The sequence below is a fragment of the Rana temporaria genome, chromosome 4 (genome assembly GCF_905171775.1).
Source record: "Rana temporaria chromosome 4, aRanTem1.1, whole genome shotgun sequence".
NCBI classification, from domain to species: Eukaryota; Metazoa; Chordata; class Amphibia; order Anura; family Ranidae; genus Rana; species Rana temporaria.
In genome coordinates this window covers 475,057,567-475,201,745 of record NC_053492.1, presented here as the reverse complement: position 1 = coordinate 475,201,745, position 144,179 = coordinate 475,057,567, and the positions used below count along the sequence as shown (strand labels likewise).

The 144,179-nt window shown below is 47.9% G+C and overlaps 1 protein-coding gene across 1 annotated transcript; it reads right to left on the bottom strand.

The window, feature by feature from the left end:
- Nucleotides 1-49,163: 49,163 nt before the first annotated feature.
- On the bottom strand, nucleotides 49,164-108,429 carry KCNK17 (potassium two pore domain channel subfamily K member 17). Its single transcript, XM_040351836.1, has 5 exons — nucleotides 108,110-108,429; nucleotides 65,768-65,882; nucleotides 59,217-59,383; nucleotides 52,059-52,227; nucleotides 49,164-49,714 (listed from the first exon to the last, which is right to left on the bottom strand). The coding sequence occupies exons 1-5, from the start codon at nucleotides 108,359-108,361 to the stop codon at nucleotides 49,434-49,436; spliced, it is 984 nt and encodes a 327-aa protein (XP_040207770.1). The 5' UTR covers nucleotides 108,362-108,429; the 3' UTR covers nucleotides 49,164-49,433.
- Between the last annotated feature and the right edge of the window lie 35,750 nt (nucleotides 108,430-144,179).

Below are 144,179 nucleotides of genomic sequence, written 5' to 3'. Positions count from 1 at the left end.
GAAATTTGAAAGTACGCCGGCGTATCAGTAGATGCGCCGGCGTACTCTCTCTCTGTGGATCTGCCCCATAATCCGTTCCAAGAGAATGCTCGTAATCTAAAGTACTCGCATATCAAAGCAAGTTTTCCCATTGAAGTCAATGGAAACTAAAATAATTTGTTCCGCATTGACTTCAATGAGATGCATGGAATGAGGCGGGGGAGGGGGGGGGGGGGGGCAGAGAGCTCAGAAAACTTCCGAAAAGGCCCGAGGACACTCCGGCTCGTTTCCTGCTCCCCCGTACCTCAGGCCAAATGAGGTACTGCAGGCCTATTTAGCTTGAATTCCGCTCGTCTTGCAGTCAGAATTTAAAAAGTTGCTCGCAAATCAAAATGCTCTCAAACCAAGTTACTCTTAAACCGGTTCCACTGTATTATATCAAGTAAAAAAAAAAGCACTTGTGGGCAAACAATGAATGAAAATTAATCAAGGGAATGTTCAGGGTTAGGATCTTCAGAATATTTCCTATTGATGGTGAATTTTTAGGTGCATTATACTTGTATTTTCTTCAATAAAAAAAATCTGGTTTATTGCCCTTTGAGGACTTCATTACTCCAGATGTTTTTCAGCCTCTTTAACCGACATGCCGACTGCCGCATGTATATATACGTCGGCAGAATGGCACGGTGGCACAAAGGGACGTACCTGTACGTCCCTTTAAATTTCCCGGAGCGGCAGAACGGGGATATGTAAACAAGGCATTGCCCTGTTCTGCCTAGTGACAAGACACTGATCGGCTGCTCCCTGTCATCGGGAGCAGTGATCACTGTCATAGCCCAGCCCTCCCTCCCACAGTTAGAATCACTCCCTAGGACACACTTAACCCCTTCCTCGCCCCCTAGTGGTTAGCCCCTTCCCTGCCAGTGTCATTTACACAGTAATCAGTAATTTATAGCACTGATCGCTGTTTAAATGACAATAATCCCGAAATGGCGTCAAAAGTGTCCGATGTGTCCGCCATAATGTCGCAGTCACGATAAAAATCGCTGATCGCCGCCATTACTAGTAAAAAAAAAAATATATTAATAAAAATGCCATAAATCTATCCCCTATTTTGTAGACGCTATAACTTTTACGTAAACCAATCGATAAACGCTTATTGCGATTTTTTTTCAACAAAAATAGGTAGACAAATACGTATCGGCCTAAACTGAGGAAAAAAAATGTTTTTTTTTATATATATTTTTGGGGGATATTTATTATAGCAAAAATTAAAAAAATATTGCTTTTTTTTTCAAAATTGTCGCTCTATTTTTGTTTATAGTGCAAAAAAATAAAAACTGCAGAGGTGATTAAATACCACCGAAAGAAAGCGCTATTTGTAGGGAAAAAAAGGACGCCAATTTTGTTTGGGTGTTACGTCGCACGACCGCGCAATTGTCAGTTAAAGCGACGCAGTGCCGAATCGCAAAAAGGGGCCCGATCCTTTAGCAGCAAAATGGTCCGGGGCTTAAGTGGTTAACTTGTAAACACCAAATCTCAGAAAGAGGCTTGGTCCTTAAGTGGTTAAATGGCACCCTGTCAATCTTTTTAGATGGGCTCACAGTGTGGGAGTAGGACAGGGACAGAACCACCACTTCCCAGAGAGAGAATAGGCATTGTGGAAGGCAAAGGAACCAGACGGGAAGAGACAATGAGGTTTAGTGTGGAGGGAACTTGAGTGTTCTGCACAGATCCCCGACCTCAACCCTACTGAACACCTTTGAGGTAAACTGGAACGCCATTTGTGAGCAAGGTCTTCTCATCCAGCACTCCATAATAGTGGTCGACCGATACAGGTTTTTCTCTGGCCGATGCCAATATTTAGAAATCAGGGCGGCCGACGGCCGATATATGATGCTGATTTTTGCAGCCGATATTTTAGGCCGATTTTTTTTTTTGGTGGCACTGGATGGCACTAATTGGCACTAACAGAAGGCACTGATTGGCAGGTGGCACTTATTGGCACTGGCAGGTGGCACTTATTGGCACTGGCAGGTGGCACTGATTGGCAGTTGGCACTGGTTGGCACTGGCAGATGGCACTGATTGGCACGTGGCACTGGCAGGTGGCACTAACAGGTGACACTTGCAAGTGGCACTGGTTGGCACTGACTGGTAGGTGGCACTAATTGGCACTGGCAGGTGGCACTGGATGGCAATAGTTAGCACTGGCAGATGGCACTGGTTGGCATTGGCAGGTGGCACTGATGGTTTTAGGTGGCACTGGATGGCACTGGCAGATGGCACTGGATGGAAGGTGGCACTGGATGGTGGCACTGGTAATTGGCACTGGCAGGTGGCATTGACAGATGGCACTGGATGGAAGGTGGCACTAATTGCCACTGGATGGTGGCACTGGTATTGGCACTGGCAGGTGGCATTGGCAGATAGCACTGGATGGAAGGTGACACTAATTGGCACTGGATGGTGGCACTGGTATGTGGAATTGGCAGATGGCACTGGATGGAAGGTGGCACTAATTGGCACTGGATGGTGGCACTGGTATTGGCACTGGCAGATGGCACTGGATGGCAAGTGGCACGAATTGGCACTGGCAGGTGGCACTGGTGCAAAAAAAATGGTGTCACCCCCCTCAGTACAGACCCTCTCTCCCTCCAATATAGAGTGACACCCCCCCTCCTCAGTGCAGACCCCCCCTGACCCCCGTAGTACAGACACCAGAGAGCGGTGTGTGTCCCACGAGCGCGGACCCCTCCTCCTCTGTGGGTGTAAACAGAGAGGAGGGCCGCCGCGATGGGTGTACCAAGATGGCCGCGGCTCCGGAGCTAGGCCGAAGGCACGGCCTTTCCTGATGCTGTGACCGCGGCGGCAATCTGCGAATCGGCGGATTGCCGCCACGGTCACAGCTTTAGGAAAGGCCACGGCTTCGGCCTAGCTCTGCTGCCGTGGCACCGCTAGCGGCCATGTTAAATATCGGCCTAATTTGGATAAAAATCGGCCGATGCCTATTTCTCCAAAATGGCCAAATATCGGCCGATATATCGGTCGACCTCTACTTCATAATCTTGTGGAAAGCCTTCCCAGAATTGTGAAGACTGTTATATATCCGTAAAGGGGGGACAACTTCATATTAATGGCCATGGTTTTGGAATGGGATGTCCAAAAACTCATATATGTGTGATGGTTAAGTGTCCACAATAGGTCCATATCATCATATGGCACACTTGGTGGCAGGGCCGTCTTAATAGCATCATGGGCCCCTGAGCAAAGTAATGCACTGGGGCCCCTACCAGCTTGCCCCAATTTGCACACCTACTTTCAAGAAATAAAGTATAAATAGTTGAATTAAACATATAGGGCCGGATTCAGATACCTGAGCGTATCAATCCGGCCGGCGTAACGCCGCTCTAACTTTGGGCGCAAGTTCCGTATTCAGAAAGAACTTGCGCCCTAAGTTACGGCGGCGTAACGTATGTGGGCCGGCGTAAGCCCGCCTAATTCAAATGGGGATGTTGGGGGCGTGTTTTATTTAAATTTGCTTTGACCCCGCGTATTTTACGTTTTTTTTTACGGCGGATGCGCCGTTCGTGAAAAAATCCCAGTGCGCATGCTCGAAAATCTGCCGCAAAACGTCATTGCTTTCGACGTGAACGTAAATCACGTCCAGCCCTATTCGCAAACGACGTAAAATTTCAAAACTCGGCGCGGGAACGACAACCATACTTAACATTAGCTACGCCTCATATAGCAGGGGTAACTATACGCCGGAAAAAGCAGAACGCAAACGACGTAAAAAAAAAGCACCGGGCGGTCGTTCGTTTCTGAATCGGCGTAAATACTAATTTGCATATTCCTCGCGTAAAAATACGGAAGCGTCACCTAGCGGCCAGCCTGAAATTGCAGCCTAAGATACGACGGTGTAAGACACTTACACCTGGCGGATCTTAGGGATATCTATGCATAACCTGATTCTATGAATCAGGCGCATAGATACGACCGACGCAACTCAGAGATACGCCGTCGTTTCTCTTTTCTGAATCCGGGCCATATTCATTAGTACAGTAAAACCTTGGTTTGAGAGTAACTTGGTTTGAGAGCGTTTTGCAAGACAAACAAAACTTTTCAATACATTTTGCCTTGATATACAAGCGATGTCTTGATATAAGAGCAGCGTCATGTCACAACAGAGTATAAAAGAGAAGAGAGGCGCCACCAAGTGTAGCAATATGGTTACATTTAATGAAGGTACAACATTTAGCAACATATTGCTACACTTAGAGGCGCCTCTCTTCTCTTTAAGTGCCGGTTCACACTACAGCGACATTGCGAGGCAACTTCGAGGCAACTTCAAGTCGCCTCCAGGAAAGGCGACTTTGCCAGTGGCCCATCAAACAATAATCAGCTCTGTGGGGGGGGGGGGGGGGGGGGCGGTCGGTTTGCCTGAGAAAATAATTTTCTCTTCCTGTAAAGTTGCTTCAGTTAAAGGGGTGGTTCCCCTAAAAATAAAGTTTTGACATTGCATTTGCTATAATAATTACAGTTAGAATCGGCTGGTTGTATGTAAAAAATACCTCCGTACGTAGCGTTTGTATTATTCGTTCCCACCGCCACTTCCGGGTACGATGCTGGCGGTGGGCGTTCCTTATTGATGGACAGGCATCCGACCGACGCATCCATCGCGTCACGAGATGCCGAAAGAAGCCGAACGTCGTTGCGCATGCGCCGTATAGAGCCGCACCGACGTTCGGCTTCTTTCGGCATCTCGTGACGCGATGGATGCGTCGGTCGGATGCCTGTCCATCAATAAGGAACGCCCACCGCCAGCATCATACCCGGAAGTGGCGGTGGGAACGAATAATACAAACGCTACGTACGGAGGTATTTTTTACATACAACCAGCCGATTCTAACTGTAATTATTATAGCAAATGCAATGTCAAAACTTTATTTTTAGGGGAACCACCGCTTTAAGACAGTGATCCGACTTTGGAGACGACTTCCATTGAAATCAATGGGTACAAGTCGCCTAGAAGTCGCCTTGAAGCAGTACAAGAACCTTTTCTGAAGTCGGAGCGACTTCAGTAGTGTACATTAAGACGGCTCTCATTCACTTTAATGTAATTTCTCCTGTCGGGTGACTTGGGGCGACACTAGTCGGATCCCAAGCCGCGGTAGTGTGAACGGGCACTTATACTCTGGAGCTCCTGCTGGATTTTGCTTCTAATCCCCTCGTGGAGGCTTCCATTTGTGGATGTGGATGTGGATGTGGAGGGCACAGTACAGGGGGGAATGCAGAAGGGCACAATACTGGGATCAGGAGGGCACAATACTGGGATCAGGAGGGCACAGTACAGGGGGAAATGCAAAAGGACACAGTACAGTGGGGAATGCAGAAGGGCACAGTGCAATGGGGCTCAGGAGGGCACAATACTAGGATCAGGAGAGCACAATACTGGGGTCAGGAGGGCACAATACTGGGATCAGGAGAGCACAATACTGGGATCAGGAGGGCACAGTACAGGGGGGAATGCAGAAGGGCACAGTACAGTGGGGCTCAGGAGGGCACAATACTGGGATCAGGAGGGCACAATACTGGGATCAGGAGGGCACAGTACAGGGGGGAATGCAGAAGGGCACAGTACAGTGGGGCTCAGGAGGGCACAATACTGGGGTCAGGAGGGCACAATACTGGGATCAGAAGGGCACAATACTGGGATCAGAAGGGCACAATACTGGGATCAGGAGGGCACAGTACAGGGGGGAATGCAGAAGGGCACAGTATAGTGGAGCTCGGGAGGGCACAATACTGGGTCAGGAGGGCACAATACTGGGATCAGGAGGGCACAATACTGGGATCAGGAGGGCACAGTATAGGTTCTGGGACACTTCCCGGGACACAACAATATCGTGATAGTTTAGTAAAAAAAAAAGTGATTGTCCCTGCAAATCTGGGACAGTGTGCAAGTATGATGTAATGCAAAATTATTGTGGGCCCCCCCGCCATGTACCTGGGGCCACTGGGCAGTGCCCAGGAGTGCCCTTGCATTAAGATGGCCCTGCTTGGTGGATACCATGTTCACAGGCTTCCATTATGCACTGTAGAGGAGAATGGCCACTTCCTGCATCTATCTCTATCCTCTGCATCATCTAGGCTTTCTTCTGGTTCCCAAGAACTTTCTGTGTATTTGACCTATCTAATGACACATTTCTTGTCTTAATGAGATGTGACCTTTGCCTCTCTAGTCGGCGGCCAAAGACCCGCCTGTAAATCAAACAGCAAATGTATTCAAGCAGGGAGTGAACCGTTATCCATTCAGACCGTGTATTTATCTACTTGTTGACCTCCTGCGGTAGCCAACGCTTTCCTTGGTAAGTGCAATAATAGGTCAGGAGGGCAGTGATGGGAATCCAGCATGAAAATCTTGAGCAAACAGTGTGGATGGGTTATGAGTAATGGAGTGTGAATTGTGTAATCTGGGAATTCTTGCAATCCTTTAATCTGGTCTCTGCGTGCCGTGCCCAGCGTACAGTGTGCTTGGCAGACGGGAGGAGGAAGTATGAGGAGCAGGGAGGAGGAAGTATGAGGAGCAGGGAGGAGGAAGTATGAGGAGCAGGGAGGAGGAAGTATGAGGAGCAGGGGGGAGGACAGGTAAACACAACAACCCATGAAGACTAACTGGAAGTCACTCTTAAAGTGGAGGTTCACCCTATGAAAAAATTTCTAACACTAAATCCAGTCCTTTTTTTTTTTCTTTGCCGTAGATATCGTTAAGTCGTGGAATTCACCGCAGGGGAGTCGACCTGCCCGCCGTATAACTGCGGCAGCTGGTCGGCAAGTAGTTAATCCCAACCTGCAATCACTCGTTACCGACCTTTGGCTTGTTTACTGACTACGCTTCTGCTTGATCCCTACCTGCTATATCTGTTACTGGACCCCGGTTTGCTCACCTCCTGGTGGGGTGATCCTGAGGACCGCAACCTGGTACTAACACACAGAAAAACACGTCCACACCATCAGGAGTTCTGGTGAACACCGGTTAGTGTGTAGAGTAGATCCCACACCTCCGGTGAGCCCATGTCTTCCACCAGCGTGACTTGCTTGTCTACTATCCTAAATAATTTTTTAAATAAAAAAATAAATAAAATCAAGTTGCGCTAATTAATTGGTTAGTAATCCAAAATGATAACTTAAATACATGACATAAATAAGTCTATTAGGTGGATTCAGAGACAGTTAGGCCGGCATATCAGTAGATACGCCGACCAAACTCGGAATCTGCGCCGTCCAAAGTTTAAGTGTTTTTGCAAACTGAGATACACTTAAACCTATCTAAGATACGACAGCCTGCGCCGTCGTATCTTAGGGTGCAATATTTAGGCTGGCCGCTAGGTGGCGCTTCTGTTGAGTTTGGCGTAGAATATGTAAATGACTAGATACGCCTATTCACGAACGTACGTGCGCCCGTCGCAGTAAAGATACGCCGTTTACGTAAGGCGTTTTCAGACGTAAAGTTATTCCATCAAATAGCTGGACTAGTCAATGTTAAGTATGGCCGTCGTTCCCGCGTCGAAATTTGAAAATTTTACATCGTTTGCGTAAGTCGTCCGTGAATGGGGCTGGACGTAATTTACGTTCACGTCGAAACCAATACGTCCTTGCGGCGTACTTTGGCGCAATGCACACTGGGATATGTACACGGACGGCGGGTCACCAAACATTAACATAAAACACGCCCCCCCATCCTCATTTGAATTAGGCGCGCTTACGCCGGCCACATTTACGCTACGCCGCCGTAAGTTAGGAGGCAAGTACTTTGTGAATACAGTACTTGCCTCTCTGACTTAAGGCGGCGTAGCGTAAATACGATACGCTACGCCGCCTTAAAGATGCGGCACTGTATCTGAATCCAGCCATACCGGTATATGTGCAAATGTGAATAAAAAGCTCTTTGTAGTTAAATATGATGCAATTAATGCAGATATGAAAAGTTGATTGACCCTTGGCGTATGAAAAACAATGTCAATAGTCCATTTATTGTCAATGGTTAATCAGTAAATTAATCTACAGTGACAGACAAATAAACACCCTGGAAGAAGTGAGAAGATAAGATGGTGCCTCCTCCTCGGCACACACTGCCGCTTACCAGCTGTGATCCCCAATTACGGGAGATCAGATGCGCTTGTGACTTATTACCCAGCCACGGGTCTCTATGATGTACTACACCAAAATTCTCACAGTCTTCACCAGTGGATGGCCTCATATACATGTATATTCAGTAGGTCCCCATGTAAAAATAAAGGGCCTAATCCTCAAAAACCTGGCGCAACTTAACTTTTTCCATTTAAGTTACACCGCCGCAAAATCTCTAACTACCGTATTTATCGCGGTATAACGCGCTCTGGCGTATACCGCGCACCCCCAATTTGGCCCCCAATCCTGTGGGAAAAAAAGATTTTTAGTTTTTTTGTACTTACAGTTTTGATGTCTTGCGCGGCATCCATCTGCGGCCTCGTCGGGTCCGGCGTCCTTCTGCGGCTTCGGGTGTCCTCTTCGGCGGGTCCGGCGTCTGTCTTCGGCGGGTCCGGCGTCTGTCTTCGGCGGGTCGGGTGTCCATCTTCGGCGGGTCCGGTGTCCATCTTCGGCGGGTCCGGTGTCCATCTTCGGCGGGTCCGGCGTCCATCTTCGGCGGTGTCCTCTCGCTCGTTTCCCGCCACGACTTTGAATACTGCGCTCGCATATAGCGAGCGCAGTACACTCGTGAATCTTCGGGCAGGCTCGGGCGCCTCTCGCACTGACGTCCTGTACGCTCAGGACGTCAGTACGAGAGGCGCCGAGACTGGCCGAAGATTCACGAGTGTACTGCGCTCGCTATATGCGGGCGCAGTATTCAAACTCATGGCGGGAAAGCGGGTATCGGCGTATATCGCGCACCCACGATTTTGCCCTGATTTTCAGGGCAAAATAGTGCGCGGTATACGCCGATAAATACGGTAAGTGCCCGATCCACAAAGCACTTACCTAGAAATTTTGAGCGGTGTAACTTAAATCCGGCCGGCGCAAGGCGTTCCTCTTCTCCAGGGGGCGATTACCATTTAAATGAGGCGCGCTCCCACCCCGGCCGTACTGCGCATGCTCGTGACGTAATTTTCCCGACGTGCATAGCGCGAAATTACGTTACGTCGGGCTTTGTGGATTGCGACAGGACAATAAAGTTGCGTCGGGTAAAAAAAAAGATACGGCGCCAAAAAAAAAAAAATTAATTTAAAAAAAAGGTCTGTTTTTACAAGGTGTAAACAGTTTACACCTTGTAAAAGCAGCCCTAATTTTGCGTTTGCAAAATAAAACTTACGGAGAAAAAACGAAGCTGAAATGCTTCGTGGATCTCCGTAAGTCCTAATTTGCATACCCGATGCGGCATTTCGACGCAAAATGCCCCCAGCGGCGGATGCGGTACTGCATCCTAAGATTCGACAGTGTAATTCAATTACACATGTCGGATCTTCGTCCTAACTATGGGAAACTGATTCTGTGGATCAGTTCCATAGTTAGGACCAGGGATACGACGGAGTAACAGCAGTTACTCCGCCGTATCTCTTTTGAGGATTTGGCCCAAAAACTTGCATAGTGTAAATCCTTATTTTTTATTAAAAGTTAAAACGAAATTGCACTTACAATCAAAATCTGCATTAGAATAAATCGAGCCAGCCAGCACTCGATAGCAGCCCCCGTCACTCCGGGACCTGTGTGTACGCGGTGACGTCAGCACATCGCTCCTGCCTACGCGTTTCGTCACACCCGACGTCGTCCTGTGGCACTGGCGGCGTGCTGACTGACCGCCTTTAAATAATCTACATAGCACACAGTACCGCCCTGTTCTGAGCTCCGAGTGTCATGTGTTCTATATCTGCCATGTCGGAACAGGGCAAATGCCCACATCCTACAGCTTTAGTTCTCTATGTTAACCTTAGGACAAAGATTAATAAATTGACTGAACCTTAAAAACAAAACAAAAACTTGCCATACAAAATATAAATTGAGTGTGACAATAAATCGATTAGCCAACAACCAGAATGGTTAAATAGATTGCGGCTAAGTGCAATGAACGGTCTACTTCTGTTAGTGATATCGAAGGTTCACCAATGTAGCAAAAGAGAATCTAAACATACAGTATAGCCAGATTCAGAGAGAGTTACGGCGGCGTATCAGTAGATACGCCGTCGTAACTCTGAATCTACGCCGTCGTAAATTTAAGCGTATTCTGGAAACCAGATACCAGATTAGGCTAAGATACGAGCGGCGTAAGTCTCCTACGCCGTCGTATCTTGGGTGCATATTTAGGCTGGCTGCTAGGTGGCGCTTCCGTTATTTTCCGCGTTGAATATGCAAATGAGCAAGATACGCCGATTCACGAACGTACGTGCGCCCGTCGCAATTAGTTACGCCGTTTACGTAAGAGATACGCCGGCGTAAAGATAAAGCTGCTCCCTAGGTGACGCAGCCCATGCAAGGTATGGATGTCGGAACAGGCGTATCTTTTTACGTCGTTTGCGTAAGTCGTACGCGAATAGGGCTGTGCACAGGCGCCGAATAGAGACGAGCCGACCCGAGCTTCCTTCGCTGTGTGCGCTGTCGTTTAGCATGTCAATCAATTGGCATGACAATAGGAACGCCCACTCCCGCAGGATTCCCTACCCGGAAGCAGCGGTAAATTCCACGACTTAACGCTATCTACGGCAAAGAAAAAAAAAGGTCAGTGTCATTTTATATGCAGGACTGGGCTGGATTTACTGTTAGAATTTCTGCTGTCACAACCGAGATATTCATCTCTTCAGTGGGCGGTCCTGTCAACGATAACGGCGGTCTCCGCGAGATCGCCGTTATCGGTGGCGGGAGAGGGCCCCCCCACCGCTCTCCCACGCCCTCCGCCGCTTACCGTAGCCGTCGGTAGCGGCGGAGGCGATCGGGTGCGCTCGGCTGCTGACTGGGGATGCGAGTGAGGGAAAAATGTCCTTCACCCGTCCCCATAGCATTGCTGGGCGGAAGTGACGTCAAAACGTCAGTCCCGCCCAGCGTCTTAAAGAAACATTTTTTTTTTTTGTCATTTGAAAAAATGACAGTTTCAATTTTTTTTTTTTTTGCATTTAAGCCTAAATATGAGATGTGAGGTATTTTTGACCCCAGATCTCATATTTAAGAGGACCTGTCATGCTTTTTTCTATTACAAGGGATGTTTACATTCCTTGTAATAGGAATAAAAGTGATAATTTTTTGAATTTTTTTTATTTCAGTGTTAAAAATTTTAAAAAAAATAAAAAAAAAATACGAAAACCAAACAATTTTTTTTTAAAGCGCCCGCCCTGACGAGCTTGCGCGCAGAAAGTGCCCGCATATGAAAACGGTGTTTAAACCACACAAGTGAGGTATCGCCGCGATCGTTAAAGCGAGAGCAATAATTCTAGCCCTAGACCTCCTCTGTAGCTCAAAAAATGCAACCTGTAGAATTTTTTAAACGTCGCCTATCGAGATTTTTAAGGGTAAAAGTTTGACGCCATGCCACGAGCGGGCGCAATTTTTAAGCGTGACATGTTGGGTATCATTTTACTCGGCGTAACATTATCTTTCACAATATGTAAAAAAATTGGGCCAAATTTATTGTTGTCTAATTTTTAAATTTAAAAAAGAGAATTTTTCCCCAAAAAAGTGCGCTTGTAAGACCGCTGCGCAAATACGGTGTGACAAAAAGTATTGCAATGACCGCCATTTTATTCTCTAGGGTGTTAGAAAAAATATATATAATGTTTGGGGGTTTTAAGTAATTTATAGCAAAAAAAATAATGTTTTAGTCTCGTAAACACCGAATCTGAAAAACAGGCTCGGGGCTTAACTAGTTAATTGAGTTACGACTGGATCTTCTTCAGCTTGTCGCCCAGGTACCGACTGACAGGTGATCAGTCCCTCAGTGTCCGGCTACCTGTGATCCCCGGTGGTTTCATCCAAGCCCTATTGGACCGCCAGCCTCTCAATGGCGCTCCTCAGACCAATTCCCCCACCGAACAGCACACAGCTTGGGATCTTCAAAAGAGGGAACCCAATCACTCACTGGATCCCCATCGCTGGTTCAGATGCTCCGGCTCACCATGGCCCCGGAACCAGGAACACCACGTGGCATGCACGCCCCGGCCGGGTAGGCCATGGCGCCGTGATGTGGCCACCTTAAAGGTAGGTGCCACACTCGACGAAGAAGACCCAGAACCAATAAATACCCCTCCCCAGCATGCACAGCGAGGACAAACCCCCATGATTGGCTGCTGAGAAAAAGCACCCAAACCTTGACTCCACTGCTGCCACCTGCAGCACCGGGGCTGGAAGAACACCCCAGTACAGCAGAATGGACTCACAGCACAGCTAAGCTGAGACAGAGACCGCATAATTGCTCTAACAATCAGCATCAAAGTTTAACTACACTCTGATCTGCACATAAATTTAGATAGCACCAGTACTATATAGTACATAGGCGCTACAGATATATTATTATTATACAGGATTTATATAGCGCCAACAGTTTGCGCAGTGCTTCAACATACTCGACGGGCATTTCAAAAGGTTGAATTGCGGCATGAACGCGAATAACCTAATGCTTTAAAGGAAAAGGACTTGATAGCAGAGTCCCATACTCCTTTGGGAATAAATAAAATAAAGAGGTTAAAATTAAATAATCAAAATTAACAATTGAAAAATTAGCTGTTGACTACACTGGTCCATTTTTTGATGAAACATGATGGGGACCTAGAGGAGGAATGAGACCCAACGCAATCTGCCTCACAATCCCCGGTGAGAGACCGCAGCGTAACGCAAGAACCCACTATGCGGTATCTGGACTGGAACAACAAATGGTGACCTCTAGTGGTGCCTAATAAAATACACCACTGACCATAGGAAAAATATAACAATAGCCGGATATATCAGAGGTTCTCAACCTTTCTAGTGCCGTGACCCCTTGATAAAATTTCCCAAGTTGTGGGGACCCCTAGCAGTAAAATTATTTTCGTAGCGTAAGACAAGTAATTTGCACCCCTAACCCACGGACATTTAGCGCTCCCTGAGTCCCTTCCACTTGTACGGTATTAAAACCCCTTATGGTACATTTTGGGGTGTAGAACTCTCTTTCCCTTTTATCTCTCTCTATCCTAACTTCTTTTTTTTTTTTTTCCCATGCATCTCTCTAGCCATCTTTCTTGTTATTACTCTTATTCTTTCTCTCCCTTTTTCTTTGTTCCTCCCAATCTTTTCCTCTCCCTTCCATGTATTCTCCATGTTTATTCCTTCTCTTACTCCTTGGTGGGGGGGAATGGGATGAGTGGCAGTGCTGGCGGGAAGTTGGGATGAGTGGCAGTGCTGGCGGGAAGTTGGGATGAGTGGCGGTGCTGGCGGGGAGTTGGGATCAGTGGCGGTGCTGGCGGGAAGTTAAGATGAGTGGCGGTGCTGGCGGGGAGTTGGGATGAGTGGCAGTGCTGGTGGGGGGTGGGATCAGTGGCAGTGCTGGCGGGAAGTTGGGATGAGTGGCGGTGCTGGCGGGGAGTTGGGATCAGTGGCAGTGCTGGTGGGGGGTGGGATCAGTGGCGGTGCATGCGGGAAGTTGGGATGAGTGGCGGTGCTGGCGGGGAGTTGGGATCAGTGGCAGTGCTGGTGGGGGGTGGGATCAGTGGCGGGAAGTTGGGATGAGTGGCGGTGCTGGCGGGGAGTTGGGTCAGTGGCATTGCTGGCGGGGAGTTGGGATCAGTGGCAGTGCTGGTGGGGGGTGGGATCAGTGGCAGTGGTGGTGGGGAGTTGGGGTCAGTGGCAGCGCCGGCGGGGAGATGGGATCAGTGGCAGTGCTGGTGGGGGGTGGGATCAGTGGCAGTGCTGGCGGGGAGTTGGGATCAGTGGCAGTGCCGGCGGGGAGTTGGGATGAGTGGCAGTGCTGGTGGGAGGTGGGATCAGTGGCAGTGCTGGTGGGAGGTGGGATCAGTGGCAGTGCTGGTGGGAGGTGGGATCAGTGACAGTGCTGGTGGGAGGTGGGATCAGTGGCAGTGCTGGTGGGAGGTGGGATCAGTGGCAGTGCTGGTGGGAGGTGGGATCAGTGACAGTGCTGGTGGGAGGTGGGATCAGTGGCAGTGCTGGTGGGAGGTGGGATCAGTGGCAGTGCTGGTGGGGAGGTGGGATCAGTGGCAGTGCTGGTGGGAGGTGGGATCAGTGGCCGTGCTGGTGGGAGGTGGGATCAGTGGCAGTGCTGGTGGGAGGTGGGATCAGTGGCAGTGCTGGTGGGAGGTGGGATCAGTGGCAGTGCGGATGTGTGGACTTCAGTTCATATAGAGGGCGTCCTTCTCCCACTTGGCCATAAACAAATTAGCTAAACTAGGGGCATATTTAGCCCCCATAGCTACACCACGTTGATGTCGATAGTACTGATTATGAAAAAAGAAATAGGTATGGTTCGCTGCTAATTCCATAATAAATGGCTGTCGTTGCCTTGGCACTTTTGATAAGATGTCCATATAGTACTTCACTGCTGCTATACCCATACTGTGTGGTATAATGGGGTACAGAGATGTGACAACTGCTGTCACCAACCAAGTGTGTTCCCTAGGTTTGATTTGGGAAAGCAAATTGATTACATGTCTCGCATCCTTCAAGTAGGATGGGACCTGCTGTACCAAAGGTTGGATAAAATAATAAATATACTTGCCCACCGGGGACGTGATCGAATCTATGCCACTAACTTTTGGAAGACCCGGTGGGGCAAGTAAGACTTTTATGTATCTCGGGGCAAACAGTAGAGGACAGGATGGTACTGTGTGCTATGTAGATTATTTAAGGCGGTCAGTCAGCACGTCGCCCGTGCCCCAGGACGACGTCAGGTGTGACGAAACGCGTAGGGTGCAGCGACGTGATGACGTCACCGCGTACACGCAGGTCCCGGAGTGATGGGTTGCTATCGAGAGCCGGCCGGCTCAATTTATTCTAATGCCGATTTTACTCTGCTTGATTGTAAGTGCAATTTCGTTTTAAATAAGGATTTATACGATGCAAGCCTTTATTTTTACATGGGGACCACCTACTGAATATACATGTATATGAGGCCATCCACTGGTGAAGACTGTGAGAATATTGGTGTTCATCATAGAGACCTGTGGCTGGGTAATAAGTCACAAGCGCATCTGATCTCCCGTAATCGGGGATCACTCACAGCTGGTAAGCGGCAGTGTTTGCAGAGGAGGAGGATCTTATCTTCTCACTTCTTCCAGGGTGTTTGTTTGTGTGTCACCGTGGATTCATTTATTGATTTACCATTCACAATAAATGGACTATTGACATTGTTTTTCATACGACGAGGGTCAATCAACTTTTCATATCTGCATTAATTGCATCATATTTAACTACAAAAAGCTTTCTATTCACATTTGCACATAAAGACTTATTTATGTCATGTATTTAAGTTTATCATTTTGGATTACTAACCAATTAATTGGTGCAACTTGATTTTTATTTTATTTTATATGGTATTGTGTGTGTCTCACATGAAGATGCAGCTTAGTTTTATTTCTTTCCATCCTAGTGGTTAACCTCTTCCCTGCCAGTGTCATTACACAGTATTCAGAGTATTTTTATAGCACTGATCCCTGTAAAAATGACAATGGTCCCAAAATAGCGTCAAAAGTGTCCGATACGTCCGCCATAATGATCGCCGCCATTACTAGTAAAAAAAAATATGTCATAATCAAAATGCCATAAAACTATTCCCTATTTTGTAAACGCTATAACTTTTGCGCAAACCAATCGATAAACGCTTATTGAGATTATTTTTTTACCAAAAATATGTAGAAGAATACGTATCGGCCTAAACTGAGGGAAAAACCTTTTTTTTTTTTTTTTTGGAAATGTTAAAAATATTTCTTTTTTTTTCAAAATTGTCGCTCTATTTTTGTTTATAGCGCAAAAAATAAAAAAACGCAGAGGTGATCAAATACCACCAAAAGAAAGCTCTATTTGTGGGGGGGGGAAAAGGACGCCGATTTTGTTTGGGAGCCACGTCCCACGACCGCGCAATTGTCAGTTGAAGCGACGCAATGTGCCGAATCGCCTGGTCAATAAGGGAGTAAATCCTTCTGGTCCTTAAGTGGTTAAGTAGGACTAATCATCTTATTTCACTTTTATACCTTACTGACCTTACTGTCATTATTGCAATTAGTTTCCATTTCAAATCCAAATTCATTTTCAAATTCGAATTAATTTTTAAATGAGGATTATTCATTTATTACTTCGGATTCGTTAAAATTCATTAACCACTTAACCACCGAGGACGTCCTCGGCTTTGTGTGGCGATATCTGAATGATGGGGGCAGCTACAGGCATCATTCAGATATCGCCGTCTTCTGCCGCCGATTCTCTCCACGATAAGAATGATCGTTCTTATAGGCAGCGGGAGGGGATGTCCCCCCCCCTCCTCCCGCCACCATCCGGTGCTTCTCCAGGCTCTCCCGTGCCATCGGGGGCACAGAAGAGCGAATCGGCCGGCGCTGGCTGGAAAGCATAGAGATGACTGGTGATCAGATGGTCACCAGTCATCTCTATGCAAGGCCGCCATCAGGAATTATGGGGCCCCTTACACAGCTTCAGGCATGGCCCCCCTGGAGCAGAGAACCGGGGGGGGGGGTGCTGCCGCCAGAGATTGAGAAGCGGGGAGGGGGGGCCTTTACAAAAAAAATAAGAAATAAGGAAAAATATATATAAAAATAGGGGGGTAGCTATCAGGGGGCCTTGGGGACCTCTGGGCTCTTTAATAAAAAGGAAAAAAGAAATAAAAAAATATATATAAAAAATATATATTTTTTTTTTTAAAAAAGGGGGGATGCCATCTGGGGCCCTGGGGACCCTTTAATATATTTTTTTTATAAAAAGAAATTACAAAAAAAGGGGGGTTGCCATCCGGGACCTCTGGGCCCTTTAAAAAAAAAAAAAGAAACCTCTGGGCCCTTTAATAAAAAATAAATAAAAAAAATATATAAAAAAATAAAATTAAAATGTATAAAAAAAAAAAAAAAAGGGGGGGGGGTTGCCATCCATTTGGCCCTTTGATAAAAAATAAAATAAAAATATATAAAAAAATATATATATTTTTTTATAAGAAATAAATAAAAAAAAGGGGGGATGCCATCCGGGGCCCCTGAGGACCTCCGAACCTCTAAAAAAAAATTGTCCCTTTAATAAAAAATAAAATAAAAATATATATAAAAAAAAAATTAATAAAAAAAGGGGGTTGCCATCGGGGCCCCTTACAGGTGTACTGCCTGTACCCCCCTGATGGCGGCCCTGTCTCTATGACCGTCGGAGGCCCGGGCGCAACATTATGACGTCACGCCCGGGTACCCGGAAGTAAACAAAGCCGCAATCGCGGCTGTCAGCATGAGATCGTGATTTTTTTTTTCACGCTCTCATGCTTGTAAGCCTGGAGGAGAGATGTGGGGGGAGGGGAAGGTCTTATTGACCCCGCCTCTCTCCATAAAGAGGACCTGTCACACTGATTCCTATTACAAAGGATGTTTACATTCCTTGTAATAGGAATAAAAGTGATCAAAAAATTAAAACATTAAAAAAAAAAGAAGTAAAAAAAAAAAAAATGTTTAAAATGCCCTTGTCCCAGTAGCTCGCGCTCAGAAGCGAACACGCATGCAAGTCCCGCCCACATATGTAAACGCCGTTCAAACCCCACATGTGAGGTATCGTTGCGTGCGTTAGAGCGTGTGCAACAGTTCTAGCACTAGACCTCCTCTGTAACTCGAAAATAGTAACCTGTAAAAAAATTTAAAGTGTCGCCTATGGAGATTTTTAAGTACCAAAAGTTTGGCGCCATTCCATGAGTGTGCGCAATTTTAAAGCGTGACGTGTTGGGTATCTATTTACTCGGCGTAACTTCGTCTTCCACGTTATACAAAAAAATTGGGCTAACTTTACTGTTTTGTTATTTTTTAATTTGTGAAACTGTTTTTTTCCCCTAAAAAAAAAAGGCGTTTGAAAAATGATTGCGCAAATACCGTGCGAGAAAAAAAAAGTTGCAATGACCGCCATTTTATTCCCTAGGGTGTCTGCTAAAAATATATATATATAATGTTTGGGGGTTCTGATTAATTTTCTAGCAAAAAAAATTGAGATTTTTACATGAAGGAGATTAGTAGGCGCGGTGGACAAGTGGTTAACCACTTGCCGCCCGCCAATGACAGATTGACGTTGGCACAGTGGTTGTAGAATCCTGACTGGACATTATATGACGTCCTCAGGATTCTGAGCCGCTGCGCGCTCCCGGGAGCGCGCATCGCGGCGATCGTTGTTGCGGGGTGTCAGTCTGACACCCTGCAACACCGATCAAGGTAAAGAGTCTCTCAAGGAGGCTCTTTACCACGTGATCAGCCGTGTCCAACCACGGCTGATCACGATGTAAACAGGAAGAGCCGTTGATGGCTCTTCCTCACTCGCGTCTGACAGGCACGAGTAGAGGAGAGCCAATCAGCGGCTCTCCTGACAGGGGGGGGTCGCGCTAATTGTTTATCAGCGCAGCCCCCCCTCGGATCGCCACACTGGACCACCAGGGAAGCCCACCAGGGAAGGGCATACAAAAAAATAGGGGCAAAAAAAAAGTCTGAAAAAAATAAAATAAAAAAAGCATTAAAAAAAAAGATGCCAATCAGTGCCCACAAATGGGCACTGACTGGCACCATGGGTAAATCAGTGCCGCCCCACAGTGTCCATCAGTGCCACCCCACAGTGTCCATCAGTGCCACCCCACAGTGCCCATCCATGCCCAGTGCCCACCTATCAGTGCCCATCTGTGCCACCCATAAGTATCCATCAGTGCCACCCATAAGTGCCGCCCATGAGTGCCCATCTGTGCCGCCTATGAGTGCCCAGTGCCGCCCATGAGTGCCTATCAGTGCCGCCCATGAGTGCCTATCAGTGCCGCCTATGTGTGTCCATCAGTGCCGCCTATGTGTGCCCATCAGTGCCGCCTATGTGTGCCCATCAGTGCCGCATACCAGCGTCGCCAATCAGTGCCACCTCATCTGTGCCCGTCAGTACTACCTCATCGATGTCCATCAGTGCCATCTCATCGGTGCCCATCAGTGCCGCCATATCAGTGCCCGTAATTGAAAGAGAAAACTTATTTACAAAAAAAATTACAGAAAAAAATAAAAACGTAATTTTTTTTCTAAATTTTCAGTCTTTTTTTAGTTGTTGCGCAAAAAAAAAAAACGCAGAGGTGATCAAATACCACCAAAAAAAATCTCTATTTGTGGGGAAAAAAGGACGCCAATTTTGTTTGGGTACAGTGTAGCACGACCGCGCAATTGCCATTCAAAGTGCGACAGTGCTGAAAGCTGAAAATTGGCTTGGGCGGGAAGGTGCGTAAGTGCCTGGTATGGAAGCGGTTAATATTGGTGAATTCGTGAAATTTGGATACATCCGAATCTCCAGATCAAGAACATTTCTTCCGGCTTTCGATTGGGAACGAAACGTATCGCACATGTCTACTCTCCGCACTTCACCCGAAGTGAAAAGGAAAGTTGGGTGTTGTTGAATTCTTCTCGCCATGGACGCCTCCCGCGAGTCGCTCGGCGAGACTCGGCCATCAGCCGCCGTAATCCTTTAATAAATTCTGCTGAGCTCAGAAAAGAGGATTCCTCGGATTTGTTTGCATTGTACGGATGGCGGGGAGCGCGCTGTGTATGGAAGGCGGGGGAAGTCTCAGGGACTCACCAAAGTCTTGTTTCTCGTGTAAATATTATGACAGGCGTGAGATTCTGATGATCGCAGTTCTGGAAAGTGCGGCGGGGTCACCGATTGTTTTCCTAACATCCTGGAGGATAATGATGACTGATGATGCCAATGTCTGCCCCATCACTAGTGGGCAGAGGAGGGGGGGGAGGGGAGTCTCCAGTTTAACCCCTTCAATACCGGGCACTTTCACCCCCTTCCTGCCCAGCTTAATGTTAAGCTTTCAGCGCTTTCACACTTTGAATGACAATCACGCGGTCATGTGACACTGTACACAGAGGATAGTTTTAGTATTTTTTGAGACGGAGCTTTTTTTGTGATTATTTAATCAGCTTTTGGTTTTTATTTTTTATTTTTTGCTAAACAAACAAAAAAAGACAGAAAATTTGGTTTTCACTGATGTGCGCTGCTGAGGTTGCACTGATCGACACTGAGGAGGCTGCATTGATGGGCACTGATGTGCGCTGATGAGGTTGCACTAATGGACACCGATGAGGCTGAATTAATGGGCGTGGATGAGGCTGCACTGATGGTCACTGATGAGGCTGCACTGATGGGCAGTGACGAGGTTGCATTTATGGGCACTGTTGAGGCTGCATTGATGCGGCTGCACTTATGTGCGCTGATGAGGTTGCGTTGATGGGCACTGATGAGGCTGTACTGATGGGAAATGGTGAGGCTGCGCTGATGAGGCTACACTGATAAGGCGGCATTAATGGGCACTAATTCAGCTGCACTGATGAAGCTGCACTGATGGGCACTGATGAAGCTGTACTGAGGGGCACTGGTGAGGCTTAACTGATGGGCACTGGTGAAGCTGTACTGAGGGGCACTGGTGAGGCTTAATTGATGGGCACTGATGGAGCTTCTCTGATGGGCACTGATGAGGTGCCACTGATGGGCACTGATCGCAACTGATTGCCGCACTGCAGACCCCCGGGGGCGTGCACAAGCGGCCCAATGTGAAGCACGTCATATGATGTCCAATCAGAAAAGTAAAGCCACCTCCTGGCCGCCATTCTGCTATAGGCCAGGCAGGAAGGTGTTAATCTTACCCCCAGTATAGGTGTGATAGATAATCGTCCCAGTACAGGTGTGATGGACAATCGTCCCAGTACAGGTGTGATAGATAATCGTCCCAGTACAGGTGTGATAGATAATCGTCCCAGTACAGGTGTGATGAACAATCCTCCCAGTACAGGTGTGATGGACAATCGTCCCAGTACAGGTGTGATGGACAATCGTCCCAGTACAGGTGTGATAGATAATCGTCCCAGTACAGGTGTGATAGATAATCGTCCCAGTACAGGTGTGATGGACAATCGTCCCAGTACAGGTGTGATGGACAATCGTCCCAGTAAAGGTGTGATGGACAATCGTCCCAGTACAGGTGTGATAGATAATCGTCCCAGTACAGGTGTGATGAACAATCCTCCCAGTACAGGTGTGATGGACAATCGTCCCAGTACAGGTGTGATGGACAATCGTCCCAGTACAGGTGTGATAGATAATCGTCCCAGTACAGGTGTGATGGACAATCGTCCCAGTACAGGTGTGATGGACAATCGTCCCAGTAAAGGTGTGATGGACAATCGTCCCAGTACAGGTGTGATAGATAATCGTCCCAGTACAGGTGTGATGGACAATCGTCCCTGTACAGGTGTGATAGACAATCGTCCCAGTACAGGTGTGATAGATAATCGTCCCTGTACAGGTGTGATAGACAATCGTCCCAGTACAGGTGTGATGGACAATCGTCCCAGTACAGGTGTGATGGGCAATCGTCCCAGTACAGGTGTGATAGATAATCGTCCAAGTACAGGTGTGATAGATAATCGTCCCAGTACAGGTGTGATGGGCAATCGTCCCAGTACAGGTGTGATAGATAATCGTCCCAGTACAGGTGTGATAGATAATCGTCCCAGTACAGGTGTGATGGACAATCGTCCCAGTACAGGTGTGATAGATAATCGTCCCAGTACAGGTGTGATAGATAATTGTCCCAGTACAGGTGTGATGGATAATCGTCCCAGTACAGGTGTGATGGACAATCGTCCCAGTAAAGGTGTGATGGACAATCGTCCCAGTACAGGTGTGATAGATAGTCGTCCCAGTACAGGTGTGATGGACAATCGTCCCAGTACAGGTGTGATGGACAATCGTCCCAGTACAGGTGTGATGGGCAATCGTCCCAGTACAGGTGTGATAGATAATCGTCCCAGTACAGGTGTGATAGATAATCGTCCCAGTACAGGTGTGATGGACAATCGTCCCAGTACAGGTGTGATAGATAATCGTTCCAGTACAGGTGTGATGGATAATCGTCCCAGTACAGGTGTGATAGATAATCGTCCCAGTACAGGTGTGATAGATAATTGTCACAGTACAGGTGTGATGGACAATCGTCCCAGTATAGGTGTTATAGATATTCGTCCCAGTACAGGTGTGATGGACAATCGTCCCAGTACAGGTGTGATAGATAATCATCCCAGTACAGGTGTGATGGACAATCGCCCCAGTACAGGTGTGATAGATAATCGTCCCAGTACAGGTGTGATAGATAATTGTCCCAGTACAGGTGTGATGGACAATCGTCCCAGTACAGGTGTGATGGACAATCGTCCCAGTACAGGTGTGATGGACAATCGTCCCAGTACAGGTGTGATGGACAATCGTCTCAGTACAGGTGTGATGGACAATCGTCCCAGTACAGGTGTGACAGATAATCGTCCCAGTACAGGTGTGATAGATAATCATCCCAGTACCGGTGTGATGGACAATCGTCCCAGTACAGGTGTGATCGACAATCATCCCAGTACAGGTGTGATAGACAATCGTCCCAGTACAGGTGTGATGGGCAATCGTCCCAGTACAGGTGTGATGGACAATCGTCCCAGTACAGGTGTGATGGAGAATCGTCCCAGTACAGGTGTGATGGACAATCGTCCCAGTACAGGTGTGATGGAGAATCGTCCCAGTACAGGTGTGATGGACAATCGTCCCAGTATAGGTGTTAGAGATATTCGTCCCAGTACAGGTGTGATGGACAATCATCCCAGTACAGGTGTGATAGATAATTGTCCCAGTACAGGTGTGATAGATAATCGTCCCAGTACAGGTGTGATGGACAATCGTCCCAGTACAGGTGTGATGGACAATCGTCCCAGTACAGGTGTGATAGATAATCATCCCAGTACAGGTGTGATGGACAATCGTCCCAGTACAGGTGTGATAGATAATCGTCCCAGTACAGGTGTGATAGATAATCGTCCCAGTACAGGTGTGATGGACAATCGTCCCAGTACAGGTGTGATGGACAATCGTCCCAGTACAGGTGTGATGGACAATCGTCCCAGTACAGGTGTGATGGACAATCGTCCCAGTAAAAGTGTGATGGAAAATCATCCCAGTACAGGTGTGATGGACAATCGTCCCAGTACAGGTGTGATGGATAATCGTCCCAGTACAGGTGTGATGGACAATCGTCCCAGTACAGGTGTGATGGACAATCATCCCAGTACAAGTGTGACGGACAATCGTCCCAGTAAAGGTGTGATGGACAATCGTCCCAGTACAGGTGTGACAGATAATCGTCCCAGTACAGGTGTGATAGATAATCATCCCAGTACAGGTGTGATGGACAATCGTCCCAGTACCGGTGTGATGGACAATCGTCCCAGTACAGGTGTGATCGACAATCGTCCCAGTACAGGTGTGATAGACAATCGTCCCAGTACAGGTGTGATGGGCAATCGTCCCAGTACAGGTGTGATAGATAATCGTCCCAGTACAGGTGTGATGGACAATCATCTCAGTACAGGTGTGATAGATAATCGTCCCAGTTCAGGTGTGAAGGACAATCGTCCCAGTACAGGTGTGATGGACAATCGTCCCAGTACAGGTGTGATGGACAATCGTCCCAGTACAGGTGTGATGGAGAATCGTCCCAGTACAGGTGTGATGGACAATCGTCCCAGTACAGGTGTGATGGACAATCGTCCCAGTACAGGTGTGATGGACAATCGTCCCAGTAAAAGTGTGATGGAAAATCATCCCAGTACAGGTGTGATGGACAATCGTCCCAGTACAGGTGTGATGGATAATCGTCCCAGTACAGGTGTGAAGGACAATCGTCCCAGTAAAGGTGTGACAGATAATAGTCCCAGTACAGGTGTGATAGATAATCATCCCAGTACAGGTGTGATGGACAATCGTCCCAGTACCGGTGTGATGGACAATCGTCCCAGTACAGGTGTGATCGACAATCGTCCCAGTACAGGTGTGATAGACAATCGTCCCAGTACAGGTGTGATGGGCAATCGTCCCAGTACAGGTGTGATAGATAATCGTCCCAGTACAGGTGTGATGGACAATCATCTCAGTACAGGTGTGATAGATAATCGTCCCAGTACAGGTGTGACGGACAATCGTCCCAGTACAGGTGTGATGGACAATCGTCCCAGTACAGGTGTGATGGACAATCGTCCCAGTACAGGTGTGATGGAGAATCGTCCCAGTACAGGTGTGATGGACAATCGTCCCAGTACAGGTGTGATGGACAATCGTCCCAGTACAGGTGTGATGGACAATCGTCCCAGTAAAAGTGTGATGGAAAATCATCCCAGTACAGGTGTGATGGACAATCGTCCCACTACAGGTGTGATGGACAATCGTCCCAGTAAAGGTGTGACAGATAATCGTCCCAGTACAGGTGTGATAGATAATCATCCCAGTACAGGTGTGATGGACAATCGTCCCAGTACCGGTGTGATGGACAATCGTCCCAGTACAGGTGTGATAGACAATCGTCCCAGTACAGGTGTGATAGACAATCGTCCCAGTACAGGTGTGATAGACAATCGTCCCAGTACAGGTGTGATGGGCAATCGTCCCAGTACAGGTGTGATAGATAATAGTCCCAGTTCAGGTGTGAAGGACAATCGTCCCAGTACAGGTGTGATGGACAATCGTCCCAGTACAGGTGTGATGGACAATCGTCCCAGTACAGGTGTGATGGACAATCGTCCCAGTACAGGTGTGATGGACAATCGTCCCAGTACAGGTGTGATGGATAATCGTCCCAGTACAGATGTGATGGACAATCGTCCCAGTACAGGTGTGATGGACAATCGTCCCAGTACAGGTGTGATAGATAATCGTCCCAGTACAGGTGTGATGGATAATCGTCCCAGTACCGGTGTGATGGACAATCGTCCCAGTACAGGTGTGATAGATTATCGTCCCAGTACAGGTGCAGAGTATATCAGGAGAGGAGAGTTATAGAGGAAGGAGCAGAGTCCTCCAGCAGAGCAGAGTATTTCAGGAGAGGAGAGTTATAGAGGAAGGAGCAGAGTCCTCCAGCAGAGTATTTCAGGAGAGGAGAGTTATAGAGGAAGGAGCAGAGTCCTCCAGCAGTGCAGAGTATTTCAGGAGAGGAGAGTTATAGAGGAAGGAGCAGAGTCCTCCAGCAGTGCAGAGTATTTCAGGAGAGGAGAGTTATAGAGGAAGGAGCAGCGTCCTCCAGCAGTGCAGAGTATTTCAGGAGAGGAGAGTTGATTATAGATTTGTTGCAGTTTCTGGTTCCCTTGAAATGAAACAGAAAAGCGATCTGCCCACAATGCGCCATTTCCCGGAATGCGTCTTTATGGCGGGCGTTTGGGAACAACAAGGGCGGGGGCGGAGTCAATATTAGCCCTGCTCTGGGCGGGTCCATATTGTATTGGAGAGGAGTAAATATTTAACACTGGGACAAATATGCGGTTTAGAATGGGACTTCGGTCTCCGCCCGTCCCGTGTGCACAGCGGATCCATTCATCACATGTTCAGCCATCGGATACAATTTGTTTTCAAGACGGTTTATTTGTCCTAAGACCATTAATAACGAGAAGGCGCCGCGGTCTGCGTGCGTGCGAAAACGCCTGATTGCGCTGAATGTTTCCCTCGTGGGGTGAAGGTTCACATGTTCCATTACCTGGAGGGTACATTGTGTCCGAATCAGTGGCGGCTGGTGCTCAAAATTTTTGGGGGGGGGCGCAAACGAAAAAAAAAGAAAAAAATTGCAGCCTCACTGTGCCCATCAAACGCAGCCACTGTGCCATCAATTGTCACCACTGTGCCATGCCATCAAACGCAGCCACTGTGCCAATTGTCGCCACTGTGCCAATTGTCGCCACTGTACCAATTGTCACCACTGTGCCCTTTAATTGTCGCCACTGTGCCCATTGTTGCCACTGTGCATGTCACTGTGCCCTTTAATTGTTGCCACTGTGCCCATTGTCACCACTGTGCCCTTTGTCGCCACTGTGCCCATTGATGCCACTGTGCAGTTTGTCGCCACGGTGCCCATTGATGCCACTGTGCCCTTTGTCACCACTGTGCCCATTGATGCCACTGTGCCCTTTGTCACCACTGTGCCCACTGATGCCACTTTGCCCTTTGTCACCACTGTGCCCATTGATGCCACTGTGCCCTTTGTTGCCTCTGTGCCCATTGATGCCACTGTGCCCTTTGTTGCCTCTGTGCCCATTGTCGCTGCTGTGCCCTGTTAAATGCACTTACCTTTCTCCTTCAACGTCCCTCGATGTCTTCTCCCGCCTTGGTGACGCTTGCCAATCAAGTTACCGATAACCAGAATCGGGGAACCTGATTGGCTGAGACGGCCGTCAGTCTTATCCAAGGAACGCACCCCCCGTACGGTCCGAGGATAAGACATCCGGGAGCCGAGGGCTGTACTCGGAAAGCCGCTGGGTCTGATAGGCACTTCCGCACAGCCAACCAGCTGCTGTTATTAAGGTGGCCGGCGCTCAAGTTCCCGCCATCTCTGAATAGACCAGCGGCAGCGGCAACAATAACATATATTCGTGCAATGCATGAATGTATGTTATTAGACTCAGTGGCGGGCGAGAGCCAGAGGGGGCGGCGCTCCAGCGCCCTCTATGGACGAACCGCCACTGGTCTGAATACAAAATATAATTTTAGAATACAGCGGAACCTCTGATTTTGAGTAACTCGGTTTGCGAGTGTTGTCTCGCAAAACGAGCAGGATTCAGGCCAAAGCGGTGTGCAGTACCGCTTTTGGCCTGAGGTGGGGGGGGGGCGCCAGAGCCGAGCTGAACGTTGCCGATGGCAGCCGATTGGTGCCGTTCGGAAATGCATGGAAAGGCCCGAGGACAGCACGGCTGTGCTCTCCGGCGCCCCCCGCCTCTGGCCACATGCGGTATTGCATGCCATTGAAGTCAATGCGGAACTAATTATTTTCGTTTTCCATTGACTTCAATGGGGAAACTCGCTTTGATATGCGAGTACTTGGGGTTACGAGCGTTCTCCTGGAACAGATTATCCTCGTAAAATCCGAGGTTCCACTGTAAATGTAAATAAAGAGAGCGGATCATCTGCCTGCAGAGCGTCACAGGCTGGAAATTTAGCGAAGTCCCGGGCCTCTTTAGGCCTAATGGTGACCTCCAGGGTCAGGGACTGCTGACATCCTCCGGTGTAGAGTGCGTTACAAGGCATGGTGGGTGTAATGCAAGGTGGATTGATGGGCGCCAGACACTTCTTGAATGCAAAGAGATCTTTTAACCACTTAACCCCCGGACCATATTGCTGGTCAAAGACCAGAGCACTTTTTGCGATTCGGCACTGCGTCACTTTAACTGACAATTGCGCGGTCGTGCGACGTGGCTCCCAAACAAAATTGGCGTCCTTTTTTTCCCACAAATAGAGATTTCTTTTGGTGGTATTTGATCACCTCTGCGGTTTTTATTTTTTGCGCTATAAACAAAAATAGAGCGACAATTTTGAAAAAAATGAATATTTTTTACTTTTTGCTCTAATAAATATCCCCCAAAAATATATAAAAAAAAAAATTTTTTTCCTCAGTTTAGGCCGATACGTATTCTTCTACATATTTTTCGTAAAAAAATATCGCAATAAGCGTTTATTGATTGGTTTGCGCAAAAGTTATAGCGTTTACAAAATAGGGGGTATTTTTATGGCATTTTTATTAATATATTTTTTTTACTAGTAATGGCGGCGATCAGCGACTTTTTTTCGCTCCTGCGACATTATGGCGGACACTTCGGACACGTTTGACACATTTTTGGGACCATTGGCATTTTTATAGCGATCAGTGCTATAAATATGCATTGGATTACTATAAAAATGCCAATGGCAGTGAAGGGGTTAACACTAGGAGGCGGGGAAGGGGTTAAGTATGTTCCCTGGGTGTGTTCTAACTGTAGGGGGGGTGGACTCACTAGGGGAAACACTGATCTTCTGTTCATACATTGTATGAACAGAAGATCAGCATTTCTCTCCCTGACAGGACCGGGAGCTGTGTGTTTACACACACAGCACCCAGTCCCCGCTCTGTAACGAGCAATCGCGGGTGCCCAGCAGCGATCGAGCCCGCCGGGCACACGCACGGGAGTCGGGGGCGAGTGGGGGGCGCGCGCCTCCGGTGGCGCGCACGCACCCCTAGTGGCCGCTCGAAGAGCGGATGTATAGCTACGGGCTCTCGCCCAGGAGAGCCGACCTGCCGCCGTATAATGACGGTGGCTGGTCGGCTAGTAGTTAAACAGAACTGTGGGAGAGAGGGTTAGGGCCAGGACACCCTTTAGTAGTTGCAATGTTAATTTGGCAGACTCAGAGACTTCTATAGGAGGGCAGCCATGCAGGGAAAGGCTTCCAGCAAGACACCACATCTGCATGAGTAGGAATGCTGTCTCCTATGGCAGCAGTCTTGTAACAGTTTCTAATAGGGTTGCCACCTGTCTGGGATTCACCCGGACAGTCTGGGTTTTAGATCCTGTGTCTGGGTTTCAGTCCATCTGAAACCCGGACACATCAGTGGCAGCCCTGCACCACCAGTCCTCCTACCCCCCTCTCCCCTCCTGTCAGCTACCAGTGCTTTAATTATATTGGTGGGGGGAGGCGCGTTTACTGGTGGACAGACTGACCTGGGGGGATTATACTGAGGAACAGACGGACCTGGGGGGATGTACTGGTAGACAGACTGACCGAAGAGGGTTTATACTGGAGGACAAACTGACCTGGGGGGGTGTACTGGGGGACAGACTGACCTGGGGGGATGTACTGGGGGATAGACTGACCTGGGGGGATGTACTGGGGGATAGACTGACCTGGGGGGATGTACTGGGGGATAGACTGACTTGACGGACTGTACTGGAGGACAGATGGAACTGGGGGGATGTACTGGAGGACAGATAGACCTGGGGGGATGTACTGAGGGACAGATGGACCTGGGGGGACTGTACAGGGGGACAGACTGGTCTGGGGGGACTGTACTGGGGGACAGATGGACATGGGGGGATGTACTGGGGGGCAGACTGACCTGGGAGGACTGTACTGGGGGACAGACTGACCTGGGGGGACTGTACTGGGGGACAGACTGACCTGGGGGGACTGTACTGGGGGACAGACTGACCTGGGGGGACTGTACTGGGGGACAGATGGACCTGGGGGATGTACTGGGGGACAGACTGACCTGGCGGGACTGTACTGGGGGACAGATGGACCTGGGGGATGTACTGGGGGACAGACTGACCTGGCGGGACTGTACTGGGGGACAGATGAACCTGAGGGATGTACTGGGGGATAGACTGAACAAAGAGGGACTAATGGGGACTAGGGAAAATTGGGACTTTATATGAAACAAAACATTAAGGGCAGAACGAATCAGTGGGTAAGTAAAATAGGCTGTTTATTAGTAGCACATATGGATACGTTGCATTGTAGATACATAGTAATAAATAATATGTTAAAATTCATAGTAGGAACATGATCGATCAGTCATAAACATTCCAATAATATCATGATAACCAAAGTAACACGTGATAAACGATGTAACCAGCATGTATGCATGGTAATGTACATGGTAGATCAATAAGTATGTTAAAATGCATGATGGAGAAATGACTGATTGACCACAATGAGTTCCAATAAAGACATAGTAAACAATGTAACACATGGTATAGACTGTGATCAACAGCAATCAATAGTAGTTGTTAACAGTAAAATTAAAAAATTAAATAAAAGCATGATCTGTCAATCATGACAGGTAATATTTGTAACAATGTAGCAAATGATAACCAATGTAGCCAGCAATGTTGCATGGTGAGTATGCATGGTAATTCAATAATTACATATAGAGTATATAATAGTAGCATGACTAGGCGATCATGGAAAGTTGCAAAGATGACATGGTAAACAATGTAACACATGATAAGTACTGTGATCAGCAGTGTATCCAAATTGATGTAGATTCATAAAAAATATATAATATAGGGTACATGATTCGAACGTTCAAATGCCCATGGTGGTGTCCATGATTAGAGTGACATATCATCTATAGGGTAAGCTCGACGCGTTTCGTGGATAATTTCCACTCATCAGGAGCAAGTAGAGGCTATGGATACCTATATTTTGTTTCATATAAAGTCCCAATTTTCCCTAGTCCCCATTAGTCCCTCTTTGTTCATATTACCAGGGATGGAGATTTGTGTGCCGTAGGGCCACATTCTCATATAAAGTCCCACACTTTGATTTTTGGATTTAGTTATCCAAAATCTTTCAGTTTCAACTGGGGGATAGACTGACCTGGGGGGACTGTACTGGGGGACAGGTGAACCTGGGGGGTGTTCTAGGGGGAAAATGGACCTGGGGGGATGTACTGGGGGACAGATGGACCTGGGGGGATGTACTGGGGGAGAGATGGACCTGGGGGTATGTACTGGTTACAACGGCGCAGATTCAGAGTTACGACGGCGTATCTACTGATACGCCGGCGTAACTCTCTCTGAATCTAGCTAATAGTGTTTTGAGGGTCATATTTAGGGTTTAAACGATAAAAATCGGCATTTATAGTCATTTTTTTACCACATCCAAAATTTGCGTTTTTTCCCCAATTCGGGGATGCTCTAGGAACGTAACCCCCCCCCCCCTCCCGGGGGAGGGGGGGGGGTCGACTGTATATATTCTTCATTTGTATATATTTTTTCCTCTAATATATGTAGTTCTTATATCATCAGCACCACCTAGTGGCCATAATGCATTTTTTTTCCATAAATACCTTATTCAGGGAAAAAAAATTATTATGTTCATTAGGTGGTGCTGATAATTTAAGAACTACATACAGTATATTATAAATAACAAAAAATATATATATATATATATAAACGGTATCTCACAAAAGTAAGTACACCCCTCACATTTTTGTAAGTATGTTCTTCTATCTTTTCATGTGACAACACTGAAGAAATGACACTTTGCTACAATGTAAAGTTCCGTATATACTCGAGTATAAGCCGAGATTTTCAGCACATTTTTTTTGTGCTGAAAATGCCCCCCTCGGCTTATACTCGAGTCACCTTTTTGCGCCTGATCTCCCGGATTTTGGGGACTGGCCGGCCGTAGGTCCCTGGACCCCAATTGGCACACATGTAGCCCCACTCTTCCTCTACAAGTGTTCAAGGTTTGTTGTCTGGGGGACCTACGGCTAGGGATCACCGATTTTTCAAACCCGGGCACCCCTTCCATAGACTCCCATGTTGAACGTCAGTCTAGTCATGGGCACAGTGAGGCATGGGCACAGTGAGGCATGGGCACAGTGAGGCACAGTGAGGCATGGACACAGTGAGGCACAGTAAGGCACAGTGAGGCATGGGCACAGTGAGGCATGGACACAGTGAGGCACAGTAAGGCACAGTGAGGCATGGGCACAGTGAGGCATGGACACAGTGAGGCACAGTGAGGCATGGGCACAGTGAGGCATGCAGATGGACACCCTAGAAAGAGAGAGGGAGTGAGAGGGGGGAGAGAGAGAGGGAGGGAGAGGGGGGGAGAGAGGGAGGGAGAGGGGGGAGAGAAAGAGGGAGGGAGAGAGAGAGGGAGGGAGAGAGGGAGAGGGAGAGGGAGAGGGAGGGAGGGAGAGGGAGAGAGAGAGGGAGGGAGAGGGGGGAGAGAAAGAGGGAGGGCGAGGGAGAGAGAGGGAGGGAGAGAGAGAGGGAGGGAGAGAAAGAGAGGGAGAGGGAGGGAGGGAGAGAGAGAGGGAGGGAGAGGGAGAGGGAGGAAGAGAGAGGGAGGGAGAGAGAGAAAGAGAGAGAGAGGGAGAGAGAGGGAGAGAGAGAGAGAGAGAGAGAGAGAGAGAGAGAGAGAGAGAGAGGGAGAGAGAGAGAGGGAGAGAGAGGGAGAGAAAGGGAGAGGGGGAAAGAGAGAGAGAATCATCAGCACCACCTAGTGGCCATAATACATTTTTCCCATGAATATCTCAATCAAGAAAAAAAATGCATTATGGCCACTAGGTGGCGCTGACAATGTAGGAACTCCATGCTGTATATTGGAGTGTTCATTGGAAGTGTGCGGATTTTTGTCACATTAGACAAGACGGAATGTCCCCCCGTGCTTGTATGGGTTCCCTCCCACACTCCAAAGACACGCTGGCAGGTTAAATACTTACCTGAGACCAATCTTGAGCCAGCACCGTGCCCGAGAGCAGCGGCTCCCTCCTCTCTCTCCTCTCTGGATCACGGGCCGAGAGTAGGGGGCGGGGCAATAAGCACCGTGTGTGTCAATGGACACGCGCAGCCCAGCTCAGGAGTGCCCCCATATCAAGCGGCTTATTATGGGGGCACACAGAAAGGGGGAAAAGGGGAGCCAGGAGCGGCGGTGGGGGGACTTTAGAAGAGGAGGATCATGGCTGCTCTGTGCAAAACCATTACACAGAGCAGGTAAGTATAACATGTTTCTTATTAAAAAATAAAAACACCGATATTACCCTTACATTCACTTTAACCCCTTCAATACCGGGCACTTCGCCCCACCCAGGCTGCACTGACAGGCAGGACTGATGGTCACTGATAGGTGGCACTGATGATGGGCACTGATTATGAGCACTGATGAGGTAGCACTGATAGGCAGCACTGATGATGGGCATTGATAGGCAGCACTGATTATGGGCATTGATAAGCAGCACTGGTGGGCACTGTTAGGCTGCACTGATGGGCACTGATAGGTGGGCACTGATGATGGGCACTGATTATGAGCACTGATGAGGCAGCACTGATGGGCACTGATAGGCAGCACTGATGATGGGCATTGATAGGCAGCACTGATGATGGGCACTGATAGGCAGCACTGATGATGGGCATCGATAGGCAGCACTGATGGGCACTGTTAGGCTGCACTGATGGGCACTGATAGGTGGCACACATGATGGGCACTGATAGGTGGCACCGATGATGGGCACTGATAGGTGGCACTGATGGGCACTGATAGGTGGCACGGATGAATGGCACAGATAGGCGGCACTGATGATAGGCATTGATAGGCAGCACTGATAGGCAGCACTGGTGGGCATTGATAGGCGGCAGTGATGGGCACTGATGATCAGTGTAGATGTCCCCTGTCACACTCTCTGTTACCGTCTCTCCTCTCCTCACGGTGCGGCAGCACGAGGAAAGGACTGCCAATAACCGGCAAGTTTGTTTTCATGTGACCAGCTGTGATTGGCCCTTTGCCCCGATTTATGATCAGCCGTGTCTGAAGGATCACCGAGTGCCCGCCCAAGTGCGTGCGTGGGGGGCGTGGTTCTGGGAGGTCATCCATGGACACCCTCTCCCAGAACTAGACGACTGTGCTGCTGCCGCCTTTCAGTCAGGAAGTGGTTAAAGTGGCATTAAAATCAAACATTTATGACATTATTATTATTATTATTATTATACAAGATTTATATGGCGCCAAAAGTTTGTGCAGCGCTTTAATATTATATTCCATTGCAGCTTACCAATCCTTAGATTTGATGGCTGCATTTGTTTTCTTTTTAAGGCTTTCTTTCTCCTTCCTCCAGAGTGGGGGGGGGGCGCGCTCTAATACAGGAGGTGTGTTACTGGCCAGGTCACCAGGTGAAAACAGAGGGGGGAAGGAAAGCCAAAAGAGAGAAGGAAAACGAATGCAGCCGCCACGTCTAATGATTGGTAAGCTACAATGTGTTATATTTTTGGGTTTATTATCGCTTTAAGACGCGATCTTCTCCTCCGCCGACGTACAGCACAGATAATTCAAACCTCGGGAGACCTCCCGCGGCTCGCAATGACCGTTCCCGTCCGGCCCTGCGAATCCGTCACGCCGCGGGGATATTATAAGCGCCAACGTTTGTTATGAACGGTGATTACGTCTTGTATTTCTAACTTCTGAATGGCGCACAATGGGCCGTTTCGATGTTTTATTGCAAAATACGTTTATTCGCCCCGGCGTCCCCCCCCCCCTTCCTCCCCGCCCTTCCCCGTCGTTTGAAGTGAGCATTATGGTCTAATAATTACATAAAAATGATCGATGGCGGAAGGCGCTGATCGCAGCGTTGGCAATAATTCCCACTAAATTCCTAATAATAAAACGTCGGACGCAATTTACGGTATATTAACGGGAGGATGTGGGGCGCCCCCTGCTGTCCGAGACGTTCGTATTATTTAGACTGGATCAGTGATAGGAAAGGACGCAGGACTCCCATTGACCTCGGATTCCCCCCCCCGTAGGATTGCGTCACTTCGCTATTGCCTCATGCGTCTGCTGTTTGGCCGGACATCCTGACACTCTCTTATCAATCAGCTGTGTTTGCCGAGCTGAGAACTCGGTCAATGAGGGGGCCGGAGACCAACGCCAGCTCCTGATTGGTGCGCAAAGTCCTCCTCGCTGGTGGGAGACGGCCAACGACCCCGTGGCAGCTTCCGACATAATAGAAAGACGCGACGAAGGACGACACCGGGGATCGGCTTGAGGAAACCCGGAGGCAGGTTATCCAAAGGGGCTTGAACGAACCCATCGGGGATCTGGTGACCGGAGCATTGACGGGTACGCTGAAGCTGTCAGACGGTGACCCCCAACGTGACTTATTGGGAAGATTCGCTCTTCTGATCACATTGGCCCGGATTCAAGAAGCAATTGCGCCTGTGTAACCATAGGTTACACAGCGCAATTGCTTACATGCCCCGGCGTTACGAATGCTCCTGATTCAGGAACATCGTAACGCCGACTGCAGCCTAAAATCTGCGTGGCATAAGGCTCTTATGCCACGCATATCTTAGGCTGCATTCTTGCGATGGCCGCTAGGGGACGCTCCCATTGTGCTCAGTGTATAGTATGCAAATTGCTTACTAACACCGATTCACAACGTTGCGCGAGCCCTGCGTACGCAATTTACGTCGTTTCCGTACGGCGTGTTTAGCGTAAGGCTGCCCCTTCTAATAGCAGGGGCGGCCAATGCTAAAGTATACCCGTCGTTCCCGCGTCGCGACGTTCGAATTTTACGTAATTTGCGTAAGTGATTCGTGAATGGCGCTGGACGCCATTCACGTTCACTTTGAAGCAAATGACGTCCTTGCGACGTCATTTGCCGCAATGCACGTCGGGAAAGTTTCCTGACGGAGCATGCGCTCGGCGCGGGAGCGCGCCTAATTTAAATGATTCCCGCCCCCCTACGGGATCATTTACATTAGGCGCCCTTACGCAGGGCAAGTTTACACAGCGCACACGCAATTTACGGAGCTACTGCTCCGTGAATCGCGGGTAGCGCAGGAAATTTGCGGGGGGCGCAGGGCAAAAACGCTGCCCTGCGCCTCCGTAACTAAGGGGCAAATCTACCTGAATCCGGGCCATTGTCAGCATTGAGCCTGTGGCAGAGGCCTCAACTGGCATCTCAATCCGATCAGAGCCAGGCCTGTGGCAGAGGCCTGTTCCTCCCAACAACCTTAAAGTGACGCTCCGGCTGCCAGGCCTGTGGCAGAGGTCTGTCCGGGGGCACTTCACCCACTCTGGCTAGAGTGGCGACGAACTGTACTACTACTGGAAGCAGGATTGCTTTCCTCCTATCCAAAGCCCGATACCGCAAAGTTCTTCAACTTCATCAACCTTTCCTATTTACCTCAAGTTGATGTTGGTCGTGTTGGGCCAGGAAATAAAGCATTCAGAAAAACCTTGGCCCAGATTCAAGTAGAATTGCGCGATATTTGCGGGGGAGCAGGGCAACGATTTTGCCCTGCGCCCCCGCAAATATTTTGCGCTGCCCTCGATTCACGGAGCAGTAGCTCCGTGAATTGCGAGGGCGCGCCGGCAAATTTGCCCGGCGTAAGCGCGCGCAAGTTAAAGGAATCATTTAAATTAGGCACGCTCCCGCGCCGAGCGTACAGCGCATGCTTCGTCAGGAAACTTTCCCGACGTGCATTGCGGCAAATGACGTCACAAGGACATCATTTGCTTCTAAGTGAATTTGAATGGCGTCCAGCGCCATTCACACTTCACTTACGCAAACGCCGTGAAATTCAAATTTCACGGCGCGGGAAGGCCGGCTATACTTTAGCATTGGCTGCCCCTACTATTAGAAGGGGCAGCCTTGCGCTAAAAGTAGCCGTACGGAAACTCCGTACCTGGCTTGCGCGGGGCCCGCGCAAGCTTGTGAATCGGTGTTAGTATGCAATTTGCATACTACACGCTGATACACAATGGGAGCGCCCCCTATCGGCCCCCCGCAAGAATGCAGCCTAAAATCTGCGAGGCATAAGAGCCTTATGCCGCGCAGATTTTAGCCTGCAGTCGGTGTAACAAGGTTCCTGAATCAGGAGCATTCGTTACACCGGAGCAAGTAAGCACTTGCGCTGCGTAACCTATGGTTGCGCGGGCGCAAGTGCTTCTTGAATCTGGGCCCTTATTTGCTGATTGGACATTCGCTTATTACTCTACTCACTACCTTCACCCCCTAGACACCACACAGAGGTAACTAAACATGTGCAATTTTTTAAGTTACGAATAAGTTTTCCGTCAATTTTCACAACGAAAATACCGAACCCAAAAAAAATTGCGAAAAACAAAATGAACGAAAATGCAAACTTACTAATATTCGAAGACCGAAAAGAAAACAACCGAAATGCCGAACAAAGAATAAAAAACGAAAAATAAATTACGAATCTTCGGAAAACGGAAATGAAAACAACGAAAATACGAAATAATGTAAATGAGCTTTCGCTAGTACTGAAATATTTCTGGACATTGACCAATAGCCACTGAGCGCTGTCCCTTTCCTCTGAAGAGGTTTGTTCCTTCCCCCAATCAGCTTCTTTCTCATTACCTTCTGGCTCCTTGTGTCTTTTTCTGTGTTAGACTGCCGTGCATCTCATTTCTAGATTTGTATTTGTAATATCTGACATATTTTAGTTTTCTTCTACGTCAGACTTCATTCTAGACAGAGGCCCAGATTCAGTAAGAATTGCGCATAAATTACGGAGGCACAGGGCAACGATTTTGCCCTGCGCCCCCGCAAATTTGCGCCGCTGCCATCGATTCACGGAGCAGCAGCTCCGTAAATTGCGAGGGCGTGCCGGCAAAATTGCCCGGCGTAAGCGCGCGCAATGTAAATGATCCCGCCGAGGGCGGGAATCATTTAAATTAGGCGCGCTCCCGCGCCGAGTGTAGAGCGCATGCACCGTCGGGAAACGTCGCAAGGACGTCATTTGCTTCAAAGTGAACGTGAATGGCGTCCAGCGCTATTCACGAATCACGTACGCAAACGACGTGAAATTCAAATTTCACGACACGGGAACGGCGGGTATACTTTAGCATTGGCTGCCCCTACTATTAGAAGGGGCAGCCTTACGCTAAAGACGCCGTACGGAAACTCCGTAACTTGCGTACGCAGGGCTCGCGCAACATTGTGAATCGGTGTTAGTATGCAATTTGCATACTATACACTGAGCACAATGGGAGTGCCCCCTAGCGGTCATCGCAAGAATGCAGCCTAAAATCTGCGTGGCATAAGAGCCTTATGCCACGCAGATTTTAGGTTGCAGTCGGCGTTACCATGTTCCTTAATCAAGAGCATTCGTAACGCCGGCGCAAGCAAGCAATTGCGCTGCGTAACCTATGGTTACGCAGGCACAATTGCTCTCTGAATCCGGGCCAGGGTGTGTGTGCTAACTAAGACAGTCAAGTCAATCACAGTAAAGTACGAATTACAAAATTACGACGAGTAGTGTGTCGAATAAACGTAAAATGTATTCTAACAGAATTACGAATGCAATAAAATCTACAAAAGTACGTTTTTACAATCAAAGGAAATTAGACACGAAAATACGAATGATCATAAAGCAACGAAAATATATTTCTTACGAAAATACGAACGCGGCATGATGGAAAATATAATGTAAATACGAATAGCAAAACAACGAAAATTAAGCCAACGTAAAAACGAAGGAACGAATAAAATCATTTTAAAAATACGAACGCGGCAGAATACAAAATATAACGAAAATACGAATCTCGATTCAACGAAAAATAAACTAACAGAAAAAAACGGAAACGGAAAAAAGAGTGTTACGAAAATACTAAAGAGTACGAATACGATAACTAACGTCTTACGAAATTACGACTCGTTACGAATCACGATAAACGAACAGAAACTAAACAGAAATAAACGAAAATTTTTGCTGTGCACATGTCTAGAGGTAACTCAATACGCCAATCCCGGGTCAACCAGCGGCTCCTGAGGGGGTGGCGCTGCACGTGGGGGCTCGTCCGGGATTCGGCTGTTGCCTCTGGCAACGGAAATTGTGAGTACAAGATTTACTAAAGAGCGAAGTGTCGTGTTTTGAACTGTCCGGTAACGAGGGAGTTAACCTCAGGAAGCTAAGCCTGGGCGTACGTGCAGCACAGCACGCGCCTCAAACGTGCCTGGATGGGTTCTTCAAGTGGGAGGAGTCACCCACCCCTGCGTGAGACGTATAACAGAGTCTTCGCGCCATTTCAGCAGAACACCGCCCACCAGCAAGAGAGAAGGAGAGACCACGTGGTGATGTCTGCTTTCTTGCAACCGAGTGTTGCTGCTCAGCGATTGAGGGCCCCAACCACTTCACTTGGGGCTCTCAGTATGTTCACACCGTCCGGGGTGCCCGTAACTGACACGGGTATCCGCCTGTCCACCGAGGGACAGTTTGTTCTCCTGTCCAGTGCACCAGGCTTGCGTAGGAATGCTGTCTCCTATGGCAATAGTCTTTAACAGTTCCTAACACAAAGCTCAACAGTTCCTTCACTTCCACTGCAACTTCTCCTTGTGGTTCTTCAACCCACTGAGCTCCCGGTCTCTCTCACTAGACTCTCTGATTCACTGCCACTGAATCCCTTGAGCTCCTCCAATCTTCACGGTGGTATCTTCCTCAAGCGTCACCCCCCCACCTCTCTACTGGGTCCCTGGCTTGGCACTCCCGATACTCCTCAAGCTTCACCCCACTTGCTTGGCACACAAGGCTGCTCTGCAAGCGTGACCTCCGCTGGTTGGGTCCCTGACTTGATACCCACTGAAGTTTCCCAATTCTTCACCGTCCCCGGTGGTGAAAATACCGCTCCGGTACTTCAGCTACTCGCGGTGGTTCCCGGTAATATGGTGGATGGTCCCTTACACAGCTTTAGGGCAGGGCCCCCTGGAGCAGAGAACCGGGGGAGAGGGGCCTTACAAATGTAATGCAATTTTTGTTTTAAATATAAACAGGAGAGGGGCCAGCCGGGCATGTAAGGGGCCCTGGGGACCATAGGGCCCCTTACAGGTGTAATGCAAAAAAAATAAATGGGAGTGGAGCCAGCCGGGCCTGTAAGGGGCCCTGGGGACCATCGGGCCCCTTACAGGTGTAATGCAAAAAATAAATAAATGAAATAAAAAATAAAAAAAAGAGGGGTGGGCAGCCAGGCCCCTGGGGACAGGGCCGATCCGCCCTATAGGCTCACTATGCAAGCCGCTTAGGGCCCCGCAAAGCTGCAGAGGGCCCCCCAAATTACTAGAGGCCCCACTTGGTGAGAAGTAATTTTCAGCCCCTCACCCCGCCTCTTACCTCTTCTCCCATGCAGCCAGCACACCCCCGCTTCTCACTTTAATGTAAGATGTAATTTCCGCGATGAATGCTTAGGGCCCCAGGGAGGTCAGGATCGGCACTGCCTGGGGACCATCTGGCCCCTTACAGATGTAATGCCTGTACCCCCCCCTGATGGCGGCCCTGATCGGTCGTCTCCTTTCATCATCCAATGGGCACACTTCAGTAGGAGAAACCAGGGCTGGGACAAGGGGGGTGCTGACGAAAAAAAAACAAGTGTAACCTCTTCTCTCCTGACGCAAGATAATAAATGGGGGGGGGGGGGCGGGACCATCGGGCCCCTTACAAGTGTAATGCAGTAAAAAAAAAAAACGGTAGGGGGATCGGCCGGGCATGTAAGGGGCCCTGGGGACCATTGGGCCCCTTACAGGTGTAATGCAAAAAATAAATAAAATAAAAAAAAAAAGAATCAAAAAAATTGAAAGGCTCGAGGACAGCAGAGGCAGCTCTCTAATTAGACAAAATTAGGCGGTCGCCTTAGGCCTCGCCCCCCACAGGGGGCTCGCGGCTGCCTAATTTGCCTAAAGAATTGGTTAGAGAAAATTCTATAAACGGTGAATTCATAGTTCATAGAATTGAAAAGTCGTAAATATATGCAATTTATACAGTTAAATTGTATCACTTATTTTTCCCATTATGGAAGTGAGTGGGGGCCTCATGTGTAAGATTTGCCTAAGGCCTCACAAAGCCTAGGAGGACAGCACGGCTGACCTCGGCAAATCTTGGGTAGGAAGTCTTTCCGAGGTTTGCCGGGGTCAGCCAAAGTGTCCTCGGGCCTTTTCGGCCCTTTACGACTCTCTCCGTGCCCCCCCCCCCTGCATCTGGCCGCATGCGGTATTGCATCCCATTGAAGTCAATGCGGAACAAATTATTTTCGTTTTCATTGACTTCAATGGGAAAAATCGCTTTGATATACAAGTGCTTTGGATTACAGGCCGCCTACCACTAAGTTCGGAGACGGGTGTTTTTTTTTCGGTCTAGGAAGGAATAGTGGAATATTCCATCAGCTCATTAGGGGTGACAATGGGCCCTTCTGTATACACAGCGTAGTGTTCATAACCTCATTCACCTACGGGGATCGGTTCCTTAGAAAGGGTTATTACATCACCTCTGCTCAGTCCTCTGCTGGGTCTGTGCCGGAATTAAGCAAACCGTTGGCAGAGTAGATGGAGCTTCACAGATATTGATACTGGCGATCGTTCAGTGCAGGAATTTTCCTATAATACTCCCTTCCCCCGCTCATCTCAGATCCAGTCCTTCCAGGTATCTTGTCTTTTTCCAATGCTCCGAGCGAGAGCTCTGCGTGTCATTCAGCCCCCCCCCCTCTTTGCTGTAATTAGCATTAATTTCACTCCGCAGTGCCAACATTTTCTGTATCGGTGCCCAGTGGGAGAAGAGTCACCAAGGATCCTGCTGGCACCATCAGCCCTACTACTGCGAATAAAGCTTTATGGTCCCAGCAGGGCCGCCATCAGGGGGGTACAGGCAGTACACCTGTAAGGGGCCCAGAGATCCCCAGGCCCCCGGATGGCAACCCCCCTTTTTTTTCTGTAAGGGGCCCAGAGGTCCCCAGGCCTCCGGATGGCAACCCCCCTTTTATTTTATTTTTTTATAAAAAAAAAAAAAAAAAATTATATACACATATATATCTATATATATTTTTTGTTTTGTTTTGTTTTTATTAAAGGGCCCAGAGATCCCCAGGGCCCTGGATGGCAACCCCCCCTTTTTTTATATATATATATATTTTTATATATATCTTTTTTTTTTTCTTTTTATTAACCACTTAAGACCCGGACCTTTATGCAGGTAAAGGACCCGGCCAGGTTTTGCGATTCGGCACTGCGTCGCTTTAACTGACAATTGCGCGGTCGTGCGACGTGGCTCCCAAACAAAATTGGCGTCGTATTTTTCCCCACAAATAGAGTTTTCTTTTGGTGGTATTTGATCACCTCTGCGGTTTTTATTTTTTTGCGCTATAAATAAAAATTGAACTTTGAACTGGTGCCATGACTCCTCTAATATAAGGTGGGTCCCATTAGAAAAAACAATAGCGGGGAGGAACCTGGCAGGGGCCCCCTGGATCCCGAGTATGTCAAGAGGACTCTCAAAATGGACATCCCCTTTGACCTGGAATTCCTTGTTAATATGGGATAGGTTGAATAAAAGGGGAGAGTATTCACCCCGGGTGTCCCCCTTGCCTCCACTGGAGGGATTTCCATGGTTTCCGCTGGGGAGCAGGGGGGGGGATTCCTGGGGGCATGGGGTCGGGGGGGAGATACCACATGTGTCTGCAGTCTCTGACCATCTCTTATATCATGACTGCAGTCTCTGACCATCTCTTGTTTCATGTCTGCAGTCTCTGACCATCTCTTGTACCATGTCTACAGTCTCTGACCATCTCCTGTATCATGCCTGCAGTCTCTGACCATCTCTTGTATCATGCCTGCAGTCTCTGACCATCTCTTGTACCATGTCTGCATTCTCTGACCATCTCTTGTACCATGTCTGCAGTCTCTGACCATCTCTTGTACCATGTGTGCAGTCTCTGACCATCTCTTGTACCATGTGTGCAGTCTCTGACCATCTCTTGTACCATGTCTGCATTCTCTGACCATCTCTTGTACCATGTCTGCAGTCTCTGACCATCTCTTGTACCATGTCTGCATTCTCTGACCATCTCTTGTACCATGTCTGCAGTCTCTGACCATCTCTTGTACCATGTGTGCAGTCTCTGACCATCTCTTGTTTCATGTCTGCAGTCTCTGACCATCTCTTGTATCATGTCTGTAGTATGTCTGGGGGTCTTTTTTACAGACTCTCTAACAGAAGCCCTCTTTGTGTCCATCAGAGAGCCCCCCCCTCCAAGTCCCAATAAAGAACTCTGCTTCTCTTCCTGTATTTTGTTTATTGTTAAAGCGGTGGTTCACCCTCCTTAACATCATTATACCATTACATTCGGCATCGTAGCGCGAGCTACGGTATGCCGGTCTTAAATTTTTAATCCCCGTACTCACTGTGCTATCGATCATTGAAGTTTCCGACTCCCGCGGGGAATGGGCGTGCCTATGGAGAGGGAGGATGATTGACGGCCGGCTCTGGCACGTCACGCTTCCCGAAGACAGCCGGAGTAGGTCTCGGCTCTTCACGGCGCCTGCGCACAGGCTATGCGCAGGCACCGTGAAGAGCCAAGCCTATTTCGGCTATTTCCGGAGGAGCGTGACGTGCCAGGGCCGGCCGTCAATCACCTTCTCTCACCATAGGAACGCCCATTCCCCGGATTCTTCAATGATCCATAGCACAGTGAGTACGGGGATAAAAAATGTAAGACCGGCATACCGTAGCTCGCGCTACGATGCCGAATGTAATGGTATAATAAACATTTTTTTTTTTTTTTCAATAGGGTGAACCCCCGCTTTAAGAGATCATGTAAGGATCCCAGGGTAATGAAGACTTTGTGGGGGAGCATCTCTGTGGTTGAGTCATTGCCATAGAAACTTTTTTAAAGGGGAGGAGTTAGTAAAATAACCACGCCCATGTGGGAGCGCCAGAAATATTTCTGCACCCAGGCGCCTGTGACCCTAGGATCGGCCCTGCCCGTGTATGACCCCGGCTTGTTTCAGTTCCCGCTGCCTGACTGATCCGCTGTATACATAACCGTTGGCCTGGCTCCCGGTTTCCTCTCTACCGAGCACCTCGGCACACCTGCTCTTCCAGTCCGCTACAGCCAATTCATGGTGATCAGCTTTCCTGACAAACCGGGCTTCTTTGGGCACCGCACTCCCGGTATCATCTCCAGGCCAGTGATGTTTTGCACTTAGCCGCAAGGGAAGCCTTCTCAGCACCTCGGCCTCCAAACCGGTACGTGACGCCCGCACTTATGACGAGTTGCGTGCTGCTGCAATAATTGTAATGTAAGAGGTCACCAGGACCTGAGTTTCATCCCCAGAGACACCAGCCACTGGGGAATGTCACTGATGAACACCATTTATTATACAAGGACGGGGGCAGCAAGTAGCCTGAGTTAGGGATGTAGGAAGAAAGTTCTGTTTTCAGTGGCGGTGCGTTCATAAAGGGCACAGGGGCGCCGCCCCCTCTCTCCTGCCATCCCCCTATCACCAATTTATAGAGTCATGCATAGCATGAATCTATCTATGGTCGACACTGCCACCCCCTATTCAGGAGCCCGGACCCTTTTTGGGCGCCGGGCACCTAAATTACAGCGGCGGGGGTATTTTTTGGAAGCACCTGATTAGAGCCCCTAGGCGAACAGCGGGCGCCATGCTGGGCGCTCACAGTTCACTCAGCGTTGTGTTAGGAAAGCAAATCAATTTTCGTTTTCCTAGCACTGAACCGCCTCTCAGCCAATAAGGTGCTCGGGTCTGTTACCTGTCACCTAATTGGCGGAAACGTCAGGTGCTGAGATTAGACGCCGCCTATCAGGCATCCAATCATAGCAGAGGACCGGAAGAGAGGGCGGTAGAAGAGATCGAGGAGCGTGGAGGACATCTCCGTCATGACCCGCTGCCCCACGAGACAAGGTAAATGCCCGGCGAGGGGGGATTCACGCTGGCAGTATTTGATGGGCACAGTAGCGGCAACTGATGGGCATACTGGCAGCAGTTGATGGGCACACTGGAAACAGTTGATGGGCACAGTAGCGGCAGTTGATGGGCACACTGGCAGCAGTTGAAGGGCACAGTGGCCGCGTTTGATGGGCACAGTAGTGGCAATTGATGGGCACATTGGCAGCAATTTATGGGCACAGTAGCAGCAATTGATGGGTACAGTAGTTGCGTAGTTTGATGGCTCAGTGGCTGTGTTTGATGGGCACAGTAGAAGCAATTGATGGTACAGTAGCTGCATTTGATGGGCACAGTGGTGGCAATTGATGGGGTGTTTTTTTTCCAGTTTGTTTGCCCCCCCCTTAAAAAACAAAATTGAGCACCAGCCGCTAACTGCTGTTCTCGCATGTTGGACTTTGTAATGTTTTTAGACTTTTAGATGTAAATCTTTTGAGACCTTCTTCCCACCTGGTCTGAACAATGAGGAGGGGAAAATGGAGTGAGGTACCACCCTACTACCATTTGCCCTACACTAAAAAATGATTTTTGGGCTTACTGCTTTCCACCCCCCCACAGCCCTTCTCTTGCTGATCACTGACATCACAAAAATGATCTCACTTACATCAGTAGTCATATAGCCTTACAGTCCCACGTCTTTCTCTTTGCCTAACGTGAGCACTTCCTTTTGGCAATCCGGCAGTGGGGTCCTCTCAGAATCAAGAAGAAGAGTCTATAGCAGCAACGTCAGGGCAAGGGAACTGTTGGGGGCCAATCAGAACAGGCACATTCGCAGCACAGGATTAGCAGTTCCCCCAAACCTGGAAACAGTGCTGGTGAGGGACATAATTGGTGTACTTAGGTGAGTCCTCTCAGAATCCGGAAGAAGAATCTAAAGCGGCAACATCAGGGCAAGGGAACTGTTGGGGGCCAATCGGAACAGGCACATTCGCAGCACAGGATTAGCAGTTCCCCCAAACCTAAAACGGTGCTGGTGAGGCACCTGATTGGTGGTTTTAAGTGAGTCCTCTCAGAACTAGGAAGAAGTCAGAGCAAGAGAATGGCTGGGGACCAATTGGAACAGGCACATTTGCAGCACAGGATTGGCAGTTCCTCCAAACCCGGAAACGGTGCTGGTGAGGGACCTGGTTGGTGGTCTTGGGCGAGTCCTCTCAGAATCCGGAAGAAGAGTCTATAGCGGCAACATCAGGGCAAGAGAACTGTTGGGGGCCAATCAGAACAGGCACATTCGCAGCACAGGATTAGCAGTTCCTCCAAACCTGGAAACGGTGCTGGTGAGGGACCTGGTTGGTGGTCTTGGGCGAGTCCTCTCAGAATCCGGAAGAAGAGTCTATAGCGGCAACATCAGGGCAAGAGAACTGTTGGGGGCCAATCAGAACAGGCACATTCGCAGCACAGGATTAGCAGTTCCTCCAAACCTGGAAACGGTGCTGGTGAGGGACCTGGTTGGTGGTCTTGGGCGAGTCCTCTCAGAATCCGGAAGAAGAGTCTATAGCGGCAACATCAGGGCAAGAGAACTGTTGGGGGCCAATCAGAACAGGCACATTCGCAGCACAGGATTAGCAGTTCCTCCAAACCTGGAAACGGTGCTGGTGAGGGACCTGGTTGGTGGTCTTGGGCGAGTCCTCTCAGAATCCGGAAAAAGTGTCTATAGCAGCAACGTCAGGGCAAGGGAACCTGATTGGTGGTCTTAGGTGAGTATTTTTTCATACTGTAAGAAAGAAAAGGTATGGGAAGATGGGGTTGGGGGGGGGTAAATATTTGTCCTGAGATAAGGTTTAACCTCTTGGCAGTGTTGTTTTGTTTTGCAGCACATTCTGTAACTTTCCCATCTACGCAAGAAGACTTTGGAATGTTTTCCTTGACTTTCTCGACTCGTGTTTGTGGACCCACCATGCATCACTTCAGAACAACACAGGGGTGGAATTTTCCATTAGAATAATATATGAATTCACATATAAGAAAGAAACATTTAATAAAGGAACCATTTAATGCCAACGGCTTTCTGTATAATTATCTTTGTTTTGATCGGTATTCTTCCTACTATACAGTAAAGCTGCTTAACCACTTACCAACCGCCGCGCAACGATCTATGTCGACACTTTGAAGAGGGATATCTCGGTAATGGCAGAACAGTTAATGATAATGGTGGTCTCTGCGCCGGATTCGCCTCAAGATCACCGTGTTTGGCGGCGGGAGAGGGCCATCCCCTCCCGCCGCTCTCCCGCGCCCTCCGCCGCTTACCGGAGCCGTCGGTAGCGACGGAGGCGATCGGGTTCTCTTCCTAGCTGGGTATGGAGACGACTGAGGGGAAGATGGCCCCCACCCGTCTCCGTACAATAGCAGGGCGAAAGCGACGTCAAAACATCACTTCCGCCCCATACGTCTTAAAGGGCCATTTTTATTTTTGTAATTTTTTCAAATTTTATATTTTTTTTATTGCATTTTTGTGTAAATATGTGACGTCTTTTTGACCCCCAGATCTCATATATAAGAGGACCTGTCATGCTTTTTTTCTATTATCTATCTATTTTCTATTAGCTATCTATTATTCTAGGGCTAGAATTAACGCTCTCGCTCTACCGGTCGCGGCGATACCTCACATGTGTGGTTTGAACACCGTTTTCATATGCGGGCGATGCTCACGTACGCGTTCGCTTCTGCACGCGAGCTTGTCGTGACAGGTGCTTTAAAAAAAAAAAAAAATCTTATTTATTTTACTTATTTTTACACAGTTTTTTTTTTAAATTACATTTGGGTCACTTTTATTTATTTTACAAGGAATGTATGGCTTGTTTACATAGGCAGACCGCTGTTCTGCCTCTCTCGGGACCTGCTGATTGACTCCTGCTCTGTCCAGGAAATTCGCTTGAAAGAGGGAAATTACATACAGGTATATGATTTCGCGCAAGAGACAGTCAACAAGTGGTTAACTTTGGCTGGATCCCCGAACGTGGTTCCTGTTCTTGACTTGATAGCCTCCCTGGGACTGCATCACCTGCTGCTGCAAGTGCTCCTTTCAACACCTGCCGGCACCCATGTTCCTCCTGTCCCTCTGTCCTTGTTCTGTCCTCGGTAGGACCTGGGCTAGAGATACAAGAGACGCCATCCTTGTCATTTCAGTCTCCGATCAGGTACGTGACACCAGTCCTCAGCAAGGATGTGTTGGAACTGGAGAGAGGCCAGAGAAGGGCAACAAGTATGGGGGATGGAAGACCTCTGCTGTGGGGGACGGAGGACCTCTGCTGTGGGGGATGGAGGACCTCTGCTGTGGGGGATGGAGGACCTCAGCTATGGGGGATAGAGGACCTCAGCTATGGGGGATGGAGGACCTCAGCTATGGGGGATAGAGGACCTCAGCTATGGGGAATGAAAGATTCAGTTATGCAGGATGGAGGACCTCAGTTATGAGGGATGGAGGATTCAGTTATGAGGGACGGAGGATTCAGTTATGAGGGGCGGAGGACCTCAGCTATGGGGGATGGGGATCTCAGTTATGGGGGATGGAGGACCCCAGCTATGGGGAATAGAGGACCCCAGCTATGGGGAATAGAGGACCCCAGCTATGGGAAATAGAGGACCTCAGCTATGGGGGGTAGAGGACCTCAGCTATGGGGGCTAGAGGACCTCAGCTATGGGGGAATAGAGGACCTCAGCTATGGGGGACAGAGGACCTCAGCTATGGGGGACAGAGGACCTCAGCTATGGGGGACAGAAGACCTCAGCTATGGGGGACAGAAGACCTCAGCTATGGGGGATAGAGGACCTCAGCTATGGGGGATAGAGGACCTCAGCTATGGGGGATAGAGGACCTCAGCTATGGGGGATAGAGGACCTCAGCTATGGGGTATAGGGGACCTCAGCTATGGAGGGCAGAGGACCTCAGCTATGGGGGAATAGAGGACCTCAGCTATGGAGGACAGAGGACCTCAGCTATGGAGGACAGAGGACCTCAGCTATGGGGGAATAGAGGACCTCAGCTATGGGGGACAGAGGACCTCAGCTATGGGGGAATAGAGGACCTCAGCTATGGGGGACAGAAGACCTCAGCTATGGGGGACAGAGGACCTCAGCTATGGGGGTATAGAGGACCTCAGCTATGGGGTATAGAGGACCTCAGCTATGGGGGACAGAGGACCTCAGCTATGGGGGACAGAGGACCTCAGCTATGGGGGACAGAGGACCTCAGCTATGGGGGAATAGAGGACCTCAGCTATGGGGTATAGAGGACATCAGCTATGGGGGACAGAGGACCTCAGCTATGGGGGATAGAGGACCTCAGCTATGGGGGATAGAGGACCTCGGCTATGGGGGATAGAGGACCTCAGCTATGGGGGATAGAGGACCTCAGGTGCGGGGGATAGAAGACCTCAGGTGCGGGGGGCAGAGGACCTCAGCTATGGGGGACAGGGGACCTCAGCTATGGGGGGTGGAGGACCTCAGTTATAAAGAATGGAGGACCTCAGTTAAGAAGGATTAAGGACCTCAGCTATGGGGGACGGAGGAGAAGAGACGTTTGGGAGAAGACATTATCGCAATGTACAAATATCTAAATGGTGACTCTAGCATAAGATGAAATCCAATCAGTCTCAGGTCACTTAAGAAGACACATGGCCATTCAATGAAGTTGGACAAGAAAGGGCTAAACCCTTAGACTCCGTAGGTTTTTTTTACAGTTAAAGCAGTGAGGACGTGGAACCCCCTTCAACAATTGGTGGGAGATTTCAAAGAACGTAGATGGGCATCTTAGCGAACACAATACACATGGATATGGGAAGTGGTAGAAGCATAATACATACAGACACTCACACAGGTTGAACTATGTAACTATAATTCCCTTTAAATAAACCATAAATAGGCCCCTATTTTTAAGAAATTTTATTTTACAAAACAACGTTAAGCACTGGTATAAATTCTGTTCTGTATTTACATTTTTCATGGCACCGCGTATTTTGTTCTTGGAAGTCGTAGCCGGCAACCCTTTTTCAGTGGACACCACAGATAGACCCAAAGCCACATCTCCTCGCTTTGATGCCCTTCACTCGGGACTCTGCGATTTGGCCCACCATTGGCGAGCGTTCTGAGCACAAGCGTAAATTTGTTCGCATTTGACATCAAGGTCATTAAGCCCCTCCCCCCCGTCAGTCAGGTGATTCAGGTTTAGTGTCACTTGCGGTGGACGATTGCGAGTCCTCGGCCTCTTTCAGTCTTGAAGCAACTTGTCCGTTTTGGGCGATCTCGATAAGTTCCTGATCTACTGGATAGGTTTGCCTTACTTTGCAGCAATGGTCGACTTTTCTACAGTTCTCCAGAAGATTAATACATAGATTGATGATGAGAGCCAACCAGGCCAAGCCAAACAGGATCCACAGCGACACCACATTCTTGTACCAGTTGGGGTATTGCTTGTTGGGGTCTCTTCCTAAAAAGAAAAAAAAATGTTTTTTTGCCGAATGAGCATTTCGGTCATCTAAGAGGCATTATCTCTGTTCTTTCGATATACGTCGGCACGTATATGGGCAGGGATGGGCATATAGGCGTACAGGTACGTCCCCTATAAGAAGCAGCATTGTGGCCCCGCACGCGCCCACGGCGAGCTCCGTGAGTCCAACCGCGGGTCCCGCAGACTCGATGTCCACGGGAATACCCGCGATCGTCTCACGGAGAGGAAGAACGGGAAAATGCTGATGTAAACAAGGCATTTCCCCGTTCTGCCTAGTAACAGGACACCGATCACCGCTCCGGGGGCGGTGATCACTGTCTTGTCACTAGACATGTGCAATTCGTTTAGTTTCGAATTCGTTTTTTAACAAATTTTGAGAAATTCTTTAATTCCGAATTTTCGTATTTCAGAATTCTTCAATTTCCAAATTTTCGTATTTCAGAATTCTTCAATTTCCGAATTTTCGTATTTCCGAATTTCCAAATTTTTGAATTTCTGAATTTTCGTATTTCCGAATTTTGGAAATTCTGATTTTCGGAAATTCTGATTTTCGAAAATTCGGAATTTCGTAAATTCAGATTTTAGATTTTCGAATTTTATATTTTCGAATTTTCAAATCTCGATTTTCTAATTTTTGAAATTCCGAATTTTTAGAATTTCCAAATTTCAGAAAATAATTTTTTTCCGTTTTCGTTTCATTCTTTTTTGCTTTTTTCGGGAATTTCGAACTTCGAACAATTCTTTCTTTTCGTTTTATTCGTTATTTGCTTTTTTGGAAATTCGGAATTCCGAATTTTCGAATTTCCAAATTTTCGAATTTCCTGAATTTCCCTGAATTTCCGAAAAAAGCAAAAAGAAATAATAAAACGAAAAACATTTTTTTTTTCGAATTTCCCGAATTTCTGAATTTCCAAAAAAAAGCGAATGAAACAAAAACGAAAAAAAGTTTTTTTTTAATTTCCGAAAAAAGCATAAAAACGAATGAAACGAAAACGACAATTTTTTTGGCAGTACACAGCCCATCCCCCTACAATTAGAATCACTCCCTAGGACACACTTAACCTCCTTCAATAATTAAAATGACAAAAATGACATCCCCTATTTTGTAGACGCTATAACTTTTGCGCAAACCGAAACACTTATTGCGATTTTTTTACCAAGAACATGTAGAAGAATACGTATCATTCTAAACTGAGGAAATATATATTTTTTGGGGATATTCATTATAGCAAAAAGTAAAAAATATTGTTTTTTTTTCAAAATTGTCGCTCTATTTTTGTTTATAGCGCAAAAAATAAAAACCGCAGAGGTGATCAAATACCACCAAAAGAAAGCTCTATTTGTGGGAAAAAAAGGACGTAAATTTTGTTTGGGAGCCACGTCGCACGACCGTGCAATTGTCAGTTAGAGCCCTGGATGGCAACCCCCCCTTTTTTTTCTTTTCTTTTATAAAATGTTTTTTTTTTTTAAATATATATATTTTTTTGTTTTTATTAAAGGGCCCCGGATGGCAATCTCCCTTTTTTTTTTTATAAAAAAGAAAATGTTATTTTTTTATATATATTTTTTTTATTTCTTTTTTTTTATTATTATTAAAAGGCCCAGAGGTCCCCAGGGTCCTGGATGGCAACCCCCCCTTTTTTTTTTATAAAAAAATGTTTTTTTTATATATATATATATATATGTATATATATATATTTTTTTATTTATTATTATTATTATTAAAGGGCCCAGATGGCTACCCCCTTTTTTTTAATATATATATATATATATATATATATATATATATTTTTTTTTTTTTTTAATTTACATATATTTTTTTTTTTTTATTATTAAAGGGCCCAGAGGTCCCCAGGGCCCTGGGTGGCAACCCCCTTTTTTTGTAAAAATATATATATTATTTTTTATTTCTTTTTTTTTTTTTCAAAAATTATATATTTTTTTATTTCTTTTTTTTCCCTTTTTATTAAAGGGCCCAGAGGTCCCCAGGGCCCCGGATGGCTACCCCTTTTTTTTTAATATATATATTTTTTTATTTCTTCATTTTGTAAGGGGCCCAGAGGTCCCGAGGGCAACCCCCCCCCCCCCCCCAATTTTAGGACCCCCCCGCTTCTCAATTTTCTCAATTAGCGGCACCACCCCCCGCTTCTCAATTCGCGGCAGCCCCCCGCTTCTCAATTTGAGGCGGTTCTCTGCTCCAGGGGGCCTGAAGTTGTGTAAGGGGCCCCATAATTCCTAATAGCGGCCCTGCTCGCACCCCATTACCAGCCAGCAGAGCATGTTGTGGGCTCATAAACTCAAACACCTTGTTCTCTGTACTTACCAATGACGTAGTCTCCAAAGCCTATGGTGCTGAGTGTGATGAAGGAGTAGTAGAACCCCTCCTCGTATGTCCAGCCTTCCATCCACTGGAAGAGAATAGGGGGGAGCAGGAAGAAGAGGAGAAGACCAGCAAACAACGCACAAGAGCTGGAGAAGAGCTTCACCATTTTCTGTAAGACACAACCAGAGATCTCGGTGTTAAGGACTCGCTGGGTGAGGAAATTTAAGGCTCATTCATGCCAACAAAAAAAATCATTATAAACGCATGGCAATGCTCTGTAGGTGTGTTTTCTATTGTGTTGCAAATACAAAGGCATCTACAGTGCGCTGCAGCACACCCCCCCCCCCCCATATGCTCTGTGCTAGACATGTGCAATTTGTTTAGTTCCGAATTAGTTTTTAAACAAATTTTGACAAATTCGCCAATTCGAATTTTCGGATAATTCGTAAATTCGAAAATCGTAAATTCGAAAATCGTAAATTTGAAAAATTTAAATTTGAAAAATTGAAATTTGAAAATCTGAAAATTCGGAAATTCCAAAATCGGAAATTCAAAATCGGAAACTAGAAAATTTAAAGTGCCAAAATTACAAAATCTGAAAATTCCGAATTTGAAATCCGGAAATTCGAAATCCAGAAATTAAAAATTTGAAAATTAAAAAAATCGAAAATTCGGAAATTAGAAAATTTGGAAATTAGAAAATTAGAAATACAGGGGCAAATCCACAAAAACCTAGCCTAACTTAACTTTTACTATTTAAGTTACACTGGCGGAAAATTTCTACCTAAAGTGCCCGATCCACAAAGCACTTACCTAGAAATTTTCGGCCGTGTAACTTAAATGTCTCCGGCGCAAGGCGGGCCTCTTCTGCAGGGGGCGATGACAATTTAAATGAGGCGCGCTCCCGCGCCGGCCGTACTGCGCATGCTCGTGACGTCATTTTCCCGACGGGCAGCGCGCGAAATTACGTTACGCCGGGCTTTGTGGATTGCGACGGGACAATAAAGTTGCGTCGGGTTAAAAAAAAAGTTACGCGCCGAAAAAAAAAATTAAAAATTAAAAAAAAATTGCGGCGATCGAAAAAAAGGTCTGTTTTTACAAGGTGTAACTAGTTTACACTTTGTAAAAGCAGCCCTAATTTTACGCATGCAAACGTAAACTTACGGAGAAAAAACAAAGCTGAAAAGCTTTGTGGATCTCCGTAAGTCCTCATTTGCATACGCGAAGCGGCATTTCGACGCAAAATGCCCCCAGCGGCGGATGCGGTACTGCATCCTAAGATCCAACAGTGTAAGTCTCTTACAGATGTCGGATCTTCTGCCTAACTATGGAAAACTGATTCTGAGGATCAGTTCCAAAGATAGGCACAGGGATACGCAGGCGGAACAGCAGATCCGCCTGCGTATCTCTTTTGAGGATTTGGCCCACACTTTTTTGAATAAATAATAAAACAACAGTAAAGTTAGTCCAATTTTTTGTTTATAATGTGAAAGATAATGTCACGCCGAATAAATTGATACCCAACATGTCACGCTTCAAAATTGCGCCCGCTTGTGGAACGGCGACACACTTTCATCCTTAAAAATCTCCATAGGCGACGGTTATAAAATTCTACAGGTTGCATGTTTTGAGTTACAGAGGAGGTCTAGGGCTAGAATTATTGCTCTTGCTCTAATGATCGCGGCGATACCTCACGTGTGTGGTTTGAACACCGTTTTCAGATGCAGGCGCTACTCACATATGTGTTTGCTTCTGCGCGCAACCTCGGTGGGACAGGGCACTTTTAAAAAAAATATTTTTATTTTTTCTTATTTATTTTACCTTTTATTTATTTTAATGTATTAACATTTTTAAAAAAAAAATGCTGCCTAATTTAATGCAGGAAAATGCATGCGTGAATGGGCCCTAAAGATTTGAACAATGCTAAAAAATGATTATTTGCCTGAGACACAGTGTTCATTTTGACGTCAAATTTTGATTTAGTTAGTCATAGGGCCAGATTCTCGTAGATCTGCGGTGGCGTAACGTATCTCATTTACGTTACGCCGCCGCAAGTTTTACGGGCAAGTGCTTGATTCACAAAGCACTTGCCTGTAAAGTTGCGGCGGCGTAGCGTAAATCCCCCGGCGCAAGCCCGCCTAATTCAAATGATCCAGGTAGGGGGCGTGGATCATTTAAATTAGGCGCGTTCCCGCGCCGAACGTACTGCGCATGCGCTGTCCCTAAAATTTCCCGACGTCCAGCCCCATTCACGGACGAGTTACGCAAACAACGTAAAATTTTCAAATTGCGACGCGGGAACGACGGCCATACTTAACATTGGATACTCCACCTAGGGGGCATGTTTATCTTTACGCCGCGTATCTCTTACGGAAACGGCGTAAATTTACTGCGACGGGCAAGCGTACGTTCGTGAATCGGCATAACTACTCATTAGCATATTCTACGCCGACCGCAATGGACGCGCCACCTAGCGGCCAGCGTAAATATTGCACCCTAAGATACAACGGCGCAGGCCGTCGTATCTTAGGCATGTTTAAGTGTATCTCAGTTTGAGAATACACTTAAACATACGACGGGCTTAGATTCAGAGTTACGTTGGCGTATCTACTGATACGCCGGCGTAAGTCTTTGAGAATCTGCCCCAGAGTCTTTTGACTAAAATGCCATTTTAGTTTTAGTCGTATTTTAGTCATCTGAATTGTTTTAGTCATAAATTAGTGTTCATTTCATCGCCTAGCACTGCTGAGAGAGAGAAGAGAAGTTACTTTTTCTTATCAATTGATACAATGGCCCGGATTCATAAAGACTTACGCAGTCGTATCTTTATATACGCGGTGTAAGTCCACGGATGCGCCGTCGTATCTATGCGCCATATTCACAGTACAAGATACGCCTAAATTTTGGCTTCCTACGACCGACGTAAGTCTCCTACGCCATCGTATCTTGGGCACATATTTACGCTGGCCGCTAGGGGCGCTTCCATTGATTTACGCGTCGAATATGCAAATGACCTAGATACGCCGATTCACGAACGTACTTGCGCCCGTCGCATTAAGCTAGGCCGTTTACGTAAAGATAAACCACCAAATAGTTGGTCTAAGTCATGTTAGGGCAGTGATGGCGAACCTTGGCACCCCAGATGTTTTCAAACTACATTTCCCATGATGCTCTACTCCACTGCAGAGTGCATGAGCATCGTGGGAAATGTAGTTCCAAAACATCTGGGGTGCCGAGGTTCACCATCACTGTGTTAGGGTATGGACGTCGGAACAGCCATCGGATTTTACGTTGTTTGCGTAAGTCGTACGTGAATGGAGCTGGACGTAGGTTACGTTCACGTCGTACGCATTGAGCCGTCGTATCTTAGGGAGTAAATTCCATGTGATTCTGAGCATGCGCGCACATGCAATGTTCGTTCGGCGCTTCATTTACATGGGGTAACGATTCATTTTAATATAACACGCCTACTACCTTCCTACTTTGAATTAGGCGGGCTTACGCCGGCCCATTTATGCTACTCCGCCGTAACTTAGGGAGCAAGTGCTTTGTGAATACTGGTCTTGCCTCTCTATGTTACGTCGGCGTAGTGCATATGAGATGCGCTACGCCCGATCAAATATACGCCGCTCTACCTGAATCCGGCTAAATTAATTTTGCAGTTCTTTTATATACCTTCTGACTTTTTACTAAGTTTACCCAACTTTCACCGCAGCCATCCCTCCCTTCAGAGCTTCTTTAACCATTTTGTCAAAAATAACGGAAAAAAATCTGCGCTGAAACCACATATTTACAAAAAAACATCACAGCAGCAACTCTTCTGTGAGATATGGCACAACCCCAAAGCAAATGTTCACAAGAGTGCCCCGGACGACGTCACCGCAACTTTCGTGTCCCGGAAGGACAGGTTCTGCCAGTGGCGGCTGGTGCTCACATTTTTTTGGGGGGGGGTGCAAACAAAGGAAAAAAAAGAAACTACAATTTCAGCCACTGTGCCCATCAAACGCAGCCACTGTGCCCATCAAACGCAGCCACTGTGCCCATCAAACGCAGCCACTGTGCCCATCAAACGCAGCCACTGTGCCCATCAAACGCAGCCACTGTGCCCATCAATTGTCACCACTGTGCCATCAATTGTCGCCGCTGTGCCATCAATTGTCGCCGCTGTGCCATCAAACGCAGCCACTGTGCCCATCAATTGTCGCCACTGTGCCCATCAATTGTCGCCACTGTGCCAGCAATTGTCGCCACTGTGCCATGCCATCAATTGTCGCCACTGTGCCAGCAATTGTCGCCACTGTGCCATGCCTTTAATTGTCGCCACTGTGCCCTGCCATCAATTGTCGCCACTGTGCCATGCCATCAATTGTCACCACTGTGCCATGCCATCAATTGTCGCCACTGTGCCATCAATTGTCGCCACTGTGCCCTCAAAACGCAGCCACTGTGCCCATCAATTGTCGCCACTGTGCCATCAATTGTCGCCACTGTGCCATCAAACGCAGCCACTGTGCCATCAATTGTCGCCACTGTGCCCATCAATTGTCGCCACTGTGCCCATCAATTGTCGCCACTGTGCCATCAAAAGCAGCCACTGTGCCCATCAATTGTCGCCACTGTGCCAGCAATTGTCCCCACTGTGCCATGCCATCAATTGTTGCCACTGTGCCATCAATTGTCGCCACTGTGCCCATCAATTGTCGCCACTGTGCCATCAAAAGCAGCCACTGTGCCCATCAATTGTCACCACTGTGCCAGCAATTGTCGCCACTGTGCCATGTCATCAATTGCCGCCACGGTGCCATCAATTGTCGCCACTGTGCCCATAAATTGTCACCACTGTGCCATCAAACGCAGCCGCTGTGCCCATCAATTGTCACCACTGTGCCATCAATTGTAGCCACTGTGCCCATCATTTGTCGCCGCTGTGCCATCAAACGCAGCCACTGTGCCCATCAATTGTCGCCACTGTGCCATCAATTGTCGCCACTGTGCCATCAAACGCAGCCACTGTGCCCATCAATTGTCGCCGCTGTGCCATCAAACGCAGCCACTGTGCCCATCAATTGTCGCCACTGTGCCATCAATTGTCGCCACTGTGCCATCAAACGCAGCCACTGTGCCCATCAATTGTCGCCACTGTGCCAGCAATTGTCGCCACTGTGCCATGCCATCAATTGTCGCCACTGTGCCAGCAATTGTCGCCACTGTGCCATGCCTTTAATTGTCGCCACTGTGCCCTGCCATCAATTGTCGCCACTGTGCCATGCCATCAATTGTCACCACTGTGCCATGCCATCAATTGTCGCCACTGTGCCATCAATTGTCGCCACCGTGCCCTCAAAACGCAGCCACTGTGCCCATCAATTGTCGCCACTGTGCCATCAATTGTCGCCACTGTGCCATCAAACGCAGCCACTGTGCCATCAATTGTCGCCACTGTGCCCATCAATTGTCGCCACTGTGCCCATCAATTGTCGCCACTGTGCCATCAAAAGCAGCCACTGTGCCCATCAATTGTCGCCACTGTGCCAGCAATTGTCGCCACTGTGCCATGCCATCAATTGTTGCCACTGTGCCATCAATTGTCGCCACTGTGCCCATCAATTGTCGCCACTGTGCCATCAAAAGCAGCCACTGTGCCCATCAATTGTCACCACTGTGCCAGCAATTGTCGCCACTGTGCCATGTCATCAATTGCCGCCACGGTGCCATCAATTGTCGCCACTGTGCCCATAAATTGTCACCACTGTGCCATCAAACGCAGCCGCTGTGCCCATCAATTGTCACCACTGTGCCATCAATTGTAGCCACTGTGCCCATCATTTGTCGCCGCTGTGCCATCAAACGCAGCCACTGTGCCCATCAATTGTCGCCACTGTGCCATCAATTGTCGCCACTGTGCCATCAAACGCAGCCACTGTGCCCATCAATTGTTGCCGCTGTGCCATCAAACGCAGCCACTGTGCCCATCAATTGTCGCCACTGTGCCATCAATTGTCGCCACTGTGCCATCAAACGCAGCCACTGTGCCCATCAATTGTCGCCACTGTGCCAGCAATTGTCGCCACTGTGCCATGCCATCAATTGTCGCCACTGTGCCAGCAATTGTCGCCACTGTGCCATGCCTTTAATTGTCGCCACTGTGCCCTGCCATCAATTGTCGCCACTGTGCCATGCCATCAATTGTCACCACTGTGCCATGCCATCAATTGTCGCCACTGTGCCATCAATTGTCGCCACTGTGCCCTCAAAACGCAGCCACTGTGCCCATCAATTGTCGCCACTGTGCCATCAATTGTCGCCACTGTGCCATCAAACGCAGCCACTGTGCCATCAATTGTCGCCACTGTGCCCATCAATTGTCGCCACTGTGCCCATCAATTGTCGCCACTGTGCCCATCAATTGTCGCCACTGTGCCATCAAAAGCAGCCACTGTGCCCATCAATTGTCGCCACTGTGCCAGCAATTGTCGCCACTGTGCCATGCCATCAATTGTCGCCACTGTGCCAGCAATTGTCGCCACTGTGCCATGCCATCAATTGTTGCCACTGTGCCATCAATTGTCGCCACTGTGCCCATCAATTGTCGCCACTGTGCCATCAAAAGCAGCCACTGTGCCCATCAATTGTCACCACTGTGCCAGCAATTGTCGCCACTGTGCCATGTCATCAATTGCCGCCACGGTGCCATCAATTGTCGCCACTGTGCCCATAAATTGTCACCACTGTGCCATCAAACGCAGCCGCTGTGCCCATCAATTGTCACCACTGTGCCATCAATTGTAGCCACTGTGCTATCAATTGTCGCCACTGTGCCATCAATTGTCGCCACTGTGCCCATCAATTGTCGCCACATTGCCAGCAATTGTCGCCACTGTGCCATGCCAGGGGCGACAAAGAGCACTGTTCCCCCAAATGCCAGGGCCCATGATCGCAAGGAAAGAGGCGAGCATTCAGTCCCCTCCAAAAGCCTCTGTCCCGGGTGAGTCTGTCGCACCGAGTATATCTGAACGGCTCCGAACCGTTCCGAGTGTCATCAGCGCCCTCCATGGAACCCTGGCTGAGAAATTCACGGATCGTGGTTGCTGGGGTTCATGAATGGTTGGATAACTCATAAAGCTCATTCACTATAGACACGGCCCCAGACTCTCTCACCTTGCGTTGGATCTTTGTCCCCAGGAAGTTGGAATATCTCTGGACCAGGTAGAGCATCTTCTGTCCGATACGGTTCAGCAGGATCACGTTCAGCGGAATGCCAAACAGCGCAAAGAAGACGCAGAAGATGCGACCTCCGACCGTGCTGGGGCTCAGATTCCCGTAACCTTCCAAGAGGAGGAGAGAAAGAAAACACAATGTTAGACCGACCACCAAGCAAAGCTTCACAAAGAGAACGGAGATGACTTTTGCCGCGCACGCGCGATCGGAGATTCCCACAAGAAAAATGTGGATTTTTTTTCCGACGGAATCTTGGCTCAAACTTGTGTTTTGCGTACACCCGGTCACACCAAATTCCGAGCGTCAAGAACGCGGTGACGTACAACGCTACGACGAGCCGAGAAAAATGAAGTTCAATGCTTCCGAGCATGCGTCGGCTTGATTCCGAGCATGCGTGTTTTTTTAGTGTATGCGTTACATACAAACGAATAGGAATTTTTTTTCCGGGGGGAAAAATAAAGAACATGGGGCCAGATTCACAGAGATCTGCGGCGGCGTAACGTAGTATCGTCTTTACGTTACACCGCCGCGAGTTTTCAGTGCAAGTGCCTGATTCACCAAGCACTTGCGTGTAAACTTACGGCGGTGAAACGTAAGGCCGTCCGGCGCAAGCCCGCCTAATTCAAATGGGGCGTGTACCATTTAAATTAGGCGCGTTCCCGCGCCGAACGTACTGCGCATGCTCCGTTTTGAAATTTCCCGCCTTTGCACGAAATGACGTCGCCTCAACGTAATGTTTTGAATGGCGACGTGCGTAACGTACTTTCGTATTCCCGGACGACTTGCGCAAAAAAAAGAAATGTGAAATTCGACGCGGGAACGACGGCCATACTTTAACATCTATTGTTACACCACCTCAATAGCAGCCGTAACTTTGCGACGCCAAAAAGGCGACTGGCGACGACGTAACGAACGCGCGTACCTTCGTGGATCGCCGTAAACAGCTAATTAGCATACCCGACGCGGAAAACGACGCGATCTCCACCCAACGGCGGCCGAAGTATTGCATCCTAAGATCCGAAGGCGTACGCCTGTCGGATCTTCGCTAAATGCCGTCGTATCTTGTTTGTGAATTACAAATAAAGATACGACGCGGCAAATTTGAAAGTACGCCGGAGTATCAGCAGATACTCCGGCGTACTTCTTCTCTGAATCTGGCCCATGTTCGTCGGAAGTCCGATGGGGCCCACACACGGTCGGAATATCCGCTGAAAAGCTCCCATTGGACTTTTGCTGGTGGAATTTCTGACCGTGTGTACGCGGCATTACATGTAAAGGAAGAGGAGGGCTCCATGGTGCAGAAATTTCATAAATCATTTTAACAAAAATGTAATAAATTACAATTATTGTTAAAAACGAACAGCGTCTATATATCCAGGGCCGCCATCAGGAATTTTGGGGCCCCTGACACAGCTTCGGGCATGGGCACCCTGGAGGAGAGAATGGGGGGGGGGCGGTGCCGTCGCAAGTTGAGGAGCGGGGGGGAGTGTCGCAAGTTGAGAAGCAGTGGGGGGGGGGGCGCAAATCGAGAATGGGGAGTCTTTGGGTGCTGACAAAAAAAAAAGGGCCCCTGGGGATCACCGGGCCCCTTAGAGGTTGGGGGCTTTGGGTACTGACAAAAAAAAAATTAAGAAAAAAAAGGGGGATGTCATTCGGGCCCCTAAGGAGGTCGGGGGGGGGGGGCTTTGGGTGCTGACGAACAAAAAAAAAGGGCGACGCTATCCGGGCCCTGGGGGGGGGGGGGACTTTGAGTGCTGACAAAAAAAAAAAAGGGGGGATGCCATCTGGGCCCCTGGGGACCACCGGGCCCCTTAGAGGTCGGGGGGCTTTGGGTGCTGATGAAAAAAAAATGGGGATGCCATCCGGGCCCCTTAGAGGTCGGGGGGGGGGGCTTTGAGTGATGACAAACTAAAAAAAATGGCAACGCCATCCGGGCCCTGGGGTTTAGGACTTTGAGTGCAGACGAAAAAAAAGGGGGGGATGCCATCTGGGCCCCTGGGGACCACCAGGCCCCTTAGAGGTCGGGGGGCTTTGGGTGCTGACGAACAAAAAAAAAGGGCAACGCCATCCGGGGGCCCCCTTGCTTTGGGTGCTGACGAAAAAAAAGGGGGGATGCCATCCGGGCCCCTAAGAGGTCGGGGGCTTTGGGTGCTGACGAACAAAAAAAAAGGGCGACGCCATCCTGGCCCCTGGGGACCACCGGGCCCTTTACAGGTGTTCTGCCTGTACCCCATCCCCCTGATGGCGGCCCTGAAAACAAGACCTGTCGGGGCGCCTTGAAGACCGGAGTTGAGAAATACTGACCTGTGTCTTTGTGGGCCTTGCTTTGTGCTCTGGTCCAAATCATTTGGTGGAGGGGGATTATGGTGTGGGGGTGGAGGGGGGATTATGGTGTGGGGGGGATTATGGTGTGGGGGTTGGAGGGGGGATTATGGTGTGGGGAGAGGGGGGATTATGGTGTGGGGAGAGGGGGGATTATGGTGTGGGGGTGGAGGGGGGATTATGGTGTGGGGGGTGGAGGGGGGATTATGGTGTGGGGGGTGGAGGGGGATTATGGTGTGGGGGTGGAGGGGGATTATGGTGTGGGGGTTGGAGGGGGGATTATGGTGTGGGGAGAGGGGGGATTATGGTGTGGGGGTGGAGGGGGGATTATGGTGTGGGGAGAGGGGGGATTATGGTGTGGGGGTGGAGGGGGATTATGGTGTGGGGGTGGAGGGGGGTTATGGTGTGGGGGTGGAGGGGGGGTTATGGTGTGGGGGGGGATTTTGGTGTGGGGGTGGAGGGGGGATTATGGTGTGGGGGTGGAGGGGGGATTATGGTGTGGGGATGAGGGGGGATTATGGTGTGGGGATGAGGGGGGATTATGGTGTGGGGATGAGGGGGGATTATGGTGTGGGGATGAGGGGGGATTATGGTGTGGGGAGAGGGGGATTATGGTGTGGGGGTGGAGGGGGGATTATGGTGTGGGGGGGGGATTTTGGTGTGGGGAGAGGGGGATTATGGTGTGGGGAGAGGGGGATTATGGTGTGGGGGGGGGGATTTTGGTGTGGGGAGAGGGGGATTATGGTGTGGGGGGGGGGGGGTTTGGTGTGGGGAGAGGGGGATTATGGTGTGGGGAGAGGGGGATTATGGTGTGGGGAGAGGGGGATTATGGTGTGGGGGGTGGAGGGGGGATTATGGTGTGGGGGTGGAGGGGGGATTATGGTGTGGGGGGGGATTTTGGTGTGGGGAGAGGGGGATTATGGTGTGGGGAGAGGGGGATTATGGTGTGGGGGTGGAGGGGGGATTATGGTGTGGGGAGAGGGGGGATTATGGTGTGGGGGTGGAGGGGGGATTATGGTGTGGGGGGTGGAGGGGGGATTATGGTGTGGGGGGTGGAGGGGGATTATGGTGTGGGGGTGGAGGGGGGATTATGGTGTGGGGGTGGAGGGGGGATTATGGTGTGGGGGTGGAGGGGGGATTATGGTGTGGGGGTTGGAGGGGGGATTATGGTGTGGGCAGAGGGGGGATTATGGTGTGGGGGTGGAGGGGGGATTATGGTGTGGGGAGAGGGGGGATTATGGTGTGGGGGTGGAGGGGGGATTATGGTTTGGGGGTGGAGGGGGATTATGGTGTGGGGGTGGAGGGGGGTTATGGTGTGGGGGTGGAGGGGGGGTTATGGTGTGGGGGGGGGGATTTTGGTGTGGGGGTGGAGGGGGGATTATGGTGTGGGGGTGGAGGGGGGATTATGGTGTGGGGGTGGAGGGGGGTTATGGTGTGGAGGGGGGATTATAGTGTGGGGGATGGAGGGGGGTTATGGTGTGGGGGTGGAGGGGGGATTATGGTGTGGGGGTGGAGGGGGGGTTATGTTTTGGTGGTGGAGGGGGGATTATGGTGTGGTCCTGCTTTTCAGGGGCTGGGTTTGGCCCCTTAGTTCCAGTGAAGGGAACTCTTAAGGCGTCAGCATACCAAGTAATTTTGGACAATTTCATGCTCCCAACTTTGTGGGAGGAGTTTGGGGACGGCCTCTTCCTGTTCCAACATGACTGCGCACCAGTGCACAAAGCAAGGTCCAAAAAAACATGGAGGAGCGAGTTTGGAACTTGACTGTCCTGCACAGAGTCCTGACCTCAACACCTTTGGGATGAATTAGAGTGGAGACTGCGAGCCAGGCCTTTCTCGTCTGACCTCACAAATGCTCTTCTGGAAGAATAGTCAAACCTTCCCATAGACACACTCCTAAACCTTGTGGACGGCCTTCCCAGAAGAGTTGAAGCTGTTAGAGCTGCAAAGGGCGGGGCCAACTCAGTATTGAACCCTCCGGACTAATAGCTGGGAGGCCATTAAAGTTCATGTGTGTGTGTGTGTAAAGGCAGGCGTCCCAATACTTTTGCACACTTTTTTTTTGCCTTAATAGTGTACTGAAAATTGAAAACGTGAATGGCAGCACCCGACTGTAGAAAATATGAATTATGGTTCCCGCTGGTCTCAGATTTTCGGCAACATTTGTGGTTTTCTGGTAGTTAAATGTCGCCACCTACTGGACATTATTATAATTACACAGATGTAGTTCAGAAAAGTAAATTGAAAGTTCCTATGATAGGGAGATACAAAGTGACATTGTTTATAAACATTGTACATAGAGAGATACAAAGTAACATTGTTAGATTCGTATTTTAAAAAGGGCGACGCCATCCGGACCCCTGGAAGGGGGCCCCGGTTAGGCTTTGGGTGCTGAGAAAAAAAATGAAAAAGAAGAAGAAAAAAAAGGGGGATGCCATCCTGGCCCCTTAAAGGTCAGGGGCTTTGGGTGCTGACGAACAAAAAAAAGGGCGACGCCATCCTGGCCCCTGGAGACCACCGGGCCCCTTAGAGGTCGGGGGGGGCTTTGGGTGCTGACGAACAAAAAAAAAAGGGCGACGCCATTCGGGCCCTGGGGGGGGGGGGCAGGGGGGACTTTGAGTGCTGACGAAAAAATGGTGTGGGGGGGATTATAGTGTGGGGGTGGAGGGGGGATTATGGTGTGGGGGTGGAGGGGGGATTATAGTGTGGGGGTGGAGGGGGGATTATGGTGTGGGGGTGGAGGGGGGGTTATGGTGTGGGGGTGGAGGGGGGATTATGGTGTGGGGGTGGAGGGGGGGTTATGGTGTGGGGGTGGAGGGGGGTTATGGTGTGGGGGTGGAGGGGGGTTATGGTGTGGGGGTGGAGGGGGGATTATGGTGTGGGGGTGGAGGGGGGGTTATGGTGTGGGGGTGGAGGGGGGATTATGGTGTGGGGGTGGAGGGAGGGGGTTATGGTGGGGGGTGGAGGGGGATTATGGTGTGGGGGTGGAGGGGGGGTTATGGTGTGGGGGGTGGAGGGGGGTTATGGTGTGGGGGTGGAGGGGGGATTATGGTGTGGGGGTGGAGGGGGGGTTATGGTGTGGGGGTGGAGTAAAAAATAATTTTAAAAAAAATGTAAAAAAATTATTAAAACATATTGTAAAACATAATAAAAAAAATTGTACAAAATTATTAAAAAAAATATTAAAATAATAATAAAAAAAATATTGTAAAAATAAATAAATATATATGAATATTGTAAAAAATAATAAAAAATAAAAATAAGAAACTACTGATACTGTCCACCACCCTACTGTCACCACTCTTGGCTCTACTGACACCGTCCACTGCTCTGCTGATATACATGCATGTGTGTTTGTGCTCTGGGGTGCACACCCTAATGCACCTAAATATTGTAAAAAAAAAAATAGTAAAAAATGATAAAAAAAATTGGAAACAAATATTGTAAAAAATAATGTAAACAATTATTGAAAAAAAATATTGAAAACAATATTGTAAAAAATAATAAAAAAATATTGTAAAAAATCATTGGAAAAAAATATTGTAAAATAAATATAAAAACATATTGTAAAAATAAATAAATATATATGAATATTGTAAAAAATTATTTAAGAAAATAATAATAAAAAAACTATTGATACTGTCCACCACCCTACTGTCACCACTCTTTGCTCTACTGACATTATCCACTGCTCTGCTGATATACATGCATGTGTGTTTGTGTGTGTAATGCACCTAAATATTGTAAAAAAAAAAAAAAAAATTATAAAAAATTGTAAAAAATTGAAAAAAAAATATTGTACTGATACTGTCCACCGCCCTACTGTCATCACTTTTGCTCTACTGACATCGTCCTTTGTGTTTGTGCTCTGGGGTGCACACAGTAATGCAACAGGCTGCGCACACCAATCAGCCACCCGATGATCATGTATTCTCTGCAGATCGAATATGTGAATGGTGAAAATACCACATTATGGCCACTAGATGGCGATGGCAAACATACAAAATAAGTTTGCTTCTCAGCGCCATCTAGTGGCCCCAATGCAGTATTTTCCCCATTGCAAGGAACAAATTTACAAGCAGTTCTGGGGCACGATCAGGTATACAATTTATTTTAGAAATCCTTCTAAAGGTTCTGATGGAAAAATAGTTCTGGTCACAGGAACTCACCGATGGTGGTTATGGCCGTTACTGAGAAGAAGAAGGAGCCGCTGAAGTCCCAGGTCTCCTGACCGCTGTCATTCCCCAATAAATTGATGCCATTCTTGTATGCGTTGATAATACCCTGCAAAACAGACATTCTCGGGTCACTTCCCTCATCTGAGTAAAGTACAACTGGATACTGAAGTCCCATCTTCTTCACAGATATGGGGGGGGGGGGGGGGGGGACTGACAACAACGCAAAGCCCATTTCCATACCACTACTCATGTAGTTAAGGACACCGGACATGCGACGACATGTATCCAAAAAAGCTTCTTAAGAGTACACATGTGCCCCCTCTGCCGCGCTCCCCTCCACCCGCTTGTTGGTAATTCCCAGATATTAAAATGAAAGCCAGGAGTTGCTTTGTACATACAGCAGCACTCTAGAAGCTGCCGCTGTCACAAAAAGGCTGTCTGACTCAGTGTTTACAAACATTGTTCAGGCAGGAGATTGAGAGATATAAAGTATTATTATTATTATTAAACAGGATTTATATAGCGCCAACAGTTTGCGCAGCGCTTTACATCAGGGAAGACAGTTCAGTCACAATACAAGTAACGTTGTTTATAAACATTGATCAGACCAGAGATAGATAGATATAAAGTAACATTGTTTACAAACATTGATCAGACAGGAGATGGAGATACAAAGTAACATTATTTATAAACATTGCTCTGACAGGAGATAGAGAGATACAAAGTAAAATTTTCAGCTTTGTATTTAATCTGTTTCATTCATATGTAGGATCAGAGATGAGCTTCTATCAGCATATGATAAATAGTCATTGCGCTGCGTATACACGGAAGTGACATCATCTCAGCTCGGCCAATGGCCGGTGATTGAGACTCGGAATCCGTCCGCCCTGTCAGCAACTAGCGGGGAGCTGCACGATGCCGCATCGCTGGACTGAAGGAGTATAGTTATAATAATGTCTGTCAATTTTTTTTCACCTTAATGTATTCCCTTTATTATGGTAAAAATAACACTAACTGTCCCCCCCCCCCACATCCCCCAATCAATTACAGGGGTCCTATCAGTGATCCGCACTGTCCCGGCATCAGGTCTTCTCCCTTCACTTCCTATTCTCACAGGAGATTCAGGCAGCAATGGGGGCCATAGGCTGCTGTCAGTCATATCCTGTGAGAAGGGAGTGGGAGCGTGGTAGAGCCCATGACAGAGTAATACATATGTACGTGGGAGGAGCCTGTGATACTTATGTACGTGGGAGGAGCCTGTGATACTTGTGTACGTGGGAGGAGCCTGTGATACTTGTGTACGTGGGAGGAGTCTGTGATACTTATGTACATGGGAGGAGCCTGTGATACTTGTGTACGTGGGAGGAGTCTGTGATACTTATGTACATGGGGGGAGCCTGTGATACTTATGTACATGGGGGGAGCCTGTGATACTTATGTACATGGGGGGAGCCTGTGATACTTATGTACATGGGAGGAGCCTGTGATACTTATGTACATGGGAGGAGCCTGTGATACTTATGTACATGGGAGGAGCCTGTGATACTTGTGTACATGGGAGGAGTCTGTGATACTTATGTACACGGGAGGAGCCTGTGATACTTATGTACATGGGAGGAGCCTGTGATACTTATGTACACGGGAGGAGCCTGTGATACTTATGTACATGGGAGGAGCCTGTGATACTTATGTACATGGGGGGAGCCTGTGATACTTATGTACATGGGAGGAGTCTGTGATACTTATGTACATGGGAGGAGCCTGTGATACTTATGTACATGGGAGGAGCCTGTGATACTGATGTACATGGGAGGAGCCTGTGATACTTGTGTACATGGGAGGAGCCTGTGATACTGATGTACATGGGAGGAGCCTGTGATACTGATGTACATGGGAGGAGCCTGTGATACTTATGTACATGGGAAGAGCCTGTTATATGTATGTACATGGGAGGAGCCTGTGATACTTATGTACATGGGAGGAGCCTGTGATACTGATGTACATGGGAGGAGCCTGTGATACTGATGTACATGGGAGGAGCCTGTGATACTTATGTACATGGGAAGAGCCTGTTATATGTATGTACATGGGAGGAGCCTGTGATACTTATGTATATGGGAGGAGCCTGTGATACTTGTGTACATGGGAGGAGCCTGTGATACTAATGTAGATGGGAGGAGTCTGTGATACTTATGTAGATGGGAGGAGCCTGGGATACTTATGTACATGGGAGGAGCCTGTGATACTTGTGTACATGGGAGGAGCCTGTGATACTTGTGTACATGGGAGGAGCCTGTGATACTTACTTGTACATGGAATTTTGTTTCCTTTTTTATTTTTAATAAATTTGCAAAGATTTCAAACATACTTCTCTCGCGTTGTCATTATGGGGGATTGTTTGTAGAATTTTGAGGGAAATAACACATTTTTTTCATGTTGTAATAAGGCCGTAACATAACAAAATGTGGAAAAAGTGAAGCGCTGTGAATACTTTCCGAATTCCCTGTCGCTAGACATAGAAGTAGCCAATGGAGAGAAATAATAGGACATCGCTGTGTGCTATACCCACCTTCCAAGTGTAGGTGTCACTGTTGCGTACTTTATGTCACTGAGTGGACATAATGTTATGTAACAACCATAGAAGGCGACATCATGAGAAATGAAAACAACGTATCGAATGATTTAAAACATTGTGCGTCAAAAAAGACAACAATTAAAATGTAACAAAACCAAATACATGAGGTAAACAATATTAAATAATAAAACTAGACACGACCAAAAGCAGAGTTGTTTATCACAATAATAAAGAAAAGAAAAAAATCAATACATTTTTGAAAAGCTTGAATATATTTTTGTCTACTTCCTGGACTGAGATGTCGGATCAGAAATGACACAGCCATGTAAATTCTGATGCCTGTGCAGGGGGCTGATCTGTGACGGACACAGATCAGCCCCCTGCTGCCAGGGCTGTCTTAATGAGAGGGCGCTGCCCAGGGGCCCCAGCTGCATGGGGGGCCCCTGCACTTTCCCCAAAGCAGCTGGTCCTTGAGCACACGCTGCCCTGAAATTGGGGGCCCCATGATGGCACTGAGAGTGATAGATACACGGGGGAGGCAGTCTGCCTCCTACCTACTTGATGTCTGTTTACCTGCACTGTCATCATTGTAGGGGCCCCAGAGCATTACTTTGCCCAGGGGCCCATGATGCTATTAAGACGGCCCTGCCTGCTGCAGCCTCTCACCTTGTGACTTGCTACAAAGTTACAATGTTGCAGTCTGATTACAGGGGGGAGAGGAGACTGAGGAAATGCTTCCTCTTGCCTGCAGCAGACTAAGGACATCATCCCAGCCTAGGCAAAGTCACTGACTGGAGCGCATGAGTTGGGCCTAGACATGTGCAATTTGTTTCGTTCTGAATTAGTTCAACGAATTACGGAAAATTCGTTCATTCGGAAATAACAAACTTTTCCGAATATTCCGAAATTTGAAAATTCGAAAACTCGTAAAAATTCGGAAATTTGAAAAAAAAAAAAAAAAACGAAAAAAAAAAAAAATCGGTAATTTGAAAACCCGAAATAATAACTTACTAATAATAACTTAATTATTACTAAACTATTAAATTATAGGTATTGAAATTTCCTTTCAAATTTTTCTGTTAGTGAATACAAATTTATCCGAAGTTATGAATTATCCAAAATAATGAATGCCGCATCTAAACAAATGGAACGTAATGAATTAATAATAATAAATTACAATAATAATAATATATATCTTTTTTTATTATTATTATTTATTAATTTGTTGCGTTCCATTTGTTTAGATGCGGCATTTTGTTATTTCGGATAATTCATAACAGCCAAATTTATAAAAGAAAAAATCCAATACCTATAATTTAATAGTTAGTTATTATTAGTTAGTTATGATTTCAGATTTTAGATTTTTTCGGGTTTTCAAATTTCATTTTTTTTTTTTATTTCCGAATCTTCGATATTTTTAGAATTTCCAATTGTTTTCGAATTTTCAGATTTTTTTGAAAAAAAATTTAATTTCTGTTTTTGTTTTTCTTTGAATTCTTTTTATTTTTAGAATTTCCAATTGTTTTCGAATTTTCAGATTTTTTAAAAAAAATATTAATTTCTGTTTTTGTTTTTCTTTGAATTCTTTTTATTTTTAGAATTTCCAATTGTTTTTCGAATTTTTTAGATTTTTTTTGAATTTTTTTTAATTTCTGTTTTTGTTTTTCTTCTAATTCTTTTTATTTTTTGAATTTCCAATTTTTTTTTTGAATTTACGTATTGCGATCATAACGAATGACCCGGGAACTTTCAGCAGTGCACATGTCTAATTGGTCCCCATTCGCACCTAGCATAGCGGGAATCCGGCATTCTGCTCGATTCACACTAATGCGTTTTTTGATGCATTTTGCATCAAAAACACGTTCACATCATTGCTTTTTTGTGCCTCTGCGTTTTTGGAAGGGGTTGGGGACTTTTTTTTCTCAAAAAGCAGCGTTTTGAATGAAATAGAATTCAATGGACCAGATCCAAAGCACAAGTACTGCGTTTTTACAGCGTTTTTTTCCTGCGATTTTGCCGCGATTTTTTAAAACCTGTTTATAGCTGGTTCTTAACCACTTGTTTACTGGGCACATACACCCCCTTCCTGCCCAGGTGAAATTTCAGCTTCCGGCACTGCGTCGCTTTAACAGACAATTGCGCGGTCGTGCGACATGGCTCCCAAACAAAACTGGCGTCCTTTTTTCCCCCACAAATAGAGCTTTCTTTTGGTGGTATTTGATCACCTCTGCGGATTTTATTTTTTGTGCTATAAACAAAAATAGAGCGACAATTTTGAAAAAAATGCAATATTTTTTACATTTTGCTATAATAAATATCCCCAAAAAAATATATTAAAAAAAAAATGTCCTCAGTTTAGGCCGATACGTATTCTTCTACCTATTTTTTGTAAAAAAAAATCGCAATAAGTGTTTATCGATTGGTTTGCGCAAAATTTATAGCGTTTACAAAATAGGGGATAGTTTTATTGCATTTTTATAAAAAAAATTTTTTTTACTACTAATGGCGGCGATTAGCGATTTTTTTCGTGACTGCGACATTATGGCGGACACATCGGACACTTTTGACACATTTTTGGGACCATTGTCACTTTCACAGCAAAAAATGCATTAAAAATGCACTGATTACTGTGAAAATGACAATTGCAGTTTGGGAGTTAACCACTATGGGGGGGGGCAAAAGGGGTTATGTGTGACCTCATCTGTGTTTCTTACTGTAGGGGGGCGGGGCTGGACGTGTGACATCATTGATCGTGTCTCCCTATATCAGGGAACACACGATCAGTGACAGCGCCACAGTGAAGAACGGGGAAGGTGTGTTTACACTCACCTCTCCCCGTTCTTCAGCTCCGGGGACCAATCGCGGGACTCCAGCGGCGATCGGGTCCGCGGGTCCCGCGGCCGCGGAGCTTCGAAACCGGGTCTCGGGCGCGCGTGCGCGACCCACGGCTGGGCACTTAAAGAGGACGTACAGGTACGTGCCTGTGCCCAGCCGTGCCATTCTGCCGACGCATATCTGCAGGAGGCGGTCCTTAAGTGGTTAAAGCGCAATATTTGCGTTTTGCACGCTCTTTCGTGCAAAGTTGTCGTTGCACCGATTTGGACGGTGCCATTGCCATAGCATGTCAAATTGCATGCTCAATCGCATCAACGTGAACCTGGGCTTAACGTAGAATGATTCTGCCTGTTGAAGACGGCGACATAAGCGCAGGCGGCCATGTTGGCGTCCGGCTTGTCATGAGACCGGTGTCACCTGCCTGTCACTGGAGACAGGTCTCTCGGGTTTTAATTACAGCGGGCGGCGGAGACGCGCCCACGCTGATTTTCCACTCGGTATAAATAGTTTTCATTTGCAGTCTATTTATTTCCTTTACAAATATCCCCGGCTGAGCCGCCTAATTACCTCCCGAGCTTTTATTACATGCAGGCTTTATGGCAGGGCAGACTGCGGATGATTCCCGCTGGACAAAGGTTCTATGAGAAAAACATTTGCCTTATAAATCAAAAGATATAGAAGAGGTTCCGAGTGTCTTTCCACCCAGAATCGCTATTTTCCAGCTTTGGATGGATGGTGATCGTCCTACCAGAGCAAAGGGGGGGGGGGGCGTCTCCAAACATTCTTTATAAAAGGGACCAGTTTACTGTGACCAGTGGGAGAAAAAAGATTACATTGCACCTGTGGTCAGTAACAGGAGGAATAGTGCCCCATCATTGGTGTCAGTGGGAGGAATAGTGTCCCATCATTGGTGTCAGTAACAGGAGGAATAGTGTCTCATCATTGGTGTCAGTGGGAGGAATAGTGTCCCATCATTGGTGTCAGTGGGAGGAATAGTGTCCCATCATTGGTGTCAGTAACAGGAGGAATAGTGCCCCATCATTGGTGTCAGTGGGAGGAATAGTGCCCCATCATTGGTGTCAGTGGGAGGAATAGTGCCCCATCATTGGTGTCAGTAACAGGAGGAATAGTGCCCCATCATTGGTGTCAGTAGGAGGAATAGTGTCCCATCATTGGTGTCAGTGGGAGGAATAGTGTCCCATCATTAGTATCAGTGGGAGGAATAGTGTCCCATCATTGGTATCAGTGGGAGGAATATTGTCCCATCATTGGTATCAGTGGGAGGAATAGTGTCCCATCATTGGTGTCAGTGGGAGGAATAGTGCCCCATCATTGGTGTCAGTAACAGGAGGAATAGTGCCCCATCATTGGTGTCAGTAGGAGGAATAGTGTCCCTTCATTGGTGTCAGTGGGAGGAATAGTGTCCCATCATTGGTGTCAGTGGGAGGAATAGTGCCCCATCATTGGTGTCAGTAACAGGAGGAATAGTGCCCCATCATTGGTGTCAGTAGGAGGAATAGTGTCCCATCATTGGTGTCAGTGGGAGGAATAGTGTCCCATCATTGGTGTCAGTGGGAGGAATAGTGTCCCATCATTGGTGTCAGTGGGAGGAATAGTGTCCCATCATTGGTGTCAGTGGGAGGAATAGTGACCCATCATTGGTGTCAGTGGGAGGAATAGTGTCCCATCATTGGTATCAGTGGGAGGAATAGTGTCCCATCATTGGTGTCAGTGGGAGGAATAGTGCCCCATCATTGGTGTCAGTAACAGGAGGAATAGTGCCCCATCATTGGTGTCAGTAGGAGGAATAGTGTCCCATCATTGGTGTCAGTGGGAGGAATAGTGTCCCTTCATTGGTGTCAGTGGGAGGAATAGTGTCCCATCATTGGTGTCAGTGGGAGGAATAGTGCCCCATCATTGGTGTCAGTAACGGGAGGAATAGTGCCCCATCATTGGTGTCAGTAGGAGGAATAGTGTCCCATCATTGGTGTCAGTGGGAGGAATAGTGCCCCATCATTGGTGTCAGTAGGAGGAATAGTGTCCCATCATTGGTGTCAGTGGGAGGAATAGTGTCCCTTCATTGGTGTCAGTGGGAGGAATAGTGTCCCATCATTGGTGTCAGTGGGAGGAATAGTGTCCCATCATTGGTGTCAGTGGGAGGAATAGTGTCCCATCATTAGTATCAGTGGGAGGAATAGTGTCCCATCATTGGTATCAGTGGGAGGAATATTGTCCCATCATTGGTATCAGTGGGAGGAATAGTGTCCCATCATTGGTGTCAGTGGGAGGAATAGTGCCCCATCATTGGTGTCAGTAACAGGAGGAATAGTGCCCCATCATTGGTGTCAGTAGGAGGAATAGTGTCCCTTCATTGGTGTCAGTGGGAGGAATAGTGTCCCATCATTGGTGTCAGTGGGAGGAATAGTGTCCCATCATTGGTGTCAGTGGGAGGAATAGTGACCCATCATTGGTGTCAGTGGGAGGAATAGTGTCCCATCATTGGTATCAGTGGGAGGAATAGTGTCCCATCATTGGTGTCAGTGGGAGGAATAGTGCCCCATCATTGGTGTCAGTAACAGGAGGAATAGTGCCCCATCATTGGTGTCAGTAGGAGGAATAGTGTCCCATCATTGGTGTCAGTGGGAGGAATAGTGTCCCATCATTGGTGTCAGTGGGAGGAATAGTGTCCCATCAGTGGTGTCAGTGGGAGGAATAGTGTCCCATCATTGGTATCAGTGGGAGGAATAGTGTCCCATCATTGGTGTCAGTGGGAGGAATAGTGTCCCATCAGTGGTGTCAGTGGGAGGAATAGTGTCCCATCATTGGTATCAGTGGGAGGAATAGTGTCCCATCATTGGTATCAGTGGGAGGAATAGTGTCCCATCATTGGTATCAGTGGGAGGAATAGTGCCCCATCATTGGTGTCAGTAGGAGGAATAGTGTCCCATCATTGGTATTAGTGGAGAGATTTATGACTTTAATTTCAATCTGACAGTTGTACTGAGCTCCCGGAGAATAGATATCTCTATGGTGGCGTTGCTCTGATGATGGACCTTCTGGTCTCAGCTCCTTCAGCTGCAGTGCCCACCCCCTCCCCTTCTCCTGCCCAATGACAGAGCGCTTTGTATAGGTATAACCCATTCACAATATGCAAAGACTTCTGTGAATGAACACAAGAGGAGGAGATGCAAGTTACTCACTCCTAAGGAGACCAGACATAGTGACTGCAGGCTCCTGGGGAGACCAGACATAGTGACTGCAAGCTCCTGGGGAGACCAGATATAGTGACTGTAGGCTTCTGGGGAGACCAGATATAGTGGCTGCAGAGTCCTGGGGAGACCAGATATATAGTGACTGCAGAGTCCTGGGGAGACGAGATATAGTGAATGCAGAGTCCTGGGGAGACCAGATATAGTGACTGCAGAGTCCTGGGGAGACCAGATATAGTGATTGCAGGCTCCTGGGGAGACCAGATATAGTGATTGCAGGCTCCTGGGTTTAGTAACACTTTAAAGTGGAGGTTCACTCGGAAATAACAATTTTAACATTAGATTGAGGCGCGTTTTGTGAAGGGGAATCGGGTGTTTTTTTTTTAAATCGAAGCAGTACTTACCGTTTTAGAGAGCGATCTTCTCCGCCGCTTCCGGGTATGATCTTTGGGACTGGGCGTTCCTATTTGATTGACAGGCTTCCGACGGTCGCATCTATCGTGTCACGATTTTCCGAAAGTAGCCAAACGTCGGTGCGCAGGCGCAGTATAGAGCCGCACTGACGTTTGGCTTCTTTTGGAAAATCGTGACGCGATGGATGCGACCGTCGGAAGACTGTCAATCAAATAGGAACGCCCAATCCCAAAGATCATACCCGGAAGCGGCGGAGAAGATCGCTCTCTAAAACGGTAAGTACTGCTTCGATTTTAAATAAACTACCCGATTCCCCTTCACAAAATGAGCCTCAATCTAATGTTAAAGTTTTTTTTTTAGGGTGAACTCCCGCTTTAAGTCTTCTTTCTGTCTAATACTCTGTTTGTTTTTTCTAATTAGATTAACTTTATCAGAAAGCAAAACGTAAGAAAATGTATCATGAAAGATAAAAGATCAGATGTGGAATAAAGCAGGAAGAATGACACTGATGACTGATGTCGCTGCAACAGCTGATAAAAGATAGATAAGATCTCCACTTTATGGTCCATCCTTTGTGTGTGAATCCTCCCAACCAACAACGTATCACCGACCCCTCCCCCGGGACATAATGGTTGTATTGTTATATCACAAGTATTGGAAGTTCCGTATATCAGATCAGAGATCTGTCCATGTACTGCCACACAATTTGGTGATATCATTTCTACAGCCGCGGGGGTGCGGCTGGTAAAGGGATCCCGGGACTCTGCTCTAGATCTTCATCTGACCCCCCCTACTGATCCCCCTCCGACTCCCTACTGATCTTCATCTGACCCCCCCCCCTAATGACCCCCCTCCGACTCCCTACTGATGCCTTTCTGACCCCCTAATGATTCCCTAAGGACCTTCCTCTGACCCCCCTCTGGCTCCCTTTCTACCTCTTTTGGACCCCTCTACTAATCCTCCTCTGACCCCCTTTTAACTCCCTTCTAACCCCCTACTGATCCCCCTTTGAATCCCCACTAATCCTCCTTTGACACCCTCCGAACCTCCCTCTGATCCTCCACCGACCCCCTACTGATCCCCCTTTGAATCCCCACTAATCCTCCTTTGACACCCTCCAAACCTCCCTCTGATCCTACACTGACCCCCTACTGATCCCCCTCTGACTCCTTACAGAGCCTTTACTGACCCCCTACTGATCCCCCTCTGACTCCCTTCTTTTCCTTTTCTGCCCCCCCCCACACTGATCCTCCTCAGGGCCCCCACTGATCTTCATCAGACCCTCTCTGACCCCTTAATGACCCCCCCTCTGACTCACTACTTCTCCTCTTCTGATCCCCCCCATTGATCCTCCTTAGAGCCCCTACTGACCTTTATCAGACCCTCTTCTGATTCCCTACTGATCACCCTCTGACTCCCTACAGAGCCTCCTCTCACCTCTTATTAATCCACCTCTGTCTCCCTTCTTTTCCCCTTTTGACCTAATTCAGACCCCTATACTGATCTTCCTTAGACCCCCAATTGATCTTCATTGGACCCTCTTCTAGCTTCCTTTTGACCCCCTATTGATCCCCCTCTGATGCGCTTCTAACCCCTTTCTTACCTCCTTCGGGATCCCCATACAAATCCTCCTTTGACCCCCTATTGATCTTTATTTGATCCCTTCTAACTCCTTTTTGACCACCTACTGATCCTCCTCTGACTCCCTACTGATCCTCATCTGACTCCCTACTGATCTTCCTCTGACCCCTTACTGATCCTCCTCTGACCCCCTACTGATCCTCCTCTGACCCCCTACCGATCCTCCTCTGACCCCCTACTGATCTTCCTCTGACCCCCTACCGATCCCCCTCTGACCCCCTACCGATCTTCCTCTGACCCCCTATTGATCCTCCTCTGACCCCCTATTGATCCTCCTCTGACCCCCCTTCTCACCTCCTATTTGACCCCCTACTGATCACCCTCTGATGCGCTTCTAACCCCTTTCTTACCTCCTTCGGGTTCCCCATACAAATCCTCCTTTGACCCCCTATTGATCTTTATTTGATCGCCTTCTAACTCCTTTTTGACCACCAAATGATCCTCCTCTGACTCCCTACTGATCCTCCTCTGACTCCCTACTGATCCTCTTCTGACCCCCTACCGATCCTCCTCTGACCCCCTACCGATCCTCCTCTGACCCCCTACTGAGCCTCCGAACCCCCTACCGATCCTCCTCTGACCCCCTACCGATCCTCCTCTGACCCCCTACTGAGCCTCCTCTGACCCCCTACCGATCCTCCTCTGACCCCCTACCGATCTTCCTCTGACCCCCTACCGATCCTCCTCTGACCCCCTTCTCACCTCCTATTTGACCCCCTACTGATCACCCTCTCATGTGCTTCTAACCCCTTTCTTACCTCCTTCGGATCCCTATACAAATCCTCCTTTGACTCCCTATTGATCTTTATCTGATCCCCTTCTAACTCCTTTTTGACCACCTACCGATCCTCCTCTGACCCCCTACTGATCCTCCTTTGACCCCCCTACTGATCTTCCTCTGACCCCCTACTGATCCTCCTCTGACCCCCTTCTCACCTCCTATTTGACCCCCTACTGATCCTCCTCTGACACCATACTGATCCTTCTCTGACCCCTATCTCACATCCTCCTCTAACCCCCTACCGATCCTCCTCTGACCCCCTTCTCACCTCCTATCTGAAATCCTACTGATCCATTTTTGACACCTTACTGATCCTCCTCTGACCACCTACTGATCCTCCTCTGACCCCCTACCGATCCTCCTCTGACCCCCTACTGATCTTTCTCTGACCCCCTACTGATCTTCCTCTGACCCCCCACCGATCCTCCTCTGACCCCCTTCTCACCTCCTATCTGACACCCTACCGATCCTCCTTTGACCCCCTACCAATCCTCCTCTGACCCCCTTATCACCTCCTATTTGACCCCCTACTGATCCTTCTCTGACACCCTACCGATCCCCCTCTGACCCCCTACTGATCTTCCTCTGACCCCCTACCGATCCTCCTCTGACCCCCTACCGATCTTCCTCTGACCCCCTACTGATCCTCCTTTGACCCCCTACCGATCTTCCTCTGACCCTCTACCGATCTTCCTCTGACCCCCTACTGATCCTCCTTTGACCCCCTACCGATCCTCCTCTGACCCCCTACCGATCTTCCTCTGACCCCCTACCGATCCTCCTCTGACCCCCTTCTCACATCCTCCTCTGACCCCCTTCTCACCCTTTATCTGACTCCCTACTGATCCCTCTCACACCCCCCCCCCCCACCACCACCACTGATTCTCCCCTGACCTTCTCCTAACCCCCTTCTGACCCTCGTGTGACTCCCCCCCCTCTAATCTGCATCAAGCTGCCAGTAAAAGAAAACTGGAATAAAATGTGTTCCTATTTATCCCTTAATAACCTTCTGATTATTTGTGAATAACCCACTTCTTGTCCCTGGATAGCTATGCTTAATTCTCCATTGTATCCAAGGAGGAGCATTGGTGTGCTCAGCTTATTACATTAGAGAGTTCACCCCCAGAGCACAAACACACACATGGGTTTATATCAGCAGAGCAGAGGACGGTGTCATTAGAGCTGAGATTGGTGTCAGTAGGGCAGCAGATGGTGTCAGGAGTTTATTATTTTGGGGGACTTTGGTGAAATATCAAGGGTCGCTCTACAATGAGAGAAAGGGAATGAGGACAGAGCTCCACCAGACCCTTTTTTTTTGCCCTGCGCCCCCGCAAATTTACTGCGCTACCCGCGATTCACGGAGCAGTAGCTCCGTAAATTGCGTGTGCGCTGTGTAAACTTGCCCTGCGTAAGGGCGCCTAATGTAAAGGATCCCGTAGGGGGCGGGAATCATTTAAATTAGCCGCGTTCCCGCGCCGAGCGTAGAGCGCATGCTCCGTCGGGAAACTTTCCCGACGTGCATTGCGGCAAATGACGTCGCAAGGACGTCATTTGCTTCAAAGTGAACGGCGTCCAGCGCCATTCACGAATCACTTACGCAAATTACGTAAAAATCGAACGTCGCAACGCGGGAACGTCGGGTATACTTTAGCATTGGCTGCCCCTGCTATTAGAAGGGGCAGCCTTACTCTAAACACGCCGTATGGAAACGACGTAAATTGCGTACGCAGGGCTCGCGCAACGTTGTGAATCGGTGTTAGTATGCAATTTGCATACTATACACTGAGCACAATGGGAGCGCCCCCTAGCGGCCATCGCAAGAATGCAGCCTAAGATATGCGTGGCATAAAAGCCTTATGCCACGCAGATTTTAGGCTGCAGTCGGCGTTACGATGTTCCTGAATCAGGAGCATTCGTTACGCCGGGGCAAGTAAGCAATTGCGCTGTGTAACCTATGGTTACACAGGCGCAATTGCTTCTTGAATCCGGGCCAATGTGTTCATTCATTCATCGATCCTGAAACATCCCCTGCAGCAGCGGGCGGAAGAGGTGAGTAGGGAAGCTGGCAGCCCTGCAAGGGGGAAACAAGAGGCACCACCAGGAAGCAAGGGGGAATCGGCACCGCCAAAGGGGTGATTAGGGTGTGCCCAGGCACGCCTGGCACACCCTGTGCATACGCTTATGCTAAGGAGTGAGCTATAGTTATCACCCAGGCTGAACTTCAAACATGCCTGCCTTTGTTCATCTCCATTACATGGCTGTTGTCGAGATTAGAAGTTTACAAATGCAATAGATAACATTGTTTGCTCTTTTAGTTTATCTCACAAGGACACGGCGGCATGTTATGGAAGGAAAAGCCGTCGCGGAAAATTTTCTTAGCCCCAAAATAAAAACAAATGCAGCAACCACTATTCTGAATTGGTATTAACCACTTAAGGACCGGACCAATATGCTGCCTAAAGACCCAAGGTGTTTTTACAGTTCGGGACTGCGTCGCTTTAACAGACAATTGCGCGGTCGTGCGACGTGGCTCCCAAACAAAATTGGCGTCCTTTTTTCCCCACAAATAGAGCTTTCTATTGGTGGTATTTGATCACCTCGGCGTTTTTTTTTTTTTTTTGCGCTATAAACAAAAATAGAGCGACAATTTTCAAAAAAATTCAATATTTTTTACTTTTTTGCTATAATAAATATCCCCCAAAAACATATATACAATTTTTTTTTTCCTCAGTTTAGGCCGATACGTATTCTTCTACCTATTTTTGGTAAAAAAAATCGCAATAAGCGTTTATCGATTGGTTTGCGCAAAATTTATAGCGTTTACAAAATAGGGGATAGTTTTATTGCATTTTTATAAATTTTTTTTTTTTTTTACTACTAATGGCAGCGATCAGCGATTTTTTTCGGTGACTGCGACATTATGGCGGACACTTCGGACAATTTTGACACATTTTTGGGACCATTGTCATTTTCACAGCAAAAAATGCATTTAAATTGCATTCTTTATTGTGAAAATTACAGTTGCAGTTTGGGAGTTAACCACAGGGGGCGCTGTAGGAGTTAGGGTTCACCTAGTGTGTGTTTACAACTGTAGGGGGGTGTGGCTGTAGGTCTGACGTCATCGATCGAGTCTCCCCTATAAAAGGGATCACTCGATCGATGCAGCGCCATAGTGAAGCACGGGGAAGCCGTGTTTACATACGGCTCTCCCCGTTCTTCAGCTCCGGGGAGCGATCGCGACGGGGCGGCTATAAACAAATAGCCGCGCCGTCGTCCCGGATCGCTCCCCGAGGGAACCCGACCGCCGTGTGTAGCGGGGGGGGGGGGGGTCCCGATCGGACCCCCGACCCACGTCTAGGCAGGAACGTACAGGTACGCCAATGTGCCTGTACGTGCCATTCTGCCGACGTATATGTACATGCGGCGGTCGGGAAGTGGTTAAGAAATAAAGTATTTGACCCCCCCCCGCTGATTTTGTACGTTTCCCACTGACAAAGAAACGATGGGCTGGATTCAGATAGAATGGTCTATCTGTCCGCCCGGCGTAACGTATCTCAGATACGTTACGCCGCCGCAATTTAGGGCGCAAGTTCTGTATTCAGAAACAACTTGCGCCCTTAGTTACGGCGGCGTAACGTATCTGTGTCGGCGTAAGCCCGCCTAATTCAAATGTGGATGATGTAGGCGTGTTTTATGTATATTAACTGTGACCCCGCGTATTTGACGTTTTTTTTTACGAACGGCCCATGCGCCATTCGTGAAAAAATCCCAGTGCGCATGTTCGAAATTCCGCCGCAAATCGTCATTGCTTTTGACGTGAATGTAAATTACGTCCAGCCCTATTCGCGAACGACTTACGCAAACGACGTAAAATTTTCAAGACTCGACGCGGGAACGACGGCCATACTTAACATAGGATACGCCTCATATAGCAGGGGTAACTATACGACCGAAAAAAGCCTAACGTAAACGACGTAAAAAAATGCGCCGGGCGGACGTACGTTTCTGAATCGGCGTATCTAGCTCATTTGCATATTCCTCGCGTAAATCTATGGAAGCGCCACCTAGCGGCCAGCGTAAATATGCAGCCTAAGATACGACGGTGTAAAACACTTACGCCGGTCGGATCTTAGGGAAATCTATGCGTAACCTGATTCTATGAATCAGGCGCATAGATACGACCGGCCGGACTCAAAGATACGACGGCGTATCTGGAGATACGCCGTTGTATCTTCTCTCTGAATCTACCCCGATCAGACTATAATTTTATTGGTCAGTTTAATATAAGGGAGAGTGCTCCTAATCTCAGCTTGTTACCTGTATAGAAGACACCTTGTTACCTGTATAGAAGACACCTTGTTACCTGTATAGCAGAAATCTCGCTGAAAAAATGGCCTGGCAGTGGCGGTGCGTTGATAGTGGGCGCAGGAGCGCCGCCCCCTCTCTCCCGCACCACCACTGAAACAATACATAGATTTGTGCATTGCATGAATCTATGTTTTGTGCCGCCGCCCACTATTCAGATGGCCGGCCCCCTGGTGAGCGCCGGCCATCTGAATAACAGCAGTTGATTGGCTTTGGAAGTGTCTATCAGAGCCAGCGGCTCTGATAGGCTTCCTGATTACAGCCTGAGGGCTCTAATCGGCACAGGGGGTGTGCTTTCCCTAGTTAACACTGACACAGGTTTTGAGCCAATCAGGTTCACCGGTTCTGGTTACCGGTAAACCTGTTTGGCTGAAGCGACAAACGAGGGACAGTGGAGGGAGGATGGCTGACCGAGAAAGGTAAGTGCCGGGCAGGGGGGGGGGCAACATTTTACAGGGCAAACTGGCGGATTTTGAGGGGGAAAACTGGCGGCAATTGATGGGCACAGTGGCGACAATTTATGGCACAGTGGCTGCGTTTGATGGGAATTGATGGGAACAGAGGCAAAAATTGATGGCACAGTGGCGACAATTGATGGGTGCAGTGGCTGCGTTTGATAGCATGGCACAGTGGTGACAATTGATGGGCACAGTGGCTGCTTTTGATGGCATGGCACAGTGGCGACAATTGATGGCACAGTGGCTGCGTTTGATGGCACAGTGGTGACAATTGATGGGCACAGTGGCGACAATTGATGACACAGTGGCTGCGTTTGATGGCATGGCACAGTGGCGACAATTGATGGCACAGTGGCTGCGTTTGATGGCATGGCACAGTGGCGACAATTGATGGCACAGTGGCTGCGTTTGGTGGCACAGTGGTGACAACTGATGGCACAGTGGCGACAATTGATGGCACAGTGACTGTATTTGATGGCAAAGTGGGGACAATTGATGGCACAGTGACTGCGTTTGGTGGCACAGTGGCGACAATTGATGGCACAGTGGCTGTATTTGATGGGCACAGTTAGGCTGCAATTGTTTTTTTTTGTGTTTGTTTGCGCCCCCCCCAAAAATTTGGAGCACCAGCCGCCACTTTCATAAAGGGGGTTTACCTTACCGGGGCTGAAGTGGTTATTATTATACTTGGAAGAGAACAGTGATTTTCAACACATAATAAAAACAAAATAAAAAAAAGTTACAAAAATATAAAAAAAAAAACGAAGACACGAGAACCTATGATAAAATACATACAGTACATTGCAACCGATATGGAGTCTTAGTCAGCTGTTCTACATGTTGCTGGATGCGGAGTTCCGGAATCCCCCGATTTCCTAAAGGGGAAGAAGCCTCTTACCAAATCTATTTCTATATTGCTGAGCTGAAGGACAGATCTGACGCAACAACCGAGAGAACCAAACACTTGTCAGCCGAAATTCACTTCTTGTTGATGGGATGTTTTTTTCCCGAGAAGCTGATACTTCCTGAACTTGTCTGGTCACCTTCCCGGCAGGAGCGTCAATCACTGAGCCATGGAACAGGCCAGGGATTCAAACTTCATCCAAAAACTAGAAAATTCCTGCAAGTTAAGCCTTAACCACTAGGGGTCCGATGCCGGTCACGGCGCGGACCCCCAAATGCCGGGAGGTCGTCAATAGAAGTCCTTCCCTTTGCACGTGCAACGCAAGCCCCTGCAGGGCGCACACGGCGTGCGCTGTGATCACCGAGTCACTGAGACTCGGGTGATCATAGATCCGTGTAAAGGGGCCGCTGCCCGTAACTTACCACGTGATCAACTGTCAGCCAATGACAGCCGATCATGTGATGTAAACAAAGGATCGGTAATCGTTTTTATTTTTTCTCCTTATAATGAAAGCGTGAGGAGCAAAAAAAAGCCGATCACCAGCTTGTGTACAAGGGACATCGGTCCCGAAGAGGAAGAGGCAATTTTGCCTCGTCTGTGCCCACAAATACCGCCTGCCAGTGCCACCTAACAATGCCCACAAGTGCCACCAATCAATGCCCACCAGTGGTGCCAATCAGTGCTTCATCAGTGCCACCTAGCAATGCTGCCTATCAGTGTAACCTATCAGTGCCGATCATTGCCCATTATTGCCACCCATCAGTGCCACCCATCAGTGCCCATCACTGCCAGCTATCAGTGCCACCTATCAATGCCACCTATTAATGCCACTTCTCAGTGCCCACCAGTGCCACCTATCAATGCCACCTTTCAGTGCCGCCTTATCGGTGCCCATCAATGCAGCCCATCGTTGCCCATCAGTGCAGCCCATCGGTGCCCATCAGTCTAGCCTCATCAGCGTACATCAATGAAGGTGAAAAATTACCGGTTTGCAACATTTTATAAAAAAAAAAAATGTTTTTCTTTTTATCGTTTCTTACATTTATTAGGGCTGCAACTAACGATTATTTTCATAATCGATTAGTTGGCCGAATATTGTTTTGATTAATCGACTAATCGGATAATCTTAAAAAAAATTGTGGTGTACAATTTAGTTAATATGTAAAAAAAAAAAAAAAAAGGCAATTTATTCATAAATATTCATATACAGTACAGTGGTAAATATAAATAACCAACTACAGTAATTGTAATGCCTTCTATTACCTCCACTTTCCCTGGGTTCAGATGCTGATCTTCCCTGCACAGAGTCTTTAAAGTGATTTTTATTTTTTTTTAACAAACTTTTTATACTTACCTGCTCTGTGTAATGGTTTTGCACAGAGCAGCCCAGATCCTCCACTTCTGGGGTCCCTCGCCGATGCTTCTGGCTCCTCCTGCCTTCAGAGAGCCTCAATAGTGAGCTGTAAAGTATAGTATAGAGCTCCCGCTCTATAAAATGTTGCAAACCGGTAATTTTTCACCTTCATTGATGTACGCTGATGAGGCAAGGTAAAAAAAAAAAAACTTCTGCCCAGGACTACATGTCCCATGATGCATTGCTCCTCACACTTTCACATCCACAAATTCTCAGGCACTTAGTGACATGCATGGATGGTGTACTGAGCTGTATGTGTGCTGCACTGTATTTCCTGACATGTAAACAAATAATGCATTCTGTATGCAGGCCAACTAATCAACTGGCCAAATTAATCGATTATGAAAATAGCTGACAACTATTTTCATAATCGATTGGTTGTCGATTAATCGATTAGTTGTTTCGGCCCTAAAATATATATAACAAAAAAATAAAAACCGCAGAGGTGATCAAATACCACCAAATACCAAATACCACCCGCTCCTCTGGGATAACAACCGATCGGCTTTTAGCCGCATCAGTTGTTATCCCTGGAAAGCCGATCGCCGGCTCTAAAAAACTATACCGGGATGATGCCTGCCGCTGCATATCATCCCGGTATAACGCCTTAAAGCCGAGGCCGGAAATGTGTGTACGGTCGGCGCTAAGGGAATATGGAACTTTAGTCAAGTTGGGATGCCAATTTTGGACCCCATTAAAGTCAATAGGAGCCAAAGGTTTTGAGAAAGACACAAATATACATTTTTCACAAAGTCTGCTGCTCCAGTGTTTGTAGATCATTGTGTCGGATGTTACTATGGGATACTGAAGTATAATTACAAGCATTTTAATAAGTTTCAAAAGCTTTTATATGACATGAAGTTTAGGCAAAGAGTCCATATTTGCAGTGGTGACCCTTCTTTTTCAAGACCTCTGCAATTTCCCCCCCCCCCCCCCCCCCCCCCCCGGCATATTGTCCATCAACTTCAACTTTTAATTTTTTTTTGTTCCCGCCCCTCTTGAGGATTGACCACAAGTTCTCAAATGGGATTAAGGTCTGGGGAGTTTCCAGGCCATGGACCCCAAATGTAGATGTTTTGTTCTCCTGCCCGCTGTTATATCAAATAACAGGCGGGCAGCGGCTCTTTTGTTCTGGGAGGACGTCATATCTATGATGCCCTCCCACTCTCACCCTGGGACACGGTGTATCCCCAATCCCGGTAAAGAGCCAATGACAAGGCTCTTTACCCATGTGATTAGCTGTGTCCAATCACAGCTGATCACATGTAAACAAGGAATTGCCAGTTATCAGCATTTACCTCCCCATATTGACAGCATATGAGGAGAAGAGGGCCGATCAGCAGCATTTCCTTACAGGGGAGATCTGCACATAGTCAGAGCATTGATCGGCAGTGCCCAGATTATCAGTACAGCCCCAATAGTGCCCAGCAGTGATGCCAGTCAGTGTCCATCAGTGATGTCAATAAGTGCCTATTAGTGATGCCAGTCAGTGCTAACATTCAGTGCCCATTAGTACCTGCTCATCAGTGCCGCCCATAAGAGCTGCCAGTGTCCATCAGTGCTCAGTGGGGGCTGGTGCTCAAAATTTTTGGGGGGGCGCAAACAAACTGAAAAATTCTGAAGAAAACATCAATTGCAGCCTCACTTTGCCCATCAAATGCAGCCACTGTACCAAACGCAGCCACTGTGCCCATCAAACGCAGCCAGTGTGCCCATCAAACGCAGCCAGTGTGCCCATCAAACGCAGCCACTGTGCCCATCAAACGCAGCCAGTGTGCCCATCAAACGCAGCCACTGTGCCCATCAAAAGTAGCCACTGTGTCATCAAATGCAGCCACTGTGCCCATCAAACGCAGCCACTGTGCCCATCAAACGCAGCCACTGTGCCCATCAAACGCAGCCAGTGTGCCCATCAAACGCAGCCAGTGTGCCCATTGAACGCAGCCAGTGTGCCCATCAAACGCAGCCACTATGCCCTTCAAACGCAGCCACAGTGCCCATCAAACGCAACCAGTGTGCCCATCAAACGCAGCCACTGTGTCATCAAACGCAGCCACTGTGCCCATCAAATACAGCCACTGTGCCCATCAAACGCAGCCACTGTGCCCATCAAAAGTAGCTACTGTGCCATGATTTCAGATAGGCCAGCCCCGCAGTGATCACGGATAGGCCTCCCCCGCCGTGATCACGGATAGGCCGCCCCCCTAAATGTTGCGCCCGGGGTCACGGCCCCCTCGGCACCCCCCACGCTCCGCCACTGGTGTATCTAAATTGTCCCAAGCCAGGCAAGAATCCGCCCCCCTAAATGTTGCGCCCGGGGTCACGGCCCCCTCGGCACCCCCCACCCTCCGCCACTGGAGTATCTAAATTGTCCCAAGCCAGGAATCTTTTCTGGGCATCCCATAAACCCCTTACCCCATCCTAGTTTAATCCCTTAATAAAATACAAAAACAAAGCTGATGGGCTTTTCATTGTCTTGGATAGTGTTGCTCACGAATATTCGTATTGCGAATATTCGGCTTGAATATGACATATTCGAGTATTCGCGAATATCTCGAATTTCGCGGCCAATATTCGCTATTCCGAATATTCGCATTTTTTCAATTTTATTTTTAAAACAGATCACATCCTAGAGATCTCCATCTCCATTAGAGACCCTGGGCCGAGTAGCTGAAGCGATCATTTTATATTGCGATCATTTTATATTGCCGAATATTCGCAATGCGAATATTCGGCAATAGGAATATTGCGCGATTATTTTCTCCGCCCTTCTTTTGCATCGGAGCCAATCAGAGTTCTCCTACCACAGTTGTCGAAATTCCGCAATCAATTTCGCATTCGCATTTGCGAAATTTCGATAAAATATCACGAATATTCGATTTCAGAATGAGCCAATCAGAGTTCTCCTACCGCACGTGTCGAAATTTCGCAATTATTTTCGCATTCGCAATAGCGAAATTTCGCAAAAATTTCATTTGGATAAATTATCACGAATATTCGATTTTAGCGAATATTTCTCGAATATTCGGCTATATATTCGTGATATATCGCGAAATCGAATATGGCGTATTCCGCTCAACACTAGTCTTGGAGTGACTGGAAGTGAATGCCGGGCTGGGCAGGATGACAGGTGGGCCACGTCACTCAGCAGCCCCCCATGGGGGTACAGCTACACAGGGTTCCTCTAAGCTAAGATAAAGAGGTTGAGAAAGGCTGCTATAACCTGTGAGATTAATTTTTAACAACTCATCCCTAATAATAATACAAATGTTTAGCTAAGGCTCATCATGCATTGAAATAACAGAATTACACCCAGAGAATAAATATGTTCCTCTCCTTCCTCGGTCAGACCCCACCTGGCAGAATCGTCTCAACAAACACGCCGTGGCTTTGTGTTCGCGGTGTAATCAGTTCCTTATCTTATAAGACTATGCAGGAAATTGATCTTGATTCCAATATTAACTCCTACACCCGAATTTCTTTTTCATCTGTTTATTTTGTTGTGCTGGAACTTTCTTTTTATGGTTTTATATCAAAGTAATTGGGTTCCACAATTACACTTCCAAGCAAAAAGATACAGAGATATGAAACGTACCTTACACTCATTACCCCGAGTTCATTGACGGACGAGGAAAACTAAAAATGTTTGTCTTGTAAATGAGATATAAAAAAAAACTTTTCACTTTCAAATGTTTAAAGTCGATCTCAATAAAAATATTAAATTCTGTTCAGCCAGTTCGTTGACCTATAGGGCCCCATCCTTGGCCTTCAATGCGCATTTAAGCCATTTTGAACATAAGTTAGAGTGGCCTGGGAGGCAATTGCCACCTTGCCCCCCGGCCCAGCCCTCCCCTGTGCGCCTCCATACTAAACTAACTTGTTCATGTGAGTTGTGGTTGTCCAGAAGTCACTAGATAAGCGTGTATAGCGTGTAGCGAAAATGAAACATTATGCCAACGTTTTCTTTGCCGCAACTATAAACTTAGGGCCAGATTCTCGTAGAATCGTGTATCTTTGCGGCGGTGTAACGTATCCGATTTACGTTACGCCTCCGCAACTTAGACGGGCAAGTGCTGTATTCTCAAAGCACTTGCTCCGTAAGTTGCGGCGGCGTAGCGTAAATCAGCTGGCGTAAGCCCGCCTAATTCAAATTTGGAACAGGGGGGCGTGTTTTATGTAAATGTTGTGTGACCCGACGTGATTGACGTTTTTCACGAACGGCGCATGCGCCGTCCGTGGAAATCTCCCAGTGTGCATTGCTCCTAATACGCCGCAAGGACGTATTGGTTTTGACGTGAACGTAAATTACGTCCAGCCCCATTCACGGACGAGTTACGCAAACGACGTACAATTTTCAAATTTCTTCGCGGGAACGACGGCCATACTTAACATTGGTACGCCGCACTTACGCCACCATATAGCAGGGGTAACTATACGCCGGGAAAAGCCTAGCGTAAACGGCGGAAATGTACTGCGTCGGCCGGGCGTACGTTTGTGAATTCTAGCTAATTTGCATACTCAACGCGGAATTCGACGGAAGCGCCACCTAGTGGCCAGCGTAAATATGCAGTTACGATACGACGGTGTAACACAGTTACGCCAGTCGGATATACAGGAAATCTATGCGTAACTGATTCTAAGAATCAGGCGCATAGATACGACCGCGCAACTCAGAGATACGACGGCGTATCTGGAGATAAGCCGTCGTATCTCGTTTGAGAATCTGGCCCTTAATATGTATCTCTCACTCTTCAGGAATGGGGCCTTACAAGGTTTTTTTTAGAAATCCGCTGAACTTCCTATAGCAGGAGGACCTCATGATCATTGAGCTTACCCACTCAGCAAAACCTTGTAAGGCCCCATTCCTGGAGAGTGGGAGAGATACCACTAATAGTACCCAACAGTTAAACAGGAAGAGGACCTCATGGTCATAAGCAAATCCTTGTAAGTCCCCATTCTTGGAAAGTGAGAGAGATACCACTAGCAGTACCAGGAATAAAACGGGGGGGGGGGGGGGACCTCATGATCATTAAGCTTACCCGCTCAGCAAAACCTTGTAAGGCCCCCATTCCTGGAGAGTGAGAGAGATACCACTAGCGATACCTAGGAATAAAACGGGGGGGGGGGGGCTCTCATGGTCATTGAGCTTACCCAATAAGAAAAACCTTGTCAGGCCCCATTCCTGGAGAGTGAGAGAGATTCCACTAACAGGACCTTTGAATAAAACGTGAGGAGGACCTCATGGTCAGGGATCTTACCCAATAAGCAAAACACAATTAACAACCAACCAAAGTTCAGTTCAGTTCTGATCTGCTGCTTTGAGTTTCCATACTTTTTAGACTTTCATTGCGTCTCCATACTAAACAATTGCCACCCTGCCCCCCGGCCCAGCCCTCCCCTGTGCGTCTCCATACTAAACTAACTTCTTCATGTGAGTTGTGTTTATCCAGAAGTCACTAGATAAGTGTGTATGGCGTGTAGCGGAAGTAAAACATCATGCCAAGGTTTTCTTGACCGCAACTATAAACTTAAAGCGGGAGTTCACCCATTTGTAAAAAAAAAATTTTTCTCCCCTTAGCTTCCTGCTCGTTCGGTCTAGGGGAATCGGCTATTTGTATTAAAATATGAGCAGTACTTACCCGTTTTCGAGCTGCATCTTCTTCCGTCGCTTCCGGGTATGGGTCTTCGGGAGCGGGCGTTCCTTCTTGATTGACAGCCTTCCGAGAGGCTTCCGACGGTCGCATCAATCGCGTCACTCGTAGCCGAAAGAAGCCGAACGTCGGTGCGGCTCTATACTGCGCCTGCGCACCGACGTTCGGCTTCTTTCGGAAAATCGTGACGCGATGGATGCGACCGTCGGAAGCCTCTCGGAAGCCTGTCAATCAAGAAGGAACGCCCATTCCCGAAGCCCATACCCGGAAGCGACGGAGAGGATGCATCTCGTAAACGGGTAAGTACTGCACATATTTTAATACAAATAGCCGATTCCCCTAGAGAAAACGAGCAGGAATCTAAGGGGGAAAAGTGCCCTCTAAGGGTGAACCCCGCTTTAATATGGGTCTCTCACGCTTCAGGAATGGGGCCTTAAGCCTCGTACACACGATCGGTTTTCCCGTCTGATAAACTGCCATGAGAGCTTTTGACCAGGAAAACAGGCCGTGTGTATGCTCCATCGCAGTTTTCCCGACAGGAAAACTGCTGGGAAAAAAAAGAACCAGCTCTCTTTTTTCCTGCCGGGATTCCTGATGGTTTTTAACCCGGCTGTTTTCCTATGGGAAACACTGCGATGGAGCATACACAAGGCCATGATTCCCGACCAAAGCTCTCATGGCAGTTTTCCGGTCAGGAAACGCGGTCGTGTGTTGGGGAAAAATAGATTAAAAAAAAGATACCGAGCAGGTTCTCGGTTTTCCCCTCGGGTTTGCCGGCGGACTTTTTACCGCCGGTAATCCCGTACGTGTGTACGAGGCTTTACAAGATTTTTCAGAAATCTGCTGAACTTCCTATAACAGGAGGACCTCATGGTCATTGAGCATACCCACTCAGCAAAACCTTGTAACGCCCCATTCCTGGAGAGTGAGAGATATACCATTAGCCAGGGCTGGACTGGGACAGAAATTTGGCCCTGGACTTCATCCAGACTGGCCCACTTTGACAGGTCTCTCCCATGGCGGCCGGACAACTCCCGCACCCCCCCTCCCCCGGCCACCCAAGCCCCCTCTCCCCCTTCACTAGCCACTAGCCATTCTACTTTATTAGAGTAGAACGGCTGCTACTGGTACTCTTTTAGGCAGTACCAGTGGGGAAGCTAGACATTATTTTACCCAGGGCAAAGAATCAGTTTGTTGCCCCCCCTTATGGGACAAGATTAGGCAGAAGTGAGAAACTCCCAGGCCATAGCTGTTGAGTCAGCTGTCTGTCCCCTCCCCCCATGCTCCCCTGTCATCCCCCCTGCTCCTCTGGTCCTCCTCCTGCTTCTTTGTTCCCCCCAGGTGAGCGCTGCGGGAGGGAGAGACAGAGGAGCGGAGGGGGCGGCAGTCCGCTGTCACTGAAGCCAGCCCACTGAGCCATCGGCCCACCGGGAAACTCCCTGTAGTCCCAATGGCCAGTCCATCCCTGCCACTAGCGATACCTAGGAATAAAATGGGGGGGGGCCTCATGGTCATTGAGCTTACCCAATAAGAAAAACCTTGTCAGGCCCCATTCCTGGAGTGTAAGAGAGATACCACTGGCAATACCTGGGAATAAAACGGAGGGGAGGACCTCATGGTCATTGAGCTTACCCAATAAGTAAAACCTTGTAAGGTCCCATTCCTGGAGAGTGAGAGATACCACTAACAGGACCCGACAATGAACCAGGAGGAGAACCTCATGGTCATAAGCAAAACTTTGTAAGGCCTCATTCTTAGAGAGTGAGAGAGATACCACTAGTGGTACCCGGGGAAAAAACAGGGGGGGGGGACCTCATGATCATTGGGTTTACCCAATAAGCAAAACCTTGTAGGGCCCCATTCCTGGAGAGTGAGAGAGATATCACTAATAGTACCCAACAGTTAAACAGGAAGAGGACCTCATGGTCATAAGCAAAACCTTTTTAGGCTCCATTATTGGAGAGTGAGGGAGATACCACTAGCGATACCTGGGAATAAAACGGAGGGGAGGACCTCGTGGTCATTGAGCTTACCCAATAAGCAAAACCTTGTAAGGCCCCATTCCTGGAGAGTGTGAGAGATTCCACTAACAGGACCCGACAATGAAACAAGAGGAGAACCTCATGGTCATAAGCAAAACTTTGTAAGGCCCCATTCTTAGAGAGTGAGAGAGATACCACTAGTGGTACCCAGGAAAAAAAACAGGGGGGGGGGACCTCATGATCATTGGGTTTACCCAATAAGCAAAACCTTGTAAGGCCCCTATTCCTGGAGAGTGAGAGATACCACTAACAGGACCCGACAATGAAACAGGAGTAGGACCTCATGGTCATAAGAAAAACTTTGTAAGGCCCCATCCTTGAAGAGTGAGAGAGATACCACTAGTGGTACCCGGGAATAAAATGGGGGGGGGGACCTCATGGTCATTGAGCTTACCCAATAAGCAAAACCTTGTAAGGCCCCATTCCTGGAGAGTGAGAGAGATTCCACTAACAGGACCCGACAATAAAACAGGAGGAGGACCTCATGGTCTTAACCAAAACTTTGTAAGGCCCCATCCTTGGAGAGTGAGAGAGATACCACTAGTGGTACCCGGGAATAAAACGGTGGGGGGGGGGGGCCTCATGATCATTGAGCTTACCCAATAAGCAAAACCTTGTTAGGCCCCCACTAATAGTACCTAACAGTTAAACAGGATGAGGACCTCATGGTCATAAGCAAAACCTTTTTAGGCCCCATTATTGGATAGTGAGGAAGATACCACAAGCGATACCTGGGAATAAAATGGGGGGGGGCCTCATGATCATTGGGCTTACCCAATAAGCAAAACCTTGTAGGGCCTCATTCCTGGAGAGTGAGAGAGATACCACTAATAGTACCCGACAGTTAAACAGGAAGAGGACCTCATGGTCATAAGCAAAACTTTGTAAGGCCCCATCCTTGGAGAGTGAGAGAGATACCACTAGTGCTACCCGGGAATAAAACGGGGGGGGGGGGGGACCTCATGATCATTGGGTTTACCCAATAAGCAAAACTTTGTAAAGCCCCATTCCTGGAGAGTGAGAGAGATTCCACTAATAGTACCCAACAGTTAAACAGGAAAAGGACCTCATGGTCATAAGCAAAACCTTTTTAGGCCCCATTATTGGAGAGTGGGGTATATACCACTAGCGGTACCTGGGAATAAAACGGAGGGGAGGACCTCATGGTCATTGAGCTTACCCAATAAGTAAAACCTTGTAAGGCCCCATTCCTGGAGAGTGAGAGATACCACTAACAGGACCCGACAATGAAACAGGAGGAGGACCTCATGGTCTTAACCAAAACTTTGTAAGGCCCCATCCTTGGAGAGTGAGAGAGATACCAGTAGTGGTACCCAGGAATAAAACGGGGGGTGCCTCATGATCATTGGGTTTACCCAATAAGCAAAACCTTGTCAGGCCCCATTCCTGGAGACAGTGAGAGATACCACTAGCGGTACCCGTGAATGAAACATGAGGAGGACCACATGGTCAGTGATCTTACCCAATGAGAAAAACACAATTAACAACCAACCAAATTTCCGTTCACTTTCTCATCTGCTGCTTTGAGTTTCTATACTTTTTAGACTTTCATTGCGTCTTCATACTAAACGAAGTTGTTCCTGTGAGTTGTGTTTGTCCAGGAGTCAGTGGATAGGCGTATATAGCGTATATAGCGTGTCACTAGACGATACTTCTCTGGTTTCTCTTTCTTCTAGCGCAGTACAATATGGCTCATAGTACAAACATTGGATTAATTCTCTGTGCGTTTTGTTGACACTGGTGATAAGACAACTAAAGAAGATGAAGGGATCAAACACTAAAAATAAATACTGCTCTGGAAAATTGCTATTTTTACCGTCGCGATTGTTCAGCGACGATCAGCTGAAAAAAAAAGAGTGATAAATAATACCGGAATAGAGAATCTAGAAGAACAAAGACAAGATTCAGTAAAGGAAATCTACAGGTATTTATCATGCGAGTTTTGCGAGACGTCTCGTCATTACAGGTCAGCCTATCCAACGTCTGGGGATTTTTTTTTCTCAGAAAATAGGTGCAGGTACCCCCCTTCTATCCCTGGTCACCCCTGGAACCCCCCCCCCCCTGAACTGCTTGAATCTTCCCAGAGTCATCCCTTAACCACTTAAGACCCGGACCATTATGCAGGTTGAGGACCTGGCCCCTTTTTGCGATTCGGCACTGCGTCGCTTTAACTGACAATTGCGTGGTCGTGCGACGTGGCTCCCAAACAAAATTGGCGTCCTTTTTTTCCCACACATAGAGCTTTCATTTGGTGGTATTTGATCACCTCTGCGGTTTTTATTTTTTGCGCTATAAACAAAAATATTTTTACATTTTTGCTATAATAAATATGTGTATTCTGATAACAATAGCGCAATATGGGAGGATTCCCCCATCCGCCTCGAATGTCTGGATGGGGGAATCGGTCCAGTTTTTTTTTTTTGTTTAGTTCGCTGGCCAAGCAAAAAAAACGGAACCATGTATGGCTAACTTTAGATACAGCTTTAAAATAGATCCCTTAAAGCCAACAATATACCACCAAAGAAACAATAGACCACCCCCCCCCCAGCAATAACAGATCTCCTTAGTAACATTAGGTCCTACCCAGCAGCAATATCCACTCCCCCCCCCAACCAGGAAAAAAAGACCCCACATCAGCAACAATAGATCCACCCAACAACAATAGCCCCCTGTCAGCAACAGTAGACTCTCCAACAGTCAAATAGACTCCATCACAGGGCCGCCATCAGGAATTATGGGGCCCCTTTCACAGCTCAAATAGAGAAGCGGGGGGAGGGCCGTGAATTGAGAAGCGGGGGTGGGGGGTTGCCCTGGGGACCTCTGGGCCCCTTACAAAAAAAAGAATTATAAAAAAAAAAGGGGGGGTTGCCATCCGGGGCCCTGGGGACCTCTGGGGCCCTTTAATAAAACAAAAAAATATATATAAAAAAGAAAAATGTAAAAAAAAATGTTATAAAACATTTAAAAAAGGGGCGGTTGCCCTCCGGGCCCCTGGGGACCTCTGGGCCCTTTCATAAAAACAAGAAAAAATATATATATATATAAAAAAAAATGATGTTATACATTTTTTTTTATTTTTTTTTGCCATCTGGGGCCCTGGGGACCTCTGGGGCCCGTTAATAAAACAAAAAAATATATATAAAAAATAAAAATGTAAAAAAAAAATTATAACATTTTTTAAAAAGGGGGGGTTGTCCTCCGGGCCCCTGGGGACCTCTGGGCCCTTTAATAAAAACAAGAAAAAATATATATAAAAAAATGTAAAACAAAATGATGTTATACATTTTTTTTTTTAAAAAGGGGGGTTGCCATCCGGGGCCCTGGGTACCTCTGGGTCCTTTAATAAAAAAAATATATATATATATATATATATATATATATATATATATATATATTATAAAAAAAGGGGGGGTTGCCATCCGGGGCCCTGGGGACCTCTGGGCCCTTATAAAAAAAATATATATATATATACTTTTTTATAAAACAAAAATTAAAAAAAGGGGGGTTGCCATCCGGGCCCCTGGGGACCTCCAGGCCAGATGTACTGCCTGTACCCCCCCCCCCCCCTGATGGCGGCACTGCTCCCTCAACATTAGATTCTGCCAGCAACATAAAACCTCCCCCCAGCAACAATAGATCCCCCAGTAGTCAGCATCAATAGATTCTCCAGCATACCTCAGCACCCCTTGCCAACACATACAGTACATTCAGTGCTGGAACGGAAGCACCACACAAGGCTGTCTTACTGAGCGGGCACCCCAGAGCACAGCCCGGGAGCCCCCACGTTCACCTGGGGCCCCATTAGAGCTGGACAAATAGCACTAGTAGTGGGACAAGGAAATCGGCTGAGCGGGCACAGGCAGTCCAGCGTGCGCCGGCATCTTTGGTTCCGCCTGCAAGCTTGGCTGTCACCACCTCTCCTGAGCCTACCTGAGTGACTGAGCGATCGGCAGAGGAGGGCACCGAAGCTCAGGAGAAGAAACTGTGCTGCCCCTCCCCCCTCAAGCCGCCGCTGTCAGAAGAGGGCTTTATTTCTTGCCTATCCCCCCTCCTCCTGTCAGCAGTGGGGAGAGCGGCGGAGTCTCTGGAGAGAGCACCTGCGGAATTCCCTCCCCCTCCTCATGCTGCTATACTCGGGAGCGGAGCCCTCTCCTTCCCATTGGCCAAAAAAAAAAAAAAAAAATATCTGAAAATTGTGGCATTTGTATTCAGCCCCCTTTATTCCCCTCTAACTATAATCTACTGGAACCAATTGCCTTCAGAAGTCACCTAATTAGTAAATGTGTAATTTAATCTCAGTATAAATACAGCTGTTCTGTGAAGCCCTCAGAGGTTTGTTAGAGAACCTTTGTGAACAAACAGCCTCATGAAGGCGAGGAACACACCAGACAGGTCAGGAATAAAGTTGTGGAGAAGTATAAAGCAGGGTTCGGTTCAGTGCTTTAAGTGGGCCAAAAGAGGTGCCGGTACTCTATTAGGCGCCGGTGCTCCCCCCCCCCCCCCCAATACTGAACATGAAAATACCCTTGGCTGCGTGTGATGGGCACAGTGGCTGCATTTGATGGGCACAGTGGCTGCATTAGATGGGCACAGTGGCGACAATTGATGGTGGCACAGTGGCTGCGTGTGGTGGCACAGTGGCTGCGTGTGATGGCACAGTGGCTGCGTGTGATGGCACAGTGGCTGCGTGTGATGGCACAGTGGCTGCGTTTGATGGGCACAGTGGCTGCATGTAATGGCACAGTGGCGACAATTGATGGCACAGTGGCAGTGTGAGTTGGCACAGTGGCTGCATGTGATGGCACAGTGGCGACAATTGATGGCACAGTGGCTGCGTTTGGTGGCACAGTGGCTGCGTGTGATGGGCAGAGTGGCGACAATTGATGGCACAGTGGCTGCGTTTGATGGGCACAGTGGCTGCGTTTGATGGGCACAGTGGCTGCGTTTGGTGGCACAGTGAGGCTGCAATTAATGGGGGTTTTTTTTAGTTAGAGAAGGCAAGCTCAAAATAACTCAAAAATATTTTTTTCTGCCATTTTTTTATTAAAAAACTGATGGTCACCTCAGTCCAACCCCCCCCTCCCTCCAATACAGTCAATTATTTTCTTACTTTCTTCTGTTGCAGTCCTGAGTCCAGGATCCAGACAGTAGCAGCACTAGGAACTGTAGACGCAGGCTGAGCTGAGGCTCCTCGTGACTTGGGCTTCTTTCCTTGCCGCTGACACAGCTCCCTGCACGAGTCCTCCTCTCACCTCTCACCTCGCCTCCGGCATGACGTCACGCGGCGCACGCCGGGGAATGAACCAACTCTCCTCCATGGGGGGGGGTCGAGGAAACGCACAGGACAGGAGTGACAGGACAGAGGAAAGGGAGCCAGGAGCGCACTCGGCAGCAGTGAGTCGGCTCCAGCGGGGCGGCATACAGTTTCTATTGTGACTGCGCTGCCTGTCTGACACACATTACCGGCCCGCAACTCGACAAGCCCACCGGCTGCGTTCCGGTACTGTAAACCCACGTACTGGGCGCACGGAGAGGTGCTGGTACTCTCCAGGGCCATTTTTGGAAAGCACTGGTTCGGTTATAAAGAAAAATCTCCCAAGCTTTGAAGATCTCACGGAGCTTCTGTTCAATCCATCATCGGAAAATGGAAAGAGTATGGCACAACTGCAAACCTACCAAGACATGGCCGCCCACCTAAACTGACCGGGCCGGGCAAGGAGAGCATTCATCAGAGAAGCAGCCAAGAGGCCCATGGTAACTCTGGAGGAGCTGCAGAGATCCACAGCTCAGGTGGGAGAATCTGTCCACGGGACAACTATTAGTGGTCTCTCCACAAATCTGCCCTTTATGGAAGAGTGACAAGAAGAAAGACATTGGAGAAAGAAAGACATAAGAAGTCCTGTTTGCAGTTTGTGAGAAGCCATGTGGGGGAGGGGACACAGCAAACATGTGGAAGAAGGTGCTCCGGTCAGATGACACCAAAATTCTACGTTTTGGCCTAAAAGCAAAATGCTATGTGTGGGGAAAACTAACACTGCACATCACCCTGAACACACCATCCCCACTGTGAAACATGGTGGTGGCAGCATCATGTGGTGGGGATGCTTTTCTTCAGCAGGGACAGGGAAGCTGGTCAGAGTTGATGGGAAGATGGATGAAGACAAATACAGGACAATCTTAGAAGAAAAACTGTTAAGCTCCGTACACGCGACCGGTTTTCCCGGCAGGAAAACTGCCAGGAGAGCATTTGGCCGGGAATCCCAGCCGTGTGTACGCTCCCTAGCAGTTTTCCCGTCAACCCTGCTCTCTGTTTTCCCGACGCATGCGCGGTACCATACAAAGCCTAGTGTGGGGTGTAGTAAGATGGCAGCGGCGGCATCGAATGTGACGAGACATCGGCTTATCGTAGTCGATGACGTCACTGCCTTCTTGCCATTCAAAAGAACGGCGGTTCTTTTGAATGGCCGTCTGTACACAGGGCTTGGCAAGACAAGCTTGCCAGGAATCCCATCAGAAAAACCAACATTTTTTTTCTTGATGGAATTCCCGGCCGTGTGTACAGGGCTTTAGAGTCTGCAAAAGACTTGAGACCGGGGCGGAGGCTCACCTTACAGCAGAACAACGACCCTAAAGTACAGCCAGAGCTACAATGGAATGGTTTAGATCAAAGCCTATTCATGTGTTACAATGGCCCAGTCACAGTCTAGACCTAAATCCCATTGAGAATCTGTGGCAAGACTTGAAAATTGCTGATCACAGACGCTCTCCATCCAATCTGACAGAACTTGAGCTACTTTGCAAAGAAGAATGGGCAGAAATGTCCCTCTCTAGATGGGCAAAGCTGGTAGAGACACCCCCAAAAAGACTTGTAGAGAAAGGGGGTTCTACAAAGTATTGACTCCGGGGGGCGCCATACAAATGCCCCTCCCCCCCACACTTTTCACAGATTTATTTGTATAACATTTTGAAAACCATTTATCATGTTCCTTCCACTTCACAATTTTGTGACACTTTGTGTTGGTCCATCTCATAAAATCCCAATAAAATACATTTACTGTTTTGGTTGTAACAAGTGGCGGTGCGTCTATAGAGGGCCATGGAGCGCCGCCCCCTCTGGCTCTCGCACCGCCACTGAATAACGTAGATTCATGCATTGCATGAATCTATGTTATTGTTGCCGGCCGCTGCCGCAACTATTCAGATGGCCGGACCTTGAGCGCCGACCACCTGAATAATTGCAGCTGGTTGGCTGTGCGGAAGTCCCTATCAGAGCCAGCCAGCCATGCTTATCCTCGGGATGTACGGGGGGTGCGTTCCTTGGATAAGACTGACGGCGTCTCAGCCAATCAGGCTCACCGATTCTGGTTATCGGTAACCTGATTGGCTGAAGCGTCATCGAGGGCGGGAGAAGACATCAAGGGATGTGGAAGGAGAAAGGTAAGTCCCGGGCGGGGGGGTATTTTACAGGGCACAGAGGCGACAATGGGTACAGTGGTGACAAAGGGCACAGTGGCGACAAAGGGCACAATGGTGACAAAGGGCACAATGGTGACAATGGGCACAGGTGCAACAATTAAAGGGCACAGTGACATGCACAGTGGCAACAATGGGCACAGTGGCGACAATTAAAGGGCACAGTGGTGACAATTGGCACAGTGGAAACAATTGAGGGGCACAGTGGCTGCGTTTGATGGCATGGCACAGTGGTGACAATTGATAGGACAGTGGCTGTGTTTGATGGCATGGCACAGTGGCTGCGTTTGATGGCATGGCACAGTGGCTGCGTTTGATGGCATGGCACAGTGACTGCATTTGATGGCATGGCACAGTAGTGCGAATTGATGGCATAGTGACTGCGTTTGATGGCATGGCACAGTGGTGACATTTGATGGCACAGTGGCTGCGTTTGATGGCATGGCACAGTGGTGACAATTGATGGCACAGTGGCTGTGTTTGATGGCATGGCACAGTGGTGACAATTGATGGCACAGTGGCTGCGTTTCATGGCATGGCACAGTGACTGCATTTGATGGCACAGTGACTGCATTTGATGGCACAGTGGCTGCGTTTGATGGCATGGCCCAGTGACTGCGTTTGATGGCATGGCACAGTGGCTGTGTTTGATGGCATGGCACAGTAGTGCGAATTGATGTCATAGTTACTGCGTTTGATGACATGGCACAGTGGTGACAATTGATGGCACAGTGGTGACAATTGATGGCACAGTGGCTGCATTTGATGGCATGGCACAGTGGCTGCGTTTGATGGCATGGCACAGTGACTGCATTTGATGGCATGGCTCAGTAGTGCGAATTGATGGCATAGTGACTGCGTTTGATGGCATGGCACAGTGGTGACATTTGATGGCACAGTGGCTGCGTTTGATGGCATGGCACAGTGGTGACAATTGATGGCACAGTGGCTGTGTTTGATGGCATGGCACAGTGGTGACAATTGATGGCACAGTGGCTGCGTTTCATGGCATGGCACAGTGACTGCATTTGATGGCACAGTGGTGACAATTGATGGCACAGTGGCTGCGTTTGATGGCATGGCACAGTGACTGCGTTTGATGGCATGGCACAGTGGCTGCGTTTGATGGCATGGCACAGTGACTGCGTTTGATGGCATGGCACAGTGGCTGTGTTTGATGGCATGGCACAGTAGTGCGAATTGATGGCATAGTGACTGCGTTTGATGGCATGGCACAGTGGTGACAATTGATGGCACAGTGGTGACAATTGATGGCACAGTGACTGCATTTGATGGGCACAGTAAGGCTGCAATTTTTTTCTTTTCGTTTGCGCCCCCCAAAAATTTTGAGCACCAGCCGCCACTGGTTGTAACATGAGAAAATGTGGGGAAGGGGGAAGGAATACTTTTTAAAGACACCGTAGCTCATAATGCATCAGAAGGGGTCATTTCCATCTCCTTGTGACTAATTGTGTTGTCTGGCGTTTCACTTGACGTTTGATTGGTGCGCACACAATATTGCTACTTTTGTATTCATCTCATTTCCTTATTATGACTTTTTGGATGTCCGGCTCCTTTCATCCCTCATTATCTCTGATTGAAATGTATTGACAATGCTGCAGTGGCATTTTGCTGTACTGATCACATGACTATATAGCCATCATGTGACCAGGCATTTAAAATGAACCTATGAAGGTAAAAAAAAAAAAAAACAGCCAACACAATTAGTCACAAGGAGATGGAAATGACCCCTTCTGATGCATTATGAGCTACAGTGCCTTGAAAAAGTATTCACATTTTGTCATGAGCTGCCATTGCGGACCAGCTGTTTGAGGGTTCAGGGCTGTCATGCCCGTCCTGGCTCCACAACCTGGTAAGCCAATGACCTACCAAGGCATCAAGGTATGTCGTCTATCTTGCAGGTTTGATGCGCACACAAGGTAGATACTCACTGGGTAGGATGACAAAGTATGATCGCCGTCCCCAACTATTTTGGAACGATTTTGGGGGTGTTAGAAAGGGGGCTTTGGGGGGGATTTGTTCTAGAGGGGATTATATTGGGGGGGGGGGGATTTTGTGCAGACAGGGAGGAATAATTGGGGGGGGGGGGGGGTTTGTTCTAGAGGGAATTATATTGGGGGGGGGGATTTGGATGGGGGGAGATTTTGTGCAGACAGGAAGGAATAATGGGGGGGGGGGTAAGATTTGTTCTAGGAGCGCAAATTTGGTGGGGGATTTGCTCTGGGAGGGGGAATTTGGGGGGTGGCGGGGATAAGATTTGTTCTAGGAGGGGAATGTGCTAGGAAGGGTGATTTGGGGGGTTTGTGGTGGGGGGGGGGGGGTGGAGGGGAGATGATTTGTACTAGGGGGGGGCATTGGGGGGGGGGGGGTTTGTCTGGGGGTGTTAGAAAGGGGGCTTGGGGGGGGGGGGTACATGTGCTAGGAGAGGAAATTTGGGAGGGAGATTTTGTGCAGACAGGGAGGAATAATTGGGGGGGGGGTAAGATTTGTTCTAGGAGGGGGAATGTGCTAGGAAGGGTGATTTGGGGGTTTGTGGTAGGGGGATGGAGGGAAGATGATTTGTGCTAAAAGGGGTGATGGGGGGGGGGGATTTGTGCTAGTAGAGTGTGTTTGGGGGTGTTAGGGGGCTTTGGGGGGAGATTTGTTCTAGAAGGGGGATTAAATTGGGAGGGATACTTGTGCTAGGAGAGGAAATTTGGGGAGGGAGATTTTGTGCAGACAGAGAGGAATATTTGGGTGGGGGGGGGAATATTTGTTCTAGGAGCGAAAATTTGGTGGGGATTTTCTCTGGGAGGGGAAATTTGGTGGGTGATGGGCGTAAGATTTGTTATAGGAGGGGGAATTTTCCAGGAAGGGTGATTTGGGGGTTTGTGGTAGGGGGATGGAGGGAAGATGATTTGTGCTAGGAGGGGGCATTTTGGGGGGGATTTGTGCTAGCAAGGTGTGTTTGGGGGGGGGGGGGTCTTTGTCACAGTTGCGCCTTCTCCTCCCAGCTAATCTAGACTAGAATTAGCGACCTGGCGTCTGGGGCGTCACAGCTGGGGTACCCTGTCTCCGTGACCACCCCCACCCCCCCCCCTCGCGATCGCATGCAGCCTTCTGCAGTCATATGGTTCCTTCTGGAATTTGGCGCCCTCTTGTGGTGGCCGTTGGTATAACAAGACAACCAGCTTCCCTGCCTGTTTCCATCTCCTTCCCTTTACTTAGAAGTTAGAAACCCCCAAACATTATATATTATTATTATTATTATTATTATTATTATTATACAGGATTTATATAGCGCCAACAGTTTGCGCAGCGCTTTACATATTTTTTATTCTAACACCCTAGAGAATAAAATGACGGTCGTTGCAATACTTTATGTCACACTGTATTTGCGCAGCGGTCTTACAAGCGCACTTTTTTGGGGAAATAATACACTTTTTTTAACCACTTGCTTACTGGGCACATATACCCCCCTCCTGCCCAGGTGAAATTTCAGCTTCCGGCACTGCGTCGCTTTAACTGACAATTGCGCGGTCGTGCGACGTAGCTCCCAAACAAAATTGACGTCCCTTTTTCCCCACAAATAGAGCTTTCTTTTGGTGGTATTTGATCACCTCTGCGGTTTTTATTTTTTGCGCTATAAACAAAAAAGAACGACAATTAAAAAAAAAAATACAATATTTTTTACTTGTTGCTATAATAAATAGCCCAATTTTTTTAAAAAAACATTTTTTTTCCCCTCAGTCTAGGCCGATACGTATTCTTCTACATATTTTTGGTAAAAAAAAAATTGGGATTGCGACATTATGGCGGACACATCGGACACTTTTGACACATTTTTGGCACCATTCACATTAAATATGCACTAATTACTGTATAAATGTGACTGGCATTGAAGGGGTTAACACTAGGGGGTGAGGAAGGGGTTAAATGTATTTCCTATATAGTGTTCTAACTGTGGGGGGAGGAGGGGGGTGACTGGGGGGGGGGAGGTGACCGATCTGTGTTCCTATGTACAAGAGACACAGATCGGTCTCCTCTCTCCCTGACAGGACGCTGTCATTGTGAGATTTGGCAATGAGAAATGATCTCATATGTTTACATATGAGATCATCTCTCATTGGCCGCACAGATCGCCTAACAAATGGCCACTCCGATTGGCCGTTCACGGTGATCTGTGATTGGCTGTGTCCAAGGGACACGGCCAGCACAGAAGTTCCCCGCTGCGCGCTCGGGAGCGCGCGTGGGGAACGAGGAAAGGGGCGGCCGTAAAAAGACGGCGTCCCAGAGAAGTAGAACCACCCTGCGGCCGTATATAGTCGTACAGCCGTCGGGAAGTGGTTAAATTGTCGCTCTATTTTTGTTTATAGCGCAAAAAGTAAAAACCACAGAGGTGATCGAATACCACCAAAAGAAAGCTCTATTTGTGGGGGGCTGAAAAAGGATGTCAATTTTGTTTGGGCGCAACGGTGCACGACCGCGCAATTGTCAGTTAAAGCAACGCAGTGCCCAAATCGCAAAAAGTGGCCCCCGGTCTTTGGCCAGCAAAATGGTCCGAGGCTGAAGTGGTTAAAATCTGAACTTTTTGCTAGAAAATTACTTGGAACCCCCAAAACATTATATATATATATATTTTTTTTTTAGCAATGACACTAGGGAATAAAATGGTGATTGTCTTTCAAACGTAATTTTTTGGGGAAAAAAAAAAACACTTCAATGAAAAATAATAATAAAAAAAAAAACAGTAAAGTTAGCCCAATTTTTTTGTTTAATGTGAAAGATGATGTTACGCCATGAGAATTCGTGATCCATCTTCAAAGCAAAAAAAAATAATCGCGATTCTCATTTTAGCCAGAATCGTGCAGCTCTAGTATGGAGGTATTATGAACATGCACTGCAGACCACTGTTTGATTTTGAATTCAAATTTCAGTTTAGTTTTAGTCTTGGTCTTTTGACTAAAATTCCATTTTAGTTTTAGTCGTATTTTAGTCATCTCAATTGTTTTTAGTCATATTTTAGTCGACTAAAATAGTATTCATTTAGTCAACTAAAATGTTTTAGTTGTTTTTAGTCGACTAAATTAACACTGCTGGATACCACCTCCCCCCACCATATCAATTACAGTAAAACCTTGGCTTGCGAGAATAATTATTTCCAGAAACATGCTTGTAATCATAGGTGTGTGCACCCCAAAGCTCAAACACATATATGTGTGTGTGTGTATGTGTATATATACTAACAGTGTCAGTATGGCAGTGGACAGTGCAAGTAGATTTAATTTTTATTCTTAAATTTTTTATTATTTTTTTTATTATAATTTTTGTTTATCATTTATATATATATATATATATATATATATATATATATATATATATATATATATATATATATATATATATATATATATATATATAATGTATGTATATAAATATATATATATATATATATATATATATATATATATATATATAATGTATGTATATAAATAAAAAATTATAAAATAAACAAAAATTATAAATAAAAAATTATAAAATATATTTATATATATATATATATATATCTCATATATCTCATATCTCTCTCTCTCTCTCTATATCTATATATATCTATATCTATCTATATCTATCTATCTATCTATCTATCTATCTATCTATCTATATCTATCTATCTATCTATCTATCTATCTATCTATCTATATATATATATATATATATATATATATATATATATATATATATATATATATATATATATATATATATATATATATATATAAAATCTTTTTATAATTTTTTGTTTATCTTTTTTAATATATATATATATATATATATATATATATATATATATATATATATATATATATATATATATATATATATTTTATATATATATATATATATATACCTGGGGTGCCCAAACTTTCCCCACTGTATATATATATTAAAAAAAATTATAAAAAAAAATTAGATAGATAGATAGATAGATAGATAGATAGATAGATAGATAGATAGATAGATAGATAGATAGATAGATAGATAGATAGTGGGGATGGAAAGTTTGGGCACCCCAGGTAAAAATTTGTATTAATGTGCATAACGAAGCCAAGGAAAGATGGAAAAATCTCCAAAAGGCATCAAATTACAGATTAGACATTCTTATAATATGTCAAAAAAAGTTACATTTTATTTCCATCATTTACACTTTCAAAATGACAGAAAACAAAAAAATGGCGTCTGCAAAAGTTTGGGCACCCTGCAGAATTTCTATCATGCACTGCCCCCTTTGCAAAGCTGAGGCCCCGTACACACGACCAGTTTCCTCGGCAGAATTCAGCTTCCGACCGAGTTTCTGGCTGAATTCTGCCGAGGAAACTGGTCGTGTGTACACTTTCGGCCGAGGAAGCCGACGAGGAGCTCGACGAGGAAATAGAGAACATGTTCTCTATTTCCTCGTTGTTCTATGGGAGCTCTCGTCCCGCCGAGCTCCTCAGCGGCTTCAGGGCTGAACTGGCCGAGGAACTCGATGTGTTTGGCACGTCGAGTTCCTCGGCCGTGTGTACGAGGCCTGAGAGCTGCCAGTGTCATGGATTGTTCTCAATCATCGTCTGGGAAGACCAGGTGATGTCAATTCCAAAGGTTTTAAATGCCCAGACTCATCTGACCCTCCCCCAACAATCAGCACCATGGGTTCTTCTAAGCAGTTGTCTAGAAAACTGAAAGTGAAAATAGTTGTCGCTCACAAAGCTGGAGAAGCTATAAGAAGATAGCAAAGCGTTTTCAGATGTCAATATCCTCTGTTCGGAATGTAATTAAGAAATGGCAGTCATCAGGAACAGTGGAAGTTAAAGCAAGATCTGGAAGACCAAGAAAAATATCAGACAGAACAGCTCGCAGGATTGTGAGAAAAGCAATTCAAAACCCACGTGTGACGGCACGGTCCCTCCAGAAAGATCTGGCAGACACTGGAGTTGTGGTACACTATTCCACTATAAAGAGATACTTGTACAAATATGGTCTTCATGGAAGAGTCATCAGAAGAAAACCTCTTCTACGTCCTCACCACAAAAATCAGCGTTTGAACTTTGCAAATGAACATATAGACAAGCCTGATGCATTTTGGAAACAAGTTCTGTGGACCGATGAGGTTAAAATAGAACTTTTTGGCCGGAATGAGCAAAGGTACGTTTGGAGAAGAAAGGGCACAGAATTTAATGAAAAGAACCTCTGTCCAACTGTGAAGCATGGGGGTGGATCAATCATGCTTTGGGGTTGTATTGCAGCCAGTGGCACAGGGAACATTTCACCAGTAGAAGGAAAAATTGATTCAATAAAATTTCAGCAAATTTTGGATGGTAACTTGATGCCATCTGTGAAAAAGCTGAAGTTAGAGAGAGGATGGCTTCTACAAATGGATAATGATCCTAAACACACCTCAAAATCCACGGGGGGTTACATCAAGAGGCGTGAACTGAAGGTTTTGCCATGGCCTTCACAATCTCCTGACCTCAACATAATTGAAAATCTATGGATAGACCTTAAAAGAGCAGTGCGTGACAGACAGCCCAGAGATCTCAAAGAACTGGAAGACTTTTGTAAGGAAGAATGGGCAAAGATCCCTCAAACAAGAATGGAAAGACTCTTGGCTGGCTACAAAATGCGTTTACAAGCTGTGATACTTGCCAAAGGGGGCGGTACAAGATATTAACTCTGCAGGGTGCCAAGACTTCTGCAGACGCCATTTTTTTGTTTTCTGTCAGTTTGAAAGTGTAAATGATGGAAATAAAATGTAACTTTTTTGTGACATATTATAAGAATGTCTAATCTGTAATTTGATGCCTTTTGGAGATTTTTCCATCTTTCCTTGGCTTCGTTATGCACATTAATACAAATTTTTACCTGGGGTGCCCAAACTTTCCATCCCCACTGTGTGTGTGTGTGTGTGTGTGTGTGTGTGTGTGTGTGTGTGTGTGTGTGTATATATATATATATATATATATATATATATATATATATATATATAAAAATCATTTTTTATTTATATATTTTTTTATAAGACCCGTTAGGGGGCTTTGTCAAAATATCAGGGGTCTAAAAAGGGGGAATATTCGTCATATGGGGTGATTAGGGTGTGTCCTGGCACACCCTGTGCGCACGCCTATGCTTGTAATCCAAAGCACTTGTATATCAAAGCATTTATTTTTTACAGAGTAATAAAGAGAAGAGAGGCGCCTCTAAGTGTAGCAATAAGTTGCTAAATGTTGTCCCTTCATTTAATGTAACCATATTGCTACACTTAGAGGCGCCTTTCTTGTTTTCATACTCAGTTGACGCTACTCTTATATCAAGACATCGCTTGTATATCAAGGCAAAATTTATTAAAACATTTTGCTTGTCTTGCAAAACGCTCTCAAACCAAGTTACTCTCAAACCAAGGTTTTACTGTATATTATAATTATATCAATATATTTAGATATAAAAACAACAAGTGGCGGGACGCTGGCCCCGCCCATAGAACTCTTACGTATGGCGTGCGTTATCTCTCACCGAAATGAACATCTCCAGGGTCTTGTTGTCCATACAGGTGTGGTTCCTCAGCAGCTCCCACTTCTCCTGCTGGAAGTTGAGGGCCAGGTCATGCTCGGCCTCGCTCTCCAGGGCCCAGAAGACCGTGGCCCCCAGCAGCAGGTAGCAGAAGTAAAGGATGAGCAGGATGAGGGTGATGGGGACTCGGAAACGCTCGGGCTTGCAGCAGTAGGGTGGGGATCCGGGATTCTGGCAGCAGCAAGGTCCAGCCATGGTGGTCAGTGACAATCGCAAAGTCCAGGCATAGTCAGTGACTGACAGCAGTAGAGGCCAGCAATGGGTCAGTGACAGCAGTAGAGCCCAGCAATGGGTCAGTGACAGTGAGAGAGCCCAGCAATCGGTCAGTGACAGCAGTAGAGCCCAGCAATCGGTCAGTGACAGCAGCAGAGCCCAGCAATAGGTCAGTGACAGCAGTAGAGCCCAGCAATAGGTCAGTGACAGCAGCAGAGCCCAGCAATGGGTCAGTGACAGCAGTAGAGCCCAGCAATGGGTCAGTGACAGCAATAGAGCCCAGCAATGGGTCAGTGACAGCAGCAGAGCCCAGCAATGGGTCAGTGACAGCAATAGGTCAGTGACAGCAGTAGAGCCCAGCAATGGGTCAGCTACAACAGTAGAGCCCAGCAATGGGTCAGTGACAGTGAGAGAGCCCAGCAATGGGTCAGTGACAGCAGTAGAGCCCAGCAATGGGTCAGTGACAGCAGTAGAGCCCAGCAATGGGTCAGTGACAGCAGTAGAGCCCAGCAATGGATCAGTGACAGCAGTCGAGCCCAGCAATGGGTCAGTGACAGCAGTAGAGCCCAGCAATGGGTCAGTGACAGCAGTAGAGCCCAGCAATGGGTCAGTGACAGCAGTAGAGCCCAGCAATGAGTCAGTAACAGCAATAGAGGTCCAGCAATGGGTCAGTGACAGCAGCAGAGCCCAGCAATGGGTCAGTGACAGCAGTAGAGCACAGCAATGAGTCGGTGACAGCAGTAGAGCGCAGAAATGGGTCAGTGACAGCAGGAGAGCCCAGCAATGGGTCAGTGACAGCAGCAGAGCCCAGCAATGGGTCAGTGACAGCAATAGAGCCCAGCAATGGGTCAGTGACAGCAGCAGAGCCCAGCAATGGGTCAGTGACAGCAATAGGTCAGTGACAGCAGTAGAGCCCAGCAATGGGTCAGCTACAACAGTAGAGCCCAGCAATGGGTCAGTGACAGTGAGAGAGCCCAGCAATGGGTCAGTGACAGCAGTAGAGCCCAGCAATGGGTCAGTGACAGCAGTAGAGCCCAGCAATGGGTCAGTGACAGCAGTAGAGCCCAGCAATGGATCAGTGACAGCAGTCGAGCCCAGCAATGGGTCAGTGACAGCAGTAGAGCCCAGCAATGGGTCAGTGACAGCAGTAGAGCCCAGCAATGGGTCAGTGACAGCAGTAGAGCCCAGCAATGAGTCAGTAACAGCAATAGAGGTCCAGCAATGGGTCAGTGACAGCAGCAGAGCCCAGCAATGGGTCAGTGACAGCAGTAGAGCACAGCAATGAGTCGGTGACAGCAGTAGAGCGCAGAAATGGGTCAGTGACAGCAGGAGAGCCCAGCAATGGGTCAGTGACAGCAGCAGAGCCCAGCAATGGGTCAGTGACAGCAGTAGAACCCAGCAATGGGTCAGTGACAGCAGCAGAGCCCAGCAATGGGTCAGTGACAGCAGTAGAGCCCAGCAATGGGTCAGTGACAGCAGCAGAGCCCAGCAATGGGTCAGTGACAGCAGCAGAGCCCAGCAATGGGTCAGTGACAGCAGCAGAGCCCAGCAATGGGTCGGTGACAGCAGTAGAGCCCAGCAATGGGTCAGTGACAGCAGTAGAGCCCAGCAATGGGTCAGTGACAGCAGTAGAGCCCAGCAATGGGTCAGTGGCAGCAGCAGAGTCCAGCAATGGGTCAGTGACAGCAGTAGAGCCCAGCAATGGGTCAGTGACAGCAGTAGAGCCCAGCAATGGGTCAGTGACAGCAGAAGAGCCCAGCAATGGGTCGGTGACAGCAGTAGAGCCCAGCAATGGGTCAGTGACAGCAGTAGAGCCTGGCAATGTGTCAGTGACAGCAGTAGAGCCCAGCAATGGGTCAGTGACAGCAGTAGACCCCAGCAATGGGTCAGTGACAGCAGCAGAGGCCAGCAATGGGTCAGTGACAGCAGTAGAGCCCAGCAATGGGTCAGTGACAGCAGCAGAGGCCAGCAATGGGTCAGTGACAGCAGCAGAGCCCAGCCTTAGCCATCAGAGTGAAGCCCCTCCATGCAAAGAAGTTTGGTGCCATGGTCCGTCCATAGTCAATGATCGCAGAGCCTTTCTGTCAGTTTGGTCCCATCATCCAATCAGGGGCATCACAAGTTCCTCATACAACTGTCTGCAACTTCTCCTTCACCCTCCATCTGACAGCAGCAACAAGAATGTGTTGAAGCTGAGGAAAGGGGGTTGGGCGGGGCCTGCTCGGGGAAATAGGCGGAGCCGGGTGGATCGACTCTTCTTTTCTGGTACAAAAACACGATGACTCATTCCACAGCAGCGACGCGGAGTCCGTGTGATCTTACGTGTGGAGTACTACATCCCCTATAGATAATAATAGATCCTTATGATCTCTATAAGAACTAGAGAAAAAAAATAGATTTAACCACTTCGTCCCCGGAGGATTTGGCTGCCCAATGACCGGGGGGCCAATTTTTGCGATTCGGCACTGAGTCGCTTTAACAGAAAATTGCGCGGTCGTGCGACGTGGCTCCCAAACAAAATTGGTGTCCTTTTTTCCCCACAAATAGAGCTTTCTTTTGGTGGTATTTGCTCACCTCTGCGTTTTATTTTTATTTTTTGGGCTATAAACAAAAATAGAGCGACAATTTTGAATTTTTTTTTTCACTTTTTGCTATAATAAAAATCCCCAAAAATATATAAAAAAAAAACATTTTTTTCCTCAGTTTAGGCCGATACGTATTCTTCTACCTATTTTTGGTAAAAAAATATCGCAATAAGCGTTTATTGATTGGTTTGCACAAAAGTTATAGCGTCTAGGGGATAGTTTTATGGCATTTTTATTAATCATGTTTTTTATTTTTACTACTAATGGCGGCGATCAGCGATTATTTTTTTCGTGACTGCGACATTGCGGCGGACACATCGGACACTTTTGACACATTTTTGGGACCATTGTCATTTTCACAGCGAAAAGTGCTATAAAAATACCAGATGGTCACCAATCATCTCTATGACCGTTGGAGGTCCGGGCGCGACGTTATGACGTCATGCCCAGTACCCGGAAGTAAACAAAGCCGCAATCGCGGCTGTCGGCATGTGACCGGTGATTTTTTTTCACCGATTTCATGCTTGTAAGCCTGGAGGAGAGATGTGAGGTCTTATTGACCCTCCCCCCCCCCCCCCCCCCGCATCTCTCCATAAAGAGGACTTGTCACACTGATTCCTATTACAAGGGATGTTTACATTCCTTGTAATAGGAATAAAAGTGATACAAAAAAAAAAAAATACAAAAAAAAGTGTAAAAAAAAAAAAAGTCAAATAAAATTAAAACATTTTTTTTTCAAAACGCCCCAGTCCCCGTTATCTCGCGCGCAGAAGCGAACACACATGCAAGTCCCGCCCACATATGTAAACGCCGTTCAATCCCCCACATGTGAGGTAACGTTGCATGCGTTAGAGCGTGTGCAGCAATTCTAGCACTAGACCTCCTCTGTAACTCGAAAATAGTAACCTGTAAAAAATGTTAAAGCGTCACCTATGGAGATTTTTAAGTACCGAAGTTTGGCGCCATTCAATGAGTGTGTGCGCAATTTTAAAGCGTGACATGTTAGGTATCTATTTACTCGGCGTAACTTCATCTTTCACATTATACAAAAAAATTTACTTTACTGTTTTGCTGTTTTTTAATTCATGAAACCGTTTTTTTCCCAAAAAGAGACGTTTGAAAAATGATTGCGCAAATACCGTGCGAGAACAAAAGTTGCAATGACCGCCATTTTATTCCCTAGGGTGTCTGCTAAAAAAAAATATATAATGTTTGGGGGTTCTGATTAATTTTCTAGCAAAAAAAATTGTGATTTTTACATGAAGGAGAGAAGTGGCAGAATAGGCGCAGTGGACAAGTGGTTAATGAATTTGCCTTCTCTTTGTCCCCGCTCCGGATTCATTTGTAAAGGGCCTTCATGCTCACACCGGACATTTTTACTATAAGGCTGCATTCACACCTGAGCGTTTTGTCGCCTGAAGCGCAACGCTCAAATACGCTAGAGGGGAAAAAATACATTATACCCTATGAAGATGGTTCACATCTGCACGCCAATACGCCTGACGCCGAACGCCTGAAGCTCAAACAAGTTCCGGACCCTTTTTTGTCGCGCGTATCGGGCGGTTTGGGCGTATTTGAGCGTTTCCATTTCACATAGAAAGTAATGGAAACGCTCGATTCAAGCGACTTGCGCGACAACGAGCGTTTTGCTACGGGCGTTTCGTCGCTTTAATCAATAGAGCTTTTCACCCAGGCAGAAGATTAAAAAAATCTACCAACATAGCAACAAGTGATGAAAAGATGATAATTTTTATTGGCTAAAATAAAAAACGTCGGACGACGCTGTATGCAAACGCGCAAATAAGCATGAATACGTGCGACAAAACGCCGAAAAAAACGTCCGAACGACCGACGCTCAGGTGTGAATGCAGCCTAAGGCTTCATTTCCACTGGCGTTTTTACAGCCACTTTTCTGAGCGTTTTTTACAGCTTAAAAACGCCTGTCCATGTTATTCTATGGCATCATGCCCACATAGGCGTTTTTGAGCTGCAAATGGCATAGGCGTTTTTGAGCTGTAAAAAAAACGCAGGACCAGGGCGTTCTGAAGCTCCAGAGTAGAGCTGTAAAAACGCCAGACGTTAAAAAACGCTCCAAAAAGGCGCGAAAACGCTCAAAAACGCGACCGCGGCATTTTTTAAGCTGCAGCTCACAAATTTTTTTTTTTTTTTTTTTTTTACAAAATAAACATGGACAGGCGTTTTTAAGCTGTAAAAAAGGCTAACAACAGTGGCTGTAAAAACGCCAGTGGAAATTAAGCCTTATTTTTGAAGATTTTTTCTGGGTTTTGCGCTATCTGTCGTTTATTTTGAATTGTTGCGGCCCTTGGTTTCCTTTTTTTACATATTCTGCTTCTTTGTAACAATTAAACAATAAAAGTGTTCCTTCATTTTCCTATTTTTTAAAAGTTCTTTTCCTATTATTAACTTTTTTTTTTAACTTTGGCCGTGAGCCAAAGTTTTAGCCTTTTTCACACGTATTGCCCGTGGGAATATACTTTGCAGGGAGTTCACATCATACAAGAATTCCCAGTTGTGTTCTGTTGATGCCAATAGTCCCTCCCGGTCTAAGTCCTGGAGAGCAGTCTTTATCCTTGGAAAATTCGCTCTCTTAAAGGCTGGATTCAGGTAGATCCGCGCATTTTTACGGCGTAGCGTATCGTATTTACGCTATGCCGCTGTAAGTCAGAGAGGCAAGTGCTGTATTCACAAAGTACTTGCCTGCTAAGTTACGGCGGCGTAGCGTGAATAGGCCGGCGTAAGCGCGCCAAATTCAAATGAGGATGTGGGGGGCGTGTTTTATGTTGATTAACTCTGACCCGACGTGATTGACGTTTTTTAAGAACGGCGCATGCGCCGTCCGTGTACATATCCCAGTGTGCATTGCGGCGAAGTACGCCGCAAGGACGTATTGGTTTCAACGTGGACGTAAATTACGTCCAGCCCTATTCACGGACGACTTATGCAAACGACGTAAAATTTTCAAATTTCGACGCGGGAACGACGGCCATACTTAACATTACTAGTCCAGCTATTTGATGGAATAACTTTACGCCTGAAAATGCCTTACGTAAACGGCGTATCTTTACTGTGTCCGGCGCACGTACGTTCGTGAATAGGCGTATCTAGTGATTTACATATTCTACGCCGAACGCAATGGAAGCGCCACCTAGCGGCCAGCCTAAATATTGCACCCTAAGATACGACGGCGCAATATTTAGTGTATCTCCGTTTGAGAATACACTTAAACTTAGGTCGGCGCAGATTCCGAGTTAGGTCGGCGTATCTACTGATATGCCGGCCTAACTCTTACTGAATCTACCTAAAAGTCTGCATTCACTATATCTGATCTCCCCAGGACTCTGCAGTCACTATATCTGCTCTCCCCAGGACCCTGCATTCACTATATCCGGTTTCCCACAGTACACAGAACATGGAAATGCAATTATTTTAGTAACTATAAACTGCTAAATACCTTTTCTCATCAGCAGCATATAGCCGTATTGTGACTTCTATCAGTGTCTGGCTAAAGCTTGTAGGAGGGGTTTTCCTTTTTCATATGACTGTCCTATGGGGATGCAGGACCTCTGACCCTGTGTCTGGACAGTGCTGATTGGTCTCAGACCCACTTCCTGATTGGCCAGGAGGAGAATCAGTGTGACAATAGTGAATATTCATTTGCTATTGTCACACAAGTGGGTGAGCTCGGGGCGCAGAGCCTCTGGCTCTACTCCCAAAAAACGTTGAGGGCTCTCAAGGAGCCTGGGGGCACTGTGGGAGGTTGAGGGGCACAGTGAGCCTGGGGCCACTGTGGGAGGTTGAGGGGCACAGTGGAGGTTGAGGGGCACAGTGAGCCTGGGGCCACTGTGGGAGGTTGAGGGGCACAGTGCGGGTTGAGGGCTCTCAGGGAGCCTGGGGCCACTGTGCGAGGTTGAAGGGCACAGTAAGCCTGGGGGCACTGTGGGAGGTTGAGGAGCACAGTGGGGGTTGAGGGCTCTCAGGGAGCCTGGGGGCACTGTGGGAGGTTGAGGGGCACAGTGGGGGTTGAGGGGCAAAGTGGGGGTTGAGGACTCTCAGGGAGCCTGGGGGCACTGTGGGAGGTTGAGGGGCACAGTGGGGGTTGAGGGCTCTCAGGGAGCCTGGGGCCACTGTGGGAGGTTGAGGGGCACAGTGGTGGTTGAGGGTTGAGGACTCTCAGGGAGCCTGGGGGCACTGTGGGAGGTTGAGGGGCAAAGTGGGGGTTGAGGGCTCTCAGGGAGCCTGGGGGCACTGTGGGAGGCTGAGGGGCACAGTGGGGGTTGAGGGCTCTCAGGGAGCCTGGGGGCACTGTGGGAGGTTGAGGGGCCAGTGGGGGTTGAGGTCTCTCAGGGAGCATGGGGGCACTGTAGGAGGTTGAGTAGCACAGTGGGGGTTAAGGGCTCTCAGGAAGCCTGGGGCACTGTGGGAGGTTGAGTAGCACAGTGGGGGTTAAGGGCTCTCAGGAAGCCTGGGGGCACTGTGGGAGGTTGAGGGGCAAAGTGGGGGTTGAAGGCTCTCAGGGAGCATGGTGGCACTGTGGGAGGTTGAGGGGCAAAGTGGGGGTTGAGATCTCTCAGGGAGCATGGTGGCACTGTGGGAGGTTGAGGGGCAAAGTGGGGGTTGAGGGCTCCCAGGGAGCATGGGGGCACTGTGGGAGGTTGAGGGGCAAAGTGGGGATTAAGGGCTCTCAGGGAGCATGGTGGCACAGTGGGGGTTGAGGGCTCTCAGGGAGCCTGGGGCCACTGTGGGAGGTTGAGGGGCACAGTGGGGGTTGAGGTCTCTGAGGGAGAATGGGGGCACTGTGGGAGGTTGAGTAGCACAGTGGTGGTTGAGGGCTCTCAGGGAGCCTGGGGGCACTGTGGGAGGTTGGGGGGCACAGTGGGGGTTGAGGGCTCTCAGGGAGCCTGGGGGTACTGTGGGAGGTTGAGGGGCACAGTGGGGGTTGAGGGCTCTCAGGGAGCCTGGGGCCACTGTGGGAGGTTGAGGGGCACAGTGGGGGTTGAGGTCTCTCAGGGAGCATGGGGGCACTGTGGGGGTTGAGGGGCAAAGTGGGGGTTGAGGGCTCTCAGGGAGCATGGTGGCACTGTGGGAGGTTGAGGGGCATAGTGGGGGTTGAGGGCTCTCAGGGAATCTGGGGGGACTGTTGGAGGTTGAGGGGCACTGCAGGCTACTGTGGAAGGCTTGGTGGCACTATGGGAGCTGGGAGGGACTGTGGGAAGTTAAATGATCAGAAGCTGGTTGGAGACCCGGGAGGAGGGAGGCTGTGGCCCAGCAGTAGTAAAATACAGCATCATGGCCACTAGATGGAGTTGAAGAGCATAGGAAATACATTGTATCTCTTTGTAACATGAAGTACAATGTAACAATTCTTGAAATAAATATAACACTTGGTTTTCTCCATATTATGTGTTCTGCTAGATAATTTCCTCCGCTTTCCTCGTCCTTCTACGTTACATTTTACGGCCGAACCCCCTTGACTGTACAACCAGAAACACTTTTGATCTGTATTTGTTTTCACTACCTGATCCCTTCATCTTCCTTAGTTGTCTAGGAAACAAGAAAGACAATGTGAAATAATCAAATGTTTGAACGGGACGCACCCGCGTATTGCCGCATTGAAAGAAAATGGCGTATTGTATAGCAACACGCCTCACACACCTACCTATGACAGCTGTACAAACACAACAGAAAACAGGTTTGTTCAGTAACAAGGTGTGAGAAGCAATGGAGGTCTTCAAAGTGGCGTCACGTCATGGCAGCCAATCGGTGAATACCAATCTGACCAGAGTGAAATCGAATTGGCTGCAGGGTGGCCCGCCCATAAGGGGCACAGGGCCACTGCCTCCCTAATCCTTGTGCCCGGCCCCTAATCTACATGCAGGGTGCCGGACGCATGGATTCCAATGTTTTTTTTGAAGCACATGATTAGAGCCTGAACTCTAATTGGCTTCAAAAAAGGGTGGGCTCGGGGCGCAGAGCACTGCCCCCCGAGCCCACCCAGTTCTGTGACAATAATGAATTAATAATCGCTATTGTCTTCCTGATTCTCCTCCCAGTCAATCAGGAAGCGGGTTCTGAGACCTGTTTGGCCAAGGAGTCTTAGGACTCCCTGGCCAATCGGGTCTCAGGACCCCACTTCCTGTTCGACCGGAAGGAGAAGCAACAGCCGGGCCCTCCCTTCCCCCTCCTAAGGTAAGGCCTCTGACCACTTTCCTGTTCATCTCCCGTGGGGGTCGATCACCACATTCCGTCTGTTTCCCACGGGGGGGTGGGGGGGTTGATCGCTGCATTCCCTTCGGTCTCCCATGGGGGGAGAGGGTGGCATTGGTTTGATTGGCTGTCACGGCTAATTGTGCTTAACCACTTAAGGACCGTTTGCCTGTTTTTCAGACTCAGTGGCCTGGATTCAAGAAGCAATTGCGCCTGTGTAACCATAGTTACACAGCGCAATTGCTTACTTGCCCCGGCGTAACGAATGCTCCTGATTCAGGAACCTCGTTACGCCGACTGCAGCCTAAGATATGCGCGGCATAAGGCTCTTATGCCCGCATATCTTAGGCTGCATTCTTGCGATGGCCGCTAGGTGGCGTTCCCGTTGTGCTCAGCGTATAGTATGCAAATTGCATACTAACGCCGATTTACAACGTTGCGCGAGCCCTGCGTACGCAGTTTACGTTGTTTCCGTACGGCGTTTTTCGCGTAAGGCTGCCCATGCTATTAGCAGGGCCAGCCAATGTTACGTATACCCGTCGTTCCCGCGTTGCGAAATTTAAAATTTACGTAGTTTGCGTAAGTGATTCGTGAATAGTGCTGGACGCCATTCACGTTCACTTTGAAGCAAATGACGTCCTTGCGACGTCATTTGCCGCAATGCACGTCGGGAAAGTTTCCCGACGGAGCATGCGCTCTACGATCGGCGCGGCAACGCGCCTAATTTAAATGATTCCCGCCCCCTACGGGATCATTTAAATTTCGCGCGCTTACGCCGGGCATTTTGCCGGCGCGCCCACGCAATTTACGGAGCTACTGCTCCGCGAATCAAGGGCAGCGCAGTAAATTTGCGGGGGAGCAGGGCAAAAACGTTGCCCTGCGCCTCCGTAAAAAAAATCGCAATTGTACCTGAATCTACCCCAGTGTTTACAAGATTAAAACAGTTTGTTTTGCTAGAAAATTACTTAAAACCCCCCCAAACATTATATATATATTTTTTCTAACACCCTAGAGAATAAAATGGCGGTCATTGCAATACTTTTTGTCACACAGTATTTGCGCAGCGGTCTTACAAGCGCACTTTTTTGGGAAAAAAAAACACTTTTTTATTAATCATTTTTTTTGTACTAGTAATAGCGGCGATCAGCGATTTTTTTTTTTCGTGGCGGACACATCGGACACTTTTGACACATTTTTGGGACCATTGTCATTTTTATAACGAGCGGTGCTATAAAAATGCACTGATTACTGTGAAAATGACACTGCCAGTGAATGGGGTTAACCACTAGGGTGCAGGGAAGGGGGTAAGTGTGCCCTAGGGAGTGATTCTAACTGTAGGGGAGGTGGGCTGTGTGTGTGACACGACACTGATCACCGCTTCCGGATTACAGGGAGCTGTGATCAGTGTCCTGTCACTAGGCAGAACGGGGAAATGCCTTGTTTACATCAGCATTTCCCCGTTCTTCCTCTCCGTGAGACGATTGCGGGCATCCACGGGTACGCGGCGGGACCCGTGGCCGGAGTCACGGAGCTCCCGGCGAGCATGCGCCCACAATGCCGGTTTCTTAAAGGGGACGCCCTTCTGCCTGTCCATGCCATGCTGTCGACCTATATGGTCGGCAAGCAGTTAAAGGAAAAAGGGAAGAGCTGCGGCACGGGGACATATGAAAATATGAAGGGAAAGGAGAGAGATATTCTACTTCTCCTTCTCTTTGTTCTGTGAAGAGAAGAATACATATCAGCAGGGAGAAAACACAGACTGCCCGCACCCAGCGCTCATAATGCAACCTTTATGTAAGAATTCTATCCACTGCCAGGACCGGAGATTATTATGCAAATGATGTTACAATGTATCCCAAGTGGAAACACAAGAACAAAAACACGATACATTGTAGCTCACCCGTCCTTTGATGTAGCGGCTGCATTAGATTTATTTTTCAGGCTTGTTCCTTTATTTTCACTTAGTGATCCTGCCCAGGAAACTATGGGCCAGATCCACGTACAGCGGGCGCAACTTAAATGTTCCGATTTAAGTTACACCGCCGCAAAATTTCTACCTAAGTGCCCGATCCACAAAGCACTTACCTAGAAATTTGCAGCGGTGTAACTTAAATCTGTCCGGCGCAAGGCGTGCCCAATCTAATGGGGCGAGTCCCATTTAAATTAGGCGCGCTCCCGCGCCGGACGTACTGCGCATGCTCCCGACGCGATTTTCCCGACGTGCTTTGCGTTACGTTACGTTGCGCCGAGTTTTGTGAATTCACGATGGGTAAAAAAGAGATGCGGCGGGGAAAAAAAAATGTCAAAAAAAATTTGACAGCGACGTGGGAAAGAAGGGTATACTTTTACATGGTGTACTAAGTTTACACTTTGTAAAAGCAGCCCTAATTTTGCGACGGCAAACTAACACTTACGGAGAAATAACGAAGGGAAAAAGCTTTGTGGATCTCCGTAAGTGCTAATTTGCATACCCGAATCTGGATTTCGACGAGAAATGCCCCCAGCGGCGGCCGCGGTACTGCATCCTAAGATCCGACAGTGTAAAACTATTACACCTGCCGGATCTTCTGGCTATCTATGCGTAACTGATTCTGTGGATCAGTCGCATAGATAGAAACAAGGATACGCCGTCGTATCCCTTTTGTGGATCTGGCCCTATAGTCTTAGCACTCTTACGTATGGGTGGAATTTAACCACTTCATCCCCGAACCATTTGGCTGCCCAAAGACCAGGCACCTTTTTTGCGATTCGGCACTGCGTCGCTTTAACTGACAATTGCGCGGTCGTGCGACGTGGCTCCCAAACAAAAATGACGTCCTTTTTTTCCCCACAAATAGAACTTTCTTTTGGTGGTATTTGATCACCTCTGCGGTTTTTATTTTTAAACCAATTTTATAAAGAAAAATAGAGCGACAATTTTGAAAAAAAAATCAATGGCCTGGATTCAAGAAGCAATTGCGCCTGTGTAATCATAAGTTACACAGCGCAATTGCTTACTTGCCCCGGCGTAACGAATGCTCCTGATTCAGGAACCTTGTTACGCCGACTGCAGCCTAAAATATACGCGGCATAAGGCTCTTATGCCCGCATATCTTAGGATGCATTCTGACGCTGGCTGCTAGGTGGCGTTCCCATAGTTGTCAGCGTAGAGTATGCAAATTGCATACTCACGCCGATTCACAAACGTACGCGCGCCCGGCGGTCGTGTTTTACGTCGTTTGCGTTCGTATTAGGAGGCGCAGCCAATGGTAATTATAGCCGTCGTTCCTGCGTCGCGATTTTCGAAATTTACGTCGTTTGCGTAAGTGGATTGTGAATGGCGCTGGACGCCATTTACGTTCACGTCGAAGCAAATTACGTCCTTGCGACGTCATTTACCGCAATGCACGTCAGGAGCATGCGCAGTACGTTCGGCGCGGGAACGCGCCTAATTTAAATGATCCACGCCCCCTACGGGATCATTTAAATTACGCACGCTTACGCCGGCCCCTTTTACGAAACGCCGCCGCAAATTACGGAGCAAATGCTTCGTGAATGAAGCGTAGCTCCAGTCATTTACGGAGGCGTAGCGTAAAAACGGTACGCTGCGCCGCCGTAGCAGTGCGCGCCCCTACCTGAATCTACCCCACTATTTTTTACATTTTTCTATTATAAATATCCCCCCAAAAATATTTAAAAAAAAACATTTTTTTTCCTCAGTTTAGGCCGATTCGTATTCTTCTACCTATTTTTGGTAAAAAGGAAGAAGGGGCACTGGTCAGGTGAGACCAAAACAAAACTTTTTGTCCTGATAGGAAAACGCTATGTGTGGCAGAAAACTAACACTGCGCATCACCCTGAACACACCATCCCCACCGTGAAACATGGTGGTGGCAGCATCATGTGGTGGGGATGCTTTTCTTCAGCAGGGACAGGGAAGCTGGTCAGAATTGATGTAAAGATGGATGGAGACAAATATAGGACACTCTTAGGCCCCGTACACACATGCGAGAAACTCGACGGGCAAAACACATCGTTTTGCTCGTCGAGTTCCTTGTGAAGCCGCCGAGGATCTCGGCGAGCCAAAAAATTCCCATTGAACAATGAGGAAATAGAGAACATGTTCTCTATTTGGCCCGACGAGATCCTCGTCGGCTTCCTCGGCCAAAAGTGTACACACGACGGGGTGTACAATACGGCTCCGATCGAGTTTCTGGCTGAATTCTGCCGAGAAACTCGGTCGTGTGCAGGGGGCCTGAGAAGATAAACATCCATTGTTCCAGACCAGAGTCTTGTGTCTCTCACAACACAGGGGGTATAACAAGAAGGATCTGGGGGAGTCAATGGTGAAGGATCTGGGGGGATTCGTAGTCTAGAAGTATCTGGGGAAATAAATGGTGGAGAAGGATCTGGGGGCATCCATAGTGGAGAAGGATCTGGGGGAGTCAATGGTGGAGAAGGATCTGGGGGATCAGTAGTGGAGAAGGATCTGGGGGGATCCGTAGTGGAGAAGGATCTGGGGGGATCTGTAGGGGAGAAGGATCTGGGGGATCCGTAGTGGAGAAGGATCTGGGGGGATCCGTAGTGGAGAAGGATCGGGGGGATCCTATCTCCACCATAGACTTTCCCAGATCCTTCTCCATTACAGATCCCCCCAGATCCTTCTCCACCATTGACTCCCCCAGATCCTTCTCCATTACGGATCCCCCCAGATCCTTCTCCACCATTGATTCCCCCAGATCCTTCTCCACCATTGACTCCCCCAGATCCTTCTCCATTACGGATCCCCCCAGATCCTTCTCCACCATTGACTCCCCCCAGATCCTTCTCCACCATTGACTCCCCCCAGATCCTTCTCCACCACGGATCCCATCAGATCCTTCTCCACTATGGATCCCCCAGATCCTTCTCCACTATGGATCCCCCCTGATCCTTCTCCACTATGGATCCCCCCGATCTTTCTCCACTACAGATCTCCCCAGATCCTTCTACACTATGGATCCCCCAGATCTTCTCCACTACGGATCCCCCAGATTCTTCTCCGCCATTGACTCCCCCAGATCCTTCTCCACTACGGATCCCCCCAGATCCTTCTCCATCATTGACTCCCCCAGATCCTTCTCCACTATGGATCCCCCCAGATCCTTCTCCACTATTGACTCCCCCAGATCCTTCTCCACCATTGACTCCTCCAGATCCTTCTCCACTACAGATCCCCCCCCAGATCCTTCTCCACCATTGACTCCCCCAGATCCTTCTTGTTATATCCTCTGTGTTGTGAGAGACACAAGACTCTGGTCTGGAACAATGGATGTTTATTTCAGGTCATCTGTACACTGCAACATGCATCTCAGGACAGTACATCTTATCAGCTTCTTTACATGTGCTCTCTCTAAGATGGCTACTATGCCCCTTGACCCTTGTCATCACTCCTGGGTGGAGCCAGCCTTAAAGTGCCAGTACATGTGGAACCCTTCAGGTATAACACTTCTCCACTACGGATCACCCCAGATCCTTCTCCACTACAGGTCCTCCCAGATCCTTCTCCACCATTGACTCCCCCGGATCCTTCACTACGGATCCCCCCAGATCCTTCTCCGCCATTGACTCCCCCAGATCCTTCTCCACTACGGATCCCCCCAGATCCTTCTCCGCCATTGACTCCCCCAGATCCTTCTCCACTACGGATCCCCCCAGATCCTTCTCCACCATTGACTCCCCAAGATCCTTCTCCACTACGAATCCCCCCAGATCCTTCTCCACCATTGACTCCCCCCAGATCCTTCTCCACCACGGATCCCATCAGATCCTTCTCCACTATGGATCCCCCAGATCCTTCTCCACTATGGATCCCCCCTGATCCTTCTCCACTATGGATCCCCCCGATCTTTCTCCACTACAGATCTCCCCAGATCCTTCTACACTATGGATCCCCCAGATCTTCTCCACTACGGATCCCCCAGATTCTTCTCCGCCATTGACTCCCCCAGATCCTTCTCCACTACGGATCCCCCCAGATCCTTCTCCATCATTGACTCCCCCAGATCCTTCTCCACTATGGATCCCCCCAGATCCTTCTCCACTATTGACTCCCCCAGATCCTTCTCCACCATTGACTCCTCCAGATCCTTCTCCACTACAGATCCCCCCCCAGATCCTTCTCCACCATTGACTCCCCCAGATCCTTCTTGTTATATCCTCTGTGTTGTGAGAGACACAAGACTCTGGTCTGGAACAATGGATGTTTATTTCAGGTCATCTGTACACTGCAACATGCATCTCAGGACAGTACATCTTATCAGCTTCTTTACATGTGCTCTCTCTAAGATGGCTACTATGCCCCTTGACCCTTGTCATCACTCCTGGGTGGAGCCAGCCTTAAAGTGCCAGTACATGTGGAACCCTTCAGGTATAACACTTCTCCACTACGGATCACCCCAGATCCTTCTCCACTACAGGTCCTCCCAGATCCTTCTCCACCATTGACTCCCCCGGATCCTTCACTACGGATCCCCCCAGATCCTTCTCCGCCATTGACTCCCCCAGATCCTTCTCCACTACGGATCCCCCCAGATCCTTCTCCGCCATTGACTCCCCCAGATCCTTCTCCACTACGGATCCCCCCAGATCCTTCTCCACCATTGACTCCCCAAGATCCTTCTCCACTACGAATCCCCCCAGATCCTTCTCCACCATTGACTTCCCCCAGATCCTTCTCCACTACAGATCCCCCCAGATCCTTCTCCACCATTGACTCCCCCAGATCCTTCTCCACTACGGATCCCCCCAGATCCTTCTCCACCATTGACTTCCCCCAGATCCTTCTCCACTACGGATCCCCCCAGATTCTTCTCCACCATTGACTCCCCCAGATCCTTCTCCACTACGGATCCCCCCAGTTGTACTCCCCCTAGTATGTATGATGTATATTCTTAGGCCCCAAGCGCAGAACTTTACATTTATCAACATTAAACCTCATCTGCCACTCAGTCGCCCAATCAGACAGAGCATTGAGGTCGGCTTGTATATTGGAGACATCCTGTAAGGACGTTATTCCACTGCATAGCTTGGTGTCATCTGCAAAGACAGAAATCTTACTTTTGATCCCAGACCTTTGAAATGACAATAGCGTGTAAAGTATCTACATTTTTTTTAACCACTTAAGGACCCCCTCACGCCGATACACGTCGGTAGAATGGCACGGCTGGGCTTCTTAAAGGTGACGTACAGGTACGTGCTTGTGCCCAGCCGTGCCATTCTACCGACGTGTATCGGCGTGAGGGGGTCCTTAAGTGGTTAAAAAAAATGTAGATACTTTACACGCTATTGTCATTTCAAAGGTCTGGGATCAAAAGTAAGATTTCTGTCTTTGCAGATGACACCAAGCTATGCAGTGGAATAACGTCCTTACAGGATGTCTCCAATATACAAGCCGACCTCAATGCTCTGTCTGATTGGGCTCGCGACCTGGTCCTGTTCTCCATGACCGCGCCCCCGCGGGACCTGATCGCCGCCGGTGTTCCGCAATCGGGTCACAGAGCTGAAGAACGGGGAGAGGTGAGTGTAAACAAACCTCTCCCCGTACTTCCTAGTGTGGCTGTCACTGATCGTCTGTTCCCTGTGTTAGGGAACGACGATCAGTGACGTCACACGCACAGCCACGCCCCCCTATAGTAAAAACACTTCCTTAGGGCACACTTAACCCCTACAGCGCCCCCTCCTGGTTAACCCCTTCACTGCCAGTGTCATTTTCACAGTAATCGGTGTTGATGTAAACAAGGCATTTCCCCAATTCTTCCTAGTGACAGGACACTGATCACAGCTCCCTGTAATCGGAAGCGGTGATCAGTGTCGTGTCACAGTAAGCCCACCCCCCCTACAGTTAGAACACATCCCTAGGCACACTTAACCCCTTTTAGCGCCCCCTCCTGGTTAACCCCTTCACTGTCAGTTTCACAGTAATCAGTGCATTTTCATAGCACTTTTCGCTGTGAAAATGTGAACGTCACAAAAATGTGTTTCAATGGGCCGATCCACGTAGATAGGCGTATCTTTACATGGGCGTAGCGTATCGTAGTAACGCTACGCCGCCGCAACTTTGAGAGGCAAGTGCTGTATTCACAAATCACTTGCCTCTAAAGTTACGGCGGCGTAGCGTAAATCTGCCGGCGTAAGCGCGCCTAAATCAAATGAGGAACAGGGGGGGCGTGTTTTATGTAAAATAAGCTTGACCCCACGTAAATGACGCTTATTTTGTACGGCGCATGCGCGCGCATGCTCAGTATCACGTCGAATTTTCAAATTAAATTGCGCCAGCTCAATGCCTAGACGACGTGAACGTAATTTACGCGAACGTTTTACGCAAACGGCGTTAACGACGTAAAATTCTACGCTGGCCCGACGTCCATACTTAACATTTCGTACGCCTCATAGAGCAGGGGTAACGTTACGCCGAAAAAAGCCTTACGTAAACGACGTAAAAAAATGCGTCGGGGCGGACGTACGTTTGTGGATTGGCGTATCTAGCTAATTTGCATACTCGACGCGGAAATCAACGGAAGCGCCACCTAGCGGCCAGCGTACATATGCACCTTAGATCCGACGGCGTACTAAGACGTACGTCAGTCGGATCTAGCCCAGCTTCAGGCGTATCTTTGTTTTGTGGATACAAAACAAAGATACGCCGGAGCATCCTAGAAGTTACGCGGCGTATCAATAGACACGCCGACGTAACTTCTTCGTGGATCTGGGCCATAGTGTCCGATGTGTCCGCCATAATGTCACAGTCACGAAAAAAAACCGTTGATCGCCGCCATTAGTAGTAAAAAAAAAAAATATCAATAAAAATGACATAAAACTATCCCCTATTTTGTAAACGCTATAAATTTGGCGCAAACCAATCAATGAACGCTTATTGCGATTTTTTTTTTTTGACCAAATATAGGTAGAAGAATACGTATCGGCCTAAACTGAGGGAAGAAATATGTTTTTTTATATATATATTTTGGGGGATATTTATTATAGCAAAAAAGTAAAAAATATAGGGCCAGATTCACAGAACAAATACGCCGGAGTATCTGCTGATACTCCGGCGTATTTTCAAATTTGCCGCGTCGTATGTTAATTTGTAATTCACAAACAAAGATACAACGGCATTTGGCTAAGATCCGACAGGCTTACGGCTTCGTACGCCTTCGGATCTTAGGCTGCAATACTTCGGCCGCCGCTGGGTGGAGTTCACGTCGTTTTCCAGCGTCGGGTATGCAAATTAGCTTTTACGGCAATCCAAGAAGCTACTCGCGTGCGTAACGTCGTTTTTTCCCGTCGCAAAGTTAAGCCATCTTTTTCATGGCTTAACTTTACACCAGCCATGTTAAAGTATGGCCGTCGTTCCCGCGTCGAATTTAAATATTTTTTTTTTCCGGCGTAAGTACGTTACGCACGTCGCCATTCACAAACACGTCGGGGCGCCGTAATTTTGCGCAAAGTACGTCGGGTAATTTACTAACGGAGCATGCGCAGAACGTTCAGCGCGGGAGCGCGCCTAATTTAAATGGTACACTCCCCATTTGAATTAGGCGGGCTTGCGCCGGACGTCTTTACGTTACTCCGCCGCAAGTTTATACTCAAGTGCTTTGTGAATCAAGCACTTCCGAGAAAAACTTGCGGCGATGTAACGTAAAGACGATACGTTACGCCGCCGCATTTGTACCTGAATCTGGCCCATAGATTCTTTTTTTTAAAAATTGTCGCTCTATTTTTGTTTACAGCGCAAAAAATAAAAACCGCAGAGGTGATCAAATACCACCAAAAGAAATCTCTATTTGTGGGGGGAAAAGGACGCCAATTTTCTTTGGGAGCTACGTCGCACGACCGCGCAATTGTCATTTAAAGCGACGTAGTGCCGAATCACAAAAAGGGGCCAGGTCCTTTACCCGCATAATGATCCGGGGCTGAAGCGGTTAAAGAGCGTTTTTCTGATGGGAGAGATTTTCTTCAGTGTCAGCAGATTGCAGTTGGAAGAGATCAGTTGGGTACGTTGCACACAGATAGCGGTGCGGTAGATGAGGTCACAGGATGAGGTCACTCACAGGAAACGCAGAGAAGAAAAGGAAGTTTTACTTACAGATATGAAACTGAATGTCAGTCCCGTCCGTGGGAAATAATGAGAAAAGGTCAGAAATTTGAGTTTTCGGTTCTCTTTATGGGAAGATATGTACAGTATCTCACAAAAGTAAGTACACCCCTCGCATCTCTGTAAATCTTTTCATGTGACAACACTGAAGAAATGACACTTTGTCTCTCCAATGTTGTGTAGTGAGTGTACAGCTTGTATAACGGTGTAAATTTGCCGTCCCCTCAGAATAACTCAACACACAGCCATTCATGTCTAAACCGCTGGCAACAAAAGTCAGTACACCCCTAAGTGAAAATGTCCAAATTAGGCCCCAAAGTGTCGATATTTTGTGTGGCCACCATTATTTTTAACCCTCTTGGGCATGGAGGTCACCAGAGCTTCACAGGTTGCCACTGGAGTCCTCTTCCCCTCCTCCATGATGACATCACAGGGCTGGTGGATGTTGGAGACCTTGCGCTCCTCCACCTTCCGTTTGAGGAGCCCCACAGATGATCAATAGGGTTTAGGTCTGGAGACATGCTTGGCCAGTCCATCACCTTTACCCTCAGCTTCTTTAGCAAGGCAGTGGTGATCTTGGAGGTGTGTTTGGGGTCATTATCATGTTGGAATACTTCCCTGCGGTCCAGTCTCTGAAGGGAGGGGATCATGCTCTGCTTCAGGATGTCACAGTACATGTTGGCATTCATGGTCCCCTCAGTGATCTGTAGCCCCCCAGTGCCGGCAGCACTCATGCAACCCCAGACCATGACACTCCCAACACCATGCCTGACTGTAGACAAGACACACTTGTCTTTGTCCTCTTCACCTGGTTGCCGCCACACACGCCTGACACCATCTGACACCAAATACCTTTATCTTGTCTCATCAGACCACAGGACACGGTTCCAGTAATCCATGTCCTTAGTCTGCTTGTCTTCAGCAAACTGTTTGCGGCTCTTTCTTGTGCATCATCTTTAGAAGAGGCTTCCTTCTGGGGCGACAGCCATGCAGACCAATTTGATGCAGTGTGCGGCGTATGGTCTGAGCACTGACAGGCTGACCCCTCCCCCACCCCTTCACCCTCTGCAGCAATGCTGGCAGCACTCATACATCTATTTCCCAAAGACAACCTCTGGATATGACGCTGAGCACGTGACCTCAACTTCTTTGGTGGACCATGGCGAGGCGGGGGGAGGGGAACCCGTCCTGTTATCCCGCTGGATGGTCTTGGCCCCCGGGCTGCAGATCAGTTTCAGGGTCTTGGCGATCTTCTTATATCCTCGGCCATCTTTATGTAGAGACACAATTCTTTATATCAGATCCTCAGAGAGTTCTTTGCCATGAGGCGCCATGTTGTCCTTCCAGTGACCAGTATGAGAGAGTGAGAGCGATAACACCAAATTTATCACACCTGCTCCCCATTCACCCCTGAGACCTTGTAACACTAACGAGTCACATGACACCGGGGGGAGGGGAAAATGGCTAATTGGGCCCAATTTGGACATTTTCACTTAGGGGTGTACTCACTTTTGTGGCCAGCGGTTTAGACATGAATGGCTGTGTGTTGAGTTATTTTGAGGGGACGGCAAATTTACACCGTTATACAAGCTGTACACTCACTACACAACATTGTAGATACAAATAGGTAGATTCACAGAGAAAGGAATAAACTTGCGGCGGCGTAGCTTAGCGTGTTTAGGCTACGCCGCCGTAAGTTAGCTAGGCAAGTACATGATTCTCAATGTACTTGCCTGCTAATATACGGCGGCGTAGCCTAAAAGGGGCGGGCGTAAGGGCGCCGAATTCAAATGTGTTGGAGGGGGGCGTGTTTTATGTTAATAAGGCTTGACCTCACGTTTTTGACGTTTTTTGTCACTGCGCATGCGCCGGGCGCCTACATTTCCCAGGGTGCATTGCGGCTAAGTACGCCGCACGGGCCTATTGATTTAGACGTGGACGTAAACGACGTAAATCCCGATTCGCGGACGACTTACGCAAACAACATAAAAAATTCAAATCTCGCGGTGGGAACGGCGGCCATACTTTAACATTGTTATTCCACCTAATAGATGGAATAACTTTAGGCCTGATAATGCCTTACGGAAACGGCGTAAAACTACTGCGGCGGCCGGGCGTACGTTCGCGAATCGGCGTATCAACTCATTTACATAATCTACGCCGACCGCAATGGAAGCGCCACCTAGCGGCCATCCGAAAAATTGCAACCTAAGATAGGACGGCGCAAGCTGTCGTATCTTAGATATGTTTAAGAGTATCTCTGTTTGAGAATACGCTTAAACATAAGTCGGCGTAGATTCTGAGTTAGGCCGGCTTATCTACTGATAAGCCGGCCTAACTCTCACTGAATCTACCTAAAAGTGTCATTTCTTCAGTGTCGTCACATGAAAAGATACAAGAAAAGATTTACACAAATGTGAGGGGTGTACTTACTTTTGTGAGGTATTGTATATAGAATGCATACGGTGCTGCCTGTGTGTCTGTGGAGTTGTGGGAGGTGCAGATATTACAGGGATCGGGAATGGGAATTCTGCGGAGCGGGGGAGGAAGGAATTTGCTGTTTATAGTTGGGGGGCTTCCAGTTTGGAATGGGAGGGTCTTGGGACAAAGTTTCAGCAGATGTACTTCCTGTTATTGGTACTTCTCCAACGAGCCGGCCGCCTCCCCTTCATTTCTGTGACCTCCTCACCCCTCTGTAAGCCCAGCAAACGTGTCCCCGGCCCAGGAGCTCCTCCCTCCTTAAAGGACCACCCCACCCACAGTCCAGGGCATGAACAGATAAGCCACCTGATTGCTTCCCTGATCTGCCAGCAACACTTTGATGGGAATGACTCCGCCTACAGGGGTGGACACAATAATGTAAACATCAATATCATAGGTCTTAACCACTTCAGCCCCCCCCCCCCCTGACCATTTGGCTGCCCAAAGACCAGAGCACGTTTTTGCGATTCGGCACTGCGTCGCTTTAACTGGACAAGTGCGCGGTCGTGCGATGCGGCTCCCAAACAAAATTGACGTTCTTTTTTCCCCAGCACAAATAGAGCTTTCTTTTGGTGGTATTTGATCACCTCGGTTTTTATTTTTTGCGCTATAAACAAAAATAGAGCGACAATTTTGAAAAAAAAAAGCAAAGGGCCAGATTCATGAAAAATTGCGGCGGCGTAACGTATCCCCTTTACGCTACTCCGCCGCAAGTGCTTGATTCACAAAGCACTTACGTGTTAACTTGCAGCGGCATAACGTAAATCTGTCCGGCGCAAGCCCGCCTAATTCAAATGGGGCGCGTGTCATTTAAATTAGGCGCGCTCCCGCGCCGAACGTTCTGCGCATGCTCCGTGTGAAAATTTCCCGCTGTGCTTTGCGCGAAATGACGTCGCCCCGATGTAATGTTTTGAACGGCGACGTGCGTTACGTCGTTTCTTATTACCGGACGTCTTACGCAAAAAAAAAAAATTTGAAATTCGACGCGGGAACGACAGCCATACTTTAACATGGCTGGTCTAAATGTAAGCCATGAAAAAGCAGGCTTATGTTTGCGACGGGAAAAACCGACTAGCGACGACGTAACGAACGCGCGTACCTTCGTGGATTGCCGTAAACAGCTAATTTGCATACCCAACGCTGGAAAACGACGCAAACTCCACCCAGCGGCCGCTGGAGAATTACACCTACGATCCGAAGCCGTACGCCTGTCGGATCTTTGCCAAAAGCCGTCGTATCTTGTTTGCGAATTACAAATAAAGATACGACGCGGCAAATTTGAAAGTACGCCGGGGTATCAGTAGATACTCCGGCATACTTATTCTGTGAATCTGGCCCAATATTTTTTATCCCAAAAAAATACATAAGAAAAACACTTTTCTCCTCAGTTTAAACCGATACGTATTCTTCTACATATTTTTGGTAAAAAAAAACGCAATAAGAGTTTATTGATTGGTTTGCGCAAAAGTTATAGCGTCTGCAAAATAGGGGATAGTTTTATAGCATTTTTATTATAATTTTTTTTTATTAGTAATGGCGGCGATCTGCGATTTTTTATCGTGACTGCGACTTTATGGCGGACACATCGGATAATTTTGACGTTATTTTGCGACCATTGCCATTTATACAGCGATCCGTGCTATAAAAATGCACTGATTACTGTGAAAATTACACGGGCAGGGAAAGGGGGTTAACCACTAGGGGGCGAGGAAGGGGTTAAGTGTGTCCTAGGGAGGAATTCTAACTGTGAGGGGGCAGGGCTAGCAGTGACACAACAGTGATCACTGCTCCCGATGACAGGAAGCAGACGATCAGTGTCCTGTCACTAGGCAGAACAGGGAGATGCCTTGTTTACATAGGAACCTCCCCGTTCTGCCGCTGCATGACCCGAATGCAGGACATTGGCGGACATCGAGCTCGCGGGCACGGAGACAGCAGTGGGCACAAGCGCTGCTGGCAGCGCGTGTGCGCCCACAATGCTGCTATTTGCCGAGCCATTGTGCTGACGTGTATCGCTGTGCGCTGGTCGGCATGTGGTTAAAGTACCACTAAAATCTCTTATATGTCAGTCTAAACAAGTACCAACAAGTTCACTGGATGAATGTCACGAGCATTTGCCCAGTCACTACGAATTCTGACCATATTGTTCTTAATATGTTGATTTTCGATGACCATCGGCTCCATCTAGTGGTATTTTTCCTGAAATACCTTTATCAAGAAAAAAAATACTGCGTTATCACCACTAGATGGAGCCGATGATCAAACAAAAACCACTCTATTGAAGCTAAATATGGTCAAAATTTGGGATGTAAAAAAAATGCTTCTAATGAACCTTTTATAAATTTACCCCTAGTGGTGAAAATTTCCTTCGCCCCCCCCCCCCCCCCCGCCAAATCCTCCTTCATATGTGTCTCACATGCTCCCTCTACCAGACGCTGCAGCTCACAATGGGAGGGGTTAAGCAACAGAGGCCTTGCAAAGCAGTGGGTGGGGCTAGGTGTGGTTAGTTGATGATTGGCAAGCTATAGGCTGATGAGTCAGCAGTGACTATGCTGGTGGGAGTGGCTATCCTTCCTGCCACATCTTCTCCTCCCACTGTCAATGCAATCAGGCTCCGCCTCCAACAGAGTGACAACTTTGCTCTGAATTAAAGGCGAAGTTCATCTTTTTGAAAAATGTTACATGTTAGACCCAAATTCATTCATTGAATTTATGAATTCTCACCTCTCCGGATATTATCGGATAATTCTCACCTCTCCGGATATTATCGGATAATTCTCACCTCCCCGGATATTATCGGATAATTCTCACCTCTCCGGATATTATCGGATAATTCTCACCTCCCCGGATATTATCGGATAATTCTCACATCTCCGGATATTATCGGATAATTATCACCTCTCCGGATATTATCGGATAATTCTCACCTCTCCGGATATTATCGGATAATTCTCACCTCCCCGGATATTATCGGATAATTCTCACCTCTCCGGATATTATCGGATAATTCTCACCTCCCCGGATATTATCGGATAATTCTCACATCTCCGGATATTATCGGATAATTCTCACCTCTCCGGATATTATCGGATAATTCTCACCTCTCCGGATATTATCGGATAATTCTCACCTCCCCGGATATTATCGGATAATTCTCACCTCTCCGGATATTATCGGATAATTCTCACCTCTCCGGATATTATCGGATAATTCTCACCTCTCCGGATATTATCGGATAATTCTCACCTCTCCGGAAATTATCGGATAATTCTCACCTCTCCGGATATTATCGGATAATTCCCACCTCTCCTGGTTATTATCGGATAATTCTCACCTCTCTGGATATTATCGGATAATTCTCACCTCCCCGGATATTATCAGATAATTCTCACCTCTCCGGATATTATCGGATAATTCTCACCTCTCCGGATATTATCGGATAACTCTCACCTCTCCGGATATTATCGGATAATTCTCACCTCTCCGGATATTATCGGATAATTCTCACCTCTCCGGATATTATCGGATAATTCTCACCTCTCCGGATATTATCGGATAATTCTCACCTCCCCGGATATTATCGGATAATTCTCACCTCTCCGGATATTATTGGATAATTCTCACCTCTCCGGATATTATCGGATAATTCTCACCTCTCCGGATATTATCGGATAATTCTCACCTCTCCGGATATTATCGGATAATTCTCACCTCCCCGGATATTATCGGATAATTCTCACCTCTCCGGATATTATCGGATAATTCTCACCTCCCCGGATATTATCCGATAATTCTTACCTCTCCGGATATTATCGGATAACTCTCACCTCTCCGGATATTATCGGATAATTCTCACCTCCCCGGATATTATCTGATAATTCTCACCTCTCCGGATATTATCGGATAATTCTCACCTCTCCGGATATTATCGGATAATTCTCACCTCTCCGGATATTATCGGATAACTCTCACCTCTCCGGATATTATCGGATAATTCTCACCTCTCCGGATATTATCGGATAATTCTCACCTCTCCGGATATTATCGGATAATTCTCACCTCTCCGGATATTATCGGATAATTCTCACATCTCCGGATATTATCGGATAATTCTCACCTCTCCGGATATTATCGGATAATTCTCACCTCTCCGGATATTATCGGATAATTCTCACCTCTCCGGATATTATCGGATAATTCTCACCTCCCCGGATATTATCGGATAATTCTCACCTCTCCGGATATTATCGGATAACTCTCACCTCTCCGGATATTATCGGATAATTCTCACCTCCCCGGATATTATCGGATAATTCTCACCTCCCCGGATATTATCGGATAATTATCACCTCTCCGGATATTATCGGATAATTGTCACCTCTCCAGATATTATCGGATAATTCTCACCTCTCCGGATATTATCAGACAATTCTCACCTCTCCGGATATTATCGGATAACTCTCACCTCTCCGGATATTATCGGATAATTCTCACCTCCCCGGATATTATCGGATAATTCTCACCTCCCCGGATATTATCGGATAATTCTCACCTCTCCGGATATTATCGGATAATTCTCACCTCTCCGGATATTATCGGATAATTCTCACCTCTCCGGATATTATCGGATAATTCTCACCTCCCCGGATATTATCGGATAATTATCACCTCTCCGGATATTATCGGATAATTCTCACCTCTCCGGATATTATCGGATAACTCTCACCTCTCCGGATATTATCGGATAATTCTCACCTCTCCGGATATTATCGGATAATTCTCACCTCTCCTGGTTATTATCGGATAATTCTCACCTCTCCGGATATTATCGGATAATTCTCACCTCTCCGGATATTATCGGATAATTCTCACCTCTCCAGATATTATCGGATAATTCTCACCTCTCCGGATATTATCAGATAATTGTCACCTCCCCGGATATTATCAGATAATTCTCACCTCTCCGGATATTATCGGATAATTCTCACCTCTCCGGATATTATCGGATAATTCCCACCTCTCCTGGTTATTATCGGATAATTCTCACCTCTCCGGATATTATCGGATAATTCTCACCTCTCCGGATATTATCGGATAATTCTCACCTCCCCGGATATTATCGGATAATTCTCACCTCTCTGGATATTATCGGATAATTCTCACCTCCCCGGATATTATCAGATAATTCTCACCTCCCCGGATATTATCGGATAAGTCTCACCTCTCCGGATATTATCGGATAATTCTCACCTCTCCGGATATTATCGGATAATTCTCACCTCTCCGGATATTATCGGATAATTCTCACCTCCCCGGATATTATCGGATAATTCTCACCTCTCCGGATATTATCGGATAATTCTCACCTCTCCGGATATTATCGGATAACTCTCACCTCTCCGGATATTATCGGACAATTCTCACCTCTCCGGATATTATCGGACAATTCTCACCTCTCCGGATATTATCAGACAATTCTCACCTCTCCGGATATTATCGGATAACTCTCACCTCTCCGGATATTATCGGATAATTCTCACCTCCCCGGATATTATCGGATAATTATCACCTCTCCGGATATTATCGGATAATTCTCACCTCTCCGGATATTATCGGATAATTCTCACCTCCCCGGATATTATCGGATAATTCTCACCTCTCCTGGTTATTATCGGATAATTGTCACCTCTCCGGATATTATCGGATAATTCTCACCTCTCCGGATATTATCGGATAATTCTCACCTCTCCGGATATTATCGGATAATTCTCACCTCCCCGGATATTATCGGATAATTCTCACCTCTCCTGGTTATTATCGGATAATTGTCACCTCTCCGGATATTATCGGATAATTCTCACCTCTCCGGATATTATCGGATAATTCTCACCTCTCCGGATATTATCGGATAATTCTCACCTCTCCTGGTTATTATCGGATAATTGTCACCTCTCCGGATATTATCGGATAATTCTCACCTCTCCGGATATTATCAGACAATTCTCACCTCTCCGGATATTATCGGATAACTCTCACCTCTCCGGATGTTATCGGATAATTCTCACCTCCCCGGATATTATCGGATAATTCTCACCTCTCCGGATATTATCGGATAATTCTCACCTCTCCGGATATTATCGGATAATTCTCACCTCCCCGGATATTATCGGATAATTATCACCTCTCCGGATATTATCGGATAATTCTCACCTCTCCGGATATTATCGGATAATTCTCACCTCCCCGGATATTATCGGATAATTCTCACCTCCCCGGATATTATCGGATAATTATCACCTCTCCGGATATTATCGGATAATTCTCACCTCCCCGGATATTATCGGATAATTCTCACCTCTCCGGATATTATCGGATAATTCTCACCTCTCCGGATATTATCGGATAATTCTCACCTCTCCGGATATTATCGGATAATTCTCACCTCTCCGGATATTATCAGACAATTCTCACCTCTCCGGATATTATCGGATAACTCTCACCTCTCCGGATATTATCGGATAATTCTCACCTCTCCGGATATTATCGGATAACTCTCACCTCTCCGGATATTATCGGATAATTCTCACCTCTCCGGATATTATCGGATAATTCTCACCTCTCCTGGTTATTATCGGATAATTCTCACCTCTCCGGATATTATCGGATAATTCTCACCTCCCCCGGATATTATCGGATAATTCTCACCTCTCCGGATATTATCGGATAATTCTCACCTCTCCGGATCTTATCGGATAATTCTCACCTCTCCGGATCTTATCGGATAATTCTCACCTCTCCGGATATTATCGGATAATTCTCACCTCTCCGGATATTATCGGATAATTCTCACCTCTCCGGATATTATCGGATAATTCTCACCTCCCCGGATATTATCGGATAATTCTCACCTCTCCGGATATTATCGGATAATTCTCACCTCCCCGGATATTATCGGATAATTCTCACCTCCCCCGATATTATCACCTCTTCGGATATTATCGGATAATTCTCACCTCCCCGGATATTATCGGATAATTCTCACCTCTCCGGATATTATCGGATAATTCTCACCTCTCCGGATGTTATCGGATAATTCTCACCTCTCCGGATATTATCGGATAATTCTCACCTCTCTGGATATTATCGGATAATTCTCACCTCTCCGGATATTATCGGATAATTCTCACCTCTCCGGATATTATCGGATAATTCTCACCTCTCCGGATATTATCGGATAATTCTCACCTCCCCGGATATTATCGGATAATTCTCACCTCTCCGGATATTATCGGATAATTCTCACCTCCCCGGATATTATCGGATAATTCTCACCTCTCCGGATATTATCGGATAATTCTCACCTCTCCGGATATTATCGGATAATTCTCACCTCTCCGGATATTATCGGATAATTCTCACCTCTCCGGATATTATCGGATAATTCTCACCTCTCCGGATATTATCGGATAATTCTCACCTCTCCGGATATTATCGCATAATTCTCACCTCTCCGGATATTATCGGATAATTCTCACCTCCCCGGATATTATCGGATAATTCTCACCTCTCCGGATATTATCGGATAATTCTCACCTCTCCGGATATTATCGGATAATTCTCACCTCTCCGGATATTATCCGATAATTCTCACCTCTCCGGATATTATCGGATAATTCTCACCTCTCCGGATATTATCGGATAATTCTCACCTCTCCGGATATTATCGGATAATTCTCACCTCTCCGGATATTATCGGATAATTCTCACCTCCCCGGATATTATCGGATAATTCTCACCTCTCCGGATATTATCGGATAATTCTCACCTCCCCGGATATTATCGGATAATTCTCACCTCTCCGGATATTATCGGATAATTCTCACCTCTCCGGATATTATCGGATAATTCTCACCTCCCCGGATATTATCGGATAATTCTCACCTCTCCGGATATTATCGGATAATTCTCACCTCCCCGGATATTATCGGATAATTCTCACCTCTCCTGATATTATCGGATAATTCTCACCTCTTCGGATATTATCGGATAATTCTCACCTCTTCGGATATTATCGGATAATTCTCACCTCGGCACACATTGCGGGGGGGGGGGGATTTGCTAAAACTAGAGAGTGCAAAATCTGACCAATCAGCTTCCAGGTTTGATTGTCAAAGCTTAACTGAACAGGCTGAAGTTAGAAGCTGATTGGCTGCACCAGATTTAGTAAATCTCCCCTACATTGTCTTGGTACTGAACATTGATGTTAGATGCAGCAGCCCCACCAAGTGGCTGAAAGTTTAACTGCAGGCTGCTTCCTGTCTGTTGGCTTTTACAGTACCTGCTGCGCTCCCATGTTTCACAAAACTTGTGTCCAGAAGACTTTGGTCCAACATATATATAATTTTTTTTTTATTTTTTTATTAAAGGGCCCAGACCTCAATTCATGGCACAGCCCCCCCCCCCCCCCGCTTCTCAATTTGAGGCGGCAGCACCCCCCCTGGTTCTCTGCTGTTTTTTTTTTTTTATTGGGGGGGGGCGGCAAACAACCGCCCCCCCCGGTTGGTTGGTCAGTTGACGGCACCCCCCTACCCCAGTACTTACCCCGTGGGTTGCAGGTGGGAGGGCTCCTATGGGCGGTAGGCAGGGGGCGGTTGCAGGCTCCTATGGGCGGGTTGCGGGCTCCTACGGGGGGCAGGTTGTGGGCTGCTTTTGGCGGGTTGCAGGCTCCGATGGGCAGGTTGTAGGCTGCTACGGGTGGTGGGTTGCGGGCTCTTATGGGAGGGTTGAGGGCTCCTATGGGCAGTGGGTTGCGGGCTCCTATGGGCGGTGGGTTGCTGGCTCTTATGGGTGGGTTGCGTGCTCTTATGGGTGGGTTGCGGGCTCCTTTGGGCAGGTTGCGGGCTCCTACAGGCAGTGGGTTGCGGGCTCTTATGGGTGGGTGGGTTGCGGGCTCCTATGGGTGGTGGGTTGCGGGCACCGATAGGCGGGTTGTGGGCTCATACAGTTGGTGGGTTGCGGGCTCTTATGGGCGGGCTGCAGGCTTCTATGGGCAGGTGTTGTGGGCTCCTATGGGTGGGTTGCGGGCTCCTATGGGTGGTGGGTTGCGGGCTCCAATGGGCGGCTTGCGGGCTCCTACGGGCGGCAGGCTGTGGGCTCTTATGGGCGGGTTGTGGGCTCCTACGGGCAGCGGGTTGTGGGCTCTTTTGGGCTGGTTGTGGGCTCTTTTGGGCTGGTTGCGGGCTCCTATGGGCGGGTTGCGGGCTCCTACAGGCGGTGGGTTGCAGGCTCTTATGGGTGGGTTGCGAGCACCTATGGACGGTGGGTTGTGGGCTCTTATGGGTGGGTTGTGGGCTCTTATGGGCGGGTTGTGGGCTCCTATGGGTGGGTTGCGGGCTCCTATGGGTGGTGGGTTGCGGGCTCCAATGGGCGGCTTGCGGGCTCCTACGGGCGGCAGGCTGTGGGCTCTTATGGGCGGGTTGTGGGCTCCTTACGGGCAGCGGGTTGTGGGCTCTTTTGGGCTGGTTGTGGGCTCTTTTGGGCTGCTTCCTGATGGATTGTCAAAGCTTAACTGAACAGGCTGAAGTTAGAAGCTGATTGGCTGCACCAGATTTAGTAAATCTCCCCTACATTGTCTTGGTACTGAACATTGATGTTAGATGCAGCAGCACCACCATGTGGCTGAAAGTTTAACTGCAGGCTGCTTCCTGTCTGTTGGCTTTTACAGTACCTGCAGCGCTCCCATGTTTCACAAAACTTGTGTCCAGAAGACTTTGGTCCAGAAGGAGACAGTACAACCTGACCCTCAACCCCCCCCCCCCTGTCTAACTCTGGTAAATTTTGCATTTTTATATGCTGCTATTGCTACCAAAAAATGGACAGTTCATGCCAATACATTAAAGTGATTTTTTTTTAACTAAAACAAAACAAGCCTTTACAAACATTTTATACTCACCTGGCGGCTGGTGTTTATTTTTTTTTGGGGTGGGGGGCGGCAAACAACCACCCCCCCGGTTGGTCAGTCAGTCGACGGCACCCCCCTACCCCAGCACTTACCCCGTGGGTTGCAGGTGGGAGGGCTCCTATGGGTGGTAGGCAGCGGGCGGTTGCAGGCCCCTGTGGGCGGGTTGCGGGCTCCTACGGGTGGCAGGTTGTGGGCTTCTTTTGGCGGGTTGCAGGCTCCGATGGGCAGGTTGCGGGCTGCTAAGGTGTTCAATTGGGTTGAGGTCCAAAGGTGTTCAATTGGGTTGTTAGCAGAATACCTGTAGTGAGTGGAGACCAATGGTCGATAACGTCTGGCTAAGCACAGTTCTCAGTTCTGTAAGAGATTGTATAGAGTGAACCGTTAGACCGATGATCGGTGTCGGGGTCACAAGCCAAGGTTGGTGCAGGAGAAGAGTTTCGTAGTCGGGATCACAAGCCAAGGTCAATTCCAAGTAACAATTGCAATAAAGGTAGCTTGAGGCAGCAGGCACGATGAGAACCACAATAATCTGGCAAACAGGAAGTTCAGATATATGGCTTATATCAGGAAGAGGTTTAACAGAAATCAAGACACAAGGCCGGGCTCCAATGGATCGGGCAGGGTGCTGTCCAGCATCTCAGGTAGCTCAGCGAGAAGAGCCATTGCCAGACACAGAAGAGGTCCCAGGTCAAGTCCAGGCCCTGACAAGGGTTGAGGTCAGGGCCAGTGCTACCACTAGGCAAATTAGGCGCCCGGTCACTGGTGTTCCTATTCTCTTCTCAGCAAGCAACTAAGTCCCAGCATCAGCATGCAGTGGCCACTCCGTTCGCACATAGTGTCAGAGGCACAGCGGCGGCGCAGGACTGTGTCTGTGTCCCGACTCCAAATGAATGGAAGCAAGCAAACATTAATTGATGGGCACTGGTAGGCTGCTTTGATGGGCGCTCGTAGGCTGCATTTATGGGCGCTGGTGAGGCTGCATTTATGGGCGCTGGTGAGGCTGCATTGATGGGCACTGGAAGACTGCATTTGATGGGTGCTGCTGAGGCTGCATTTGATGGGAGCTGGTGAGGATGCATTGACGGGCGCTGGTGAGGCTGCATTTGATGGGCACAGGAAAGCTGCATCTGATGCGTGCTGGTGAGGCTGCATTGATGGGCGCTGGTGAGGCTGCATTGATGGGCACTGGAAGGCTGCAATTGATGGGCGCTGGTGAGGCTGCATTGATGGGCACTGGAAGGCTGCAATTGATGGGTGCTGGTGAGGCTGCATTTGATGGGAGCTGGTGAGGCTGCATTTGATGGGAGCTGGTGAGGTTGCATTGATGGGTGCTGGTGAGGCTGCATTGATGGGCGCTCGTGAGACTGCATTTGATAGGTGGGGTATACATGGGCAGAGCAAAGGGGGTGGAGCCAAGAAGGGGTGGCAGCAAAATGAGGTTTCGCCTAGGGTGTCAAAAATCCTTGCACCAGCCCTGGTTGAGGTTCAAAGGGTAGGTATGAGGTCAGGGCTCTGTGCAGGACAAGAGGTCCTCCACATCAAACTGGTCACACCATGTCTTTATGGATCTGGCTTTGTACACAGGGGGGGGGGGGGACAATCATGGTGAAACAGAGAAGGGTCTTCACCAAACTGTTACCACAAGGTTGGAAGAGCGCCATTGTCTACAATGTCTTTGTATTGATGTAGAATTACCAGGACCCTTCACTGGAGACCCCGGAACTCCATCATTGGAAGGGGAGTTCATATTGTATATTGTAGGTGTGATCTTCAGGTATCTACAACCTCTGAAGGTGTGTGATGTGCCAGCGGTGGCCCCGCAGCTTACTTATGGATTGCCTGTTTTTCTGGGTCCAGTGCAAAGTATCTCAGCAGGAACATCTCCTATTCCACAGATTTCTGCCATGAAGCATGTTATTATAGGTGATCTCTTTTTATACATATAACTAAACATCTATTTATAAAAAATAAAAAAAGATTCCAATGAATCTGCAGAAAAAAAAATGTTCTCTAGGCTTATTTCTCTTTGAAACAAAGACTGTTTAATTATGGGCAGTAGTGAAATATTGCATTATGGCCACTAGATGGAGCTGTGGAGAATGGGAAATACAAACTTCTTTGTAACAAGATACACAATGTAACAATTTATAAACACGGGATCAGTGGTGGGCAACCTTTTGTGTGCCAAGAAATGTTTTCAAAGAAATTAAGCGTGCCGATTTTATAACAAAAAAATTTGAACTTCACACTGTCAATCGTAAAAAAGGATTTTTTATAAAGTAAATGCTGTAAACTACTTTAGTAGTGAGAAAATAACATCCTTCTCTCCAGGGATGGACTGGCTATTGGGACTACAGGGAGTTTCCCGGTGGGCCGATGGCTCAGTGGGCCGGCTTCAGTGACAGCCGCCTGGGAGTTTCTCACTTCTGCCTAATCTTGTCCCATGAGGGGGGGGGGCACCAAACTGATTCTTTGCCCCGGGTGAAATAATGTCTAGCTTCCCCACTGGTACTGCCTATAAGAGTACCAGTACCAGCCATTCTACTCTAATAAAGAGTGGCTAGTGGCTAGTGAAGGGGGAGAGGGGGCTTGGGTGGCCGGGGGGGTGCGGGAGTTGTCCGGCCGCTGTGGGAGAGACCTGTCATAGTGGGCCAGTCTGAATGAAGTCCGGGGCCAAATTTTTGTCCCAGTCCAGCCCTGCTTCTCTCTCACACCTCAGATCAGCCCCAATTCCTTCACCTTCACACCTCAGATCACTATACCCCCTGCACATCTGCCCCACCACTGTCCCCCCTGCACATCTGCCCCACCGCTGTCCCCCCTGCACATCTGCCCCACCGCTGTCCCCCCTGCACATCTGCCCCACCGCTGTCCCCCCTGCACATCTGCCCCACCGCTGTCCCCCCTGCACATCTGCCCCACCGCTGTCACCCCTGCACATCTGCCCCACCGCTGTCCCCCCTGCACATCTGCCCCACCGCTGTCCCCCCTGCACATCTGCCCCACCGCTGTCCCCCCTGCACATCTGCCCCACCGCTGTCCCCCCTGCACATTTGCCCCACCACTGTAACCCCCTGTTCATCTGTCCCACCGCTGTACCCCCTGCACATCTGCCCCACCACTGTACTACACTGCACATTTGCCCCACCACTGTAACCCCCTGCACATCTGCCCCACCGCTGTACCCCCTGCACATCTGCCCCATCGCTGTGCCACCTGCACATCTGCCCCACCACTGTACCACCCTGCACATCTGCCCCACCACTGTTCCCCCTGCTTTTCTGCCCCACCACTGTAACTCCCTGCTCATGTGTTTCACCAATGTACCTCCTTTCTCCTCTGCCCCAACACTGAACCCCCGCTCATCTTTCCCACCACTGCAACCCCCTTCTCATCTGGCCCAACACTGAACCCCCCTGTTCATCTGTCCCACCACTGTAACCCCCTGCACATCTTCCCCACCACTGTGCCCCCTGCTCATCTGTCCCACCAATGTTCCCCCTTTCTCATCTGCCCCACCACTGTACCTCCATGCACATCTGCTCCACCACTGAACCATCTTCTCATCTGTCCTAACACTGAACTTATGTGCTCTTCTGCCCCACCACTGTAACCCCCTGCTCATGTGTCCCACCAATGTACCTCCTTTCTCCTCTGCACATCTATCCCACTTCTGTACCCCCCTGCTTATGTTTCCCACCAATGTACCTCCTTTCTCCTCTACCCGGACACTGAACCCCCCTGCTCATCTTTCCCACCACTGTAACCCCCAGGGCCGGACTGGCCTACAGGGATACCGGGAAATTTCCTGGTAGGCTGCCTGCCCTGGGGCCGCTTTTGAGGTAAGCTGTGGCTGTGGGTGGCTGCAGCGTTCCTCTCCCTCCTCCGGTCACACACATTGGTTGGAGTTCAGTGTGAAAAGTTTGGTCGCGCTCTGACAAAAGTCCCGCTCTCCTCCTAGACTGGACTAGGAGGAGGGCGGGACTTTTGCCACAGGCAGCGTGGCCTGCTGAGGGCAGATCAGGATTGCAGCATAGTCCCCAGGAGACAGAGGTAGGTCCCGATCCCTCGCCTGTTGCAGACAGGCCACTTCCCTGAGCGGCGGCAGCAACTTTAAACCGAGGATGAGAGTGTCGCACCACCAAAACTGGTGATGGATAGATTCTCTATGTAGAGTGCAGAGGATAGAGGGGGGGGTGGGGGGTGGGATCTAAAAATATAGAGACGTATAGTGGATCATAAGAGGAATGTAAAAATGTTGTACAATTTATGACAATTGAAATGCAACGGATGCCAATTAGGCATATTTATGTATGAAATAAGAAAAACAAATAAATAAAAATGGATTAAAAAAAAAAAAAAAACGAGGAAAAGGCGTCTGTGGGTCAGAGCACCAGCAAAGCCCCCCTCCCTCCCTGCACACAGACTGGCCCA

Coding starts and splice junctions, on each gene's coding strand:
- KCNK17 (XM_040351836.1), bottom strand. CDS start 108,361: ATGGCTGGACCTTGCTGCTGCCAGAATCCCGGATCCCCACCCTACTGC. Junction 65,883..108,109: donor CCCTGGAGATGTTCATTTCG/GTGAGAGATAAC, acceptor TCTGTTTTGCAG/GGTATTATCAACGCATACAA. Junction 49,715..52,058: donor CTTTGGAGACTACGTCATTG/GTAAGTACAGAG, acceptor TTTTCTTTTTAG/GAAGAGACCCCAACAAGCAA.